General features: G+C 46.3%; 3 protein-coding genes and 2 long non-coding RNA genes across 8 annotated transcripts; 1 reads left to right on the forward strand and 4 right to left on the reverse strand.

Annotated features, from left to right (window-relative positions):
• Positions 1–28,437: 28,437 nt before the first annotated feature.
• LOC118698840 (syntaxin-1B-like) lies at positions 28,438–29,319 on the reverse strand. Its single transcript, XM_036402384.1, has one exon. The coding sequence runs from the start codon at positions 29,317–29,319 to the stop codon at positions 28,438–28,440; it is 882 nt and encodes a 293-aa protein (XP_036258277.1).
• Positions 29,320–31,595: 2,276 nt separating this feature from the next.
• On the reverse strand, positions 31,596–81,745 carry BRWD3 (bromodomain and WD repeat domain containing 3). The gene is made up of 40 exons (XM_036402460.2): positions 81,574–81,745; positions 81,430–81,488; positions 81,250–81,279; positions 80,940–80,999; positions 73,188–73,338; positions 71,035–71,133; positions 64,914–65,074; positions 63,728–63,949; positions 62,245–62,345; positions 61,535–61,605; positions 60,586–60,686; positions 59,391–59,431; positions 57,876–57,980; positions 56,763–56,916; positions 56,200–56,334; positions 55,680–55,808; positions 55,055–55,280; positions 54,250–54,420; positions 52,535–52,718; positions 52,002–52,095; positions 51,251–51,400; positions 49,705–49,781; positions 49,067–49,244; positions 48,197–48,313; positions 46,903–47,010; positions 45,735–45,859; positions 45,444–45,526; positions 44,892–45,003; positions 44,443–44,504; positions 44,202–44,357; positions 43,399–43,519; positions 42,765–42,890; positions 42,600–42,681; positions 41,992–42,048; positions 41,514–41,654; positions 41,145–41,297; positions 40,224–40,387; positions 39,639–39,736; positions 39,037–39,195; positions 31,596–37,805 (listed from the first exon to the last, which is right to left on the reverse strand). Exons 1-40 carry the CDS (start codon positions 81,608–81,610, stop codon positions 37,018–37,020), a joined length of 5,388 nt encoding a protein of 1,795 aa, XP_036258353.1. The 5' UTR covers positions 81,611–81,745; the 3' UTR covers positions 31,596–37,017.
• A 4,049-nt stretch (positions 81,746–85,794) lies between these two features.
• LOC118698905 (uncharacterized) lies at positions 85,795–105,272 on the forward strand. 3 transcript variants are annotated; one of them, XR_004981978.2, is made up of 5 exons: positions 85,795–86,364; positions 86,645–86,772; positions 90,614–90,786; positions 92,064–92,165; positions 101,579–105,272. It is a non-coding gene; the product is annotated as an uncharacterized LOC118698905 (long non-coding RNA). The 3 variants fall into 3 exon arrangements; XR_004981979.2 differs by having other exon boundaries at positions 90,681–90,786; XR_008508608.1 differs by lacking the exon at positions 101,579–105,272 and adding an exon at positions 92,246–92,791.
• LOC118698906 (uncharacterized) lies at positions 86,898–92,610 on the reverse strand. The gene is made up of 2 exons (XR_004981980.2): positions 92,500–92,610; positions 86,898–88,531 (listed from the first exon to the last, which is right to left on the reverse strand). It is a non-coding gene; the product is annotated as an uncharacterized LOC118698906 (long non-coding RNA).
• Positions 100,417–108,208, reverse strand: HMGN5 (high mobility group nucleosome binding domain 5). Of its 2 annotated transcripts, XM_036402462.2 has the most exons (7): positions 108,180–108,208; positions 107,916–107,959; positions 106,755–106,784; positions 106,083–106,112; positions 105,580–105,630; positions 102,295–102,438; positions 100,417–101,124 (listed from the first exon to the last, which is right to left on the reverse strand). In XM_036402462.2, exons 2-7 carry the CDS (start codon positions 107,928–107,930, stop codon positions 101,077–101,079), a joined length of 318 nt encoding a protein of 105 aa, XP_036258355.1. In that variant the 5' UTR covers positions 107,931–107,959; positions 108,180–108,208; the 3' UTR covers positions 100,417–101,076. The 2 variants fall into 2 exon arrangements, with proteins under 2 accessions (XP_036258355.1, XP_036258354.1); XM_036402461.2 differs by lacking the exon at positions 108,180–108,208 and having other exon boundaries at positions 107,916–108,018.
• Between the last annotated feature and the right edge of the window lie 7,283 nt (positions 108,209–115,491).

Here is a 115,491-nt window from a genome sequence, read left to right on the forward strand (position 1 = left end):
GAAAACAGGTTCTAGGACAAAAACTAAGGAAGATCTCTGGGAGAGAATGGTCCAGGTAAAACCAATCTGTGCTTCTGTGAATGTACACAACAAGGGGTGCTCAACACCTGTGGGCAGCCAAGGAAGAAGGATCCCAGCCTGGAACTCTTATATTATTTTTTTTTTGGTTGGTTTTGAAGCACAAACCAAAGGGTTTTTTTTCTTTTTAAATAAAACCAACTGCTCCCTTGGTCTGGGTGAGGCTGGGTGATCCCAGCTTGGGGGTCAGAATGGACCCTCTGGCCATGTCCATGTCCTGCCTGGTGGCCACAAAGGACCCTCTGTCCCACCCTGCCAGGACTGCAGCTCTATGGAAACACCGCTGGACATCGTCATTTGTGGCACTTCAGTCACCCTGGAAACAAAGTAGCTGCTCCCAGCCGTGACTTTTAGCACAGCTAATTATGTCATTAGTGTCAGAGCCGCTGAACCACGGCCGTGTCCCCTCCCTGCTGCTGCCGATGTTTCCATGGGAATGGCCAAGCTCCACACCTCGAGGTGTCACAGCTTCTGCCACTCCTCCCAGGGCAGGTTTGGTGGCTAATCCCAGTCCTGCAAATAGTCTTTTGCAGGACTGTTTGGAGAGCAAGAAACTGCTGATGAATTCAGTCTGATTTATTGAGAGCTCTGGCCTGAAACGTTTCTGGTGCCATCCCCGTGTGTGGGACTCAGCAGCTCTCCCACCTCAGAATCCACTCAAGCAAAAGAATTCATTCAATAAAAGGTAATTATTAAAAAAAAAAAAAAAAAAAGAGCGAAGTGAAAGCTTTCCTCCCTCTTTCCCAGGGCTTCCTGTCATCCCCAGCAATGCTGATCAGCACTTTAAGGTTTCAGAATGACTCAGAGGAGATTTTGGTGCGTGTCCAAACCATTCATTGTCTGGCACAAGCCACTGGTTCCACGGGGAGTGTGACCATGTCCAAGAGCCAGATCTGCTGCAACAAGAGCCTGCCAGACTCCTGAGATCCACAGGCCAGCAGGAAAACGCTGCTGTTTACTCCTCAGTTGCTCATACCTGGGGCCAAATCACTGCTGATGAGGTTTTGTGAAGTTTAACAGCATTAGAGCCACACACTCACACAGAATATTGGCTTTAGTTTCTGACTGAGCAGCAAACAGCTCTGTAAAGAGCTAATAAATGATGCTCGGAAGAAAAAAAACCCACTGAATTATTAAATCCCTGTCCTGAAGGATGCACAGGTTGGCTCTGCAGCCTTACAGAGCTGCTTCCCCCCAGGAACAGCCCTGATGGATGGGCTGGGGGCTCTGGGGCTGATCATCAGCATCCAGCTGCTCCACAGAGGTGCTGCCACCACGACTGGCTGGGGCTGGCAGCATTTTGGGGGTGATCAGTGCGTTCTGAGAGGCTGATCTCTCCCCAGAGCTGCAGGTGGTGGTTGCTGAATAAGGGGAAATAAGAGGAGGGATGGATGGGCACGTTGAAGATGAAAACTGAAACAGCACTTGTGGGTTTAGAGAAATCAGTTAAAAAATAATGAAAATCGCTAAAGAGCCACCGAGAACCACATGAGCCTGGTTCCCCTGGCCTGGGAGAGATGGATGGCCTCGTTAGCAGGTGATGCCCAACAGATCCAGCACTGCTGGAGGCCCAGCTTTAACCAGGGAATATGGAAACCACGGGGAGATGGATGTGGTGGAGCTGTGCCCAAAGCCCTGAGAATAAGCCCAAGTGCCTGCTGGATATTTCTCAGCACAGACAAGAAGTGCAGCTGGGACTGTTCTGCTGGGGTTCAGCTCCGTGGTTTAAATGCAATGGGAATTTTCCCCCTTTTGGGGATGCTTTTATTTATCCCTTACTCCCATCACTCTACGTGGAAAATCCCTGGACCCAGACATGCAGGCACCTCTGACATTCCTTTACTTCTTGAGGACCCTCTGCCTGCTCTGTGCTGCAGCTGGTTTTTGCTCTAAAGCAGAAAAAACCTGGCAAAATGTCTTTGCAGAGACAATGTCAACATGAAATGACTCCAGACTGGAAATAAAAGGAAGCAGGTGGCTCTTGACTGGAAATCCTTGATTGCAAGGTTTGGAGGGCCCAAATTCCTGCAGCCACCCCATCCCCTTCCACCCCAGCTCTGGGAAAGGCAGTGGGACCAGAGGCTGGGCACTGCCACCTCAGTCAGGAGGGTGGGTTTGGGCTCCTGTCCCAGATTCCTGTTGGGAAAACCTCATGGAAGGTGGGGGTGAAGGGCTGCAACACAGCAGCAGAGCCTGTGCACTGCCACTGTTCCCCTTGGACAGAGGGGAATGGGGCAGGAATGGCTTCCACTGCCAGGGGACAGGGCTGGGTGGGACAGAATTGGGAAGAAATCCCTCCCTGTGAGGGTGGGGAGGCCCTGGAATGGATTTCCCAGAGCGGCTGTGGCTGCCCTTGGATCCCTGGCAGTGCCCAAGGCCAGGCTGGACAGGGCTTGGAGCACCCTGGGACAGTGGAAGTGTCCCTGCCATGGCAGGGGATGGGATAGGGGGGAACTGGATGAACTTTAAGGTCTTTTCCAACCCAAACCATGCTGGGATTCCCTGTGCTGCTCAGGGCTGTGCTTGCGGCGACAGATCCTGCTGCAGATCCAAGGACACTTGGATCACTTGCAGAGAATTCCTGCTCCCACCGAAATCCCCTGGCAGCCTCTGCCTCAGGTGCCAATTGCTTCAAACCTGACTCCAGCTGAAGAGCACCTGCTCATAAATATCCACAAATCCTCCCACATCCTGTTTGCATCATCCTCCCTGTGCTTTGGTGGGAGAGAACATGAGTAAATGACTGACTCACAAGGTCTCATTTCCCAAATTTCATGCAGTTTTCAAGTTTTCCTTGTACTTTGCATTAAGATGCTTTTATAACCTTCATTACAGAGAGCACAGACACAAATAGCTCTTGAATTCATAAATATGGAGCAATCAATGTATTTTTTTTTGCAATTATTGGGACAAACAAATAGAATATTTTGGGGCTGCTCAGATGTGCTCTGTAAGTGATGCCTCCCGTTGTCCATTAATTGTAAGGATTTGGTAAATGAGCTTTAAAGGGTCTATTAGTATTCATTAGGCAGAAGCTCCCATGTATTTTCTGCAAAATTAATGAAATGGAACTGTTTCCTCTGCTGATGACATGGCTGAGCTGCAGCCCAGCTCAGTGCAGGCTCATTACAGGTATCTTTTTTTTTTGGTTCTGCCCAAATCCCCTCATGGGAAGGTTACAAAGTGGCTTTTTCCAGCTCCTGGCTCTAATCATGAACACAGGGGTGGGGACTCAGCAATTTTCTGAGGATTTTCAGGGTCGAGTCCATTGCCCAGCTGGGAAATGATCCTGAAATCCAACTGGACCTTGGAATGCTAAACCAGCATTGCCAGGGCAGCAGCTTTGGGATGTCCCAGTGCTCCCCATGGTCAACCCCAAAAGTGCAGAAGGTGCTGCCAGTGCTGGGGTGAGGGAAGAGGAGGTGACCCCTGCCCAGGGGGGTGTGGGGGCATGTGGAAGGCAGCTCTGCTCTCTTCTCTTTTTTTTTTTTTTTAATATTATTTTACATCAAATGCATTTAAACCAGTTTGCAACTGTTATATTTTTGGTTGGGTTTTGAAACATAAACAAAACTTTATTTTTCTTTTTAAATAAAACCAACTGCAACCAAAAGCCCAAAGGACAGCTACACAAATCCAGAAGGGTTTATAAAACTCCAGGTGAAGAGCTGAGGACTTTTTTCCCTCTCAAATTAAGGAAAACTTGACCTAAGGAGGATTTCAAGCATCTCCACATGGTGGAAAATTCTTGAGGAGGTGATGAAGATGAGCTGAGGCTGCAACAGGCTGTGCCAAGGGGTGAAAATTCCACCAGCACAGCCCTCATGGATTCATGGATTGGATTCATGGATTAAGAGGAGGTTCTGTGGGAACACCCCCAGCAGTGGCTTCGTCAGGAGCAGGAGGCAGCAATGGGAACAAACCCTCCTGCGTCATCCCTGGAAATCGACACCCACTGCCTGTCAGGGCGTGAGGATAGAACACAATAAATTAATTTATAACGGAGCACATGAAAGAAAAATAACCCCAAGCATGAATGGCGAGCTCTGCTGACAGGAGGTTTGTTCTGGGTTTGTTGTGGAGGTGCCAGCTCGGGTCCTGGCAGGTGATTGATGACCCAGGATTGGAGAGATCCTGCAGCCATGCCAGGAGCTGGGTGAAAAATGAGCCAGGGCAGAGGCTGCAGGACGTGACAGGTTCCCACAGACGGAGGTAAAAAATGACTGAGGGGAAGGGTGGCTGAAAAACCAGCTCAAAACCAATCAGGAAAGCTATAAAAGAAATCAATTACAATATAATGAAGGCTAAGACATTCTGAATTTTCCTCTTCCCAAAAGTCTGATTAAATCAGCAGAGGGAGTGGAGGAGTGTGGGCTCTCATCCTGAAGGGAAACACTTGCTGGAACAGTGATCCATCAGACTGGGAGAAAAGTTCATCATCAGGGGATTACTTATGGCAAAAGAGAATGCCAGCCCCAAGTCACAGCAAACTGTGGGATTTGGCTCTAAACCCCAATGGAAGTGGCAGAAGCAGATTCATTTATCCAGAGGATCTGTTTAATAAAGAAGGGAGCAGGTCAAGCAGCTGATGGCTCTATATAAATATTTAAATGGCACCAGGGCAGCCCAGCATTTGTGTTGCCCAGGGGTTTAGGCTAAATAAATGAAATTGGCCTTTCCCACCTTGTCTTCTGTAGCTTGGTAAATATTTGGGATGCTCAGCACCAAGAACAGAGTTTGGGAGCAAACCCACACCAGGCACTGAATTTAAGAGCAAATATCTCCACGCTCCCACTCTGAGAGAAGAAATGATTGCTGCTTTCTGGTTAAGTCAGAATAATAAAGGATTTAGTAAATTTGCTGCTTAAAGGCATCTGAAATTACAGATAAATGATGCAAACTGAAATCTTATTGATCTTTTGATCCATCTCAGGGTCAGGCGAGGACGCTCAGCTCCACGTTTCTGCCATGTGATGTTAATGCATGGAAAGACAAACTGCAGCCTGCTTTCCCTGAGCAGGAGGAGCTCTGCTGGCTTTAATGGACTTTGAGGCATCCTGAGAATTCCATTTAGGACCTGGGCTGTGGTGTGTAGGTGAGGCATGAATGAGTCAGGGGTTTCTCTGGGTTGGAAGAGGCACAAGAACCTCCTCAAGGGCAGAGCAAGGCATTGATCCCATCCCTACCCAAATCGGGGATTTTGCACGTCTCCATTCAAGGCAAAATCTCCCCAATCACCGTGTGAGTGTTTTTCTGTCCCCTCCAGCCCACGCAGAGCAGGGCAGAGGCTCAGCAGCCAGAAATAGAAACACTCCTCAGCAGAGCTCGAGCTCCCTGCACTTCCCCACCTTGGCCTCACGCAGGGGAGGGACAGGGAATCATTGCATAACTGGGCTGCTGCAGGAGCTGCTGGGCTGGAGCAGCCCTGGAGGGCTGGGAAGGGACAAATCCCAGCTGGAAATTTCTGACTGAGCTGTCTGGGGTTCAGGTGTGAGCAGAGCCAGGGGGCAAGTGCCATGAGCTGGAAGTGCTGAGTGGCTGCCACAGACATCTTTTATGAAAATCCTTTCCTTAGGATTTTTTCCTCCTGAGAAGCTGAGAGGCCTCAGGAACAAAATGTAAACAATGATTATCTGCTGTGGAATGCAACAGGTGCATCTGGGATTGGTCTCACAGAGTTGTTTCTAATTAATGCCAGTCACAGTCAGCTGGCTCAGACTCTGTCCGAGACAGAAGCCTTTGTTATCATTCTTTCTTTTTCTATTCTTAGCCAGCCTTCTGATGAAATCCTTTATTCTATTCTTTTAGTATAGTTTTAATATAATATATATCATAAAATAATAACTCAGCCTTCTGAAACATGGAGTCAGTCAATCCTTATCTCTTCCCTCATCCTAAGACCCCTGTGAACACCATCACAGAGTGGCTTCCCTACCAAGCCAATTTAAATTTTGTTATTTTATGCACAATGCAAAATAAAAGGTATTTTGTGGAATCACAGGATGGTTTGGGTGGGAAGGGATGTTCAAGATCATCCCACCCCTGCCATGGGCAGGGGCACCTTCCCCATCCCAGTTGCTCCAAGCCCTGTCCAGCCTGGCCTGGGACACTGGGCAGCCACAGCTTCCCTGGGAAATCCATTCCAGGGCCTCCCCACAGGGAACAATTCCTTCCTTCATAAATCCTCCATTCCCCAAAACAGAGCCCAATACAACCTCCTGTAACAGCACAGGGACAGGAGAAATGCCTGGAAATGGAATTCCAGTGATCAATGCAAAACTCTTCATCCTACCCCTGGCTAGAGCAGGGCAGCACAAACATACATTGAGGGAGTTAAAACTGTCTGATCAAAGAAATCAATATTCCCCCAGCAGCTTCATTGGATCAGAATTTACCCACTGGGTAAGGCAGGAAGGTTTGGCAAGGAAACACCATTTCTATCCCCTCCCCTCTCCTTGGGGCTCACCTTGTTGAGATAAAAATGGGGAATTGCGTTATATTGATTTAAATCCTGCAGCTGGCTTTGCATCAGAGGAGCTTTGCAGGCTGCAGTCAATCATCCATTTGAAGGCTCAATAAGAATTACTTTTAGGGGTGGGAAGGAGGGGCCTGTATCACATTAATGATTAAACCTGGTCCTGGCTGCTGTGGGATCTCACCATGGCCCTTCCAACAGGGACAGAAATTGGTGCCAAACCTGGAAGAGAATCCTGAGAGTGTCCTGGTTCCTCCCTGCCCAGGCTGCCACAGTCAGAGGGAGATTTGAGACTGAAGAAAAGTATGAATCTACACTGGGTGATAGAAAAGATGAGATTTCTTCTAAAATGAGCCTTCCCAGCTCTATGAGGTGTGGAAAAATTCACTCTGAAGAGGAAAAAACTAAACTGTCATCATTGTGAGCACTGCTCAGAGACATCTGCAAGAGCTCTGCTGAAATGTCACAGATAAATGAACACAATAATGTAATATTGACAAATGAACACAATAATGGGATATTGCTGTGCACATCGTGGGAGCAGAGACAAAACACTGGAATGAGCAATCCCTGCTGGATGTCAAACACTGCACCAGGTGAGTGTGCAGTGCCTGGGGACCCTGTGTCATCCCAGGTCACGTTTCCAGGTGGGCTGGGACAGATCAATGCGTCCTCCTCGACTTGGCACGTGGCTCTGGAGACTCTGCTTTGGCATTTAATGGGATGGGGGCAGCAAAATACACAGGGAGGGATCCTGGATGGCACCCAGGAGCCTCTCCCACCCCTCGTCCTCCTCCTCTGGCCCCTCTGAGTTCATCCAAGGTTTCCCTCCCAGCTGAACCCAACTCTGCCACCTGAGCTGTGAACATTGGGGATTTTTTCCCCAGTCCCCCCATTCCCACTGCTGTGTGTTTTCAGGAACATCAAATCCTACAAACTTTATACAGTTGGGTTAACACACACCTTTTATAAAGAGAAAATCCTGCCCTCACCATATTATTTGTGATGAGGGGGAAATTAAAATAATGCAGTGGACTTTTATTTCAGGGGAGTAAAGGAGAGCACAGGAATTGTGTGTGTTGAGGGAATTTCCATCCTTTCACCCCAGAGTAGCTCAGACCTGTCCCATTCCCTCAGTGTCCAAACAGGAGAATGAAGACACAACCCCACATGCACAACTGAAGGTCTGCAACAGCCAAATTCTGGCTGTTTGGCCAGAAATAGGGAATTTTCCAGAGATCGGAGCTGCAGGTGGCATCTGGATGTGGCACTGGAACAGGAGCTGCCAGGGGCACGTGATGGCCCCAGATCAGCTCTGCCAGACAGGAATAACCTGGGGTCCGTTTCATCACTTGGGGGGTATTTGCTGTGTCTTCCATCCTTCAATTCCCCCTAAAAACAGTTTCCCTGCCCAGGTTTTGGGGGCTGTGACTGCTTAGAAGATTTAGAGGTTCGCATCCTATGGAGAAGGAGAATTTCTGCTCATTTGGAGCTGGAATTGGAATTTTGACCCACCTGGAACACAGAGGTGTTTTCATCACTCCCAGGGCCTTTCCTTCCCCAGCCTCATCCCCTGGCAGGTAACCAGGGACAAGCATTAAGCATCCCCAAGAGCTTTTTGCAGATTTCTTGGTTTGTTTTTCAGGGAGACAGAAACATCCCCAGTTAGACTTACTCAAATAAAAGAATGGTAGAGCAGAGCAGAAAAGGACATTTGCCTGCAGAGCCAGCCAGGAGACAACACTGCACCTGAGGCACAAACAACAAAACTTAAATGAAATAACTACAATTTGCATAAAATTGAAGGTAAAGAACTTCCAGAGACCCTTAGAAGAGCTCTCTTTCCCAGGGCTGGGAGAAAGGACAGCACTAGCCCAGCCTCTCCTGTTATTTACTCAGAACACCTGGGTAGCAATTTCTTGCAGGACATAATTAGCTTTTAATTAGCAGGCAGGTCATTTGCTACCTGAACCTATTGAGCAACACCTTGAGTGCTCCTTGGTGAGGGACCTTTGCTCACAGGAGCTGAGGTTGTGTCTGAGGTAGTGCCTACTATTAAAAAAGAGTTTATTTCTGGTGTTACTGGCTGTGGCATTGATAAGGCTGTGGTGGTTTTTATGTGCTGTAATGAGCTGGAGCCCGGGGGCTGCTGGTGCTGGGAATTCTCTGTGGGGATAAGGAGCAGAGAAAGGGGCAGGGCTGCTCCAGGGGGTGCTCTGGAGCACGGAGAGGGAATTTTTAGAGAAAGCAGTGGTGCTGCCTGCTTGGATGTTTTTTGTCACCTGATTCCAGCTGGTTTGGGCTGTGCTTTGGGGCTTGGACCAGCCTTTGAAGGAATTTATGCCCTGGATTGGTGTCAGCAGAGTGGAGGATGCTCAGGTTGGGGTTTGTCAGAGCTCCTGAGGGTGTCACAGGTGCGCAAGAGGCTCCTGCCCTGCCCCTGCCCTGCTGCTCTGGGGGATTGGGTGGAGAAGCAGAGCATGGAGAGGAGCTCTGGGGAAGGATGGGGCCATCTGAAGGAAAACCATTTGTCAATCAGGGTGGAAATCTACTGAGGAGAGGGGACCTGGGCACCGATGGCTTTCCTGGGTGACTGCTCAGAAAACATCCTCATAATGTGGGTTAAAAATCCTGATTTTTATATACCTGCTCATCCATCTGATTCACTCAAACACTTGGAAGCTTTTCTGCTGACTTTCTGTGGGGCAAAAAAAAGCTGAGTGAATATTTTGTAGGATGGTTAGGAAGGGTAAATTTGGTTAGGGTCAATCATATTAGGGGATTATTGCCTTCCTCTGAGGTGTCTCTGTAACAAACTGCTCCTTCCTTGCTCTCCCTGTCCCAGGCTCTGCTCCTTCACAGGTGCAGAGTGTGCAGGAGAAAAGAAAGCACTGAACTGAGGGGAATGCCATGGAGAACTTTCTTTGCTGATAGCTGGGGGCAGCAGAATTCTTCCTGACATGTATTGATTCAGCAGAAAGTCTATGATATATAATAATGCCACTTTGTCATTTTATATCCAATTATTTCTGCTCCACATCCTTGGGATTTCACAGCTGAGCATTATGAAGTGGGAAGAGAGCAGCCTGCACTTTTTAGCTTGCTCAAAAGACACAGATGCTGCTGATCCTGGAGGAGCAGCTGAAATTCTTCAGCCTAGGCTGGGCAAGAAGTTCCCCCTCATGGCCAAAATGCCCTTTGCTCATCTTTGGGATTCCCCTAAACCTGGCTGCTGCCCTGATTTTCCTGGTCTTTGCAGCTTCCTCCCTGCAGGAAGCCAAGCTGTGATGTTCCCTGGAATCCTCTGTGCAGTGCTGACACAGCAGCCCCTGGCTGAGGGCAGGAGGAATCTGATTTTCTGCACAGATCATCCCTCACCTGAAATTCAGCTGCTCTCACCTGGAGCAGCTGCAGTGACTCCAAACACTGCCTGAGCTCATTACACAAATAACCCACATAATGAGCCTTGGAAATTAATTGTTATTGGTGCTCAAAACCACTGCAGAAAGACCCTGTGCTTGTGACCATTGTTCCAATTAAAGTTTTCTGCTCTGAAAACCTGAGACTCAAATTAAATTTTACAAAGAAATAGCAGGGGAGAAGATTCCTATGTACCACTCACGGTGAGCGAGTTGCTCCTCATGCAGCTGGGCAGATGTGATCTGAAAATAATTTGGGGCTGAAAGAGAGCAGGTTTAGATCAGATATTAGGAGAAAATGCCTCCCTGTGAAGGTGGGGATGAAACAGAATAGAAATTTTCCAGGAATGGATTTCCCAGAGCAGCTGTGGCTGCCCCTGGATCCCTGGCAGTGTCCAAGGCCAGGCTGGACAGGGCTTGGAGCAGCCTGGGATAGTGGAAGTGTCCCTGCCCATGGCAGGGGTGGAATTGGTGATCTCTAAGGTCCCTTCCCACCCAAACCACCCTGGGATTCTGTGGAATGACTGGAGAAGGTGTCAGGTTGAACACCTGGAGCCACCAGGGGAAATAGCACGGCTTTGCTCCATCTCCCAAGGAAAAACCATCTCAAATGCCAACAGAATACCCAGGACTGATCCTTTCAATGACAGATCACCTCCACGTGTCCCTCTCGTCCCACCTTGGGCCATTTCCCATGCACAGGTGAAGCCCTGCCATGCAGATGAGCTGCATTTCCCGCAGCTGATCCCTTTCTTTTCCCTCTGCTATCACAATTGTTCCTTTCGGTGTCACCCTCGCTGCCTCGGGCCGTCATTACCGTACCGAGCACGGGCTCTTTCGGCGCTGTTAACATTCATTAGCGCTCCGGGTCCTCCCGCAGAGCCAGCCCTGCCCGCTCATTGTCATTCCCTCGGTGACACCGGGGCCACCGCGAGCCGCCGGATTCCGACGGTGGCATCGCCGGGTGACATCAGAGCCTGCGTCACCCCGGTCCTTCACAGCCGTCCCTGGAGACACCCGGAGTCTGGGGCAGCGATTATTGAGATTCCTCTTGAGCTCCAGAGGGTTCCGAAGGGTTTCTGCTCCTCGCTGTCCTGTGCATCCCGTCGCCATGGTGACCGGGGCGGGATGCTGGCACCAGCCCGGCTCCCCCTCCTCCGAGGATGGGCTGGCTCGGAATGGAGCTGGTGGTTGCCACTGGAATTGTGCCGCACCTGAGGAGAAATGGTAAAAAAAAAAAAAAAAAAAAAGCAGGTAAATCTGCTCTAAAAAAGACTTGGGATTTTTTGCCTGATGATCAGGGATTTGGGGTTTTTGTTATTTTCGTAGAACCACAGAACGGTTTGGGGTGGGAGGGACCTCAAAATCATCCTGTTCCAAACCACGGCTGGGGACATCTTTCACTCTGTAGCTTAAATACAAAGATGAGAAGCCTAATCCTGGGGCTGGACTAAACTTCCCATGGATGGAGTAAACCTGAGTGGAGCAAACCTGAGCTGGGGCTCCTCAGTGTTGTGCCCTCACACAAATTTACCTCCCTCCACAGGTGACCATCACTCCTGTGACCACACACGGTCCCAGCAGGACTGAGGCTCCACAACTCTGTGCTCTGCCATACTGAGCCCTCTCCATTTCAGCAGGAAAGCACAATTCACTTTCCAAGCAACTGCAGAACTTTCTGCTGCAATGTCAGGTCTCTCACAGGACCATGTGTCCTGGTGGTGCACGGGGAAGTGTCTTTGCAGTTTGGAGTGGGTCACCCTTCGTGACCTGGCTTTTGTCAGAGCAGCTCAGCTGACATGTTCTGCTGGACACCGTGTCTCACACAACCTGTTTGTGGAGTCACTGCATTCATTAAATACAAAGAAACCCAAGGAACATAAATTTTGCATTATCTATTTACTCACATCTCCCAGACCAATTGTTTATTTTGGTGGACTTTCAATGCCCAGGGCAGACAGGTCGTTGGAGCCACTAATAAAATTTTTCTCCTCTGCTCAGCCTGTAATTATTATCTTTCCCTTTTATCTCTTCTTCTCTGTAGTAATAAAGTTCTGGTTCTTCGGTGGTACCTCAGGATGTCTGACCTACAAGAGAGATGCCCAAAGGGATGCACTGCCACCAAAGCAGGAGACACCTCCAGCTGAATTTTAATGGGATGTTGTCAATTCAACAAGAAATCTGCTTTTTCTTGCTGGTCAGATGAAAACTTCCAGGCATGGGGAGGTTGGTGACAGAGGAAAGCAGGAGTGCTGCTGCCCAGGGAAGCCCTTGTGGGCTGGATGAAGTGAGAGGAGATGGATCTTGCTCACAGAATTTCCCTGGATCACTCTTGCTGCAGGGTCCAGGTGGCCAAGGGTAGAGTGTGGTGATTATGGAAAATATTTTTATATTGTCACATTTCACTTCATGGACTGTGGAGTGTGGGACACCTGGAGAACACTCCCCTCTTGGCAGGTTTTATCTCACTTTGCCTGGGTCACCCTGGCACCAGCTCCCCTCATCTCCAAGCCCTTTTCCTCTCCTCCCAGAACTCTTGGATCTCTGTGTCAGGCCAGGAGCACCACTCCAGCTCCACTCCTAGTTTGCTCCTGGTTGGTTCTGCACTCTTTGGGAACTCTCCTCATTTCTGGGCTGCTTTTGCTTACCCTGAGCTTTCTGGGGAATGGTGAAAGCTCCTGCTGAGGTGGTTTCAGCCCAGAAATACCCTAGGAAGAGGTCACCTTCCTTTTCTGGATCCTGGTCTACCTCAGGCTGCCAATTTTAGCAGTGCCAGAGCTGAGGGTTTGTTCTTTATCACCTTTCAACCCCTGATATTCCATAAACACCCAGGGCTTGACCTTAGAGCATCCCAATCAATATCTCCTTGGATCTGTATTGCACAGAAAATAGATAAAACATTCCCAAACCCTAAAGGATGTTGATCTTAGGGAAATTAGTGAAGGCCAAGCAGCTCCTTTATGTTTTTCTATTACCAGACAGATGTTAATCCTTAATGAATTATGTTTGCCTGAATCCAGGAGCACCATTTATCCCTTGTGACCTTTGCTGAGTTGAGTTATTAAGTGTTATAAATAACTACTCTTAATATGCAGGCAGTGTCCAAGTGCTTTTTATACTGATTCAGGAACAAAAACTAATTCCCCACAAATAATTCCTCAGATATTTGAATAAAAAGAAGGCTGCATTTGCATATCTGCCCAGAAGGAACTCATCTCCCTGAGAAATATTCTGGTTTGCAAACTGCTTTAGTCAATGGCTTTAGCACAGTCACTCTCACAAGAAATTATGCTAATCCATGTGGGAGATTTCATTTTCTTTCAAAAAGAATGGAAGCACAGTAAGACACAGAACAGCCCAAATGACTGCAGGGAGAGGTGCTGCCCTGAGAAATGGATTGCAGGATCTACTCAAATAAATCATGGTTTGTTAGGGAAAAACAGTTGGCAGGTTTAAATCAGATACAGCCATGGACAAGTATTCAAGACAAATGGAATTCAGCATTTAATTAGGATATGCAGGTGTTGTGTTACATGTGCAGGACTCGCTGGGATTGGCACCTGGAAAACTGGAAAATAACCACTTGGGAATATCCAAGAGAGAATCACAGGGTCCCAGAATGGTTTGGGTTGGGAGGAACCTTGAAGCTCATCTCTTTCCATTCCCTGCCATGGGCAGGGACACCTTCCACTGTCCCAGGTTGCTCCAAGCCCTGTCCAACCAAAATAGCTGGAATACAACTTAAAATCTCATGGATTATTTGGCTGATTCACCCCACATATCCCTGCAACCAACAGGGTGGAAAATAATGCAAAAATCCTATGATTCTGTGATTTCTGGGCTATTTAATTTTGGATTCAATGAGGAGGACGTGGAGAAGCTCAGCATGGCCGTGTCACGAGGCACCTGAGGTGACCTGCAGAGCTCAAATCCAGAGTTTGCTCCTCACCAAGTGAGACAAACCCAGTGCCAGCACTGAGCACTGAATATTTCAGCAGTGGGGATGTGATGCCTTGGCCAAAACCCTGAGTCCTTAATTGCCAGCTTTGAATGTTGTCTCTGTTTGAATAAGACCATCAAGCTATGCTTTAAAGCAGCTTTTTAGTCAAAGGAAGATACAAATATTCTCATGTCTGTGAAGGATCCCATCAACTGAAAAAATCATGAGAAAGCCTCCCCTGAATGAAGCCTGGGCTGGATTGTGAATCTTTAATGTGCATTTCTGCAGCTCCTTTCAACACTCAGCAAATTCACATTCTCTTTGACAGAGTAGACATTTTCATGAAGTATTTATAGCAGCCAAGCAAAATACCCCTACTTCCTTTTTAACAGAGGTTTTTGGGAGGCAGCTCCCAAATCCCAGTCTTCCTTATTTACACTATAAACAACAGAGAGATCAAATAATAAAATGGAACTGCAATTACACTGGTTTTTCCAGTGGAGAATACCTCCTTTTGTAAGAAGATCTGGGTAGATTCTGGCTGTTCTGTACAGCTCCATTATTTATGAGTCAGGAGGAGAAGGGAGAACTGGGAAGAGCTGAGGGAGGAGGAAAGAGCAAACCCAAACATGCTCCTGTGCCATCAAACCCAGCCCATCTCCTGGGCCTGTCCCCAGCGTGGGGAGAAGGGTTTGCTCTCCAGGGAAATCAATTCATCAACTGATAAAATTCACTGCCTGGCACAACTGACAGACTTCTCTCAGGAAAAACAGGGCAGACAAAGATTCTCCATCCTACAGGGGAGTTCCTTTCGCTTGATGGACAAAGTCCTGCAGGCTGGAGACCCTTGGAGGGTCCTCAACCTTCCTTCTCCAGTGGCACCACGGTGGCTGAATCCTGCTGCTGTCCCTCCTACCACCACAAATATTCCAGACTTTGGATGGATTTTCTGTTTCCTACAGGCTTGTGACTCATGATTTGCTGCCATTGAAGTGGCTGGGTTAACCAGTGGCAGAAAGAGGAGATTCTACAAATGTGAATCCTCTGCTCCAGCTTCTGCATTTTATAAGTCACTTGATATTTCCCAGTTTAAATGACTCCAATAAATGTGGCTTGCTGGTCAATTTTGCAAGATGAGTGTTTCTAGTGAGGTCAGTGCAAGACAAATAAGCAGGTTTCAGTAGAATGACTCGTAACATTTCATAGAAATTATTAAAAAATCATAAATGAGTGTTGCTTCCCACTAATTGCCCATTTACAGCCATATTCCTATTCCTTCCTTCAGGAGTTGCACCAGTCAGACCTTTAAAAAATATACAAGGAGCTTAGAGAAGACATTTGTTACGATTGATTGGATGCAGAATGTCTATAAAAAATGGAAAATGGTGAAAGGAGAGCAATATCTCTGAGTTTTTCTGGCTTTTATGGGCAGCAGAAGACCCGGCTGCCATCGTTCCTCTGCCTGAAGGCAAAGATTTCCATTACCAGTGAATCAGTCACATGGGCAGGGAAAGAGATAAAAATTGGTCCTTTGTACAATGTTCAGCTGAGGTAATTAATTGGGGATTGATTCAGGAGAAATCCAACTCATTTGAAGTCTATGGTGATAAAATCAGCACAGATGGGCTGGAGCAGGAGGAGCTCCAGCCTGGCAGGACACAGAGAGAGCTCTGGGTGTGGGAGCAGCCAGCCTGCCCCAAGGCTTTCCCAAGGCTTTCCAAAGCTGGGAATTTTCTGTTTAACTCTCAGGAGTGGCACTTCTGTCCCCATTTCAGCTCCATGGGGCAGCTCCCACCTTGGAGAGCTGAGGCTGCAGCCTCATGCCTGGTTCTGCTGGGATGGGACTTTTTAAAGCATGTAAATGTAATTATTCACAAACCACCTCCATAAGCCATGTCTTACTTTCCATCTGCAGAGTTTTCCCTGCTCTGAAATGTGATCCAGTCAGGGCTGTGCTGTCACTGGGCAGTCCTGTCCCTATCCCTATGGAAAAACTGGTGCCACCTACTCCTGGTTTTCCAGGCCAGCATCCCTGATTGCTGGATTACTCAGAGCATTACTGCTCTGTAATCTCTGCCTCCTCCCTCTCCTTCCTCTTTTCCGTCAATCTCTGCTGACCCTCTGTTTGGGAATTCCTCTATTAACACTGTCCTTTTTTCCTCTTCCAAGCCACCCGGGGCCGTGGCTTCACCAGCCTGAAATATTCCCTTTAATACCCATTTTTGATGCAATTATGGATCCAAAAATCTGCCAGGCAGAGCAGCATCCCTGCTGATGGTGATGAATGGAGCAGAACCAGCAGGATGTCAGCTCCTGGATCCACCCCCCTCGTCTCCAGGACCAGGATGATGCTGGGATCCGCACACTCATTTGGAACCTGGAGCTGGAAAAGAGATAAAACCCAGGCAGTAAAGTCCTGCTGCAGAATTTAATGTTTCCCCTGCCAGTTTTTAAGGTTTTGGTACAGAACAAGGCTTCTTAAAACTGTTATTCCATAATGATGGGGGGGTTTTAAGCCTGTTATTCCATATTCCACTATTTTACTGGGCACACAGAGAACTGGACCAGAGCAGGAATTTTTTGTCTTTAATGTACAGCAGAGCTTGCTTGTTGTATTTTAGGTACATTAACTTCTCAAAGCAATTTTCAGTATTTCTAGTGAGTTAAATTAAAAAAAATAATGAAGTTTTGTGTCTGCTCCTGGGGGAAGCAGAGGTGGAAATAATGAATCCAGGAATATTCCGTGTGCTCCATAAAATGGTGACACAGCTCTGGAGCAGAGGAGGCAGCCAGGGCAAAATCTGGCACCAAAGTTCCTGTGGAATTTCCTCCTGAATTCCCTGAGCCCTCTGGATACCCAGGAGAACACAGCCAGAGTAATCCTGACCCTTTATTTGGTCTGCCTGATATTCTTCACACTCAGGTGTTTGGAGTCCAGTGGCTCTGAGCAGGTTTTACCAGGATGCAGGAATGTCCTGTGTGGATAAAGGAAAACCTTTTAGAAATCTGGTTTTTTGTCAAATCTTGGGAAAAACACATTAAGAGAAGAGCTCCTGTATGTGGGTGGTTCAGGCTGTTTCTGTGTAAGCAAAAAGAGCCTTTTTCAGGTTTAAATTTAATTTGGATATCATTTGAATTTGAAATTGTACAGAAAATGTAGAAAATCGACCTCTCGATTAATCACAGTCCTCCCCCAAATGCTACCAAACTAAAATGTAGCTGGTTTTGTGAGCAAAGGAGTGGTTTTGCAGCTCTCAGTAATAAAATAGCTCAGACAGAGCTAATGGCCTCTCTCCAGAGGCAGTGGAGTCATTCCTGCCCTCCAACTTTATAGATCCTTATTTTCATTAGGTTTTTATTTAATGAAAGAATAAAACCCACACACTCACACAGAGACAAAACCCCAGGAAAGTCTATTTTAAATAAGAAATCAATGTAATTTTGCACCACAACCCTTCTTCCTAGTCTTCCCAAAAATCTGCTCAGAAGGATAAATTTCAGGTGGGACATAGTGGCTGTGAGCAATGCTGGGTAGAAGATATTTTTATTTATGAAATATTGTATTTTATTGTAGATTCATGGGTGCCATGCCACTGATTCCTACAAATCTCCTGTCCCATCTGAGCTCTTACAGTTGTGAATCCCTGGATGTGCTACAGCCCTGCATCCCTTATCAGGTTTATTTAACATCTTATCTCCTTCCCTGCCAGCAATAACACCCATTTTAATTTTATAAGTTTAATTTTAATTTTAATTTTTGTTTTCCTGCTGAGGTCCCAGGAGATGGGATTTTCCTGGGCATCCTGGCATTGTCCATATATTAATGTGGATGAATATTTCCTGAATATTTGCCTGACACAGATCACCCCAGGACCTGGAATTGCTTGGTAAGGGAGGAATAAAATTCTTTTCCCTTATTTCCCTGGCTCTCAGTAGCCAGAGGAATGATCTGTGCACTTTGAGTTGGCCTCTGATCTCTTTTAATGGGCTCCCCTAATGGGAAATAAATAGATCAGGGTCAAACCCCTTGTCTGATGCTCACATGGAGATAACACGGATATCACTCCAACAGGAAAGAATTTCCAACCCAACAGGTCCCAGGGAGCTCCTCCCTCTCGGATACCACAGGACAAAGGTGGTTTGGAGCTAAAAATAACCTTTATTTGATCCAGTGGTACAAAGTGATGAGGGAGCTTTAACCTATTGATCCAGGGCACGGCATCATGTGTGGAACGATCCCTGAGGGAGCTCCGGGGCTGGATGTGGAGTTAAAGTAGCATTTACCACACTCACACGGAGCTCTGGAGCTCTCTCTGCCTTCAAACGTGTTCTCCTTGCTGCCTGCATGAATTGTGCCCATTGTTTCCCCGCTAAGAAAAAGCAAAATGCTTTCCAGCATGGAAATGATTTGCCATTTTATGAATAAAATTATCCCATTGTATCCAGCAAAAGGGCATTTGCTCCAGTTCTCATCGCTCCCAGTTTTCCCTCTCTCAGTGCAGTTTCACAGCACTATATCCCAGCTTTTTTCCCATTGTTAATGGAGAGGAGAAAACATCACAGCCAGGGTAAATCCTGACTCTGCCCTTCTGCAGAGCACAAGCACAAACCCCATCCCAGAAACAAACCTACCACCAAAAAAAAAATCCCATTTTTGCCCTGTTTTGCTCCTGATACAAAGCTATTTTCCAAGGAAGCAAGCAAATAGGAAGGAGCAGTATCCATTGCAACCAGACTTCTGTGGTATGAAGGCTGGAAAAAATATCTACCATGAGGAAAATTAACCTTTTTATTTTCCTTTTGCCTTCCTTAATGGTTCCGAAGTCACTCAAAGTTTTGAAGGTAAAAATTTCTTCCTCAGCAAAGCCTTGGACCATCCCACTTCTGAGGGATGTTTATGGCCAAGCTATAAAGTGATGGTAATGGAAATGTTGGTAATCTTTAGCCACAATGATCCCAGCTGGCCTCTCTGATAATAAAATTATATAAAATGAGGATTTAAAAGGACTCTCTGATTCACCAGGGTTATCTGCAACTGAGTAGTGAAAACAAGTTGGATTTTCAGCCCTGCTGTGTGTTTTGGGTTTTTTTCCCAGTTTTTATTTTTACCCAATGGCTGGAATGTTTTAAGTTAGTGTTGTGGATGTGTTAAGATTTTATATCGTGAATATTTCAGTGGATATGAGTCTTTAATACTCTGCTTTTTCATATTCTGCTTAGTTCAGGAAATTTGAGAATTATGGTGCAGAAATGACACAAAAAACATTGTTCTGTGGTGCACCAGGAAAACAACCAGCTGAAATTTCTCACAGTGCTAGCTGCACTCTTGCAATCAATTCAGCTTTGTACACATGCAAAAATGTTCCCTTTGGGAACGTGCTCGATATCCGATTTTCCCCGAGCCTCTGGAACACTGGAGGGATCAATAGTGACCCAAACCAGCAAGCAGATGGATGTTTCCCTCCACAGCCCGTTCAAATGTTCCCGATTTAAAATTCTTTGGGCTAAACAAGTCAAAATGCTTTAAGATGCTGGGAAAAAACCTTGGATCATCCCGTTCTGGAGCAGGGAACTCCCGGGTTTCCTGGGCAGAGCCACGAGCGCCTCGCTGCACAGCCTATGCTAATGAGCCTCATTATTTAATGATAAGCAGCAACATTTAATTAGTGCAGCCATTAGCACACATCAAGCCCTTTAATTAGGCTGGGGGGTTGTGGGGAGGAGCCGGGCCGGGCCGGGCTGGGCCGGGCTGGGCTGGGCTGGGCTCCGCTCTCGACCGCGGGCAGGGGCAGAGCCGGGATGCGCCCGCGGGTTAATTACCCACGGCCAAGGTGTTAATTGGCACAGGAGGTGTTAATTGGCACAGGGATGGCTGCAGGTCCCTGGACACTGCCCGGGCTGGCGGTGACACCGCTGGGTGGGACAGGGATGGAGCAGCCGAGTTCCAGAGCGGGATCTCAGCCCCTCATTCCCTGCTGGCAGAGCCCGCAGCCTCCCGGCAAACCACCCACAGGCCTCGCTTCCTTCCCTTCCCTGCCGCTTTTCCTCCTCTAAAACGCATCCTCAGCCCTGCCCAGGTCTTTCCCTCTGGCAGGAGCGCCCACGGACACGGGGCCGGGAGAGGCCTGGCCGCAGCATCGCCCTCCTGCAGCATCCACAGGACGGATCTGATGAGGGATTCGGAGCTTTCCGCAGGGATCCATCTGCCGGGGCTGCTCCCCTGTGAGCCCACACATAAATAATTCCTTGTGTCCTCCCCGCTGGAGGCACAAATCCCTGGGACCCGTGTGGCAGATGGGCTGGAGGAGCCTGAGCAGCGTCCCCAGAGCTGCCAAGGGGCTGCTTGTGCCGACCCTGGGACACGGCTGTCGCTGGCTGGGAAAACCATGAAACGGTGGGAAAACGATGAAAAATTATGAAACTGCCAAACTGGGGTGGAATTACAGCTCAGAGTTTGTCCCTGGAAGGATAAATGGATGCAGGATGTGGACCCTGGGGTGGATGGAGCTCCGCTGAAATCACCACTCGGGTTTTCTCACACTCCAAAGCCTGTGCTTGTACATCAGCCTGCCCCAAAACTGGCTGCCCTCAAAGCCAGGAGGGTTCACTGTCTGACAGTGAAAAGGACTGGCAGTAGCTTTTCCAGTGTCTAAAACCCAAATTTAATCAGTTAATCAAGTATTTCATAGTTAATTTTATTGATTACATCACTTTTCTCAAGAGAGAGCTTTGAATCGCTGAAGACTTTTATTGTAGCCTTTTCTAACTGAGAAATGACCATTTAAATAATAAAACAATAGGCCCAAATTACCCAAAACCACTTTTAGGAATGATATAAGTGCAAAAAACAGATTGCAATGAATTGGTGAGAAATTCTGTGGTGGCCGGGTCCAAGGTCAGGCTCTGAGGTCTGTACCTATTGTAACCCCTCCCACCTACCTGGGACCAGAATGTGCTGGGCTGGGTGACTTCACCCACCTTCTGCTCCTCCAGCTGGGTTATTTTCAACCTAAATGATTCCATGAGATGTTTCAAAGCCACTAAAACAAATTAGAAATATCTGGCTTTACAACAAATTAGTATTTTGCAAGTTTGGAAACTTCAGTTTTCTTGTGGATCACATTTTCTTCTGAAACTTTGTGCTTCTGCCTTTATTCATCAGAAATGCTTTAGTCTTAATTTACCATTATTCTGTGGCTGCTTTATGGAGGAGAACCATGTTGCTCTCCCCCCTCCTTGCATCTGCCAGGAGAACAAAAAGCTGATCCTCTGCACCTGTCCCCAATTCACCACCAGCTGAAATGAAATTCACTCGCTCGACAAAGTGCCAGCAATGACTCAGTATGGAAATAAGAATGATTTCTTTTAAACTCTATTCTGAGGCAGCACAAGAGAGAGGGCCCATGTTCCACGGCAGAGCAGATCTGCTGGGTCACGTCCACAATCCTCTCCCAGAACTTCCTCAACAGCTCAGAGACAAAAGGACAAAATACTGATTTTCTATCCTAGACTGAGGCACATCTGCTCCAGTCCCTATTTACATTTCTGAACGTTGACAAGGCATGGTTAAAATGCAAGAATATGGAGCAAAATTAGAGGAAGTGCTTCAGGTCCCAAGTTACAGCCAACCTACACTTCAGCTTTCTCAATAGCCACCAAATTGAATAGAAATTTCTTTAACAGACTCCCCCAAGGGATGATTTCCCAGAGATTTAGGTCTCCATCCCTGGAGGTTGTTCAGACTTGGCTGAGCAGAGCCCCAGCTGACCTGGGCTCGTGGGATGCTGGACTGGATGAGCCCCACAGCCCCTCCAGTCACCCTGGCTGGGATTTCCTGCAGCTGTTGTGGATAGAGCTGAATCCAAACCCAATCTGGGTCAGGAATTTCATGGTCTTCCTGTGCTGCTGATGGTTTTCAGCCACCAGATTTTCCCTGTGAGCGTGGGGATGGCCTGGCACAGGGTGCCCAGAGCAGCTGTGGCTGCCCCTGGATCCCTGGAAGTCTCCAAGGCCAGGCTGGACAGGGTTTGGAGCACCCTGGGATTGTGGAAGGTGTCCCTGACATAGCAGGGGGTGGGATGGGATGGGATTTAAGGTCCCTTCCAACCCAAACCATCCTGACATTCTATATTGAAATAGTAAACCAGGAAACACTTCAGCTCTGAGGATGCTGGGGCAGGAACCATGAAAACTTCAAAAAATTCCTGTAGGAAACCCATGGATATCTGCTGCCCACCTTAACCAACCCAGCTCCCTGCTCCACTCGGATTATACAGCCACTAACTTCCAACAAAAGTTTGGGTTTCAGGTCTCCTATCTGCTCCCTGTTTTCAATAAAATCCTTTTTGTTGTGGTGAATAAGCCTCATCCATTCCTCATGGCAGTGAACACAAGGAGTTTTTGCAGCTATTTAAAAAGTGCTAATTGCTTCTTTTGGAAAAAGTGCCTGAATGTTCCCGTTCCAGCACTGAACGAGCTGCATTTGTACGCTGCTCTCAAGATTGTTTATCTTCCCTGCTCCTCTCTTCCTAATATTCTCCACTTCAGTTATTCTGAAGCCTGTCAGGCTCCATATAAAAAGAAAATGAGTAAATGATTTAAACAGGAGCTGGTTTAGAGTTGAGCTGAGTGTAAAGCAGTGAGTAAAACAGAGTTTTATTGCAGTTATGCCATCCTAGTGTGGAAAAGCATGGAAAGCCTTTGTACCCTCACCTCAGAGAGGCACTGACACGATTATTTCTCTTCCCATTTGCATAACATCAGAATTAAATGTAGAAATATCCACCCTCTGAAGGATATGACGTGGGGACAAAAAGGAGCAAAGGTTTTCACCGTGTCACCCAGAGAGCAGGGAGAGGATTGCTCTTGAAAACCACTCTGGAAAACCACGCTTGGAAACAACTCTTCCAGTTTTCCCACTTCATGTTTGATTCACATCTCTGTTAAAAATAAAGATAAGTAAAAACTGATCTTTGTGGCCCAAATAATGATGCCAGTTAATAATTGTGATTTATGACATGGGCTGCTCCTGTTTGGTGCTTTCTGCCCACGATTCCATCTGGAAGTCACCACCAGTCTGCTCGTTGTTGGCTGATGGCTCCAAAGCTTTCTACAGGTCTCAGGTTTATTGCTGTGCTAATATTTGGGAAATAGGATTCACTGTTGAGGAACATACGGGAAATTATGTCACTCAGCCACCGTAATTTCGTGAAGAATAAAAAATACTGGGCCTTTCCTGGAGGACAGAGAGGCCACCTCCTTCTCCCATAAAACCAAGTGCCACAGGATCTGTCTTGGAGACAGACTCCTGCAAGCCAGACAGAACATCTGAGCTGTAAAACAGCTCCTCATCACAAATGGCTCTGTGCCACTACAAACAGGAGGGAAAACTCTCGTTAAGGTGTATTTGATACAGCAAAGTTCAGCCTGACCCATTTGCTGGGCTTGAACAGTCAATTCTGTTGTTTCTCAGTGTTAATCCAGCCTGAAAAACTCTATATTCTGAGTGAAAGGTTATCAAAGACTCTGTGGAGAGGTTGTAGTGCACATAGATTGACAAAATCATTAAAACAAAGCCCTTTTTTAGAGAAGCAGAAGTTGATCCAGGTCATGAAGCCAAATTAAAAACATCCTGTGAAGAGAGGATTGCACCAGAACTCGAATTTAGGGCTGTTAAAAGCCTTGCTGATCACCGTGGGTGCAAAGGTGGCTCTGACCCGGTTTCCAGGCAAAGCCAGGACAGTCATCCCTGGACTGTCACCGCTGTCCCATCCCTGGGCATGACTCATCTCCGAGGCTCCCAGAGTCCCAGCAATGCAGATTGCCAGGGACAGCATCCAGCTGTCCCCTGGATCTCACCTGGAGCCTTGCAAACAGCACTTAGGCACCAAATCATCCCTGAGAAGCTCTCCTTGATCCATCCTGCAGTGCCACTGTGGGATCCTGGCAAACTGTGATGTATCCATCATTCCCGGTGTGATGGGAACATGGTGAGGATAAAAAATTGCCACAAATCCCTCTCCTTTCTCTCCCATCATGAAAGTTCTGCCCTCCCATCCAGGAACAGCCCCTGAGTCTCAGCTTGGAAAACACAAAGATTTGTGCAAACAGGGCTTCAGGCTCTGGGGAAACTGGAATTTCCAGTCTGAGCTGCCCAGGAGTGACAGGACAAGGGGGAATGGCTTCCCTCTGCCAGAGGGCAAGGTCAGTTGGGATAATGGGAAGGAATTCTGGCTGTGAGGGTGGGGAGGTCCTGGAATGGGTTTTCCAGAGAAGCTGTGGTTGCCCCATCCCTGGGAAGTGTGTAATGCTGGGTTGGATGGGAATTGGAACAGCCTGGGATGGTGGAAGGTGTCCCTGCCCATGGCAGGGGCTGGGGCTGGATTATCTTTAAGGCCTTTTCCAAACCAAACAATTCTGGGATTGTGTGATCCTAAATTATTGCTGGTAGATTTTTGTATGAGTTGTCTGCAGGAAGAGACATGGAGATAAAATTTCATCCCTGACAGGAAAATCCAACAGCAGTATTTTAAACCTGAAAAATGCAATGTAGTTCATGCCTGTAGTGAAACCCCCTTAAAAACTGAGATGTGACCTGCTCCAGGCTGCCCACACAGATCAGGGACAACCAAGACATCCAGCTGAAGCAAACACCAAAAATGAGCTCAATTTGTTGCTAAAGCCCAAGGATGGGGTTTCCAAGACAAGCAGTGTCTCCCCTGAATTTCTTGGCAGAGATCCCCACTCCTGCAGAAAGGCTTGTGAGCCAGATCTCCATATTTTTTGGAGAGGCAGCAGCAGATATTTGATGAGCTCTATGAATACAGTTGTTGATTCACTGCAAAATACATGAAAAACTGGGGAGAAAACAAATCAAGTCAATTTAAACTGCTGACACATTCCTGGGTTGGGGAGGGAAATGTAAAAAAGTGTTTTGAAGCAAGGCAATCACTTGGTAGCCCCCACAGCAGAATGAATTTCTGATTTGACCTTAAGTATATTCAGAATAAAATTACCAAGTGTGATTTGAGAACTAAAAAATCCCCTTTTGAAAAATTTCTAGAAATATTGAGCAATGGTTTTCAATGAAAAAAAAATGCAAATATAATCCATTCAATATCTCCTATTGAATTAAAATCTTTAGATATTTTGAATGAAGAATTTATCCTTCCTCTTGTGCTGGGGAACTGGAGAACAACAAAATGAAATCATGGTTCAACTTCCTGCCCCCATTTTGCTGATGAATGTGGATGCCCAGATGTTTGGCCAAAGAGATGGTTCAAATGCAAGAGAATTCAGGGAACTGAGTTCCTTTTCAGTGTTCAGGAGGCTTTTAAAAACCTGCATTTACAAGAAATTATTCTGTTTGTGGGGCTTTGTTGTGACATCAAAAATCAACAACATTGAAAGGACCAAAGCTCAGTGTTTGAGCTAGAATTCACAACCTCCCCAGGGTCCCTGAGCAGGAACTCTCGAGCTGTGATAACCCACCTCACCTTAAAAACAAGTTCTGCAGGGTGATTAATTTGCTCTGGAATTATTTACTTGTCTAAATGTCAGCAAAAGCTTTTGTGTTCTTAAAAAAAAAATTCTTTTCAGTGACACTTCTTCAACAGAAAGACTTTGCAGGTGCTACCAGCACAGTTACAAAGGCTTTGGGCTTTTCATAAGCTCCTTTTAACACATTTTACCAAAAATTCCTCTTTCAGTGCCTTCCATGAGTGTGAGTGCAGAGCAGAGCTGAGGGGCTTCAATTTTTAACTTTGGCTTTCTCTTATTTTTCCCTTTAAATGTGAACTTCTTACATTTCTGATGCTCATTTGTGACAAAACAGCTCTCTCGTGTATATTCTTGGAATTGTTCCAGCAGGTTCTGCACCTTGGTGTCACCATCTCCAGGAATATTCCTAAATGTGTTCCAGAGGCAGAAGAGAAAGGAATCTTCCCTTCATGCCCACATTACAATATCATTAATTATTTTGCTCTGCAATAATTAGATCCTGTCTGAGGCCAGTATTTAAAGAAAAGCCACCAGGCAGATTCAAAAATACATGAAGGCTCATTAACCACTGAATCCACTGGTGGGAAGATCCACTCCAAGGTATGAAGTTTCTCCTGTTTTCCTCCTCCTCCTTTAACTCCTCATGGATCCCTGAACACAATCAGGGTTATTTTCCAGCTGATCCCACACTCAGGAGATCTCTGGCTGCTGAAGCCCCATGAGCACAGGACCATCCCCTCTGTGCTGGGCTCCAGGGGAGCTGTGCTCCATGAAATCCTCAGGGAACACGTCCTGGCTGAAGGCACTGCTGCTGACCCAGCCTTCCCCTGAGTTTGATAATGATAAATGATAATGATCTCCAGCAGCAAAACCAGTCGGGCCAGACGCTGCCCAGCCACCTGAGAGGGCTCCAGGGAGGTTGTTTGCACGGAGCTGTGACAGTGGGGCATGAAAGGAGGTTAAATATGTTTTATTGAGCTTAGATTTGCCACCTCCCAACCTCAGCAGGTTTATTTCCCTTCTCTTTGTATCCTGGGAGGCTGTAAATAACTTCAGCGCTTCCCAGGAGGTGGCTCTTGCAGCCACACAGTAAATGTGGGGTTGCATGTGGGATGCAAGGGCTGTTTCCAATGGTCTGGAAGTTGTGGGATTGTTGTTTTTTTTAAAATGAAAATTAAATAAAGGTGAACTTCCGTTCATCAAAATTTGAATGAAAAAAGGAATATTCATTCAGACCTCACAAATGGAAAATAAAAAAGGAGGAAGAGGGCAGGAGCAGAGACCACTCAACTTGGCTCCCAGAGTTCTCATAGGGATGGACATTCCTGGTGTGGGGGTCTTCCAGGTCAACAGAAAATATGAATTTATCAGCCTGAAAATTAAGTTTTATACATTCCTAAGAATTTAACTCAATCAACACACTGAGAAGTGATTCAATTTCTGCTCTTCCTTAGCTTTGGGCTCCCTGCTGCAAAGAAATAACTCTCCACACTCAAGAGGTTATTGAGAAATTGTTTTATTAAAGCTCAGCTAGAAGATGAAAATAAATGTAAGGGTGGCTGAGAGCACTGGGATGAGCTGTCAGGACACAGAGGGACCTACCACAAAGGCTCCCAAAAAAACTTAATCAGGCCCAAGGCTTTAATTTGAAAGGTTTTGGGAAACTTAGGTGGTGATAGAGGGACCAGAAAAAAAGGGCCACTTGAAGTTTCCAGCTTTCCAGCATGCGTGGGATGTTGGCTGATTTGGAAAGGTGCAGGTTGAAGTAAAAGCCTGCAGATTCCCAGAACAATTGTGCAAACCCTCTCCTGGTGTCAGAGCATGGGATGAGCCACGAGGAACACCCAGCCCAAAGCTGACCCACTGCCTGACAAAGCAGCAACGACCAAAATGCAACATGAATGCAAAAAATAACCCCCAGGGAGTGAAAATGGAGGAAGTGGGGAGAATCAGGATTGGGATGTGGTGGAGGAGCCTTCATGCTGCTCCTTGGTGGCACCAAGCCACTGGGTCCCCTCACATGTAACCACAGACCTGCCAAAAACTTCAACAGGGTTTTTGCCCTCTCTCCTTGAAACAGTAACAAAATCAAGAAATGTGACAGTTCTGAAGTCAGGTTTTGGAGTGTTAAAAGTGCTTTTCTTGGCTGGGTGCTGCAATGGAGGTGCATGGTCCCCATGATGCCATCAAGGTCTGCAAGGCCCCTGTGCCATCAGGAAAGGTGTTGACAGTCCTTGTGACACTGTGCAAGAGGTTCCTGGTTCTCATGCTTCCAGGTGAGGTGTGAATGGTTATTCTATCTCTGTGCAAGGTGCAACTGGTCTCTGTGCTGCCATCCAAGGTGTGCATGGTCCCTGTGCCATTGGGAATGGTGTGCGTGGTCCCTGTGCCATCAGGATGGTGTGCATGGTCCCTGTGCCATCAGGAACGGTGTGCATGGTCCCTGTGCCATCGGGAATGGTGTGCACGGTCCCTGTGCCATCAGGAACGGTGTGCACGGTCCCTGTGCCATCAGGATGGTGTGCATGGTCCCTGTGCCATCAGGATGGTGTGCATGGTCCCTGTGCCATCAGGATGGTGTGCATGGTCCCTGTGCCATCAGGATGGTGTGCACGGTCCCTGTGCCATCAGGATGGTGTGCATGGTCCCTGTGCCATGAGGATGGTGTGCATGGTCCCTGTGCCATCAGGATGGTGTGCGTGGACCCTGTGCCATCAGGGAAGGTGTGTGTGGTCCCTGTGCCATCGGGAATGGTGTGTGTGATCCCCATGCTGCCATGTGAGGTGTGCATGGGTCCTGCATCCCCAAGCAAGTCGTGCATGGTCTCTGTGCCATCAAGGAAGGCGTGCATGGTCCTTACACCATTCTACAAGATACACATGGTCCTCGCACCATCATACAAGGTGTCCACGTCTCCTGCCCTGCTGTTCCAGGAGCGCAGGACATTCTCCCTCCCACCAGACACCGTTTCTCGCCCGGCACGGGTGAATCCCGGAGCGCTGCTGCAATGCCCCAGCAGCCCCGGCTCAGCGCAGGCCCCGGCCGGGGCAGGGCAGGCAGGGGCAGCAGGAGCAGAGCCCGAGAGCCGCCCTCAGCAGGGCCGAGCGCCGCGACGGCCGCTGGTATTTGGCGGCTCTCTTCACCCCGCCGCCCGTCTGGGCCGCGTAGTCCAGGGTGCGCAGGACGTGCTGCTCCACGCTGTCGGCAGCGCCGTGCTGCTGGGCCAGCAGCCCCTCCAGCTGCACGAACAGCCCGCGCAGCTCCAGCAGCTGCGCCTCCAGCTCCAGCAGCTGCCGCTGCCGCGCCTGGGCCAGGCCCAGGTGATGCTTGGCCTTGAGCTCCTCCAGGTCGCGGCCGACGATGCGAGGCCCCTGGGGGCTCTCGGCCAGCAGATCCACGTCCTGGGCGCCCAGGTTGATGCCCGCCAGCTCCGCCTGCCTCTGGATCTGCTCCTTCAGCCGGTGCCGGTAGCGGCTCTCCCGGGCGTAGTGGCGGGCGAGGACGGCGCCGTAGCGGCGCAGCAGCAGCCACAGCTGGGTCTGGCGGACGCGGGGCCCCGCTCGCCCCGAGCCCCCCACCGGGGCCGCCGGCGGCGCTCCCAGCCGGGGCTGCAGGGCCGCGGCCTGGCGGGCGAAGGCGGCGCGGGCCGCTCCGAGGCCGCTCTTCTCGCGGGCGATGCTCTCCTCCGAGGTGCAGCACAGCACCGACTGCTGCGTCCTGTCGATGCTTTCCGAGAGCTGCTCCAGCCGCTCCAGCGCCCGCCACAGCTCGGCCGCCTCCCGCAGCGCCCGGCCCACGGGGCTGGCGTCGTCCCCGACGAACGCGGGGTTGTCGAAGCTCAGGGAGTCGTCGTGCGGGTCCCCCTCGGCCGCCACTCGCTGCTGCAGCTCCGCCAGCCGGTCCCTCATGCTGCACGGGGCTCCGGCACCGTCTGCGGGGACGTGTGAGGCTGGAGCTCCTGCGGGAGCGCTGCTGGCACCAGAGCAAATATTGATGGAGAAGGGCAGGTCCTGCGTCAGCCCCGGGCCGGGCACCGCCGGCGGAGGGAAGGGCTCGTCCCGGGCAGAGCGGGGGAAAGGCCCGGGCCGGGAGCGCTGCCAGCACCGCCCGCACCTGCGTCACGGGCCGGGCTCCGGCTCCTCACCTGATCCGCCGAGGCTCGGCACAAAGACGCTTTTATTCACCCAGGAACAAGGACACCCAGAAATCCCGACAGACGGGGCTCGGAGGGGGTGGCCCACCCGGCACCCCCGGCCTTCCAAACGGCTCCAGGGGGCTCCAAACTCCCGCGGCCTCACAATGTACCAAACTCAGCTCCTGGATGTACCAAATGAAGGGCAAATGACACAGAGTCACTGACTCTGCCAGGCTGGCAGGGACCCGCAGGGACCACGGAGTCCAGCGCCTGGCCCTGCACAGCAGCATCCCCCAAATCCCACCCAGCTCCTGGCCCTGCACAGCAGCATCCCCCAAATCCCACCCTGGCCCGAGGCGCTGTCCAAACACTCCTGGAGCTCGGGTCACGCCGTTCCTGTTGGGAACTGGACAAGGATGGAGGCAGAGCTTGGCCTCTCCCTGCTCCGCGGCTCGGGAAGGCTCCGGTGGTGACCGCACGGTGCCCGCGGTGTCACCGGCAGCGCCCTGCACGCCTGAGCATCGTGAGGGTCAATTCAAAAAGATGCTCCTGGGGCTTTCCAGGCTGTCTCGCACATCACTGCAAGGCAGTGTTGAGTCCACTCGCTGCTGAAATGAATAAAAATCACAGCTGAATTCTATGACATCTATAAAAAATACCTTTTAAAAGGTGCTTCTACAAAACGCATTTCCAAGTGCATGGGGAAAAACAGTTGTCCTCTACCACTCTGGTATTTTATATAATGAATTTTATAACGTGCATTATTCCATATGACCTTAACATGATGATATAAAGTATACAACAGCTATGATATAATATCAATATAATATCAAATCAATAATATCGACAGAGGGACAGCCAAGGGAGGTTTAGCAAAGGTCAAACAGCTCTGAAGGGACTAGAATTCCTTCCCTCCAATGCCATCTGATGCTTGTACATAAAGGGGGGCTCCAGCATCTCTGCAAAACAAGTTTAATTTTGTTCTCTATAACCATCAATAAAAAAATAAAAAAGAAAAAAAGCCCTTTTGTCCCTGGGGTTTGGAGGATGAGTGTTGTGTTAAAATGGAGATATTCATTCCCATCAGAGAGGAAATGCCACTGGAATCAACACAATAAAGTGAAATGTCAAATAAGTCAGCAGATTAATGAGGGGAAAAGTCAAATTAGAATGACAGAATCCCAGAATCATTAATGCTGGAAAAGGCCTCCCAGACCACCGAGTCCAACCTGTGCCTGATGCCCATCTTGTCCCCAGCCCAGAGCACTGAGTGCCACCTCCAGTCCTTCCTTGGACACCCCTCCAGGGGTGAGGACTCCAGCACCTCCCTGGGCAGCTCCTTCCAATGCCTGGCCACCCTTTCCAGGAAGAAATTCCTGCTGAGACTATTTATTCCATGTATTTATTGTCAGCACCTGCCCCTGGCCAAGCGCAGATCCCCCCCCCAGCAGCTCTACACAAACCCAGCCCCATCCACCCCCAAAATCCCTGTTTAAACAATCTTATCACTGCTGTTTATCAAGGGCAAGAGCAGAGGAGCAATTCCTTGTTTCCCATGAAATAAGCCTTAGGTAGCAGGTACAACCTTCCTCTGGAGCTGTCACCACCTGAACCCACCCGGGTCCCACAGTGGCTGAGGGACCTCGCCCAGAGCCTCCTCCTCCTCCTCTGCTCCTTTCATGGCATTTTTAGCCATTTCACAGCACTTTCAGGCATATTCCCCTTCTTTTTCCAAGAAACTATTAGCTACTTCTACCCTTTTTTCCCAGAAAAATGGGATTTTAGAGCCAGATTGGATGGTGATTGGAGTGAGGGTCTCCATCCCATCCTGCTCAAGACCATCACAGTGTATAAAAGCTTCTCTATCCATTTATAAATAAAATTTCTAAATCCAGTTTATAAAACTTCAAATTAAAACTATAAAATTAGCCAGTTGCATCAAGAAGCAATTTTTTTTTACATTAAAACCTCCATTTAACCTACATTTTAAAAAAAATTTTTTAAACCTTTTAATGTGTCAGCTACTCAGGAAGCAATGCAAAACCAAAGTAAGAGTTTCTCTTTTTATTTTTTTTATTAAGACAATCCCACAGCTGGAAAATGAAACATCCTAGATTACATCAGTGACTTCAAAAAAACTCTAGAAAAAAATCTTTACAAATTTACATTTGTACAATACAAAAAACTAACAGCTCATTGCATATAAATATTACATTTGGTCTGCCAACATGTGGCATCAAAATCCCTGAAGTATTCATTAAAGGGACCTGAGATAGCGGATGTGAAGATATGGGCATAAATATCACCTGAAAAAAAATAATATAGAAAGTAGACATAATTCTAATAGTTTTGTGCATTTTTGGAGTATTTTAAATCCAGAACACGACCTGGAGAGCCTAAATCATGTGAATTTTGCTCTGACATCAAGTGGTATTTCTACATGAAATCTGCTCTAATGACTCATGGAGGAATGAAGAGCCTGAATTAATATTTCTACAGAAAAATAATCCTCAGACATTGAGTTCTGAGCACACCCGAGCAGCCACCACTCTCTGAGGAAGAATTTTAGGAAGAGAAACTGCAGATTTGGATTTTACCTGCAAATATCCCGGCAGGATTTCACCCCCCTCCCCCAAAACAGCTCCTCACAGACCCAAACCCAGGAAGATCCGCAGTGCTTGCCAGTGAAAACCCCCAAACCCAGGAACTGCTCCTGATTTCCCACTGGTGGAATTATTTCCCAACTATTTACACATTTGCCAGCTCCCCAGCGTGGCTGAAGTTACTACCAGGAGTAGTAACTCCAAGTGCTTGGTTTGCCTTGGAAGTCTCACAGACTCGCATCAGGTACCCACATCCACACACAAAAATGTATTTCAGCACCATTTTTAGAACACTAGAGTTAAGGCTGTGACAGCAATTCCCACTGGAAATCTAAATTTTTCAGGGATTCATAGCACAGTTGTGTGAGTTTGCTGTGGGCCGAACACAACGTAGTAGAAATATACAAGCTTCCAACAGGTTTTTGCATTTCTAAGACTAAAAAAAGACGAGTTTTTAGACTAAATTTTGCAGGCTGTTACTTACTGTACATAAAGGAGTTTTTTTTTACCATGTGTAAACCTCGGATATATTGAAGAGTTGAAAAGTCTCTGTCACTCATGCGCAGGGATTTGCTATAATACACATTGTAAGAACACAACAACAGCTCCCTACCTATTAAATATAGAGTTAGCCTTGGAGGGTTAACTGCTCCTTCAGGAAATCATCAGTATTTTATAAAACTCTGCAGGATGTTTTTTAAATAAAAAGATAAAATTAAGACATGTAAACACACAAAGACGTTTTTAACCCATGGAATTCATGACAGGACGCTCCAGATATCAGGACACAACATCCTCAAACCTACAGCTGTTCACTTTTCCCTGGTGTTCACCACTCAAAGATGGAATGAATCAAGTTTTTATCAAAAATCAGTGATTTAAAATGATTTTTTTACATTAATATTCTGTTATTTGAAGCACAGAGAAATTCCTGATAGATCCAAATGCTTTGCAAGGGTCATCTTGCTTTTGGGAGTCAAGAGAGCCTCCAAATATTTTAATTTTTAACATTAATTAAAAACTCTCCGCTACACCCCTGGTGCCAGTTCCTTTCCATGCTCTCTGAACTATTCAGCCCTTCTGCTTCCCCACAGGAGGAGCAGCTGAGATGGACATTGAGGAAAACATTCCAGGAAAATGAAACTATGCAAACAGGATGCAGAATTTGAAGCAGCCAAAAATACTCCAAGAATTATTTCTCCCCAATTTTTTTTAGTTTTTGTGTCTGCAGGGTGGGGGTGATTGGGATTAGGGGATGGCCTCTTCTTGGCTGATGGAGAAAGGAGTGATGGAAAGAGGGACGAGGGATAAAACTGCCCAAATTCATCCGAGTTCAAGCACCGACAGAAAGGTTTGGATTAAACCTAACAGCCTGGCAGCTGAAATAAAATTCATCATGATACCCGAAGTTTCCAAGAGAATAAATAAATAGTCTATAAAGGGAAACTACAGGACAGAGGTGGGGCATGGCAAAGAGGAAAATAAATGGTGATGGAGAAAATAAAAACCAGGTGAAGTCTGGGCTGAACAATGGAATTATTAAGGTTGGAAAAGGCTCCAAGATCATCAAGTCCAACCTACAACCACATCCCATCATGGCCACTGGACCACCAAGGGCCACATGTGCTCAGTTCGTGGATGGTGACTCTGTCACCTCCCTGGGCAGCCTCTTCCACTGCCTGACCACTCTTTCCATGAAAAAAAACTCCCTAATATCCAAGACAACAGCACCTCACTACTGCCAAACAAGCTCTGCCATCCATGCCGTGGTCTGGAGAGAAAGGGGAGCTGCAGGGACACTGGATTGGAGCTGGGAGATGCTGAGAGCAAACACACCCAGGATTTCAGCCCTGTCTCTGCAGGATGGAGTGTGGGGGCCTGGAGCCTTTCCCAGGGTGTCCCCAAGGGCCCTGAGGTGTCCCAGCAGCTCAGCATTGGATCTGCCAGTGGGACATCTCAAGGGAACAGAGGCACCAATGCCCAAACATCTGCAGAACCGAGGAGCTCCTGGCCTGCCTGCTCACCCTCAGGAACCCCATTCACAATCAGACCTTAAATCCCATTCCCTAGGCAGAGTCTGGAGGTTTTTGTTGGGAGTGCAAGGAAAGACAGCACATTCCTGACTCTGCAGCCTGCCCACAGCTCAGCTTTTGGTTGGTTTAAATCACTTTAAATCCTGCTTCTGATGCACCTGGATAACCTGGTGGGCTTATCCTAAGTTTACCACACCTGTAAGTGGCTCCTGATAGGATTTGGGATATGAGAGCATCCAAGTGCCTACGGAAGTGTAATTATTTCCACAGAACTATGAAAAATCAACTGCCCAACTCAGAGAAAGAATCCAGACACAAATCCAAGCAAAAATAACAGCTCTAAACCCAAGTTATTTGTCATGCTTATAAAAGGTTTTCATGCACAAAGAAAAAGAAGCTTTTTTTTTTCAATTTTTACACTAAATTCTGCTGTCCCAGCACCCCCTGCTCTAGCTCAGTCATGGGACACAGTAATACTTACGCCACAGCAAAGTGATGCTTCACTGGTATCTTCACAGTACAGAGAAAAGATACAGTTAAGAACATATTTAATCTTACTCTAACTGCTGCTAAAATACACCAACTTATAAAATGATTTCTCTGGAATCCCTGTGGTTTCTCTCTCCCCGACCACTACACAAAATAAATAAGGAATAAGTGGATTTTCGGCCAGTCAGAAATAGAGGAAAAAAGCATTTCTTTTGCATTTCAAGCTTTTCAGGCTTTAGGATAGAACCCATAGTGTTTACATTAGCTCACAGGACTGATCTAAGGGATATGATTCCAACTATGGACTGATGCATACATGCTATTCCTGGTTACCATATGTAAAAAGACCAATCAGTCAAACAAATAATACATTTCTTATCAATATAAATGTGTGTATATATACAGATATATGAGAGAGATGATAGGACAGGTGTTTATACTTTAAAGCCCAATACAGAACTAGGAGAGCCTCTCCACTTGTTTTTTTCCCCACCCCCCATCAAAAACCAAATCAAGTCTAGCAATGGATTACAGCTGATTCCAAACATTCCTTACAAAATTAAAAGTGTGGGTTTTGTACTGTACCATAAACTCATATTAATGAGCAATTTAGGATATACTCTCCTCCATCACAAAACTAAACCTCTGCTTTTTTTATTTTCAAGTCATTTTTGCATCTAACTAGGATTTTTTTTTTTTTTTTGGAAAGCGAGATAAAATAGCTAGTGCTTAATATAGAAAGTCAAAAATTAAATTCCTTCTGCATCTGAGAATATACATGGGTCACTCTTTGCTGCCTGAGGTTTTCCAGAATTATTGACCAAGCTGTGCACAGAAGAACTTCAGGATATTGGATGAAAGCTTAAAAAAAACCTAAAAACCTTGAAAAACTCCACTGGAACTTTGTAGTCTGTTCTGACTTGTTCTCTCTGTAACCTGGCTCTGAACTGTCAGACAAGGGGAGGAAATTGGAATCCCACATCTATTCCAGGAGAGCCCAGGAAGGAAGGAAGAGGCCGCTCACCTCCAGCTCAGCCCATGCCACCGCCGAGGTCGCCGAGGAGCCAGAGCAGGGATCTCCTCACCAACTGCACTACCACTGCCAGAGGGTTTCAAGTCAGCATTTCCCAGGACAACAAGAGCACAGTGCAACAGGAATTCTCTTCTGGAAGCTTGAGACACAAGAGTCAGTCTGGGGGGACGACAGCTCCCTCAGCACCTCCAAGGGGCCAGCGGGCCCAAACCACATTTCCGTGGAGCATGAGGCAGTGGGGCCAAGCAGCCTCTTGGCACAAGCAAATCCCCACCTGCCCCAAACATCTCTGAGAACCACTGCAGTTGTTTTTATGGTGGTAACACAAGGAAGATACAGCTACTCACAACTTCCACCCCTCTACGCTCCTTCTCGCCTCTTCTTCACCATGCTCTGAATAACAGCATCTATTTTCTTTTCAGTTTCCAGTAGTTGTAAATAAGAGGTAGCTGAGCTACTATTAAAAATCATGCTTTGAAGAGGAGGAACCTTTCAAATGTTGAAGTCACCCCTTTAGCTGCACGATCTCGATTAATACTATAAAAATATGAGAGGACAAAAAGAAAATAGATGCAAGTAACTTTTGCATTTGGCACCTTTTGTCTAGATATTCATACTTCTCAAGTATTCTCTTTTTAATAAAGTTAATGCACACATAGGACACACCACATCAAAGGTTTGCTACATATTTACAAGGCACCAACCCTTTGTCACTGTTTTTACACGGATAAAGAACCGATAGAAAGCACATCAGGACCCCCAAAACTGTAGTATGAACATACTTCAGTTCAGCACAATTCCATCAACGTTTGGCCTGGGAAGATTAAAATAATCCAGATCCTTCTTACAATATAGAAACTGTAAACATTTTATAGCTGCCTTTAGGATTGGTGTATTGTGCAAAAGTTATAATTATTACTGTGTCTAAGGATTTATGGCAGAAACCACATAAAAACTCTGTAAGAAGGTGCTATTTCTATAATACAAAAACAAAACGAGGGAGAGAAGTCATAAGCGTGACTCGAAAATGTCATGTTCTTACTGAGAAGCTGGAAGCCTCTGTAATGTGATGAACTTGTAGTGTGTGGGGAAGAATTTCTGTAATTTAAGGCCTAATGACTAAGGCTTGTTTTGACCAATGACGTGTGGAGATCTGAAGCTTTAAAACAAACACAAACTGACAGGATGGAAAAGCACCACTGTGAAACGTGAGTGGAGTCCCCGCACAACTTGCTTGGTAGAATTTCTGGTAAAATCCCTGCAGTAGAAGGCCATTGAAGTTCTTTTAAAATTGTTCCAAAGTTTTCCATCTGTCAATAATTCCATCCCATGAGATGGCTGACCCTGGCTTTTTCTGTCATTTTCCGCACCCTGCCTGACCTGGAAGTACCAAGGTTCAAAGGATCCTCGGTGTGCACAAAATTGTCATTGTCGGAGTCGTCGTTGTACAGGACAGTCCTCCTGCCCTCGTTCCTGGTTTTGATCCGAGGGGGTCGGCTGAACCTCCCTCCAAACACGTTCTCCCCAAACTGTCCCCCAAAGAGGTTTTCAAACTCATCGTCGGCGAGCCGGGCGCGTTTCGCTCTGGTGGCTCCTCGTGAGGCCCCTCGGCCTCCTCGGCCTCTCCTTCCTCCCCGGCCGCCGCCTCTTCCTCTGCCGCAGCCTCTTCCACCTCTGCCCCCTCGTCCCCCTCTGCTCCACCTGCCCCACCTGCCCCATCTGCCCCTCCTCCCTGTGCCTCGGCCCTGCCAATTCCGTTTGCCCCCGGTGAGTTTCCGTTTGATTTTGCGTTTGGGTTTTTTGGATTGCACAACTTTGCTGTAGTCGTGGTCGCCGTCGATGTAATCCTGGTCTGTCCTGGAGGTTGATTCCGAGTCGGAATCAGAGCCACTTCTGCTGTCAGAGCTGGAGCTGGATCCCGATTCCCCACTTTCTGATGAAGACAAACCAGACTTTTCCTTTAATTCTCTCTTCTTTTCCTCCTCCTCCTCCGCCTCCTCCAGGTGCTCATCCTCTTCTGAGGCGCTCAGCAGCTTCCTCTTGACTCCTGCCCGGGGTTCTCTGCCATCCCCATTGGTGAGGGGCCCATCAGGAGAGTGATCTAAGCAAAGTAACAAAATAACCCATCAACATCACACCACAGCCAAACAGGACACAAAAAGTGGGATTTGCCTCAGTTGCCTTTGGGATTCTCTTCAGCTGTCTCTGAGGTGTGCTCAGGGATGATCCACTGGGAATTACTCACCCTTCAAGTGCTGTGGACACAAGCAGGTGCTCTAAGAGGAAAATCTACCAAAGTAAACACAGTTTTTACCTGGAAGCAATGACTGCAAACTCTCCTGAGCAAGAGTTCAGTGAAGATCCAGGCAAAAATAGGAGCCTGGAGTGACCAGGTTGGACACAAACATCTAAAACTCAGCCAGGTGAATCCTACCTGGGGTGCCAAGGCTCTAAACTCCATTTCAAAAATGGAAAACTCTAAAATCCATTTCAAAACTATACATACACAAAAATAACATTGTGCAAGCAGCATTTATTCCCTATCAAATGCATGTTCTCAAAAGACTTAGTCCAGAGAATATTAATGGAAAGAATAATTCAAGAAAGTCAATGACACAAGAAAGCTCACAGGGATTGCTGAACACCTTAAATGAAAATTCAGTCAAGTATCTTGCTGGCTTGGGACCCAAAATCCTCCATGTTTTCAGGGTTATGAATGTGACAATGAGGATTAAATATCTTCTTTAGGACAGGAAAAGCTCACCTGCAGCATCCAGCACTGCTACAGCACAGGAGTGTGGACTTGGGAAAGGCTCCAGGGTTCAGGAAATGCCCATGTAGTGCCCACCTTGGTGGGAACTCTGAGTAACTCATCCCCCAGATTACCACACCTGAACTGTTTCCCTTCTAATCACAACTACTTTGTTCTGCATGTGAGAAAAATACTTAAATATTTTTGTAATTTTTTTTCATCTTTGGTTTCAGCTTGATTAATAAAGGCGAAGGTTTTGGGATGGGGATTCTCTTGGTTTGTTTGCTGTCTGTAACTCCTGAAGGAACTGTAGGAGTTTAAGTGCAATCAAGTTTTCCAACTGGAAGGATTTTAAAGGACTTTAAAGTTTTAAAGGACTTTTTAAGGTGTACATGGAATCGTCTGCATTCCATACCTCAGACAAGACACCACAGAGTAAAGGAGCAAAGTAAATTCAATTTTTTGCTATGGTTTAGGAATATAAACAATGCTACACTGAGGCAATAAACATCAGACAGAAGCAAGATCTTTCATCCCTAGTGAAACCAGTTTGTCACAGCACAGAATTATTATTTCTCACCTTGTTTCACTGGTGTAGATTTGCTCCTGACTGGTCTGCTTTTCCCTGGGTCTATGGCATTTCCACTCCGGCTCTGTGCATTTGAACCTGATGAAGATGGTTGACCCTCCAGCTCTTCACCAGTGGCTGAACCCAGAGGTTCTTCTGCTGTATCTGAAACTTAAGACAGGACACCACAAGGGGACAAGGGTGATTTTTATGCTCTGTTTACAGGGCTTTATCTGGGGAGGTTCTGTCAACAGCCCAAGTCAGGGTAATCTCACCAAGCTGCTCTGCAGCCATGGAAAGACAGATTCCTCCTGAGTGTAACCCCAAGTAGGATTAATTTAATTAATTATCCTTCGCTGCTGTAGAGAGAGGCCCATACACAAGAAGTCTGGGCTTTTGTCACTGGAATAATTCTTATCACAGCCAGACCCAGGCTCCCAATTCCCTGATCCTTCCCCAGGACTGCCCAACAGCCAAACTCAGCTAAAACAACCTACAGACAACACATTTCAGGACTTTGTTCCTTCAGCAGGCAGGTTTTGCATGTGCCTCATGAGGACATGACTGAACCTGCACAGACAAGCTGCTCTAAGAGAAAGGCTGGATTTCCTCACCATGAGATGAGACTGAAGAGTTAGTCCTGGTCAGGGGCAGTGAGGTATTTTGGTTGGGTTTAGGTTGAATCTTCACCTGCTTCTGTTTCCCTTTTGGGCTGCAAAATATAGAATACCCCAAAGAGAAAAATCTGTTATCACCACAGACTCAAATACAAAACTGATTTCTCCTGCAAAGTGATCCCTTCTTCCAGGTGTGATAACACTAAAAATAGTTACACCATGGTGCTGTTTGCTAAAGGTATAGGAGTTTGCAGGGACAAGGTTTTATCCCCCCTTTTAAAACCAACAGTCAGTTTACTTAGATAATGTATCAGATGAAGGCAGTGAAGTGTTACACAACATTTTTTCAACAGCCAAAAGGTAAAGAGACAGCTGATCTTTCATTTCCTCCAGAGGGAACACTTGTAACCACATCATCTTTCACTTACCAGAATTAGAAACTACAAATTGAGCATGATTTTATCTCCCAAAAGAGCAAGTTCATCAGGAAATGAGCAACACTGCTGCTGGTTATTCCCAGTAGCACATCTACCCGTTCCTCTGGAATGGCAGTGCCAGCCAGGCTCCCCATGCCTGCTTTACCTGGATGCTCTGCTGGTTGAGGGGGAGCTGCTGCTGCTCCTCAGCCGTTTTCGGTACCGAGGTCTTCTCCTCTTCTGGCATTGCATTGCTGACTTGTACTCAGAGATGATGTTTTTCATGTGATTCTCAAATAAGGCAGAGAGTCGAAGGGTCATGCTGTAAATCTGCAGTGAGGGAAAATGGTCAGGCTTATTAGAGTCGAATAATTTGAAGATCAACCAAAAAAAACATCCCAGAGATGTCCAGACTTTGTAGCACAAATAAAAAATTTACACTGATGTTCCACTATGAGGCTCTTTACAGAATATTTCCTTCCATGGGCCATGTGTATTCTTGCAACAGAAAGTGTTTTCTTAAAAGGATTTAGTAACAGTACAAAGTATTTCCAGAGTTGAAGGAAAATGGATTTCTGGATTACTGTCCCCTTTGTCAATCCCCATGAAACATGGAAACAGGCCTTAAGATAACTTGAATACCAAGGGAAAAACAACTGGATTTCACATTTCCTCATCTTTGTTTTTGCACAGTTCACATCCCTGGTGAACTAGATGTCAAAATCTTTAAACCACTTTCCTGTCCTCTTTCTAGGCCTTGCCTTTGTGTAGCCTCATCCACAATATGTGCAGTTATCAAGCTGATAGCCTTGTTTACAGGGATAAATTATTGAAAAAATAAAAGCAACTGGTGACCAGTTACAAATATTGCAAGGAACACCTGCAACCATCGTCCCAGATGAAAATGGATGTTAGAAGTCATCTGGAAGAGCAGAACAAAGCAAGTTTATAACCACAGAATTGGTGTATCCTGGTTATTTTTATTACACCAAGCAGTGCTTTGCTCTTCAGACCTTATTTCATGTGTTTTATTCATGTAGGGCCAAGGTCTTTGTTAAAAAAACAGGCATTAAAATTTATTACTTACACGAGACTTCTTATTAGGAGTGTAAGCTTTAGAGTTGCAGAATATTAAACGAATATCTTTGTAGAATTCCAAGGGACTGGTGTAGTTTCCTGCTTCCAAGGTTTCTTTCACAGTGCTGAAGTCCATGGGAGTGTCTACAATATCTCGATAATCCTGTGAGAACACACAAGAGGACATCAAAGCTCTCAAATCCTACAGCAGTGACATCACCTCAGCGTTCATCCAGTGGCCCAAGTCATTAGTTTACTTTCAGAGATGTTGCAGGTAATTCCCAGAAAACATCAGCTCATAAAGGGAGAGGACAGAGCCATGCCCAGCATGGAAGTTCTGCCAAAGGAGGAGCAATTCTGGAGTGGAAGCTGCACTTACAGGGTAAGAGAAGAGATCAACAGGCTGCCTGAAAGGCTCTGAGTCCTCTCGTTCATAAATCAGGTTTAAGAGCTGCTGGCACTGCTCCTTCCAAGCATCAGCACTGGCTTTCATGGGCTGCCTCTTCACCCTTCGTCTCACCTGCAGGGAAACAGGCATTACAGATGGTATCACAATATTCACACTGTTCCCTTGAAGTTCCCACTAATCTCCCAGCATTCTGCAATTAAAGCATTACCCAATTAAAAACAGAAATCCAGGAAGATTAAAGCACAGCTGATGGCACAGCAATATGCAAATTAGACAAATCAAACAAATTTGCCTTTTCTGGACATATAGAATTCTCAAACCCATGAGAAGCTGCAATATTTCAGCTCCAGCCTTGCTATATTTATCAGTTGCATCGAAATTTGACTGCTGGAGATATTTTCTTTAAAATCAAATTTAAAAAAATGACCACAGCAGAAATTTTACTCACTCGTCTCTTCCCAGAGGAAGTGCCTGGAGCATCTGAATCCACATCCACTTCTGCCACCTAAAGGCAAAGGGAATGATCACACACAGGCAGGTCTGGAAAACCCTCAGCCATGGAAAAAGGGTTAAAAACCAGCCAACAACAACCATAGGGCAATTGGCAACAGGAACTACAGCACATTTCAAACTGCACTGAAGGGGAGGGAGAAGGTGTCAGGAGAGGGAAGCAGCTCAAGGCAGTGATATCCACCCTGGATTCTACCTGACATTTCACTCCAGGGATCAACTGATGGGAAATGACACAGAATTACATAAGAAAATCAGCTCTGCTGCCTCGTTGACAATGGAGAGCTGTTGTCCTTCTGACTGAGTAACAGCTCCACTTCCCAGCTCCCCTCATTACTCATCCTTCCCACAAAACATCATGTACTGAGAGAAGATTAAAGACAGGCAGTTCCAAGAAGCATTTTTACTTCAGGGAGCTTATTGTCTCAGGTGAGCCTGAACAGCCTCATCTCCAAATCTCAGTGCAATTACCCACAAAATAAAGACTCAACAAAAATAAATTTTCTTTCATGTGCTGAATTTTAAAAAGGAAGGAAATTATCTTACCTCCTCTTCCTCATCAGTACTGCTCAGGTCTTCTGCTTTCACCTTGTTGTAGATTTCTAATATATCAGTACAGCTCTGATCTCTGCAGGACAATGACAAAAACCAAGGAACACAATGAAGGATCCCAGGGATTGGAGCTGTGGGGTCTGTGAGGTCCAAACTCACCCAATGAAGCGGAGCAGGACATCTGTCACAATTTTGGCTGCCTTGACTATGGGGCTGTCTGGCTCATTGAAAGTCCTGGCATTGTGTTCAATGTATCTCACCTCCCACATCAGGGCAGAGATTCTCCTGAAAAATACACAACATTTAAGGAATGGGATGGAGAGGAAGGTGTTATTTTTCTTCCATGCTCAGTAGGATTCTTTGGTAAAAAATGGAATTAGGAATTCAGATCAAGCAGAAACAGGTTGTCGTCAAACGGGGAAAATAAGAACAGGACATTATTTATTCCCAAATTAACTGGGAAAACCAAGATTTCCAGTTTCCAGCATCATTCAATCCCCTTCTGGCAAGTGTAACACAAGCAAAGCCCCTGCTCAAAGGCAGTAGGGATGGAAACAAAGCAAACATGTTCTGCCTCCAACACAGAGCCAGGCTCAGGGTGTTCAACCAACACTCCAGATCCAGCTACAGCAGCTTTTGCCTTAACAACATGGCCAGGAGAATTTGTTATTCAGGAAGACTCACTTTGCCCAAAGCCAATCTGATCTTCTGCAGTTGCTGAAGGGACTTAAAACAGCATTCAGCTCCACATAATAATAAAAGCAATAAATGTCAGCTACAAACCCAAACTCACCTATAAAACCTGTTTTCAAGCCTCCTCCTGATGGTGGTGAGGTCAGTTGGATAAGCAACAACAGTGCAATACATGGGATAGGCACTAAGGTCCACTGGAACAGCAAAGGGATTAGAAATGTCTGCAAGACAAAAGACCACAATGATTTAGATGCCTCCAAGGGATGTTCCACCAAGATTCCTTTTAATGGTTTCTGGGGTTTCTTTCGAAGAATTCAGCAAAAGCAACGCAGATCTACAGCTGAGAATGTCACTACCCACAGGGCAGGGTTCCTCCTCTTGTACCATCTATTCCTGCTCTTGAAAAAGCACTTTTTGTTTAAGTAGCACATCTGAGATTTGTGTGCCAACAGCCAATCTGACTGAAAGGAACGAGGCATTTGCACTTACAACAGGAATACTACAGCGTGCAACACTGAGTAAGAACACACACATGCCCTGGGTGTAAACAGAGGCAGAATTTAAAGCACAGTGTGCTATTAAATGGTTACAAACCAGTTACAAGGAATTTGGGGGTGAGGGTATTTAGTGATGATTTGTTGGTTGGTTTTGAGGGGTTTAATTATTGTTTTGCTCTTTCACCTTTAGATATGACCCACTGGGAAGCTCCACTGAAGGAAATCAGGTGAAGCCCCAGAAAAAAAGGGAATTTAGCTTGGAAACTGAAATATGAAATTTAAAAGGCTCTTTTCAGTAATTTAGTTGAGTACATTTCAAGTCCCAGCACTCCATCCCATCTACTCCCCAGTCCTGTGCCACCTCCCTGCTATTGTTAATCCTTCCCCCTTTTCTCTCCAAACATACCAAGGGAAAGAAGCTGCTCAATCCCCCGGATTACTCGTTCACATTCTTCATCTCTGGAATGGGCCCCCCACTCTCCCTCCTGGGGCTTGTAGAGAAGAGCTGTCAGCTCCTCTGGGGTAACAGGAACCCCAGCACCGACCTCCTCCGGATAAGCAGCTGCAGAGGAACAATTCCAGAGGGTAAATGCAGGGCCCCAGAGCTGTTTGCTTTGTGCAGGGACAGGAATCCAACACACACTTACTTCCTTCTGGGATTGGTTCCATGTCCCATGGACTCATCCTCTCTCTTTCATTGTTGTCCCAGCTATTAAAAAATTCATTCAAATGCACAAGTTAGAGCTGAATATAAAGACACACCTTTTCTTTACCAGACTTGACCCAAAAGGTCACTCCAGTTAGGAATCAGATATTCCAACTCCTTATTTTCCTCTTGTATCTCCTACACAGTCATTGCACTGCTATTTATACCAGAATTGTCGCTTTAGGAATAAATTAAAAAATTAAGTAAATACTCAAAATACTATAAAATGAATATATAGTAAGTAACAAATAAGAAGTACAATATGTGAAATTAAATAAATAAATAAGGTGTCTGGGTATGTATTTAAATGGAAAAAGGGATTCTAATTCTTGATCCTATTTCTGAAGTGCTCTGAGTTGTGTAGGAGCCCCAGGACATGGCGATACTCACTGGACACTGTAGCACTGGAAGGAACTATCAGGATATTCTGCCTGGAAAGGCTGCTGACTCTCCACAGTCCCAAACCACCAGGCATCATCAATGATACTGCGAAATCGATCCCCTGCAAGGGCAAACATTGCACTCAGAGAAAGAACAACAGCAAGAACTGCTAAATATTTCCTTTTAGAGAATCAACTCCCTCTTTTGTCAATGCCCTCCTTCCATCCTTGCATTTTGCACCACAGGAGTTGAGCCCTTGCCCTCAGGGCAGGACTTGCCCATCTCTGGGAATTACCCATGGCTGCCTCACACTTCAGATCCCAACAAATCAGGGGATTTTCCTGCTGTCACTGCCCTTAGAACAGTTTCTCTCATTTCTCTTTTTTTTTTTTTTTTTTTTTTGCTACAGGAATTGCAGCAAACATCAAACAAAAGTTTCCAATAATCTTTACAATATCACGTGTTCATAGCCCTTTACATCAAGTAATAAAGACACCGTGTCCTATTAAACAGCTGCAGAAATGGTGCAAAACACATGGAATTGGGGAAAAAAATCCTCACCTATTTGCCAGTTCCTTTCTTTGGCTTCATTATAAAACTGATGCAGCACAAGGAAATCAATAACATCTGGCATATCATGGTACCTTCAGGAAATAAGACCAAAAAAAGTTATTATTTCAGTTCTAGATGAACTGCACAGTCCTCAAATTCCATGCCTTTGGGATAACCATTACTGCCATCATCATGCCTTGCACAGGAAATAAGAAAGGAGGAGGGGGAAATAAGAAAGGGGGGAGCTTCTACACTGCAAGGAAAGCTCTTGAGCAGTGCCATCAGCATTCAGTGACTTACTTTATGGAAAAGGATTCTCCTGTCATCTTGCCTGTGATTGGATCCAGGAATGCAAGCTTCAAGCAGCAGAGTGTGGGAGGCCCAACTTCATATTTAATTCCTACAGTCTTCACAAATTCTTGTTCCTAGTTAGCAAGAAGCATGGAACAGCATTATTTTACCTTGCCAACAACAGAAATATCCATTTTAAAGTGAAACATATTAATAAAACCCAAGTATGTTTCCACTCTACAGCACAGGTAATTTCACCCATTAATTTTTCTTTCCCAAATACTAAAATCAATCACTGTCACCTCAAAAAGAAAAATGAAGAAGCTCATTCCCTTGGCAGGTTTGTGAACAGGATTCCTACAAATTATTTAAGAAGGTTCTAAGGAACAAACCCAGTTTTAAGGACACCAAAGGTTCTCCCTGACCTACCCCAGTGCCCCTCACTCTTGCACAGTGGGAAAAAAGGAAATTCTTCCTCTGAAAATGGAAATTCCACAATAGCCTTTATGTTCATGTCCTGTCAAGCCCATCCTAAGTGAACAGCTATTTCCTTTTCCTCACAAATTGAGGATGCCTTGGAAAATTACAGCTGGAAATACACTGAATATCTGGGACTGGTAACTGGGTATTTCCCCAGTAAAGCAATTACTTTCATTAATAGAACCACTGGCATGGTTAAATGACTATGAGCACGTATATGGGCTCTTGATATGAAATCTGAGGAAAGCAGGAAAAAATAAGGCAACACTGTGGATTAAGGCTTGGGAGCTCATCCAAAGCAAGATCCAGTGTTTCAGAGAACTCCTGCACACATTTAGGTGTTTACCCATGATTTCTTACCACAGCATTAAAAACAAGAAACAGAACCCCAATGCTCAGGTCACTGTAGAGTGGTGAGAGAACCACAAACAGCTCTGCAGTGCTGGGTTCTGAATGAATTCAGTGTTCAGGAAAAAATAATTTGTGTGGAAAGAGACCCCTGAGAATCAAATCCAAAACCAGGAAGTGAACAGATGTAAAGACTTTGTGTTAATAAAAACTAACTTTAATATTTACAATTAAAACTTTGATATTAGCATTTTAAAGCAATCCTTTCTTTACATTTTTCATGCTGGTTTTTCATGTCAGTTTAACATTACAGAGACATCCAGCTCTTTGAAGTATTTCTTGAACTTACCCTGAGTTCCATTTTGTTCCATGGTTGTTTTTGCATGTTAATACTGTAAATTTTGGCTTTCCTCACTGCCCTCACATAAGCTTCATGGCCTTGCCTAAAGTAGATGATCTTAAAAGAGAAAAAAAAAAAAAAGAGAAAAAAAAGAGAGAAAATTAAAAGAGAAAAAAAAGAGCAAATGAGAAAAGTAGAGCAAATTATTTTAATGATTGTGCTCTTCCTGTTCATAATACCAGGTCTTGTTCCTTTGAGAACACATTGCACACTTATTTATTTCATCATAAAACACTCTTCTAATTAAAAATATTTCTATCAGCCAAATTGGCACCTGCTCTGTGCTTTAAAACTGAGATCATTAAGAAATGTGCAGGTGAAGATGCACAACTGATTATTCATGTTAATCCCAATTTACCTGTGCAGAAAAAGGGACACAAGACATCAATCTGTAAGCAACAAACTGCCTGGGAATTAACAAAGTTATCAAAACTCAGCCTGTCCTGAGCACAATTCCCTGCAAATATTGCTGGGTAGAAGAGTCCAAAACAAGCAGAGCTGCTGACTGGAATGTGGGAACTGCTGAGGATGTCTTAGGTTGGAAATGGGAGTGTGTATTCTATTCCATCTGTCAGAGGTGGAGCAGTCATCTTCTGTAATTGGGCAGTTTTCTTTATCTCTCCCACAGCCAATCCTCCCTGCAGGAGATCTCTTCTGTTCATGGGCCATTAATTATTAATTATCTTCTGTCCATGGCCAGTGAGTGTTCCTGCATGGCTGATAAAATTCCATCATCCCATGGGGAGATGCTCCGCCCAGGGGAGGAGCCAAGCATTCCTACCTGGATCCAGTCTGAGGTTTGGAACAGCACAGCAGCCTTTGCCCAGTGCATTGCCAGAGGAGCAGCTTCTGCTGCCCTGCATTGCCAGAGGGAGCCCAGGCCCATCTCCAGCAGCCCTGGAGCTGCAGAGGAAAACTCCCGCCTTGTGCAGGATCCCACAGCTGGCACTGCAGGAGGGCTGAGCCACCATCGAATGGGGCTGTGCCACCACCCTGACACACAGGAGGGCAGGGCCTGTTCTGGCTCTGACAGTGTTGTTTTGTATTACTGCATTGTTTATTTTATTTTTTTTTTCTTCCCTAGTAAAGAACTGTTATCCCTGCTCCCATATCTTTGCCTGAGAGCCCCTAAATTTAAAAATTATGACAACTCGGAGGCAGGGGGTTTGCATTGTCCATTTCAGGGCAGGCTCCTGCCTCCCTCAGCAGACACCTGTCTTTCCAAAGCCAGACAGGGCAGTACCTCATCCCCCATCTGGGGCACGAAGGGCGAGCGGCGGGGAATGGTGTCCAGGATCCACTGCGGGGCCAGCCACTCCTCACTGGGCTCCCCTTCCAGGGACAACAGCCCACTGGCTTTCTAAACACACACATCAGGACATTACACAGTAAGTCACATAGAGAAGTTAAATTTCTGCATTAGTTTAGAATGCAATCAACACAATATTCAGAGTGCAGTTAACTACTATGGAAAACTCATCATGCAGCAGTTACTGCAGGTAAGATACAAGGAAGAGCAAATTGTGGAGTGTTGTCCTTCCCAAAATCTCCACTAAACAGCAGAGAATAAGACAGGTTTGTTGTAAATATTACTGGAAATTAAAACTTTCATAAATCATTAAAATGCCTTAAAACATTCATAAATCATTAAAATGTCCATGCCTGGGGGGAGGGATAAGATGATCTTTATGACCTCTACAACTCAAGCCAGTCTGTGGTTCTATAATAAGGAAATAAATTGTATTTTTATAAATATTCTAAATGTCTTTAAAAAATACCAGGAAAAAGACATCTGACCATACCAATACAATACAGATCCATTATAATTTTACAACAAAACCACCCTGTTGTAAACCTGACTGTGGTGAAGAGCATAAATCTGAGAGGAAAAATTGGCATTTGAAATGAGGAACCACCTGTGGGAAACATGGAAGCTCAATAAAACAAACAGTAAAATTTCTTTGTACCACTGGTAGCACAATTAATGTGATCTCTATAAATATTTTTTTTTACTCTATGCCCATTTATACAATATTTTACTTGGAAAACAACCACTAAAACCTAAATTTATATTCATAAAGTACAAAAGACACCAAGAATTACACGTGCTGACCTTCTTCCTTGGCTGTTTCAGTTTCCTTCGCTTTGGCTCCAGTCCTTTTGTTCCCTTCATATTTTCATCTTCAGAACTACTACAGATTTTCCGAGCTGCCTGCCTGGTCTGTCTCTTTGGAGGCTGCAGATTAATCCCAGCATCTGCTGTCCAGTCGGAATATTCACTTGATGAATCACTGTAGAAAATAAAAAAGTTGTAAGAAAGAGAACAGAAGACTCCATTTTTACCACAGGGGATTGAACCACATTCAACCTGCTCTCCTGGTTCTGCTCAGGATTAGCACAGAATTTTGTGAATCATGTGAATTTAGAGAAAAACAAGTGCTCTCTCATTTGTAATTTCAGTAAATTCTTTTATCAATTTGAAATTCACAGTAAAACTACATCTATGGTTGATATCAATTCTCATTATCTCACTGACTCACAGACTGACTTCATAAGAACTGGCAGCAAAAAATGCATGGAACATTTAAAGAACTAGAGCACTTCCCTAAAAATCCAGCTCTGACTTCTTCAATACCAAATAATACAAGTACAGGACTTCTTCAAAATGAAGTCTGAGTATCTCAGTATCAACTGTCCTACTTAAATCCCGTAATAAACCAGGATTCCCAGTTCAGAGCCCAGTGGAGGTACCTGGAACTGCTTTCACTCTGCCAGGCTGCCACAGGATCATCCATGGATGCATCACTTGTGCCAACAGTCTCATCTTCCTGTAGTGAAAACAAGAGGATTCACTCTGGGGCCAAGGGTAAAATGTATCATTTTTGTTTGCAAGCAAGTTGTGTCACATGAGGAAAGCTTTGCATTCAAGGGCTGGTTTAGCTTCAAAGAAATAAATCCACAATTTCTCCCTATACCTTAATTAATATTATAATATATCCTTATATAGCTCCTTTAGAACAAAAGTGAATTTTAATTATATCAGAACCACAGAATGAGTTGTTCTTTAAGTGTTTGATTTTAGTGCCCAGGGCCCAGCTTTTTGAGCTCTTCTCTATTTTCAATGCTTTTACAAAGCAGCAATGTTCACTCTCTTCCTTAAGGAGAACAAGTTATATTTATCTGGTATATTTTAAGTCCTTCCCTTGCCAAAATCAATGATAAATACCAATACTCAATCTCTTTCAAAAGCAGTCTACAGTTGTAGATGAAATCAAAGCACTGCAAAATGAAATCAAAGTCCTGACCCAGACCATGTGCTGCATGAAATCCCAAAATAGCAAGTGGTTTAACACAACCCAGTTAAATTTACTTGAAAATGTTTCAGGTTTCCAAAAATACAGGAGCTGTTTTAAGCTACTTTTGAACCCTGTCCTGGCATTTAGGTAAATGATCCTTCACTCTCCAAGACTAACATGCCACAGGAACACCACAAATCCCAGGGACTCAATGACCCGAGTGTTTCTTCCCATGCGGAGAATCTCAGAATATCCTGAGCTGGAAGGGACCCACAAGGATGAGAGCTCAGCTCCTTGCCCTGCCCAACAATCCCACCCTGTGCATCCCTGGCAGGGCTGTCCTAACCCTCCTGGAGCTCTGGCAGCCTTGGGGCTGTGTCCTGGGAGCCTGGGCAGTGCCCAGCACCCTCTGGGGGAAGAACCTTTTCCTGATCTCCAGCCTGAGCCTGCCCTGGCACAGCTCCAGCCATTCCCTGGGTCCTGTCCCTGCCACAACCTCTCTGGATTCCCAAGACTGCTCAAAAAATCATCAAGAGAGGCTCTGTGATAGCATCAGCAGCAATTTGAGGATTCTTGGATGCATTCTCTCAGACCCCATTGATTTGTAGCAATCCAGCTGGAGCAGCAGACCCCACACAAGCTCAGGGCTGACTGGGAGTTGATCACTCTCACTCATGGTCCACCAGCTTAGAGCACTGGGACCCCCTTGCTCCACCATCCATGTTGAAGATGGACACAAAGAATGTGTCAAATCCCTCTGCCCTGTCCCTGTTCATGAGGTGACCATCCCCATCCTGGAACAGGCCAATATTATTTTTACACTGCCTTTTGCCACGAATACATTTGAAAAACCTCTTTTTACTGCCCCCCACCCCAGTCCTGGCAGCTCCAGCTCAAACTGAGCTTCGGCTGCACAAACTTCCTCCCTCCAGCAGACACGCGGAACCTTAGCGTGGATTTGGGAAGGGGGAAGCTGCTGGGGGCTGCAGGGAGGCTCAGACCTCAGAGGAGCTGTCAGACTCGTGGCGGGCACAGGGGTTGTGGCTGGCTCCCTGCTGGCTGTGCTCGATGGTGGAGCGCGTCTGGTACGCGTGCTGCCGCTTCCGCTGGTTCCTGCGCAGCGAGCGCCCGCCGCCCGCCTGCAGCTCGCTCTGCCAGGGCACAAACAGGGACACATCAGGGAGCCACTCATCAGTCACACACTGAAAAGGTGCCTGGTGACAGTGGCTGAGTGTTACACCCCAGTTACAACTGAGCAGTAAGAAATCCTTGTAGAATTAGACAGTATCTCCAACACATTGCGGATGTTTTTAGGTGCTGATTCTTGGTCCAAGAGAAATTCTACTTTATAAAGTAGCAGTCTTTGGAAAGGAAATGATTGAAAATACCATTCTTTTCTAAAAAATTCCTGCAGTCTCTGCATAAGATAAATCTAGCCCTTGTAAAAGTTTGGCACCTCTGTTTTCCACAAGTCAAACTGAAAACCCACTGTGGCTCTGCGATTTTCCTTTCCCAGCATCTTCCCACCACTGAAACCCCAAGGATAGAGATTTACCACTATTTGGATATTAGAGACAGCCAAATCACAGTTACAGAAGGAAGAAGACAGTGAGCCAGAGAAACAATTAAGACTATTGATCTTCTAAATAATTCAATAAAATTGGTTTGGGTTTTTTTGTTGGTCTTATTTTTGTTGCTCAGTGCTCAGAACTGCTTCCCAACCAGGTTGTCTCTTTCAGGGCACTAACTCACCCGTTGTAATGTGTGGGATGGCTTTCTCTTCTTGTCAGCAGTGTATAAACTGATTTCTATTTCACCTTTGGCAGCTCGACATTCTTCCTGGACCCTAATTAAATAAGAAACACACATTAAACTCATTAAATCATCATGGAACTCAACAGCCTCCTTAATATACACATTAAAATACTTGTGCTGTTCTAAGAAATCTGTGCATAAAAACCCCTAGCAGCATCCACCCATTTGCTCCTGGAATCACAAGTTAAAGAAGCAAATTCGTTAGCTGAGCAGCCATAATTATTTTCAAATGTATTAAAATTATTTTCAAGTCTTTTTTAAATAAAGCTTGAGGGAAATGTAGTACTTGGAGTAGTGAATAAAGACTGAATTGTGAAAAGAAGGAATTACCATTCTCAACTCCATTCTGATCCCAATATTCCAAACAACCCAACCAACCAAGCGCCAAAGCCGAAAACTCATCCCAGGAGTATGGAAGGATCATTCCACATTACAGCACTGAATGTCTCATCCCACTCTGAGCCTCTTACTTGCTGATGCCTGGAGGGAGCTCGTTGACCACCACCCTCCTGCTCCAGGCCATGAGGTCCCTCTCGGTGGCCATCTGGCTGCGGGGCGCGTTGAGGTGCATCTGCCGCACGCCCTCGATCTGCCCGCTGCGCCGCAGCCCCACGTTGGGAGGAGAGGCCACCTCCAAGCCTGGGCTGCGAAGAGCTGGGAGAGAGAAAGAAAGGGCTTCTTCACTTCCATGGAGCACCAATAAAATCATGGAGTCACAGGGTGGTTGAATGAGGAGGGATCTTAGAGATCAGTGCCAGCCTCCGCCATGGGACACCTTCCACTAGCCCAGGTGCTCCAAGCCCTGTCCAACCTTGCCTTGGGCACTTCCAGGGATCCTGGGGCAGCCACAGCTTCTCTGGCCAGCCTGTGCCAGGGTCTCACCACCCTCATAGGCAACAATTCCTTCCCTGTATCCCATCCACAATTTAAAGGCACAAAGATCGATAAACAAAGGCTGATAATAACAGAATCACTGCCATCACTGTCCTTACTTTTCCCTCACAATTCCCACAGGCTTAAACACTGTATATCAAATGATAATATTGCATTTATGGTTGTGCAAAGCTATATAAAAATATCTGGCTGTTTAAATACGCTAAACATACTCCAATTAAATTACTCAAATGGGCAGTTCATGTGGGCAAAGTCACTGATCAATGCAAGCTCTAGAAGGGAACTGCTTTGATTTCCACACTACCCATATCTGGAAACTCCTTTGCACAACTATAGGGACACACAAGTAACTGGGAACTGGGACTGTACCACACATCAACATATCCTAAGCAGCAGAAAAGACTTCGTGTGAGCTGAAGCTGCCTTTTAGGCAACCTTTTTGAAATATCAACTTAGATCAAAGCAAAAATGCATTTTCATATTTTTCCCTGATATTTTTTTACTCCTTCTTGGATTGAAACACAAACAATTCCACATCCAAATCCTAATGAGCTTTGCCAGGAAATCTACTTCAAACACATGTAATCAGTCACTTAACCTAAAAATGATTTATTAGCAGCTGTGAATTCTCCCAAGGCTCAGGCTGACTTGCAGCACAGTGCTGGGCATCTGCTCCCTCCCATCAGCTGCACTCACTCAGCTGCTCACATCTCATTGAGTGTGGTTTCAATTTTTAATCACTCTGTGTATTAAAAATAAAATCACAGTAGCAGAACACTTACCAGGAGAATAATCTCAAGCTTTCTAAGGAAACACTAAGACAGAGCAGCATGTTTATTTTATTAGCACTGATGCTCAGCCTTGTGCTGCAGCAGGAAACCATTAGTCTGTCACAACACTGTATTCCACTGACAGCCCCTAATTATATGCTTTCATTTTGGCATTTTGCAGTTATGAAGCTTCATCTCTGCACTGATATCAACACAACACAGTGAACTTCATGCTTATTTTTCAGGAAACTGGTTTATAACAGGAATAATTCCAGTCTAATAACTCCAAACAATCAGATACAGCCCAGTTAGACCATTGGGTGCCCTCAGCTGCCCCTTAAATTTATAATTCCCCTGTTGGAATCCACAGAACATCCCAGTGCTCCACAGGGGTTAACAGGGTGTACAAGAAGAGGAGAGAAAAGAACTTCAAAGACAATGTGTCAGAACAAACATTAACATTTTGATCAGTCCTTCCTGTGATAAGGAAGGAACTGATGAAGATAAGGCTGGACACTGACCTCCATTAACAGAGTGGGATCTGTTGAGGGGAGGGTTTGGAAGAGTTTCTCCTTCATTAATTAGTCTCAAATCTTGTTCCCTCTGGAGCTCTCTGATCATTCCATCAAGGATACTCTCATCCTGGTCATTGGTTTGCTGCCCGATGACTTGTTCAACCACTTCACCATCACCTTGACAAGAACAAAACCACAAATGCTGTTGAAATGATGGATTTCTGTATTAGCCAAGAGCACAGAAATAATCCCATTTAAAACTCTGCACCACAATTTGCCTGCTCTGCAAAACATCTGATCACCAGCTGGCTTTCTGCTCTCATGTAATAAATGGAGGCAAAGTTTAGAAGAGAAGTTACAATAAAATCCTAAAACTCCAGACCACATGTAGAACATAAATACAAGCCATTAGAAACAGCAGAAAGAAATAATACTTCAGTAGGTAAGAATGGAAGGTCTTTTTGGAGATCAGCATTTTGCTAAAGTTTGTGTCTACAAGAAAAAAGAACTCTTTTAAAAAACAAAAGCTGGCTTTCCATGTCCTCCTCACTTTCCTGCTGCTTTCTCATATCCACAGTTACAGAGGTTAATAGACAATGCTTTAAACATCTGCCATATACCTGGGAAAAATCCACAGATTATGGAATACTCTTCCCTCCAGTCAATTTGATTCCACACATAACCCCACCCCCTCTTCTACCTGTATATTGAATTTAAACCATAAATTTATACATCCTCACAACACCATCCCAGGAGCTGGTGCTCAGTACTGTGCCACACTTGTATTATTCATGAGCTTCAGACAGAATACCATTAGCCACATATCCCAGCTGAGGAATAAGTTGTTCATCCTTGCAATTTTCCCTCCCTGGCACCAGCCTCTGGAATCTCGTGGGATGAGGATTTCCATCAACATCCACCAGGAATGGAGGAGGCATAAGGTGTGGAGCCTGTTGAGTCTGCTCATCCAGCACATAATTATTGGCATCCCGGATGAGGGGCCGGTAATCCGTGTGGAAGAACATCTGATCAGGAATCTGAAAGAAAAGCAATTCAGGAAATAAACCAATGGCCATTTGCAGCTGTCTTGCTGCTCTGGAATGGCTCCCATAAAGCACAACTCCTACACTTGGGATCAGCACAAGGAATGTTATGACAGAGAACAGATTCCTACCACAAATGTGGTTTATTACCAAGGCCTGATGCAGAAATTCAACAGTAAAATAGGCAAGAAAGGTGGACAGAGAAGTTAACGCTTTTCTCCTCTATCTATAGAGTCTCTTGTCTAAATCTTTTTGATTTAGATGAACAGCAACTGCTCCATGACCCAATTATTATTTTGTCTGGGGCAGGTTGAGGGAATAAATTGTAACACAAATACTCCTAAGACAAAATCAGGTCAAGACAGGGAAGAGTTTAAAATTCATTCAACCCACCTTTTCATAATATTTATTGCATCCAAAACCAAATAGTAGCAGATGTCCATGAGAGTCTGTGCAGGCAAAATGCTGCCCATCTGGTGAGAACTTGCAATCAAAAACAGCTCCGTGGCCTTGGCCCTCAATCTGTACCAAGCACAGAGAATTCCTTTCACAACCAGACACTCTCTATAAGAGCATTTTCACAAACATTTCCCTTGCGCTCCAACACGTACTGATTCTGTGATTTCTCATCTTGCTCAAGACTGATTTACACTTTTATTTATTAGAGTTAAACTGAATAACAAAGTAAAACTTCACATTTTCTCTCTGTCCTGAAATTTCAGCCCAACTTTTAATGTATGTTGTGGAACAACCACCCGGAAGTCTACATTTCATGTTAATGGCAGTCATAGGGCAAGACCACCAAAGATCTCAGAGCTGTACTGGCTCTGGAGGTATTTAATGAAATCTGCTTTTGTCTCAAGACCAGTTTTGTGAAAAAAGAAAAAACCAAACCTTCTGTGATCCTTCTTACCATGTTAAAGTAATTGCGAATTTTTGTTCCTTTGTCTATATCCCAAACAAAAATATTCCCATCGTGTCCCGCCGAAAGCACAATCCTTTGGTCAAAGGGATGAGCCTCCAGAACAAAAACTTCATCATCATGACCCTGCAACGACAGCAGGGGAAAAAAAAAAGTTTTATTTCTCCATATTTCTCCCAGCACTCCAGATGTGCTGGGAGTCACTGAGAGGACATCCCAGATCAGGGAGTCACCCAGGACACCTCATGTCCTGTGCTTGGTCACCATTCCTGCCACAGGCTTGGCAGTGTCACTGCTCAGCACTGCTGAGATGGGGAGGGACAGGGAGGAAGGAGACACCAGGGCACAAATGAAGCCTCCAAAGGGTTCCCAGCAATCACCAGGATCCTGCACATCAGCTCCTGTCCCCATGGTGCACCCTCCTCCCAGCAGGCAGGGACAGCTGGATACTTCAACACCAAACCCTTGTCATGGGAATGGTGATGAGTTCAGCCTCAAATCAATCTTAGAGTGATCTACATCCACTTGGGATTGCCCCCTGGAATTGTACTCACAGATAAGCTATGGAGAAGCTGCCCTGTGGACGAGTTCCACACTTTGAGGAGGAAATTGTTGACTGCAGTGATGACGGTGGCATCGTATCGATCCCAAGCCACCATGGTAACCTTCAGCTTGGTGACCTTGTCCTCTCCAGATGCCACATTGTTTCTAAGAAATCAGCAATTTAAAAAGGAATAAATCAGTAACTACATTTGGAAACACTTAGGAGGGCTAATTCAGTAGGAAATTTGGGGCAGGATGGATCACAGGCACCTCTGTGACTCTGGGTAAGGCAGGAGAATGAAGGACGGTTTTGCAGTGGTAAAACCCAAATACAGGAAACATTCAGTGCCACTGAGATTTATAGAGCTCTATTTCCTTAAAAAGGACATTTTCTCCTCTGTTCCTAAGCCATCGTCCTTCCCTACCCTCATTTTTCCTTTCAGCTCTATTAGGCTTTTTCCTACAAGGCATTTTTCTTATCAGTCATCAATATCAGTAAACTCCACAATGAGCAGGAACCTGCTAAATAAATCCAACTCACACTTCCGACTGCAAACACTGCAAATGCAACCACTGAAATATGGAGAATTCTGCAAAGCAAGTGCCTAATGGATTTCTCCATTTCTGCTCTTTGTTGTTGTGAATATTCAATTACAATTCAATTACAGGGCACTTAAAAGAAGTCACTTGAGGATCTCAAAAAGAAAAACTCAAAACCCTAATGGAACCTGAGAACCAAACACTAATTTCACCTCTTATTTGGAAACCTAAGGTAGAAATACAATGTTAAGAACCATGTTGGATATATATATATATATATATATGTATTAGCAAATGTTCACTGGGGCTGTACCAAAACCTCCTTCTGTAAGACAAATCATTTGACATTCTTATTTCATGTGTAAAATACTAAATATCCCTCAACCATTAGGATAGGGAAGTACCAACACATTTTTATTTATCTGGGGGTGAATTAACTGTGTCAGTCGACAAAACCATGACATTTTCAATAAATGCATGGAAATCAATTAGAAATGGAAGCAAATAACCAGTTTTCAATATAATGGAGGATTCAGCTTGCATGTAAATGTGCCCATGAGGTGTGTTCTGCTTGCTCTGTTTACCCTGTCATTTTTGTAGCCATATCCAGGACCAGACTCTTCCAGTCATGCTGATGGTAGTGCCAGATTCTTGCTGTTCCATCCCTGCTTCCACTGACAAACCTTAAGCTGTGGGGCAAAGGGGAAAAAAAAGCCATGAAATTCTGAATAAAGATGGTTTCATCCCCACATGGACACCAATAAATTTACATATATACACTTAGAAGTGTGTACTTGTGCATCTCTACTTCTCTCACTCATGAGGTTACAATTTTCCTCTCAGATACTGGAGGGTACAAGAGAGTTTCTAGCCCACAATATTAATTACATTTGGCTCCAGCAGCAGATGGCCTTGGAATGACTTCAATGTCGTAATTCATACGAGCTGCACATTCCCTTTTTAATGACATCAGCAAATCCCTGGAGCAGCTCAGAGTGGCAGCAAAGAAAGGGAAACTGAGTGCCAGGAGTCTGGCATAAATTATAATGCATTAACTTAGGGACAGGGTGAAGACAGGCAAGGGAAAGAGCCAAATGGAGCACAAGGAGGCTGTCCTGCCTGCAGAACTAACAGGAATATTTTCATTTTTAAAACTCTCCTTATTAAAAAATTTCAAGCATGCAGCAAATGTATTTAACCACATTGTAATGCTTTGGCCATTGATGTTACTGAAATAATTTTTCTTGAGAAACTGGGGGAAAAAGCTCCTCAAGTAATACATTTTAGAAGTATATTCCATTTATATACAAAATTATACTTAAAAGGCAAATTTATTCAATTTTATGAAGTAATTGTTTCACCTTTTCAGTTTCCCTGATCTGATTTTTTTCACTGGGATGAAAAAGAGTTTGAAAATGCTTGTGACAAATTAATTTTCTTCTTTATTTTACTTCATTATATTGAAATAAAAAGGAAGGTACCCCTTTTCCATTCACAGCATTGTTAGATCATTTAATTTTCAGTGAGTATGTGACCTCCTTCCCTCACACAGGGCTTGGAAGGAACTGGTGGTACAATTATCCCAGCACATTCCCACATAATTCCACATGTCAAAGCTCTCCAAGTACAGGTGCACAGCTACAGTTGGGCTTGGAAGGCTCATCCCTTAAAGGCACATCCCTTAAACCTCCTGCCCACCAAAATAAGGAACAGGAGCAAAAGCTGAGATAAAAACATCCATATTTACTTAACTTTTGCTTTAGACTACATTGATTACAATGCTCTCCCTCCTCCGGCAACCCCTCTGGGGGCTATCTGGGAAGGTTCTTACACAGAAAGGTTATAAAATTTGGGTTCCAATTTGCTGTTTGAAAGAAAAACCAAATTAAAAGCAGAGTTACAGAACATTTTTGTTGTTACAGCAGAGGACAACGAGTTCGAGCTTGTGGACATGACACACATCTTGCAACACTCTGCAATAATTTGTCCAAGATTAAGCCAAGCCCATGGGCAAATCTTCCTGTTGTGCCAAATTTTCCATGAAATGTTGTTTGGAAAATTAAATATCATCATTGTCAGGTCCAAAATCCAGCACTCACCTGTCACCGTTGTTACAGAACTGCACTGCAACCACTTTGTCCTAAACAGGAGGGAAGAGAACAACAGATGTGAAAAACTCAGCCTAAAAGATCTCCTAAAATCAGATCAGCCTAAAATCTCTATGAGATTTTTACTTAGCAAATAAAAAAAAAAAAGTAAAAAAATTCAAGTGCAGAGAAGTTGTATTTGAAGTTAAAACTTCACCAGACAAATTACGTTAAACACTGAAATAGAAAACTTCAGAGAGGTGATGGTTTCCTGCAATTTTTACACCTAACATGAAAGTGCATCAAAAAACTTAAACCTTGGCTTTATTAACACTCACAAATCATTGAGAAACAAATGTTATGTTTTAGACATAGTTTTGCCCTTTTTAAAATTTGCTCAATACTTGTGCTGGCTCCATGATTTGCTTTCCTTACTCCCACTGATGTCTCTATCTCCTGGTAACTGGGATTTGTTTTAGGGGGGGCTGACAGCTGTCTGCAGGATTAAGAGTGGATTTAAAGAAATTAAAGGAATTACATCTTCTTCCAAACCTGTTCAATACAGAAAACATCCTTTTCTTTTGTGAGCAAAATAGTTGTTAGATGAGTTGGCTTGGAGACTTCAATGTGAGAGCCACGACTCCCACTGAAGTTCATGGAATCAATTCAGACCTTGGGCTTAATCCCTAAAATGTTCCCGAGGTGGTAAATTTGTAGTTTGAATTTTTATGGGAACCCTTCTGCATTATCTGAAAAAAATATGCTTTTAAGCTTTATTTTCTAAATGAAGTTACCATCGTGATCCAAATTTTGACAGCACAGTCCAAATTCTGAATTACTTTGTCTTATGTGGATTTAACTAAACATTCAACAGCAAGTTTAATAGGAAAAAAATGACATTGTGCATTAAAACTGTTTTAATTCCTCATTCCAACACAGAATTCTTTCAACAATAAGAGAAAATCACCTGGTCCCTCAGTTCTCTGGGGAATGAAATACATGAAGCCTACTTGCACAAACCTCTTGCCTCAAAGGGATTTAAAAATAAACATCCCACAAATTTCCAAGCATATAAATACCACAACGCTGAAAGCCAAACAAATTCTAGACAGTAAATAAAAAGAAATAGGATGTACAGAAATCAAGTTCCTGAAATGAAGAAAAGGGAGGAGGGAAAAAGAGATTTTCTTTTGGATTTGCCTCTTACCGTGTGAGATTCCAGCTCAGCCATTTTCTCTGGAGATTCTGAGCCCAAATAATAAATTCTTATCACGTGGTCAGTACTCCCTGTTGCAATGAACATGCCACCTAAAACAGAGAATTCTCTGTGAGAAGAAAAGTCATCCAAGGAACAACTTATTTTAACTTCATTTATTTTAATTTGCTGCTTTCTTGTCAAAGCGGCAAACTAGTTTTAACCAGAAAATTTCAATGTAAACAGGCAAATGTTGAATAAAATATTTAAATGCAGTTTCAATATCTGCTTCACACGTATCAGAGAAATTATTGCTGAGTTGGGATGCAGTGATTAAGGTATTTTATTGTAATTTCTTTACAGTATTGCTCAAAAAGGGCACTATTGTGTGGTTCACTGTAATGAAATGGGTTTAGTTAATTCAGGATTTCTGGCTTTAAAAAAGGAGTGTAGCTCTACAAAAGTTCTCGATTTCAAAAAGCAAATTTAATGAGTAATTACATCATTTTCTTTGTAAAAATCAGTATTTTTGCTCATTCAAAGCTGTAAAGAAGGTTTGTTAAGCTGAGATTTTCCAATACATTGAATTGATCCTCTTAGAATTCAGCCAAATTTGGAAGATTGGCAAAAGTGTAATCTTTGACAGAGGATTTCCACTACTTTTCACTCAAAACCTTTACAAGATGAAGCCTTAAAAGGATGTTACAGAGAAATATTTCTGATGTGCAAAACAAGAGACTGAAAGCCTTGGAACTGGTCAAGATATTTTAGCTTAAATTACAGGAAAAAAGAGAAAGAGCAGCTTGAGGCAGACACTTTGCAGGGAATATTTCCAATAATCACAATTTGACAGGACTAAAATTAACAGGAAAAGTGTATAACACTATTTGTATTTAAAGAGAAGTAACAGAACTGTCACCAAAGCCCCAGATTCATGCAACAGCTGATGCTGGACACGTACCAGAACTGAATGATGAACAGGAGATCTGAACACCAGGCCTGGACCTCTCTGCAAACTTCACAGGACGATCCCTACATGCAAAACACAATACTTTTATTTTTCCTTCTTTATTCAACACAAACAGTACCCTGCAGCTCCGCAGGTTGAGGTCAAGCTCATCTTAAATCTCTTAATTTTATAATTCTCACCTAAGTTTGCTGGAATTTGTTTTTCATTTTAGGAATTTCCTTCCTTAGTTTAATAAGAAAACAGTCATTCCCTAAACTGAGAAGATTATTGAACCGATTTATCATTATCCTCACCAATTCAAATCTATTTGAAACAGACCCTGTCAAACCATTATTCCAATAGCATTTCCCCCTGATTAAATATGGATCTGATGACATCTACATATGTACATTCTTCTGATTAAAAGCAAATTAATTCTTCTGCCTGTACATTTTGGACAGGAATTTAATCCTGAATGTAAAAGCTGGAATTTCTTCCACAACTTTGGCTTGCAAAGCACAAACCTCAGAAATAACAACCCCAGTCTCTGGAACCCTTTGGGTTCCAACAACACAGAACCCCAAAGTGCTCCTGCCCCACACACCAGTTTATTGAGCAAGAAAACACCCTTATTTCATTATCTCAGCATTCTTCTCCATGCCAAAATGAAAAATAAATTCCTCCTTGAGTTCAAACAATTGCAATTATCTCAAGAGTCTCACTTGAATTTCATGGTGTTTGCATGCCACTGCCAGAAGCAGATTGTTCCGTCGGCACCAGTGGAAGTGAGGTATCGAGTTGTTCCTTTCCTTGCTGGAGAGAACTAAAAGTAAAAGTTGTAACAATTAAACCAGCTCCTATTTTCTCTTCTTTCAAGCTGGAAACTTGTTGACAAGAATGTTTTTCATTAACACATTAGTTTCTCCCCAGGAGTATAGAGATCAGGGGTAAGCACAGAACCTGAACTTCCATAAAAATAAAGCCGAGGAAATGGAAAACACCTACATTTTGGTTAGGAATTCTTTGTTTTTACCACACAAAGGAAGTTGGAGAAATGAAACAAGCCCAACCCTGTAAATGGGGCAAAACCAGTTCTTTCTAGGATAGAACTGGATCAAACATGGCAAATACAACTATTCCTGCATCCAAGCCCAATGAAGAACAGCTGCACAGCAGGATCCCCTCTCCTCTCTCTTCCTAATTCCTAAACCACTCTAAGGAGTGGGAAAGCTTTTTATTCTTGATTTCATAACTGCAGCAACACCTTTAATCCTCAGGCTACCTGGTAATTTGATAAAGGAATCCAGCACTGCTTCCTCAAAAAGCAGTGACTGATCATATTTTAAATTACATTATTAAACACTCAGTTTTACAAAGAGCTTGAGAAAAACTCACACACAAACACACACACACTTATATATGTACACATACATAAACATGTAAATAAGTAATATACCAGTTATAAAGCCATTTCTAACACAATCACCTTTACATGGTTGAAATCAGACAAAACTGGAAGTGTAGGGAAAATGGGAAGAAATGAGACTCCTGGGGAATGCTGGCACGATGGAGAAGCCTGTGCTGAATCCAAGGCAGCACCACTCCAGGAGAGAGGGATTCTGAGCCAAACAGCCCCACTCACTCTCCTCTCTATGTGCATCACCTGCCAAATTGCAGGGATTGTCTTTTTCATCCTGGAATTTTGTTTTTTTGGAGGCTTCTGCCTGGCAGTTGTGAAGTTGTTTTAAAGAAAATCTGCATTTGCTACAACATCCAGAGCAGCTTTTTAAAACTAAGATAACAAGGAAACGAGAAATGGGGAGTAAGGAATTTTAACTGATCCTTCTGCAGAACAAATATTCTCAGTGAAGACAAGAGTGTTGGGTCAGGTGCTGTGCCAGGAGCACCACCAAAGATGCCAAACACGAGCTGAGCCAAGGAGATGCTGCTGCTCTCTGAGTTGTTCTAAAAGAGCATGAGATCTCCCATTTTCTAAACCTAAGGAAGCAGCAGTGGGATCACACAGCTATAAGCATGTGGAAGCAGGAGGATTATCCCCTGCACCATAGAATTGAGTTAACCAGGAAAAACACCCTTGAGCTGGGACAAATCACAGCCAAAACCACCGATTTTATCCTTGACTGCCACAGCTCTTTACTCCCATTCTAATTCAAGGTTTTAGGGGAAGAGCCCATCAGTCCTTACCTGTATGGAAGTGATGGAAGCTGAGTGGCCCTGCAGGACTGCCAGGGGGGCACAGGTCCTGAGGCACCACACCCTGACCACCTTGTCACAGCTGCCCGCGGCCAGCAGCGTGTTCTCGTAGTTGACGGCCATGTCCGAGATCTCGGCCGAGTGGCCGCGCAGGGTGGACAGCAGGCGCCCGTCATCCGTGGCCCAGATCTTCACCAAACAGTCATCTGACCCCTGGAATGGCACAGAATTCCCAAAGGTTACAGAAAATACGGGACAGGTTCCATTTATGTCACACACTGATCACTGCGGATGGACAGGGATCACAACCCCTGTGAACCGACAGGACAACTCTGTGGGATCCCACCGAGGTCCAATTTTAGGAAGAAATTCTTCCCTGTGAGGGTGGTGAGGCCCTGGCACAGGTTGTCCAAAGAAGCTGTGGCTGCCCCTGGAACCCTGGAGGGGATCAGAGCACCCTGGGCTAGTGGAAGGTGTCCCTGCCCATGGCATGGGTGGCACCGGATGGCTTTGAAATATTCCATCCCATCCAAACCATTCTGGGATTCTATGATTGTATGGACTGTGGAGCCTGGGGATCATCTTATGGAGTCAAGGATTTCAATTTGATAAAAGAGAATCATGGAATCACAGGATGGTTTATGCTGGAAATGGATCTATTTGGAAGACAGGGACACCTTCCACTGTCCCAGGTTGCTCCAAGCTCCATCTGACCTGGCTCCGGGATGGGGCAGCCACAGCTCTTTGGGCACCTTGTGCCAGGCCCTCAGCACCCTCACAGAGAAGGATTTCTTCCCAATATCCCACCTAACCCTGTCCTCTGGCAGTGGGAATTCCTCCTCGTCCTGTCACTCCATGCACAGGGATTAACATCAACAGCTAAAAATGCAACGCTCATTTGAAAAATCTCTTGATTTTTAAGTGTGCCCAACAAAAAGCAAAGGCATCACCACAGAAATGGATGTCAATGCATGCTGAAGAAAAACTTAAAATAATTGTCACTGACACACTACAAATCCAGGAAGGTAAATTAAGAAGAAAAGCAACTTGCAGCTGAACAAAGTCACATCTCCATCTCAATCAGTGACTTAGAGGCTGTTGAGGAACTCAAGAAAGAAAGAAATCAAACCAAACAAAGCAATCTTCACGAAGAAAAAGGCCCAAATTTTAAACTTACTGTAAAAATTCTCCTCCCACTGCGATCAAAGGCTATGCAATAAACAGAGGAGAGGTGCCCCAAAATCCTCTTGTGCATCTTCATGTGTTGGTAGGTGGATGTTGGGAACAAGTGGCTGAAACGGCCACATCCAGTTAATTGCCTGGCAGAAAGGATATGAACTGGGAGAGAAAAGAAAGCAAAAAAGAAGCAAAAAAGAAGCAAAAAGAAGAGTGAGACACGAATTTTTTCCAGAACTCAGAGTAAATAAATATTAAATCAAATATAGTATTTATTAATGACTTTATTATTAGACTTGGTAATAAATCTGAACCTCTTCCACTTTATCAGAACATTCTGTCCAGTGTTATAAAAAGAAATCCCACTCCTGATGGAGCTTTTCAGTACCCACCACAGGCTGCACCTGCTTCCTTACCAAAAATATAAGCAGAATAAAAAGTTCCCACCACAACTGGGAGTTATTCCAATGTTCAATTCATGAACAGGTAACAGATACATTTATCCTACATGGATGTGGAAAATCTTTAAGGAAAATCTTTGAAGGAAGAAAGGAAATTCAGGAAATTTAGGAAATTACATGTTACTAGTATCAATTACAAGAAGAGTACAATAATAGTTTAAGTGTCTTTTTGTGATAAAAAGTGATAAAAATCTTTCCTTGGAAAGGCTTTCAGATCACATGTGAGGGCCAAAGGACTTCCACATCCACAGCCTTGCATTCCCATGGCAGTGGAATTGAAGAACAAGACACAGGTGGCACTGATGGGAAACTCCCGGTGGAGGAATGGCAGGTAGGAGAAAGAACTGCAACACAACAAACTCCTTCCCGTTTCCATAGCCAGCTGCCCTTCCAAGAACAGCCTAAAACCTGAATGCACCAACCCACCCTGAAAAAAAAAGCCTTTGACTGGATGCACAATTTGAGACCATTTTCGGGTATTTAATTCCACCAATATTCTCCTATTTCCATTTTCCCTAACCTATCCTCACTCACAGCACTTGAACTTTGGATTTGAAAGTTTTGAGAGGGTTTTTCAGTGGCACTTGAGGATCTAACAGAGCTGTGCTGGTGGGTTTGTGGAGTGCCTGTGATAGCAGATCCCCTGGAGCAAAATTCCTTATCTTCCCCTGCACCTTGATGTGGGCTGGGCTTCACAGGAGCCCCACAAAGCTCTTTAGTGCCTTTCACTCCTTCAGCTTAAAAATCCAGTGAAAAACTCGAGCCATGTCCTAATTGTCTCGTGATATCGCCGCCAATCTACCCAAAAAAAGATCATGGAATATGTTAAAAAATTAATCTACAAAGTCAAGAAGTGCCATTTCAAAGAGTTCCTAACCTGCAACTCCTGCTGTAAATTGATACCATTGAAGTATTTACACACAAGCAAGGAAAAGAAATTGTTTCCAGCTTTAAAGAAAGCATTTTTGTGTCTCAGTTTTAGGCTCTGAAATGTGGATTATTTTTAATCACTCAAAGCAATTGAAACATGACACAAGGGAAAAAAAGCTGCATAAAAGATGCTTGCAAAAGCCATCAGGCTCCAGCATAACCTCACCTTCAGTCAATATTTGCTTTGCATGTAAAAACACACATTCAGCAACACTAAAAAGCAAAACACACTAAAGCAAATTAATTTACTACCTACCTACTATTCAATTGATACCTAATATTATACAGGGCTGTTAAACCAAACTGTCACCCTGAGCAAAATAAAACTGAAATTTTATGCTCTTTTTCCTACCTCTAACACAGAGATCACATAGTGATAAATGCTCAAGGTACCTCAGCTTTGCCTACACATTATTTTATTTACTCTTTGAGTATGACAGCTTAAAAGCTGAATTCTTAAAAAGATTACACCTCCCTTTCCCTACCCTGTGTGCCAACAGAGATGTAGAGTCATTCAGCAACATGGTGATTCTGCTGTGCCTTTCAAGGTTTCAACCATTTCAATATATATATATATTTATATATTTAAATACATAATAATAGTGTGTCTGCCTGTAAGCAATTTCAAATGGCTTTCAATATTTTTTAACCACACAAAGAACTGTGTGAATCAAAAAGATACACTCTTATGTCAAAATATTCCTTATAATCACAATGTTTTCTGTGTCCCCCTGCAATCCTTCTGAACATTTACCACTGCTGTTTGCTGTAAATCCCATGAAGGAAGCACCAAAAGGCACCAAAATCCCACAATTTTGGCACCTCACTGTTCCGGTCGATTCCCAGCCTTGCAATCAGTTCAGCTTCAGCGGATATGAAAGTAATTTCTTTTTTTTTTTTTTTTTTTTTCTGTGTTTATTTCCCTATTTGCACAATGGGGATAAAACTTCTCCATCTCCCATGGATAATTACCAAATAAAAAGCCCTGTTTATGAAATGCTTCAATCAGAGACATCCAGAACTATTGTTGAGCCATGAGGAGCAACAACTTTATCAAGGCAACACCATCTTTGGACAAAAAAAACCTATCACTGCTTCAAAGGAACAAAGCAAACATTCTCCATTCCTGTATTTTTAGGAAGATTAATACACAATATCTAAATAGGGAATTACCCCCACATGACAAAAATCCCTGTCAAGTTTCCTTTCTACAGCACAATGAAGTTATTGTCCTCCTAAGGCCCCAAAGCACTAAAACCCAACAATTCCCACATGGAGAAATAGCAACTTAGTAACCCAAAAAAATTTTACTAACCTATCTCATTAACTGATGTATTTCATGCCACACTGGATGTAAGAGCTGCCAAGTCCACCCCCTCACTATTCCCTGCCAGGAAAAACTTTCAAGACAGTTATTTCCCATAAAAAGGGAGGAGATTCAGCCTTCTTGATAAGAAAAGTTAATTTTGTCCCAACACTGAAGGGCCACCTCAGCTCCTCCAACTACCAACTTGTAAAATACAGGCATTTTTCTCTTTTTTTTCCCCAGTCCTTGGTCCTGGACGGCCACACCTTGAGGAAAACTGCAGTGCTAAAAAGCTGACAAGAGCAATTCCCAAATCACAATTTAGCTCACATTCTACTACAGATAACAGCACAATGTAAGAACCCTTCCAAGAAAACTCACCTAGGAAGGATAAACCCCAAACCCAGCAACAACAACCCACCAGTGAAAGCTGGATTTAAAAAACAATCATCAGACAAAGCCCAGACTTCAAAGATAAATCACAACCTCAGAAGGAATTCAAGCATTTCAGTGAGGCAAAGTCACTGAGCAGCACCAGCTGGAATTCCTGCTCTCCCTAAAACCCTTGTCTGGATCCACTTTTTGCAAGGAAAATTAGAAAATGGGAAAACTGGTGCAAATGTCTGTTTTAAAATCAGGTTCTCAGGGGTGATGAGCTCCCATCAGACTGTTTCACCTTTGCCAGAAGCTGTGTGACTTTGTAATGAGGATCTGGATTTTGCCTTCATCACAAAGCCCAAGCAGGGATCGGGTACCACTCCCGGGAGAGATCCAAGCTTCCACAGGAATGCCAGCAAACAAACAGAGCTGGCTCCCACATGGAAAACACCTTCTCAGAGAGTGGCTGCGTGGCCACAAAGAGCCTGGACCCAGGAAAAGCAGCAAAAGCACAGCTTGTTCCAGCTCTGGGCGCTGCTGACCTCATGGAACTCATTTCCAGCACAACCATCATCGATTCCTGACCTCATCCCTGCGCTGCTCCTTGGCAGGACCAAGGTACCTGCAGCACCTTGGCTGTGAATTTCCACCCAGCTGAAATGCTTATTCACTGAGACTGTGCTGAAAACCTTCTGCTTCCAAATTTTGTGTTGTTTTCACTAACAACAGCTGCTCACAGAAAGATTTCCATCCTCAGGTTAGAGCAGCTCTTAAAGAGTGATAATAACCTTCTTTCTAATCTGCTCTGAGCTGCTTGCACAAAAAAAAAAAAAGCCCTGACAAAATCGAAGTAGCATCAAAAGCAGGTTTATCAAAGGGGAATCACTCCCAGTCCTGAGGTACTGCATGACCAGTCTTTCCACTTTCTGTCTGGGAGAGCACAAAGGGAGCCCTGAAAGTTCCACTACAGCAAAAAAATCTGCCCAGAAAGGCTCGAGCAGACTCTCCTCCTCCGTGGCATCCTGTTGGCAGCAGGAAGCCCTGCCAGTGTTTTCCCTCCCTGTCCCCCTCCAGCAGATGACCACAGCCCTGGGAATGACTTCCACAGCTCAGCACTTTCCCAGAGACTCCCCCAGCCAGAAGATGCTCAGCTCTGCATAAACACGCTGGGAAAAGGCAACAAGGATTTCCTGCTCCAGTTCCACTGTGCAGGACCTTTTATTTTGGATTATGGAGCACAAGGTCCCATCCCAACCACATGGAAAGGAAACCATTGCAACTCCCAACTTTTGCAGCTGGGCCCTCCCAGTTAATCCCATCAGTGACCACACTATCTTAGAATTGATGGTGAAAAGCTTAAATCCTTATCACTGGAAGGGAAACGATGTGAGAATACTCCTGGCTGCTCATTCTATACCTTATTTATCTCTTTGCACAGGTACTTAAACAATCACCTCACTCCAGAATACACATTAATGGGAGTCTTTTAATTCAGCCCAACTCCTTCAGCAAGTAATTCCAGAAAAGTTCATCTGCCTGAGCCAGCACAGTGTGGGAATTCACAGTTATGCCAAAATACCAAAGAGGTCGGGCACACTTCATCTTGTACTCAAGAAACACACACTGCAGCATCTCTGGCTGGCACCACTCACCAGGAAAAAAACACCCATTTTGCACAAATAGACAAAGAATGTTCTGATTTCCTCTTCAGGATGAACAAGGAATCCCAAAATTAAACTCCTGCCTGAAGTCAATTCCTTATTTTAGTATTTATGTACATTTTCCCCTCCTAGTAGTAGTTTAGGTAGCTACACCAAGGACTGTACTCTTCCAGGAATCAAGTAAATTATTTCCTGGCTATGAAAGACCCTTTTCCATATAATACCTTTGCATTTCTTAAAAAAAAAAAAAAAAAGAAACAATTAGGAAAACATCCAAACAAAGCAATTGTTCTGTTCTTTAATTCACTAGTTACCAAGCAAGCAGCACAGTCTTTTGCCATGAAAGCATGACAAATGCTGAAGTCCAATCTGCCAGGATGCCTCATTAATAATACCACATATTCCAAAAACACCCAGTCTGATGAAAGAATTGATCCAAGAATCCATGCAGAAATACAACCAGAGGAGTTGTGTTCAATAAATCTGCAATTCAGACTATTAGTAATCCATCAGCACAACTGTTCACAGTAAAGTAACTGCAGAACCAGCCTAAAATAATAAATACACAGACAGAAAACTGCCAGCACCATCCCTGCTTCTCCAGAGGGAGGGAGGACCCATAAGTGAAAGGAGTTCCTGACAAACCAAGAAAATGTATCCATTTGCACAGAGATAAAATGCCCTAAAAAGAAACAAACCAGGATTTACTTTTATGCCTGCAAGAATCAATTTTTTTTTTGCTATAAAAGCAGTTAATGAAAGTTCAAACCATACAAGGCAAACACTTGAGTTTATATAAAACAGAGCAGCTCTGTGATGAGATGCAAGCTGAGAGCCCGCATATATCTGAGTTTTATACAAGTTCTTTATCTAATTGTGTGGACAACTGAGGCTGAAGGAACACAAATGTTGCTTTGGTGATTATTTCCTTTTTGGAGAGGGATGTTGCAAGCAGCCTGTTTTCTGTCATAATCCAACTGAAAGGAATTCTTGAGTCAAAGAAGTTCCCTGGGAGCCAGACTCTTTGTTCTGGCTAGGATTCCATGATGATTCCAGGATTCCATGCTCCTGTGACCATGCCCATCCAATCTTACAACCACATGTACATATTATGGAGGCATATCATAACAAAATACTCCAGCCCACTTGCCCTCCAAACAACCATGCAAAACATGGCTACACACACTGTGGAAAATCCAAGCCAGAATAACACAAAAATGATCCTATTGTCATGGAGAGATCTATTTTAGATTAATTCATTATGAAATGTCAGAGAAAACGTTAATGCAAACCCAGAGCAGTGTTTTAGTCAGTGAGAGGAGCTTTCAGTGGGACAGGAATAAATAGAGAGAGGAGAAAAGGGCCTTTGTGGACCTCCAGACTCACCCACGTTCGGTGGTTTCCCGTAGTTCACCGGGAGTTCGGGGGGTCGGCCCCTGTGCAGAGCTGCAAATGCAGATCCTTTCCATAATGTGTGTCTGAAGTCTGCACCAGCAAGAGTGACAAGGGACAAGAAATAATCAATACATTAAATAATCAAGAGATTAAGCACCACTCCCACCAGCCCAGAATAAGATCTGTCTGACTGAACACTTTGTCAGATTCCTCATTAAAAGACTGTGACTCTGACTTCCAGTTCCCCAGCAGTGTCACTGTAAATGGTTTCAACTTATTTTTTGCTTAATTTGGGTGATTATTGACTCTAAATCCATGGAGGGAAAAAGTGAATTTAAAAAGTGGGTGCACTTTATATTGAGGCCCAGCTGAACTCTGACATGTTTTCCTTCTGCAATGCCAACACTCAAAGCACCTCTGCTTAGGAACTGCACATTTGAGATTTCACATTTTGCTGCCTAAAAGTGAAAGAAGTGAGGGTTTTTTTCCAATAAATCTGTTTTCCTGCAATATGTGGCAATGTTCCCTCCTTTCAGATTTTCATCTGCACCCCACCCCCCCCACCAAAAAAAATCATTGTTTTAAAGTGAAGACTGTTCTCTTTAAAGACTCTCCAGCCCGCTGCTGCCAACTGGCCTCAGAGAGGCTCCTCTCTAGAACAATAGTGATTTTTCTGAGACTGTTCAAAGTGCCTCAGAAATTAGACCTGGATTTCTTCCATTTCTGGCCATCTGGAGGGAGAGAAATGAGCTTCCACGGTGAGTAAGTGCTGAAGCAGAAGGACAGTGCCGCAGGTTGGTGGATTTGTGTAGCACCATGTAGGTCTCTGAACATAAAGTGCACAAGCTGAGGTGACTCAGAGACTCCTGAGAGCACCTTCTGATTAAACCCCAAACTGCTGCACAGAGTATTAAATAATATTCATTAAAAACAGCACTCAGACTTCCTAAAATAGATCCATCCACCTAAACCCTTCTGTTCCCCTGCAGAAAAATGTTTATTTCCTCTTTACATTTTGCTGCTGTTTGCTTCTAAGCTGCAAACTGAGTGTGAAGGAATGTTTCTCTTCAAACCTGAATTTCTGCACCTAATTACAGCAAAGCGCAGGCAAAACAAGACTCAGTCCCAAAACTCTGTAGGGCAATGTGTTTGGGAACAGCTCATCCCTCCAGGAGATATCCAATGGATCAGCAGATGCTCGTCAGCATCATCACGGTGTGACTTCACAGGATGCAGGGAATTAAGTGCTCAATTGTCACCAAAACAGGAAGGTCCTGCTCTCCCATCCCTCCTCCTCTCCCAGGATGATGCTCCTCCTCCTGTGTCACCTCCAGCCCTGTGATCCTTTTCCACCAGCTCATTTAATTCACTACAAAAAATTTTGCAACATTCTGGCTCTCTGAATCAGCACATCAGAGGATCAAGGAAGTTCTGGCTCCTGCAGGGAGGAAGTGGCAAGGGCATGGAGTGAGGAGGGAAAGGAGGAATCACTTCAATGGCAGATGGCTCTCAGATCTCTTTAGTTCTAACACAAAACTGCTCTCAGGATCATTCTCTCAAGCAGAGAGAGTTTTTCAAAGGGAAAAGGACTGGTGCTCTCTTCATGAAAGGAATGGGGGCTTTTAAATTAACTTGAAGCAAGGACAAGCAGGAATTGTCACTGAAGAATCAGCCTGGCCTTCTGCTACTCCCTAAACGCTGCCCCAAATGCCACCACCCTGTCCTGTGTCTGCACGGGCAGGGAATCAAAGAATGGAAAAAGCCAGGCTGAAAAATAGCCCAGCTCTGTGATTTTAGACACAGATGTGTGTAAATGTATATGGAAAAAATGGCATTCTTCAGACACGTCAAACCCCTAATCCCATTCACATCATTTACACAAACACCAACACACTGGGGAAGGAGGCAGAGGAAGTAATAATATCAGGCAACTGTAGGCAAGAATTGCTTAAAATGGCATTTTCAACCCAAGAAAATATATCCAACAGGGCCAGCAACAACTGCATTTCAGGAAGAAAAAAGCTGGCAAGCACAGGAGACAAAGCAGGGCTAATGCAAACACACAGATACCCCAACAGGAATGGCAACAAAAGAGGGTTAATCATTAAAACAGAATTCAAGCCCAGATAAATTGAGAATCTCACCTTTTGCTGCCCTCAGGAGAGACTGGCGCCCGACACCCAGCAAAGTCTGCACCCCCAGCACACTCTGGGGGATTTCCTTGTCCAAGAGGGGTCCAAGTCTCTCACAGATCCTAAGAAGATAATCTGGGGGGATGTGTGCATTGACAGCCACCTAAACACACAAACAACACAGACATTTGAAAATTGCTTTATTTTTTCCTTCTACTGGTAGTAGTTTGCTTCATATTTAAGTGTAAAGTTACTGCAACCAAGCCTAAACCCCCTGAAAATCCCCTCAACATTAATTATACTGCATTTTAAAGTGATGTGGAGTGTTGCAAAAGCCACATCAGAAATTTCAGCTTGTAACAGCTTAATTTAGGATAAATTTAGGATATCCCTTATAAAGAAACAAAAATCCCCAGTGCAGTGCTCTGCTCAAACAACTTTTTTTAAGCTTATTTTGCCTTTCAGTTCATTCTCTTCCCATTTTTGCTTAACTGAAACACCCTTGCATTGACATCACTGTATGAAGCACATGTCCAAAAGAATAAAAACCTTAAAAATTACCTAAAATCCCCAAAATCAATACTCAGTCTCCACTTCCCAGCTCCTGGGAGTATCTTTAAGACCCACATGTGTAGGCTCCAATTTTGTCATGTTGGGAGAACATCCTGTATTTTTCCCTTTGGACAGAGACTGAGTGGCAACAGTTTTTCTGACAGTCTGTTCAAACCACAAATAAATTGTGCCTCATTATCCAGAATGCCCTGCACTGCCTGACTCCCATATTTACAAACTGGCAGGAAAAGCTGCCCATCAGAGCTCCTCTGACACAGGACACACAGCTCCATCCACCTCTGTCCATGGATCAACTCCTGCCTACCCAGGTCCCAGGGATGTGCCCAGCTCCTGCCCCAGCACACCAGAGGGAGGGAGTGCCAGGCATCAGGAAGGAGGAAAAGGTCTGCAATTCCCTCAGCCCTGCTGCCAAAACATTGTTCACTCAACTGTGTCATCAAACAGATTATTAGCACACGTTGTTGGGAATTTTTTTATTCTAATTGGGCAACAGCAGTGGAGCTACAGGACCCAGCAAAGCCAGGCAGGGCTGGATAATGTCACCACCTGCACCATGAGATGGATCAAGACTGTCCCATAATTCAGATTTTAACCAAAAAGGAAAATATATCTAATTAAATATACAAATTACCAGTTAATTAAATATGACTAAAAACTCTTTTCCAGTGTGAATGGAACTCTTGGAGAAGAGACAGGCTCCTCCCTCTTACTCAGCTCTCAGTCACTGCTGGTTAAAGAATCATCTCATCAATCATGATGATTCTAAAGATTCAGAATCATCATTTTTTCAGTGCAGGAATGAGAAGCCTGATGAGTGCATTACCATGTTCTCATTCCAAGACTTTCCATCCCCTGAGTGAGCATCAAGGAATGACCCTGTGAATGTTCTCCTGCACTGACAGCATTCTCCAGTCATTTCAGCTTTTTTCCCTAAAATCAGAGTTCTGAAACTACATCAGCACCTTCCCAGTAGTACAACCAGTGAAGTTCAGTGTATGAGCATGAACTGTCTCTCACTGTAAATGATGGGATATAACAGAAGTTGAAATGAGAGAAAAGGATTATCCAAACTTTGGTATTTGCCTCTTATTTTAACTCATTCCTGAAACACTGTAAACGTGTTTAGGCTAAAAAATATTTTATGATGCTGCAGCAGCCTCCCTTCAGTGTGTAAGACTTCTGAAAGGGAAGTTCTGGAGATAGAATCTGCAGTTAAGTAAAATCTGAATATGAAACTCTTACTTCCATCTCTAATAACTAGCAACAAGCCCCCCAGTCACCAATTGCCAACACACAGCGATGTATCAACCTTAAGATTAAAAGATCAAAAAGACCAACCTAGAACCTCTGAAGTTTTACTTCCAGAGCAACCCAAACCATACCATTCTCACTGAAAGTGTAAAAAATCCAAACTATTTTCCCAGTGTAGCACAGCAAACACTCCCTTGTTCACCCTATTCCATGCCTAGGAAGGTGCTGAATTAAGCCTGGCAGCAAATATCCCACTGCAGAGACAGAGCCCAAGGTGCTCCACAAGCATTCCTGACTACCTCCAAAATGGAAAAGGACTTGGTGGCTTAAAGATGAAGGCACAGTTTTATAGGAACAGCAAAGAGCAAACACTGACACACATGGGGCCCAACAGCATTCCCTGATCTCACTTCTTTTCCTGCACAGTTCCTTGTTTCTACAACCCACAACAGCCCCAGATAAGCAGCCCTTAATCTGAATATTAGCACTGACGTTACTAACAAACAGCTCCATAGGCAGGCAGCAAGAGCAGCAAATTCTCCTGGTGACTTTTTTCCATAATAACTTCCAGAAAAAAAATGCTTAAATCACAGCCCAGAGCTAAACAAGCAATTCTATTTTCAGGTTCCCAGAAGAACTTGAATCAAAAATCCTTCTTTTCACCTCTGAGAGAGTTGTAAATGGATTTTAAGTATTTTTCTAGAACATGAAGCTCCAAACATCCAGCTGAAAAAACCAACATTTCCCAGATCAGATTTTCCTTAAAGGATGGAAAAAGGCAAAAGGTGTGTGCTTGTCCAATTCCCACGTGGCAAAATGAAACAGGAGCAAGGATATTATCAGCTCCTCAAGTATATTAGAAAATATTTTGAAATATGATTAGAAAATATTTTAGAAAATAATCAGAAAACCAGAAAACTGGAAAAAATTAGAGATTAATAATACAGGCCAAAACCATGCATGTTCAAATAATGCAGAGCTGAAAACGTGCTAAGTGAGAACAAATGCTGCATCTTGGGATAAATCATAAAGAAAATATGTTTTGTTGCCTTAGGATGTGAAAAATCCTATAAAAGTTAAAATATGAGAGCACAAGAATGCAACAGAACCAGATGAGTTCTCTGACACAGTAACCACACAGGTACAATAGTTCTAGAAAGTGAAAGATTAAGTGAAGCCAATCTATTATTTTTAAAAAACTCTCCCAGTCCTGACTGCTTGAGCCAGGCTGAGATAAGCTGCTCCAGTGATAAGCACAAGGAAAGAACTATTAGTGAAGTCACGTCAGGGCTGGGAGAAATTCAACGCCTAAACCTGTTCATGGTCCTGTGGTTGGAAGCATCACCTCAGAGACCACGAGCAGAGAGTCCTCCCTGGAGCTGGGACAAGCAGCTTCTGGATCCCTGAAACCAAATCCCCTGGTGTGACTCTGATCCCTGTTTGGACAATGCCCACAGGCACAAGGGGGGATTCTTGGGGTGTCTGTGCAGGGACTGGAGATGGATTTGATGATCCTTGTGGGTCGCTTCCAAATCAGGAGTCGGTGATTCTACAGCTGCTGACAACTCCTTCTCCAAGGAAGGGAACAAACAACCCAAAAAAGTCTCTTTGTGATTGCTACTTAAACTAAGATGTCTGTTTTGACAGAGATGGGAACCAGGGAGCTCTGGGAACCATCTCTTTTGGGAAGCCCAGTGGAACATCTCTTCAGAGCACAGACTGGAGGCAGGAGCTGCAGACTGGAACGCGGCAGCGACGTGGCCCTTGGGAGGCTGCTCTGCTCCCATTCCTGCTGGGCAGGTCCAGCTGGGCCTCAGCACTGGCTTTCTCTCCTCCAGGTAGTCATCCAACACTTCCCTCATTTGCCAAAATAACCATCAATTAAGAATCCATTGACAACTGTATCAAAAAGCAGTGGAGGAGGCCAAGAGGCCAAGACAGCTGAGCAAGCAGGAAATTACTGATGACCTCAAATAGAGAATCTCAGCAGAAGGAAGCTCAGACACTGGACCGGCACAAGATGCCATTAATATGCATCTGGACTGGAATTAAAAAAGCCTTTACCCACGGGGGTCTCTGGAGAGAACAGGTTGGAACGACCATGCTACAGATGATATTTTCCTGAGGTGACAAAACCGTAACATCTCTGCTCTGCTAATGCTGGGATTGGCAGGATCTATAAATACCAGCACCTCGGACTCAGGGCTAGTTTTAAATCAATGCAGATGGGCAAGGCAGGAACTCAGAGCCAAATCCCATAAGCTGTTCCATACCAGCACAGCCGCTCATGGATACAAATTCCCCACTCTCCAAAAACAGCTGATTTTCTGTTTTGCCTGGAATTATGTGTTTTTCAGCACAAAGACCAAACCAGGCTGAGCCAGAAGACTCAGTCCATCAGAAAGTTCTTAAAACCAGAGCAGAGCCAGTCACCTTTATCAGGAATAAACAAAGATAATGTGGAACAGCAGGTCACTGGAGACTGTGCTGATAATCGGAGTCGTTCAGCTCGACTCATCTGTAGAGCAGCTGACTCCACACCAAGCTGCTGTGGCTCATTTAAAACCAGAGCACTAATTGCCTGCAAGTTGGACACACTTCAGACCTTCAAAAGGCCGGGCTGGACGGGGCTTGGAGCAACCTGGTCTAGTGGAAAGTGTCCCTGCCCATGGCAGGGGGAACAGGATGGGCTTGAAGGTCCCTCCCAACCCAAACCAGTCTGGGATTCTGATTCACAGACCCTTCCGTTTACCAACACATCTCATGTCTCAAGACCACCTGCAGTCAGTGAGAAAGTAAAAACCACTGTGCAGTACACCTGGAGAATTCAGCCTGGAGAAGAGGGAACTGAGGGGAGTCATTGGGGGCTGCAGCTCCAGTCTCTCTCCCCGAGAGAGGGAACAGGACCCAGGGAATGGCTGGAAGTGTGTCAGGGGCATTTAGGTGAAGATCAGGGAAAGGTTCTTAGAGGGTGTCAATCACTGCCCAGGCTCCCCAGGGAATGGACACAGGCCCAAAGCTCCCAGAGCTCCAGGAGGGTTTGGACAACGCTCCCAGGGTGGGATTGTTGGGGTGTCCATGCAGGGCCAGGAGCTGGACTGATGGTCCTGTGTGTCCCTTCCAGCTCAGGATCCTCTGTGACTCTGTGATTACCTAGACAGGCAGCCACATGCTGCAGGCAAAAAAATGCTCCAACGTGACAATAAACAGGAAAAACAAAGGGAGCACAAATGCACATAAACTTGCATTCTGTGTGGTTTTGCTCCATGGGTACAATTCTTATTAGCGTGTCTTAAATTACTCGTCTGCCCTGTGATACCTGATATTTAAAGTAAAAGATTAGGTTTATTTAAAAAGAAAAAAAAAAAGGAACAAAGGAATCTCAGTGAGCTTTCAGATCTTGCCTAAAAACTCGAGTGAAGTGGGAGTAAACATTCTCTAGATAAAAACCATCCAGTGGCCATTGGGCTGCTCCATCTTCATCACTCCCAAAAGCCCAGGAGCAGTAACAGCGTACTCAGTGGTCACAGTATTGGCATATTTTCTGAAAAACACCACTCAGAACCTGAACAGCCACACTGAGGATGGAAAACAAAGCTGAAACAACAGAACAAGAAATACTCTGTCTGAATATTGGGCACACAAACAAATCAGACTTCTCTGGGTTGTAAACCCTCACAAATTCAATTACCTGCCTGACCAGAGTAGCTGTACCACCCAGCTGAGATTGCAAACGATTTTGGGTTTCTGACTGTAAAAAGCAGAAATGGGTTGAAAAAAGCCCTTTACTTCCAACTGCTGGCATCTCAAATTTAATTTTGGTTCATTATGTGCCTGAGATAATTATAAAGAAGGTTGGAGTGCTTTGTGTCCTTCATAACCCTGGCTCTGTTCTGAACATTACATTCAGACATCCAGCCAGCCCTGAAGTCGAGGAGCTTAGGTTAATAAACAATCATATGCAGCCAAAAGTCCAAATTCCAAACACAGCAAACCCTAAGCAATGAGGGAGAAAAGGCCTTTCTTCAATATCCTTAACACTCTGAGGATTCACAGACAGAAACTCAGGTCATCCCACCTGGCATCAACCTGTCTCACTGTAATGATTCATTTATAATCCTGTTCCTTACTGTAAACCATGAGAAACAGTCAAATAACACTAGATAAATGGCCAAACTAAAAGTATGGGTTAGTGCTGATTAGTTTAAGACACAGGAAAAAAAATCTTAAATTTAATTATTATATGAGTTTATACAGAAATAAGAAATTTCCCATTAACTCCAAAACTCACTTCAAAATGTTTTTTTTTCTCTTGTTTCTGAAATGTTAAAGAAAAGTACATGTTCACACACATATTTAAAGAAAGATTTTAAGGTTTTACGGCTTTTATATCTGTGCCACAGAGAATGAAAGGAAAAAATATAGTATGTTAATCAAAGTGATAGGCAAAACCACTCTGTCTGACACAAGACTGCACAGTGGCATTGCTAACACTCCTCCTGGATATTGGGTGCAGTACCACGCTAAACCTGAGACAGCCCACAGTTAGATTTCAGATTCTCTAGGAATACCATAGAGTACCAAAGTCTATTGAATGCAGAACTTACTCTATGTCTGCTCACTCAATTTACAGTCCCAGAATTATCCACAAGATGTGTGAGGAAGCCCAGCTTTCACCTGAAATTCTGCAGAGGCTTTAGAAAGGGAAAGGCAGCTGGTCCAAAGGTCTGCTCTGGGCAGAGAACAAGGAGTTCTGTCCACACCTGAGCTCCTACAACGTTGCTAAAGTGGGAAACCAGCTCCCGAGCCAGATGCAAAGGAGTTTGAGCAACAGTAATGGCAAAATCCCACGTCACTATTGCTCCATGGGAGCCGGGAGAGGCCAGGACGTGCTTTCCATTCCTTGCAGGTGAGTGCCAGCGCTGGGCACAGGTACCAGAGCTATAAACGCTATGGGGAAGTTTACAGTCGTCCAACTGCAAAGTGCTACATCAGCGCCACACGTCATTGCCCAGAGCTCCCAGAAATGAAAACAAGGCCGCCTGGACCCTTTGGAAAAGGACTGGAACAGCTTCAGTTTTGTCACTTTCACACAGACACATCTCGGGGGGTGCGGGGCCAGGGGCCACCCCCCACCCCCGGCCTTGCGGAGGGACTGACCTTCCTCAATGACACACATTGATAGGGTTCAGCACTCAGCAAAAGCAGCCACTCCGTGTATTTCACCGGCATTTAACAGCCACAACACCACACTTCCTAACCCCTCCTTTCCTGCCTGACAGCAGGCCCAGACGCCGCGGAGAGGGGCGGGTTTCGCGCAGGCCGCCGCAGGCCGGGAATCCCTGACCCAGCCCGGCAGCGCCGGGCCCGGCGGCACGTTCGGCACGTCCCCCCCGCCGGGCCGCGGCAGCGCGGCCGAGCCCGGCCCAGAGCGGGGCAGCCCCGGGGGCGCGGGCGAGGCGGCGGCGATGGCGCCGGGGGACCGGGGGGGATCCGCGCCCCGCGCCCCCCGCCCCGCCGGCTTCGCCGCGGCGCCGCCGCAGCCAATCAGGGGCCGCCTCACATCGCCGTGCACCGCTCCCCGCGTTGTAAGGCGCAGCGCCATTGGCCACGCCGGGCCCCGGTGCGTGCCCTCGGATAACCCCCGGCCCCACAATAGCGCGGCGCGGCCGCTCCGCCGGTGCCACCGGGCGGCCCACGGGGGTTTCACCGGCAGCCCCCGGCCCCGCCGCGCCTCCGCTCCCTGCCCGCCCCTCCGCTCCGCACCCCGCGGCCCGCCGCGGCCTCGGCGGGGAGCAGCCCGCAGCCTTAGTGGGGGGGACACACACACACACGGGGCGGGGGGGGGGGGGGGGGAGCGCGGCGCCCGGTGCGGCGGCGGCGGCGGCGCGGGGGGCGGAGGGAAGTTGTCGGAAAAGTCAAGAGTGAAACTTGTCTCACCAGGTCCTCGAAGCTCCGGCGGTGCTCCTTGCCCTGCCAGTCCAGGCGCCGCGGAATGAGCTGCGGGAGGGACACGGGGACGGGGGCGGCCGTCAGAGCCCGAGCGACCCCTCCCCGGGGAGCCCCCCCCAGTGCCCGCCTGCGCCCCCCGGGATGGAGCCCCCCGGCCGCTGCCCCCGGCCCCGCCGCGGGGCAGCCGCGCTCCCGCCGGGTGTCCCGGGCGGAGATGGGCTGGGTTAGACGGGGCAGGGCAAACGCCGACCCCGCCGTCCCGAGGGCTTCCCCCGTCCCGCCGGGACAGGCGCCTCACCTGGTGCTCCTCCAGCTCCTCCACCAGTACCTGGGGACAGAGGGACACACAGACACACACACACAAAGGACGTGAGTCCGGCGACCGCAGCGCAGCTGCTCCGCCGCCCCGTCCCGTCCAGTCCCGTCCCGTCCCGTCGCCGCCCGCCCGGCCCGGCCGGAGCGCCGGCTCCGCGCTCACCTGGGCAGATTTCTTGCAGGGTCCGGACTGCAGGAACCGTGCGATCAGGTAGTAGAGCTCTGCGGAGGGGCGGGGGAGAGCGGGTTAGACACGGTTAGAACGGAGGGGGTGCGGAGCGCAGCCCCCGCCGCCAGCGATACCCACCGGCTTCCAGCTGGGTCGGGGCGGCCGCCGCCGCCATCCTCCTCGGGAGGGGGAGGGGAGGTGGCGGATGGCGCCCCGGGGGGACTCGGCTCCTAGTGCGGGCGCAGCCCCATGCCGGAGCGGCGGTGCCGGTGCGGGGCGCGGGTCCCGGTGCGGGTGCGGGCGCGGGTCCCGCCCGGGCTCATCGCGGCTCCGCGGACCGAGCGCCGCCGGCACCGCCCGCACCGCCGCCGCCCGCCGCCGGGGGGCGCGCGCGGCAGCGCCGGGCGGGCGGGGGGGCAGGAAGGGCGGGGCGGTGACGCGCCGCGGGGGGGCGCCCGCCACTTCCGGGCGGCGGCTGAGGGAGGAGGAGGAAGAGGAAGGGCCGGGCCGGGCCGGGAGAGCCGGGATGTGCCTGAGGCGTTTGGCCGCCGTTACGGGGCTGCGCTGAGCCGGGCCGTGCTTTAGAAACCCCAGGAGCCGTCACGGGGGAGCCCTAACGGCTTCTGTCCTCGCGGGTTCCGCCCTCAGCGCTCCCGGTTGTCCCTGCCCCGGCCCTCATGAGTCCAGCTCTTCCCGGCCCTCAGGGCCGCAGTGTTCTCGTCCTCTGGTCGTGGCCTCCTCCCTGGCAGCGCCTGGGAAATGGACCCCATGTGTGCCTCAAACGAAGCAGTTTTTAAGAGAATGAAGGGATTCAGGAATCTTAGGGGTCCTCTCAAGGGTAGGGGGACGGAGCCGGCCACGGAGGGGACACAGGATTGCTCAGTGGGGAGGTGACAGTTTTCCGGGCTCCCGGTAAACAAGGCCTGGCTGCAGGGAAGTGTCTCAGGTTGGGGTGGCTTTAAGAGTTAAAGTGTTTGCTCCCAGTGACCAGGAAATTCCAATATGATGGATACAGCACCTTTGTTCTCAAGGAACAAAGGGGTCAGGGTCAGAGTAGATAGTTTTAATGGAAGTAAATATTTTTCCATGGGATGCATCCTGTCAGAGCTCCTGAAACTGGTGTCACTTCAGCAATGAGTTGCTAAAACACATCAAGTGAATTGTATTTTATCTCAAGTACCTTATATTTGGTGTTAGAAATCCAGTGTAAAAACCACTGTCATCATGGCATAACAAAGGACAGCCTCTCTTCATGCCTAGAATACTGAGAGCTGAATCACTGTGAGTCGATGCTCTGGTAATATTACGAATAAATTCAGATTGAGCACATATTTATAGCAGCTGCTCGGGACTGGGTTTGCTGTGGAGTGCTGGCTCAGGGTTTTGTTGCTGTGCAGTCAGGAGGGACTGCATCCTGACTCACAGCTCCACAGGATGCCTCCAGGCACCCAGGGAGAAGGATCTGGGGATTTGGCATTAAGCTGCTCCACATAATTCACCTGTACTCACCTGCCCCTTCATCCACCTGTGGAAGTTGTTTTGTGCCAGGATCTTGGATTAACTGAGCGATTTGTGGACCCTGTTTCCTCTTCATCGTCCTCTAAAGTTCTTGAGTTCTCAGTGACTGTTGAGATGATCACAGAATGGTTTGGTGGAAGGGACCTTAAAGTTCATCCCATCCCACCCCTGCTGTGGGCAGGGACACTCCAAGCCCTGTCCAGCCTGGCCTTGGACACTTCCAGGGATGGGGCAGCCACAGCTTCTCTGGGCACCCTCTGCCAGGGCCTCAGCCCCTTCACAATAAAAATTTCTTCCCAATACCCCACCTAACCTTGCCCTCTGGCAGTGGGAAGCCATTCCCCCTTGTCCCAAGTCCCTTTCCATTTTTCTTGTAGGCTCCAAACAATTACTCTTGAAATGTCTTCAGGGCAGGTTCATTGCTCAGCTCCTCAGTGGACAGACACGAGGTGCCACCTCACCAAGCTGCGAATTCCATTGGCTTCCCAATAGTAACAGCTCTCCCAGCAGGAGCCCAGAGGCTCCAGAGCTACAGAGCTTCCTGGGAGATACAGGATGAAACTGCTGTTCTCAGAATGAATTCCCAGCCATGAGAAGCACACACACTGATCCCACTCTCCAGAGAGGTAATGTTTCTCCCACCTGTCTTCAGAGCCCAGAACTGCAAGCTCATCTTTTCATGCATGATGGGAAGGCAAAGGAGAAAACACAGATGATGTTTTATAATATATCCTGAAAGTACAAATGCATCTTCCTGAGCTGAACAGAATTCCATGTCAGGGGAAAAACAGCTCCATAAATACTGGCCAGCACCATGTCCTGGTGGGTGCTGGTGTTGGTGCCAACAGCTCCACATCCATGCTTAGGTGAGACCCCACCTGCAGCCCTGGGATCCCCAGCACTGGAAGGACATGGAGTTGTTGGAGCAAATCCATTGGAGGCACCAAGATGGTCAGAGGGAGAGTGCAGCTCTGCTGTGAGGAAAGGCTGGGACAATTTGGGTGATTCAGCCTGGAGAAGAGAAGCTCCAGGATGACCTAACTGTGGCCTTCCACTGCCTGGAAGGGAAGGTGGAGAGAGAGTACATCAGCCTGGAGTGCCAGGAAAGAGGGAATGGCTTCCCACTACCAGAGGGCAGGGTTAGGTGCGATACTGGGAGGGAATTCTGCCCTGTGAGGGTGGAGAGGCCCTGGCACAGGGTGCCCAGAGAAGCTGTGACTGCCCCAGGGTCTCTGGCAGTGTCCAAGGCTGGGTTGTATGGGACTTGGAGCAGCCTGGGATAGTGGAAACTGTCCCTGCTGACATTCCTGACTCCCTGGCACGTCAGTTTCCTTTCCTTAACGCTCTCCCAGTTGCTTCATCTCTCCCCAAGCCTGCTACAAGGGCTGTTCTCGATACCTCTTCCCACCTCTCCCGGGTTTTCCCCTCCAGGAGTCATGTGTGGTGAGTAACGCCCATCCTCTCTTTCCCCAGGAGCTCCATTTCCACACCACACGTGGATTCTGCAGCTCCATGACTCATCTTTTTCCAGATCCTCTGCATCCAAGCAGCAGCATGCTGGGGGTGATAGTAAATCTCGGAGTGAAAGCAGGATTTTATGGATGTGCTGATTCATCTTTCCTCAGAGCAGAGCTCTGTTATGTAAATGCCAGCAGCAGCTGGTGGCAGGAGGAGGGAGAACAGACTAATGAGCCACGGAAGGATTCACGAGCAGAGATGCTTTAAGGAAGAAGCTGGATTGTAGCTGTTTCTTTCCAAACTGCTCTTTAAAGAAAAAAAAAAAACGAAATTTTTTGAGGGATTTTAGGACTAGGAACTGATGACATTCAAATACTCATTGCTTCTCCCTGTTTGGTGTTGTAGGGAGTTTTACTCTCAGCTGTAGTCAAAAGTAAAACTCAATCCCCTGTTTAATTTGACTACAAAATTAAATGAACTTTCCCACAATTAGCTTGTAAAGCCAGGTAAAGGTGTCTCTGTCATTTTTTATTTATGATTATTCTGCCCTCATGAGTCAAATCCTGCTTTAGCCATGTGTGAAAACAGACTTGTTTAGTATAACCAGAAATGTACAGTTAAAATCAAAAAAAGAAAGTTTAGAGTGGAATTGGGCGGGTGTGGTGGGTTCACCTGCAGTTGTACCTTTTCAGTAAATGTAGGTAAGGATTCACATGCCTGAATTCAGCTGGATTTAAACACTGGAACAAATTATGCATTTTTGGCTTTTTTAAAGAATATTTTCTGTGTACATTTCATAAAATACCCCCGAGCTGGAAGCAACCCACAAGGATTTCTATGAACATTCTGCTCATCTTAGGTCTTTCATATGGAGCTAAATGACAAATAAGGATGGTAGTTAAATTAAATCCAAGTTTTTGTTTAGCTGATTCAAAAATAAGAGTTGTTCAGAAGGAATTCAGGAGTTGATGCCTTGTGCTACACAGCTGTAGCTGAATAAAGGAATATTGAAAAGTCCAAGCTTATTTTAAGATCTTTACATAGAAAAATCTCAAATTTTGATATCATAGTTTATTTTAAAAAATAAATGAGATGCAAAATACTTAGCACTAATTACAGTTGCTGGAGTGCAGGGCTTGTGTGTGCAAACCAACATCCTGTTTTTGCAGGAAAAATCTCCAAGTTCCCACTCCTTCCTGTGGTTCTCTTCCTCGACAAGAGCTGTTAAATAATATCTAAATAGCTGTTGGATATTACACAAGATCTGCTCTAGGATTTTTGCTATTTTTAATAATTTATTATTTAATTTCTCTGCTGCATCATTCCAATCATTCCTCTAGATGGTGCCAGACACCCAAGAGTTGGGAGCGACATTATCCCATAGGAAGGCGATGGAGGACGAGCCAGGACGCCGCTCGCCTTTGTTTCTAAATTCTATCTTGCAGCAGTTCATCTTGTTGATAAATTACTTGTTCTGGTGATGTAAATATGATGGTTTTTTCCTTTTCAGAATCCTAAATTCCATTCCGCTAAATTCCAGCTGCCTGGAGCAGTGTCATCCCTTGCTCCGCGGACTGATCCATATCTCACATTCCTTATGGCAGCCATTAGCTGCTGTGAGCTGTGATCAGTGTGTGCAGCCCTGCTGCGACTGGGGGAACTGAATCTGCCTGCTTTGCAAAGCAGTGAAATTTCTGACTATTATCTAAACGTTTCTCCTTATCTCTGTTTCACACAGAAATGCCAAATCCAGCTGTGGATGGAACACCCCGGAAAAGGGGTGGCTCTGTGTCCCTGTGTGCTCTGAGCTCTGCCGGCAGAAGCACTGGGGGAATGATATCAGTGTCAGGTCCATCCTCAGCTTCTCTGAATTCCAACTTTGTACCTCAGAGTGCCTGAAACCCCCAAGTTTTATAGCAGCAAATTTACTACTGGGTGTAAGTGACCAAGCAGGTAGGTTTTGTTATTGCTGGTGTCACTACTACACCCTGCACAATCCCTGTCTAAGGGCCTGATTCTGACATGTGTCCCCTGGTTGGGATCAAGCCCCCTGTTCCCAACCTTTTCCAGCTTCTCCTGCTGTACCCTGACTGCTACCAGTCCAGGGGTCCCCTGCAGAAGGATCTCGCCCCAAAGACACCACTGATATCACTGCTGGGCTAATTCAGCAACTTTAAGTCATGCTAAATATTTGTAAATAATCCTTTGATGGTTTGTTTGTGATTTTTTTTAGGTTTTTAGGGCCAAATCCTGCATTTTTGGCTTCTCCCAGAAGCCTGGGCACAAAGCATCTGACTGCAGCTGGGAATTCATCACCTCTCTCCCTGGACATGCAAATTTTGCTGGACCTCCCTCAGCTAAGTAAACAATTTTATTAAAATTACATCTCTCTGTATCCCATTCCCTTTTCCATAAAGTTTTGAGGATTTTTATATTTTAATTATATTTTTCATTCTACAAAAAATATTAGAAATTTTGGGAAGGAGTGCAATAGGTTTTTTTACAGCACTGCCTTTATTGAAATAAAAGGTTATTAAATTAGGTTAATTTTGAAAAAATAAAAAATATTAAAAAGGTTAATTTTGATTAATTTTTTAAATTTATTGATATCCCTAACAAGCTGACATTGTAAATAAGCTCATTAATACCCTTTGAATACAGTCTTATAAAATTAATTCTCAATTACTGGATGAGGTGATGGATTAGAAAACTGTCCTGTGTAAGTTTGCTCACAGGAGTGTGAGTTGAGAATGAACTTTCTAAGTCACTAATCATGGAATCCAAGGATGGGATTTTGGAGCATTTCTCAAAGTGCTGTCCCATACAGGAATTCTCTTCCCATTACCTTTATTTATTGATTATAAAGCCTCTTCCTCTAAAGATCTTAAATTTGGGATGATGTCTCCCTCTTATCCCTCATAAGGAAAAGCTTTAACATGGAAGCTTCCATAAATTCCTCTGCAGTAAAGTGACCCCATTTCATTTCATTCTTGCACTTCCATCATTTAATGGACATTCACATTCTCCTGTAGCTGTCCAGCTTTGTATCTCTGGGAAAAGTCTTTCCCCTGATGTCCTCAGGAGTTCAGATCTCAGAATCCCTTTTTATTTTGGGCCTTAAATTATTAGGGCTTGAGACATAACCTGCTACAATATGTTTTGTGTGTCATCTTGATTTGGAGAGGCCTCATGTTCTTGGAAGGTCTTTTATAGTGGTTTTTTTTAATCAAAGGACTAATTTAATTTAATTTAATTTCCAGTGAGTTGGTTTTCAACACCTGCAAGTTCTTGCCCTGTTGACTGTTCCCTTTCATTTCTCTTACACCAATAAAAGTCTGTTAAGAGTTTATGAAGTCCCCAAGTTCTGTGTGGTTGAGTTTCTGCTGGAAAACCACCATAGGTGGAAGGTGTAGCTATGAAGGCACATGGACAGAACTGTGCCATCATCCTTATTTCCCTGAGGTTTTCTTTGTTATCCCTGGATTATAATGGCATAAGTGTGGAATATGCTGTAGAGGTGGAAAAAAGCTTCTCCTGTTTGTTCTCCACTTTGTCCTTGAAGCCTAAAGGATCTGCCATTTCCTGTTGAGGATCCTCCTCTCTCCATGTGTTTCCTGATGTCTCTGGACACCATTCTCCCTCCTCCTGTGCAGCCAGCACATCTCAGTCTCTTCATTTTTTCCTCTCTTTGCTCCTTCCTCCTGCTTGGTGCCTGCTGCTGTTACCTTGTTACAGGTAACACCTTTCAGACCTTGACTTTCTTCCAAACCCATCTTCCCATCTTGACTTTGCTGCTGCCTGTGGACTCTGCCAGCCCCCTGTGCCCTTGTATTTGGGGGTTTTGTCCTTGCTGACTCCAGGATGCCTCTGGAATGGCTGAGGACACATTCCCATGGGAGACACAGTGCATCCTGAAATGAGACATGGAAAAATCCCATTGAGAGTGATGCTGTCCTCTTGGTGCAGGTTTCAAGCAGATATTGGAGAAATGCTGGGAGCTGAGACCCGAGGGAGGGATTTAGGGAGACCAGGGGCTCATGAGATGCATCAAGACTCTTGAAAACGTTGTTTTGTCTTTCTTGAACATGTGGAAAACAAACCAGGCTGCAGCACTCCCTCCCTGTCAGAAGAAAGCAGCAGGACAAAATCTGTTGTTGGAATTTCCCTCCAGCAGCACTTCCATCCCTCCCAGCCAAGGGCAGTTGGGGTGAGCCATGGCCATGCTTGGGGGGACTCATCCCAGGGGATGTGGGTGTCCCAGAGCTGCTTTGTTCCCTGCAGCCCCACCCACCCCCTCAGCTAAAAATGACATTTTTCACCAACTGCTAAAGTCTCCTGCTCCTGCTTTAATGTTAATTTTGGGAGTTTTCAACTGGACTCTGAGCTACCTCATTCAGGAATCCACGTGGCAGCCCCGAGGTCCAGCCCCATCTGGGTGACAGAGTTTGTTTCCTTTGGCAATACGGATTTAACAACCAGGCTTCCAGCCCTGGGAATCATTTCCCTCAAATAGCTGCAAAATAAATGATGGGACATTTTCCAGTGCAGTGCTGCAACCACCCAAAACACCACTGTAGAATTCAGAGAGGCCAGGCAAGAGTGAGTGCATTAAGCAAGGCTTAGGGGGATTATGGAATTAAATTGGGAGCCCCTTCCACCCTTCCCGCAGTCAAAGACATTCGGAAATAAATATTAGAAAAGGGTGTTAAAACAATGGCTTTGGCTAAAACCTCTGCAAGCAAGAGCCTTGTTGTGGAGGCTGTTGCTGAGCTGTGGACTCGGTGTCCAGGCTGTGTTCCAGAGGGTTTCCATCAGGGAGCCGGGGTGATCTCAGGAACACCCAACGGTCGTGGCTGGAGTGGCTCTGCTGCCCGAATTCCCTCTGCAGAGGAGAAGTGCCCCAGCCCCTCGCACAGCACAGGACTTTGCCTCCTCTCCTCTGGACCCTGCTGCTGCCTTTGGCATTCCTTATCCTCTGCCTGCAATTCCCAGCTCTGTCCTTTCCCAGCATCAGGAGCATCCTGCTCCTTTCAGGCAGAGTTTGTGCAATGACAGCTTTGCTTTAATCTGGGCTGGATTTAGCCAGATGCTGCAATCCTGGGAAGGCTTACACAGGGCTCAGGTCTGCCATGGGAATGTAGCCTTGATTTGATAATCTGGGAATGGTTTATTTAAAATTAAAAACCTAGAAAACCTTTGAAACAGCTTTTTTTTTTTGAGCTCCTTTTGGCCGTGCAGTAGAACAGGCACCCTAGCTCTCGGTCACATACAGGGCCTGGCACCCATGAAATAGGTTTTAGGCTAATGATGCACACTCTGCCTGCTTTAATTAAATTAATTAGAGCCCAAAAAAGGCACTTTCCATTAAAAGTCTTTAGCATCATAATAACACAATGAATTTAAATATTTAATATAGAAATACATAAAATTAAATATTAATTTCCAATACACTTACAGAGTCCATTTGACCAAATAACCCCACAAATATTCCCTTACCAGAGAATCCCATTTCTTTACATCTCTATTAACATAATTACAGACCTTTGCATTTAAAATCTTTATTTTAGTGCTGTTCTCTTTGTAATAAAATTAATCCATGAGACACCTGTGCAGCAAGAAATAGGATTTACAGAGATTTTAAGCTTTTGGGGGCAAACACGGTTTATTCTTGTCCATGTCAAGGCTAGGGTAGATGAGCACAGTGACACCAGAGGTAGCTGAGTGTATTAATTAGTGCTAATTAATAAAGCTACCGGGTTCTTTGACCTTCTCACAGCTCACTGCACGGGAGGGAGGAGGAAGGATAAGGAACGGGCAGAGGAAAATCCTTTTGGTCGGAGTTTTTCCGTGCCTGCCTCTCCTCTCTGACTCCCCCAGGTCCTTGTCCCCCTGTGCCTTAACAGGGAGTGGTGACAGCTCATCCTGCAGGCTGGAATTCCAGGGAATCCTGCAGCCCCCTGGGAAGCTGCTGCCCGGGAAGGGGCTGGGGATGCTGACTGCTTGTGACAAGTCTTGCCTGGGAGAAAACCAACACGGCAGCGGTTGGAAACCTGAATGATGTCACTATGGCAACAAAATAACTCACCTTAAAATAAAATGTGCATTGGAAGCAACCTCATGTGCTCAGGGAATACAGGGAGGAAGGTCCTATTTTTTATATGTATATATTTTTATGTTTATGTATTTTTTAATATTTTTTCAGCTTCCTGAATTCTTGCTCTGTTACCAGATGCTGATGCAGATGTAAGAAATATTTTAATTTCTCTCAGCAATGAAATGAAACAGAACATGACCAGACCTCCAGAACAAGGAAAAATGTGTTTGCTGGAGGGCAGAAAAACCCTGGAGCTGCTGATAACTACAAGTCATTCTGATGTATGTGAGATCCAGACTATCAATATCTGCAGCTCACAGCAGGGATTTGGGACTAATTATTGCTAATATTTTTCATGGACATAGTCCATCCCTTTCCAACAATCCCAAATTCCATTTCCATATGTCTGTTCCATATTCCTGTTCTTTTCAGACAGGTTTGTTTTCCCCTTGTTTCTGCATTAAATAACAGCAACAGGTGGAAATTCAGAGATTTCTCTGGAAATTCCAAACTCTCCCTGGCTCTTTTTATCCGATGAGCATCCCAGCCAGGTTGGAGCTGTGCTGATTCAGCCACAGTGCTGCTGGCAAGGTGTTCCCAAGTTTTTTCATAATCCTGGATGCTTTTTAGACTGGAGTGGGTGACTTTGACCACCTCTGTGTGAGGGAGGCTGGGATGGGCAGTGCAGAGGTGGAGTGAGGCCATGAGCTGTGCCGAGCTGCAGCAGCCCTGGCAGCTCCTCAGGGATCCAGCCCTGGCAGCAAAGAGGAGTTGTCCTGTCAGGCTTTTCTCCTGCTTGCTAAAGGCCAAGAGCATTTATGGGATGAAGCATAAGGCCATGGAAAGCCCAGCACCCCTGATCTGGTCCTGCAGCGACCCTTGACTAATCCAGGGTAAAAATAGAAACACAAATTGTCTGGTGTTTCACTGGGCAGCAGAAATCCGGCAACGCTTGAGTTTGAATCATCCAGATGATGCTATGCAAGAGGGGGCTGTTGCTCTGGAAATCCCACTGATCCCCAGAGACTGATCCCCAGGGAAATCCCACTGATCCCCAGGGGCTGGGCTCATGGTCCAGGTGGAGAGATGCTCCCAGTGCTCCAGCAGGAAGGGCAGGGCTGGAGCTGGAGCTGCTTTAAGCCGAGCAGAGGCAGCTTGCATTGGCACTGTGCTTGCCCAGCGTGTGTGTGCTGGGGACAGAGCATCTGCCTGGGAATGGGCAGAGAAGTGCCAAAGGCTCCACAGCCACAGGCTTTCCCATGGTTTTTGCAAAGTTCAGCCCATTTGTAAAAACTGTGGAAAGCCCAGCACATCGCAGAAGGAATCGTCAGCAACCACAGCTGCATGAGCAGCTCTGGACTTCCAGTTCTTGCAGTGCAAAAATAAATACATTTATAGAATAACTGTATTTTATATAATATAATACTTATATAATGTATAATTCTCTATTATAATTATATAATATCATAATTTTCCTCTCTATATCCCATTTTTTGAGAGCTTTGCACCCACTTTAATGACAGTGAAAATAATTTACTTCCAACTGCTTGTTTTATAGGAAACCAGGAAAAGTGGATTAAAAGGAATGAGCTTATGGAGCATGAAATAATACTCCTAAACAACTGTGAGGAGGGAAGAGGAGTTTCTGCTCTGACCCTAGGTGAGTTCAAGGGGGTACTTTGGATACTTGGGTGCCAAATAATGCTAACAATCGAGACTGTCACATTTTGACGTCATCAGCACAGCATCCAGACACTGCCTCTCTCCTTCCCATCGGTATTTCCTTGCAATCCCACATTCTCTGCAGCCTCTGCTCATTGGGAGAGCAGGGAATAGCTGCTGCGGCTCCCTGCTCCCGGCAGCGCGGGAGGGATGAGCCGAGATTGAAATCGTTTCCTACCACTGATGTCAGGACGACTCCAACACCGGCTCCGGCTCCATCCACATCACTCCTGCACCCCATCTCTGCAAGGAAAAGTAATCACTTGTCTTACCTCCGGGTTTAATTAGTCCCTGCTCCAGGGCTAATTAGGAGCGCGGTCCGCGCGGAGGTCGGGGCCGGAGCCCTCTCTCCCTCTGCCGCTCCCGTTCCCGCTCCTGCCGCCACTCCCGCTCCCATTCCCGCTCCTGCTCCCGCTCTGTGCCATCTGCCATTGCCATGACACTGGCTTTGCTTTTCACGGCTGGCTGGGCGCGCTGGATGCGCGGGGTAATGGGGCTATTTTTCCCCCCTTGGTCTTTGGAAAGGAAATAATAATAAACCCAGGAATGGCTGGAACTGCTGCACACTGCCCTTTTCCTTCCCACTTTTGAAGCTTTTTAGCATTCCAGTTTTCCAGCAATTGGGAGGAAAATTGCCCTGAAAGAAAGAAGAAAGAAACAAAAATCTTTGTTATTTTTTAAACACCCCCCCCCCCCACCCCCCGCGCCACACAGGCAGCTGCAGAGAATTTCTCTTCCAAAGGGATGATGTAATGGGCTTTGTCAGCCAATGCTGGAATGAATAAAACCCGAGACCCGAAATCCATCCAGGCTTTTGATGAAACTCCTGAGGTTCCTGGAGCAAGTGGTCGCCAAAATAGGCTGGAACTGCTGGTTTTGTCATGCAGCTCTTGAGAGAAGCGAGATGGAGAGTCAAGGGCTCCAACCAGGGAATAACCAAAACCACCAGGTTTTGTCCCTGCTGAGAAAAAGGGGACCTTGTGGGGCATCTGGGGACACTCAGTGAAGGGGTGATGTCCTGGTGCCAGGACATCAATTCAAGCTTCAACACAGAATCACTTCTGATCTGAACATGGCACCTACAACCACATTTTATAGAGAGATATATATGTGTATTTAATATTATGTATATTATATATAATTCAATAGTATTGCCCAGAGCAGCTGTGGATGCCCCTTCCCTGGAAGTGCCCAAGGCCAGGTTGGATGGGGCTTGGAGCAACCTGGCATAGTGGAAGGTGTCCCTGTCCATGGCAGGGGGTGGGACTTGATGGGTTTATGGTCCCTTCCTACCCAAAGCAGTTGGGGATTCTGTGATATGTATAAAACATAAATATATAAACTATACACAAGTATCACCAATTCCTGCTGGATCAATGGGCACATTGTTGCTCTCCCAGGGATGTCCTGGGCTGCTGAGGCCAGGAGACCTCTCCTCTCTCTCTGTGACTGATCCCAAGTCTCTGTCTGGCTTTCTTTGGGGCCCTTTTAGGCACTGAAAGAGGCTCTGGGGTCTCCCAGAGCTTTTTCCAGCGCACCCCCAGCTCTCCAGCCTGTCCTCATAGGACACAGTGCACTGTTCCTGTCACCCCAAATTCCTGCAGTGAAGAGGCTGCAGGGCAGGCAGGGAGAGCTCCCAGCATTCCAGAAGGTTCCAGCTCTTGCAGAAACATCACACTTCCAGGTGATGGAGGAGAATCATGGATACATTTTGCCTTGGCTGCTCTCTGGTCCCTGCTTGGGCATCCTTGCTGGGCATCCCTGCAGCAGGAGCTGGGACAGAGCTGCTGCCACCATCCCCAGCCCTGTGGAGCCACCGGCATGATGCCACATCCTCTGACACCCTGAGAGCTGTGGTACCTGCTCCTGGTCCCTGTGCCATCACCCCAGCAGCTGGATAACCCGAAATTCCCAGGGGTGACCTCTCTGTGTGTGCAGAGCAGCCGTGCAGGAACCCCCAGCCAGGACCACCACCTAGAGGCTACAGCACCAAGTGAAGCCAAGAAGATTTATAGCCAAGATGGGCCACAAAGGGGGTTGGAAATAATTCCCAAGCCCAAATGGAGCAGCACTGGAAGCTGGGAATCTGCACCCCTTCTCCATCCCAGTGGTGGCCATCACCCCACCTTCAGCACCAGCAGCACCCAACAAACCTGGGCCCTAGGGTGGCATTTGGGGAGGGAGTTTTGCCAAGAACAGGAGGATGTGGTGCCCTTTTCCTCCTGGGAAAAATCCAGCTCCAATGGAGAATATTTCCAGGAGCACAGGGGGATGTACACAACCCAGGTCAGTGGCACAGGGCTTGGCAGGGACACAGGTGGTACCTTGGGTACATCCACGCCGTGTGTCTGTCCCACCAACAGCCACACACAGTGAACAGCAGGGAAGGTTTCCTCCTTTCGAAGTGCCCAGAATGTGGCTGGAGGGGCTCAGACCACAGGGGAAGTACAAACCTGTGTCCCCTCACCCCCAGCTCCCTCCAGAGGTCCAGGGCTGGGGACAACTCCAGGTCCTCTCCCACACCCACGGGTTGCTGGTCCTGCACTGGTGACATGTCTTTGTGTCCCACAGCCCTGCTGGATCGTCTTCCAAGAATTTGTGTAATCACTTCCTAAGCCATTATGATTCCTGGGCTCCATTTGGGCAATGAGTTACATGGTTTAATTAGTCATTGTGTGAAATATGCTCGTTTTGCATCTGCCACTCTGTAATTTCATTTGGGGCCTCTTTGTTTGCTTTGTGTCCCCACACAAGAGCCACCGACCCCTATTCACTGTCCCTGTGCCGCTGCACCAGGGAATACAAATCCCGCATCCTTTTCCCCCCTGTCTGTCAATTCTTTGCAAGACAAAAAGGGTAATTTATTTAATTGTTGCTGATATAATGTCCTAAAAGTCTCCTTTCCCCTCCAACAGTTAATTACACTTGTTAATTATTTTAATTATTCCCAGGGTAATGCTGTAGGTATAGAATAGCATAGGAGTAAACACGGAGTGGGGAAGTCAGAGTTTACTTCAAGATCTCTGTTGATAACCAGGCTGTAACCACATGGGTGGTGAAACCACAGCAGGGAATGTTTGGCCTGGATTTGGAACTTTCTGTTGGAAGGATTTATAGGAAGAGAAGGCAGATCCTGCAGGATTGCCCTCAGATGAGGCCCAGAGAGGCAACTCCAGCCTTTCTCTCCTGGCAGAGCCAGCACAAAATGGAACCGTGACTTGGGGAAGTACTTCTGGTCAGCACCTCCCTGATGGTGGATTTATATGAATGAAGAAACCAAACCAAGCAAAATTCCAGCCTGCTGGAAAGCTGAGTCTCAGCCTGAGGCTTAGGAGCAGCCCACCTCCAACTCCAGCCCTGTTCCGAGGGGAGCGGCGGCCCCGGATCCATGAAACAGCAAAACTCGTTTGTGGTCCCACAGAGCAGCCTCTGCCAGCGCCCCTGGAGCCAGGGTGAAACCCGAGAGCTGCCGCAATCCAAACCTTCTCCATGGCTCCTTTTATCTTCCTGGGGGGAAAACAAACAGCGCAGAAGCTGGAGCTTTGTGACTGGGTTTTGCACATCTGGTTTGAGCTCCAAGAAATGCACTTCCACCCCCTCCCCGAATTGTTCATGTTAAACAAACAAAACCCCAGCGATTTTGTGAGATTTTGGCTCTGGGATAACTTTGGAGCAGCTTTTACTGAGAATCCCAGGCTTGTGCTGCACTTCATCCCCAGTGGAAGCAGCACACCTCACTCACTGGGAGGGAGGCACTTCCAAAGGGGAACAGCCGTGCCCTGGAACCCCCTTACTGGGAATGCTGCTGGGAGTGGGAGGGGAGAGTGGTCTTGACCACTCTGTTTAGGTTTCAATCCAGCATTTTTCCCTGTGTAATTTATGCTTCCTCTCCCCCTTTTAAGAACGTCTGGAATTGTTTAAGATGTGTCCAATTGTATTAAGTTGCCTTTGAGAGTTTTATGGTGTCAATTGGATTCCTGCTCTTAGGAACAGAGCTTTCCAATTTGCTGGTTTTCCCTTTTCTATCACATCAGCACCAACTTCCTTTCAGTGCTTTCAGGTGTTACCTCAGCCTGAAGTTCACACTAACCCCTGGACATCACTTCCATTTGACACTGTTCCAGTGATTCCCTGGTTGGTGCTGCAGGAGAAAGGGAGTGCCATTCCTCTGGGGTCCTGTCCCACCAGCCCCTCTTCCAGCAGAGGTGGATAAATCAGGGCAGATCATGGAATCATGGAATCACAGAGTGGTTTGGGTGGGAAGGGACCTTAGAGCCCATCTTATTCCCTGCCATGGGCAGGGACACCTTGCACGAGACCAGAGTGCTCCAAGCCGGTCCAGCCTGGCCTTGGACACTTCCAGGGACGGGGCAGCCACAGCTTCTCTGAAAACAGATGAAAGGTGTGGGTGAAGGGGTTAGGAGCAGTTCTGATCCTCTCCCCATCCCCTCCTTGACTCACCCTAGCCCAATCCCAATCACACCCCTTCCAAAGCAGGGGACAATGGCCACACGAGTCACCAGTGACATCTGTTCCCTCGTCCATGCTCACTTGTGACCACCTCCAGCTCCTCTGGGCACTGGGACAGTCTGGAAGCCACGTTGACATTGTTCTCTCAAAGGACAGAGCTCCTCGAAAGACGCCCAGCGCCAGCCCGGGGTGTTCCCAGCTCCTGGAGCCCATCCAGGGCATCAAGTTTCAGAGCGGGGGCTCCCGGCAGCTGCACGGGAAAGGAGCAGCAGCACTGAGACAGTCAGAGGGAGGAGCCATCGTTGCCATTGCTGAGATTCAATTTTCTTCCTCCTTCATCAGATTAACACCAGTGTTACTCCATTAACTGCCAGGGAGCTGCTCTTGATCTGAAAATCAGACCTAAATGTCACAGAATCCCAGACTGGTTTGGGTTGGAAGAGACCTCAAATATCCTCTGGTTCTGTCCCCTGCCATGGGCAGGGACACCTCCCACTCTCCCAGATTGATCCTAGCCCCATTCAGCCTGGCCTTGGACACTTCCAGGGATCCAGGAGCAGCCACAGCTTCTCTGGGCCCCCTGTGCCAGGGCCTCCCCACCCTCATGGGGAAGCATTTCTTCCCAATATCCAAACTAAATCTATCCTCCTTCATCTTAAAGCCCTTTACCTTTGTCCTGTCCCTCCATCCCTTGTTCAAAGGCCCTTTCCAGCTCTCCTAGAGCCTCTTCAGGCACTGGAAGGGGACTCTAAGCTCTCCCCAGAGTTTTTGTTCCCCAGGTGAACACCCTCAGCTCTCCCAGCCTGGCTCCAGAGCAGAGGGGTTTTCTTTTTTTTTTTTTTTTTTTGTGTGTACAGTCCCTTCACTCAAAGGAGCACAGGTAAATGTGGGATGAACCTGGAAAACCCTTCCTTTTATGTGCTTGGAGGGGTTGTTTTATTTTATTTTCCCTATTTCCCCCTTTTTTTTTACATCCCAAGGACCTCACTGTGTTTGCCATTCTCTTGCTTGCTGAGGCAGCAGTGCCTTTTCCCTCTGTGCTGCTCCAGCACGTTGCTGATGGTGGAGACCAGGATGAAGTCTGGAGGTGCCTCCTGTGATTTCCTGTCCCTCCCAGGACAGTGACCAGTGTTTTCAAAGTGGTTTTCAGTGGGTTTATTGTTCTGAGCAAACAAAAGCAAATGCTTGCCCAGTTCTGTTGAAGATCCCGTGAGGACACTGTGTGAGGACACTCTGCTGCTCTGGGAGCCTGCACCAAAAGCTGGATCATGGAATTACAGGAACATTTAGGTTGGAAAAGCCCTCCAAGCCCATTGAGTCCAACTGTTCCCCCAGCACTGACAAGGCCACCACTGGCCAAGTCCCCAAGTGCCACATCCACAGTTAAATCCCCCCAGGGAGGTGACTCCAGCCTGTGCTGGGTTGGAAAACCCTTTTTTCCCTAATATCCAACCTAAACCTTGTCTGGTGCACCCTGAGGCTGCCTCCTCTCACCCTGACCAGCTGCCTGCACACCTCGCCATGGCAGGGTGTTGCCAACACTGCTCAAATCTCTTCCCATGACATCACCTCAGAACCATCACTACCTTCACACTCATGAATCTCTTCACCTTTGCATCTTCAGGATCCCCAGTTGTTTTGATGAATAATGATAACCAGATCCACACCAGATCCAGATCTGTGGATCTTTCCTAACCAGCATCAGACCCAGTAACACCTGGAACACAGGGAACAGCCAAGAACCCTGGGGAAGGCACTTTCTCCACAAATTCCAAATAAACCTGAAAGTTTGAAACCTCTCCTTTTCAGACAAAATAAGCCAAGCTTGCGAGCTGCCATGGAGCTGGCTTTGGATTCAGTGTCTAGACACCAGGAGAGCCGTGGAGGAGGGTTTGGCATAAACCAGACAATCCATTCAGTTGTGCAACTCTCTCAATACCCCGTGGCTCCGAAAAGTTATGAATTTGAGCAAAATGTTCTTGGGCAATTTTCTGTACTTATTTGAAAGAGGAATTTGATTAGAACAATAGTTATAGAATTAAGAACAACTCCCACCCTGGCACTCAAAAAAGAAATAACCAAAACCAAACACTCAGTTGTATGCTCTGTGTAACAACCTCTGGACTCAGATGGAGAGACACGACTTGGGATCAGAGTGACCTCATTCCAAAGGGTGTTTGTACCTTGGCAGATGGATGGATCCTGTGCTAAGAAGTATCAACTGTACTCAGTGCCTGCTGCTTAAATCACAATGCTTGAGACACTCAGTGACTGGAGGCTGGAGCCAAAGGGAGATGGTCCCACGGCACCAGGGCTGGGAAGGGGCTCCACCTTCCTGCAGGACTGGATTCCTGTTCAAAGCCCTTTAGAGAAACCACTGGGGTAGGAAATCACACAAATCTAAAATATTTCCAATATGCATTCTCTCCCTTGACCAGGCCCATTGGGATTTCTCACTGACTGCTGGCTAAACTCATGGAATCATGGAATCCTGGAATGATTTGGGTGGGAAGGGAACTTAGAGATCATCAAATCCAACCCCTGCTATGGGCAGGGACACCTTCCCCTATCCCAGGTTGCTCCAAGCCCTGTCCAGCCTGGCCTTGGACACTGCAGGGATCCAGGGGCAGCCACAGCTTCTCTGGGCGCCCTGTGCCAGGGCCTCACCAGCCCACAGGGAAGAATTCCTTCCCAATATCCCATCTAACCCTGACTTCTGTTTGAAATCATTTCCCCTTGTCCTGTCACTATGTGCCTCTATAAAATGTCCCTCTCCCTCCTTCTTACAGGCTCCCTTAGGCACTGGAAGGGGCTCCAAGGTCTCCAGAGCCTACTCATTTCCAGGCTGAACATCCCAGCTCTCCCAGCCTGTCTTTGTGGAATGGAAATTTGGTGAATCATTTTTAGATGTCAGTCAGGATGACATTTGAACTATTGCTGGACCATGTTCCAGCTGGGATGTTCAGTCTCCCTGGTTTTACCCACATCCCAGCACACTTCCACCAGGCACAGGGAATCCAGTTACTGCTCCATCAGTTCTCACTGGAGGAGAGACCAGAGCATGGCCCAAACTCTCTGCTGGATTAAGGGAGTACAGTGCCAAGGAAAAGGCCCCTCAGAACTCCCTCAGCTTCACTGCTCAGGAAGCGGGAGCCCAGTTAACCCCAGGTGTTTGTACAGAACAGGGGGAGCAGCAGGATAACAATCCCCAGTGCCTCAGGCTTGGAACATGAAATCCACATTTAGACATCCTCTAGTGGCCCTGGGGGACTCATCCTGAACCCCACTGCATCCAAGACACTCCCACTGAGGTGCTCTTTGGGGTTTGGACACAAAATACTCGAGCTCTTGGAATTTCCCATTGCTGGGCGAGAGAAGGTTTCTGCATTGCAGACATTTTTCTTCTTATTAAATATATCCTGTAGATATATCCTGGATGTGAAGAGACTTTCTATAAAAGCAGGTTTTAGCAGGAGTTGATAAAGTTGCAGAAAAAAGCTGTAACAACAGAACTGGGACTTAACCCCAGGTCACTGCTCTGTCCAGTTCTGCCCCAGAATGAGGAGGCCTGGATTAATGGGAAGTCACAGAACTGAGGCAGAGGGGGCTTCACCCCCAGCCAAAAGCCCAAAGCTCTCCAGTTCCATGGGCTCTCCCTCTCCCACTGCAGCTCTCCTGGAATTCGGGACCTTGCCAGCAGCACAAGCAACAAACCACAATCAGCTTTTGAGGAGTCTTTTTTATTAAGATAAATCCAGCAAAATTCCTAACAGTGGGTACATACAACCAACCTGCCCTTTTTGAAAAGAAATGTTTGTATTTCATTTAAAAACAGGATTACACTTTTATTTATTTATTTTTCTTTTTTTTTTTTTCAAAACTGACAAAATAAAATTACATTTGGGAAACAACAGATTTCCAGCTCTTAGGTTTTTTCATGAAAATAGCTCACCTTCTTTATAAAAGCAACCCACAGAACCACTGGAATGTTTCACACGGTTATTTGTTTTGAGACCTCCCCACTTTAAGAAACCATACAACACATACAAGGGAAAAATTAAAATCTGAAGTCTGTAAGCATGACTTACACAAAAAGGGACACACTGACAGAAGTCAAAAGCTACCACCACTTATTCTTTCCATGTACCATACAAACTATTACAATCACAAAATTTAAAAACAATGACTTTTTTTTTGTTGTTTTGTTTTGTTTGTTAGGGATTTAATTCCCAAGTAACCGAGATGAAGATGTTCCATAATTAAATTCATGCTAAAAAAACCTGCATTTATAAAATAGTTGATAAAAATATTCCTCTCTGTTAACAATACAGCATGGAGGTACGGATACCAAATGATGGAGATATAGGGCAGGGTTAACATTACTCGGACTTGGCTTCCTTATCATCAGATGCTTCAGCAGCTGGTGCCTAGAAAAGGGGTTGGGAAGAATAGAAATATTATTGGTAATGTTAATTGGACAAAAAGAGACCAGTTTGTTAACACAGGCATGGACAAGGCTTGGTGTGCACAGAAAATATCAATATTAACAATGGGCTGGTAATTCTTAAAATAAAAACACAGGATTATTAATTAGTGAGATAATTTTGGAGTAAGTGCCTGCAGAGAGGCAGAGGTTTGGAATGTATTTTAATTAGGATCAATGATATATTAGAAGTTCAAGCCCCCATCATGGGGCAGTGGAAGAATTACACATCAACCACAATCCTGCTCTGTTTTGAACTTTGAGGAATCATTTCTCACCTTTCTCTATCAAAATGTGCTTTTACTTTCCAAGTCAAACCTGCAAAGCCCTCTCAAAGCCCCTCTGAAGCTCATCAGCCATGTAGTGCACTAACCAAGCAGCTCCTGATCTTGTTTTAGAGATGAAAGAATAAAGGACCCTTGGCTGGATGGTGACACTCAACCCATGAAGAGACACCACTGTCAGTGACAGAACACAAGGGCAAAGAGAGCCCTGAGCAAACACTGCTTCACTACCAGCAAGGACCCTGCTGGGACAATCCCTCAGCAGCTGATGGAGCCTGCAGCTGGACCCAGCAAAAGGCAGCTGAGGTAAGGAGCTGCCACAGCCAGGACCTGTGAGAAGAGGCTGCAGATAAGAGGCAAGAGCAAGTCTACTTTGCAAATCTCTTGTTGAATTGTTCTGAGCCAAATAATTGTTTTAAAGAATTGTGTAGAACTCAAAACCAGATTTCTGGCCCAGCACCAACCCGTGCTGAGCAGCAGAGGAGCCCAGCAGTGCAGAGGGGATGTGCAGAGTCAGCTCAGGGCTGGAGGGTGGTGATGTCCCTGGGCTCCACTGTTCCCCAAATCCTGGGCACTGCTGAGCCAGCCCTGAGAGGGAGCAGGGCCAGCAGACAGCAGCTGTGGAAGGGCTCCAGCACAGGGCAGCAAGGAGCTGGAAGGAGCAGTCCATTCCTGCAGGCTCTCCCTGGCAGCTGCCCTGGGCAGGTACCACAGCTGCTCTGTGCTCACAGTGTGGCAGTGACCCCCCACCCTCTGGAGCCCAGCAGAGCTCCTGCAGCTGTGCTTCCAGCACATCTGGCTCTGTTCCCAGCTTTAGTGGAGCTAAGTACCTCATTAGTTTTGGTATCTCCATTTTCAGAGTGGTTTTCTTCTTTAGCATCCTCTTGTTTAGTTTCCTCTTTGCCTTTGGCTCCTTTCTTCCCTTTTGTTGCTGCCTTTTTCTCCTCCTTTTTATCATTTGCTGCTTTTTCTTTCTGTTAGGAAAGCAGACAGTAATATATTAAATTCTGATTTCCACCTTGTACATCAGCATGTTCTCAACTCTCTGCAGAACCTCCTTCCACCCCCAAACTTCCTATTGACCAAGGTGAGATTGAAGTTTCACAGGAGAAATGTTTTCCTTCTGTCTGTCCTGAATGTGCTACAGGGAAGTGCAGAATATAAAAGCAGCCATGGCTGGGGTTAAATGAATTCTCATTTTAAACAGGCATTCAATTAAATTAGCTAAAAAATGTTGGACTGGCCTGTACTTCTGCCCTGCTGCCGAAATGCAGCCTCAGAAGAAAACCAACATGTGCAAACACCAGAATACTTCAGATGTGCTGTTAATGCCTATTTAGAAAACTGTAACAAAGCTGTAGGCAAAGGACTTTCCCCCTTCCCTGCCAGAAATATTCCTTGTGATAATAAACTATTTCCATGCCAGAAAAACTGGGGACTCAGCAGCATCACTTTGCTAACCACAAGAGAGTTGCATTTATTATTTAAGTGCAGTTTCTTATATGTGGATCAGGCTAAATCAAAACAAAACCCAAAACCTGATGCTTCTGTAGTAATAACTTTCCATAGGCAAGGTCAGATCCTGACCCAAATACCTGACCCTCATTAGTTTCACTTCCAAAGATGTGCCTCTTGCTGCCAATAAGTAACAGCACTGGCTCAGCCCCTTGCTTGATTAACCTACTTCCCACAGAGGAACAGAAACCTGCAAGATCTGCTCACAGCTGAATGAGGATAAATGGAAATTACTGCATACACATTTATCTACTCAGGAGATTTGTCTCAGTGACTACAAGTTACTAAAAGGTTACAAAAAGTTTATTTTCTTATTTCAATCCCTCTGTTATTAATGCACACAGTTAATTCACTTTAAAAATGAGCCAATAAGGGCAAACTCAAGAGTGTTAAGGGGTAAAGTCAGATTCTTCAATTAAAAATTCACCAAATTAACAGCAAATCCTCCAATAATGCAGAAAATTTAAGGTGGAGTCAGTACATTCAGTGAGTGAGGGTCTCTTTCTTCTCTAACCTTTCACTCCCCAGTCTGAGGGATTTCTGAAAACTCTCCTACAGTGTGATGTCAGGAGTCCCTGTCTTGGGAATACCCAATATCCTGGTGCTGTTTGGCAGTGAGAATCACAATTGTACTATGGCACTGCTTATCTGTTCCCTTATCCCACCAAAAAAACCCACAACAAAATATTAACAGAGCTAAAACCAATTCTCTGTGCTGGAAAAGTGGAGGAGAACCCAGGGAAATGGACTTCCATAGCTGAAGTGACTGGAGAGGAAGGGTCCCACAGGACACAACAGGTCCTCAGCTACAGCATTGTGTTCATTTTCCTCAATAATTTTGCTCTAGAGGTGGCAACAACAGCTCAAAATTCACGTCCTGCATTTTAGAAGTGACAAAACTCCTTTGCCAGCTCCATGTTTTTCAAAATGGCAAAGTTTACTGGGTGAAATCTATTGTGACACATGGAAACCATTCCAAGATCCTGCAGGCTGACAAGGAAAGCTCTTGGAGCAGACACAAATTAAAAATGCCTCCACAATTCTTACTCCATCACCCTTTGCACAGGTGTTGATGCAGTCTGGGGAGCTCTGGAGAGCCAAAACCACAGCTCAGGTGTCCTGGCTTCAAACAGCACCTCAGGAGCAGGAGGACCAACACTTCAAAAGTCTGTCTGGGGGCAATTCCCAAGGCACAGCTCCCAGGGGATCCCTGCATGATCCCAAAGGGAGACCACAGCACCCAGCTGTGCACTGGGGGCCCAAAGAAAGCTTTTTCAGTCCCCAAGAGACCTTAACTCCTGCACCCCATTCCTCCAACTTTTCACATTCTGTTAAGGCAGCTTTAGTGTTTAAACCCTGCAATGTTTCCATGAAAATAAATAAGGAAACTTGGGAAAAACCCCAAATACAACATCGTGGATCATCCAGTGCTGCCCTGTGTGCCACCAGCAGCTGGCTGTGCTCTGCCTGGGGCACCAGCCACTAGAGGGAAGTGCAACCCAGAGTGTCCAGTGCTGCACCCAGCCAGGAACGTGGTCTAGGATGCAGCTGCAGCCAAGATGGAACGGGAAAAGCTCACTCTGCACAGCACTGAGATTACAGAGCTGAGCCCACAATGACATGTGGGGCTCTCTCTCTTTCCCACAGAATCTCTGCTGCTCCATACAGAGGATGTGGAAGAAAGCAGTTCCCTCAGCTGGAGGTCTGCTGGGCCATAGGCAATTGCAAATTCCTTTTCAAAGCAAAAGGAAAAAGCTCCTGGTTCCCAGCTCATCATCTCCCTCTGTAACCAAAGTGTCTCTTCCCCCTGTGCTTTGCCCCTCTCATTATCCCAAACCACAAGGAAAATGTGGTTTTAACCTGATGGATCAGGTTAAAAACAGTCACTGAAGTTTTGTTGCTGGAGTGTTCATGTTGATTGTTTTTTGATTTTTTTTTTTATTTTTAGCTGCAAAATCCTAAATGTTTACAGAAAAATCTAACAAAAAGGCACTGCAAACTGATGGCTGGGAAGGCTGGTAAGAAGGGGATGGAAAGAGATCCCTCATGGATTGCAGAAGTGCCCCCTGTGAAATTTCAAACTGTTGCTCCAAACTAAAAAAGAGCTTTAAATAGTTTATTTTTAAATTATACTGTCAGACATACCAATGTTTTTGACATTTCCCAAAATATCCAGCTGAAGGGGTCTCTAGAACCCTGAGTGCTTAAAATGTGATAAACTGATAACTGCAGAGAGGGCCTCAGAATGGAAATGTAGTAAGAAACTGTAATTAAAAGCACAATTTTCAATGCCTCCTCTAATTGAGTCTCTGATCTCTACTCCAGGCATCATTTTCCCTACAATGCATTATATGAAACTTCAGAATGGCCTTGTAAAGCAGCAGCAAAGCCTCACCACAAGGGATTTAAAATCTGCTCAGTTTACCACATTCCTTCAGTAGAAATTGGATAAAATTATGTCTTTCTCATTCTTTTAGCTCACATAATTCCATCTTAAAACTTTCAAGATAATTATGAATAAGCAAAGTGGTTAATTGTGGGGGGTTTATCCCTGTAAATACCTCAAGAAGGAAAATATCACTTCAGTTCGGGACCCTTACCTTAGGTGCTGCCTTTTTGGGCTTTGGCTCCGGTTTGGGTGGAGCAGGTTTCTGCAAAAAACACAAGAAACAAGTCAGGTGAATACCAGAAATAAATACTTATTTTTATGAGCATTATCTTGGTAGCTTTTGAAAATTATTTGTTAGCCCTGCAAAAAATCAATGGGCAAATTACCAGGCTAAGGAGAGAGCAGGTGATTTACAGAGCCATGAGCATTTGTATGGAGAAGTCCTACAGGGAACAAATCCATCCTGAAATCAATATTCCTTAACTCTGGATACTTGTGTCCAGATGGAATGTGCACTAACATAGACCTTGTATCTCATGTGAGAAGCCTGGGATGTGGAGATGTTCAGGGAACAGAAACATGGAATGGGAATTTTAAATATTGCAATACTCTAAGTGTGCCTTTTCCAATTCTGGGGGAAAAACCCCAATTGTTTATTTTAAACTGTCCCCATCCCAAGTGATAAAATATTAAAAGATAACTACAGATACTCACAGCAGATAGTCTGGCTGACCTTCTCTTTGGCTGCATAAGGAAAGATATGTCAGTAAAATTCAGAGAGCACATAAAGCACAGCTTTCTCCTAACTGCCACCCAAAATAACATGGCATCATGAAGCCCCACAGAAATCCTAGGATTTATGAAATTATGGGCATTATGATGACTCCCCATCTCTGGGAGTGTCCAAGGCCAGGCTGGATGGGGCTTGGAGCACCCTGGGATGGTGGAAGGTGTCCCTGCCCGTGGCAGGGGGCAGAACCAGAGGATATTTGAGGTCTCTTCCAACCCAAACTATGCTGTGATTCCATGATCCCTGTACACACAGCTCAGGGTATTCTATGATTTCCCAGAAGTGCACCTTTGCCACCACTTTACTCTGCTGACGTGGTAAGGGATGAACGTTCTGTACTTGCAGGAGTTGTGACGCTAAAAGGGACATGTCCCCATTGGAACCTGTCCCTGACCTCAGCCCAGGGGAGCTGCTGGACCCCCCGCACCACCTCGGGGGGTCACCTGCCACCTCAGAGGACAGTGATGGCCCCGAGCACCCCAAAACCAAGCACAGGCCACCCCCAGGGGCTGAACCCCTCATGAGCTGCGTGGGCTTCCTCATTTCTGCAGAACCCCACGGGAATTCGTGGAGTGGGGACCACACACAACTCCTACCTCCTCCTTTGCCTCGCCTTCAGCTGGAGCCTGTAAAGAAAGCGAGACACTGAGATGAGAAGGCAGCACTGTCCCCTGTGACTCCACCTGAGCCTGGAGGGGAGCCGGGGGGGCTCACAGGGCCCCCCAACACCACCCGCAGCAATGGCGGCCTCCCCCCATCCCCGCCGCCTCACGGACTACAACTCCCACAATGCCCCGCGGCCGCCGCTGCTACGTCATCACATCGAGTTCGAAAAGTTCCCGCCAATTTCCCCTCGCACAACAAGGTCGCCGCGGGCCCCGCAAGGACAATGAGGGACAACCGGGAACGTGGCGATCGCGCCCGCTCGAAGCGTTTCCACTGGATCCGGGCCCCCGCCGGCCCCGTCCGGGGCCGTGAGGCGCCTGGACCGGGTCGAAACCCCTCGGGCGAGCTCCTCGGTGATTGAGGGGCGACCGCATCTCCGCCCCGCCCCCCCAGCCCGCGCTGTGAGGGGAGAGGGGGGCGCCCCATATTCCCGCTGCCCCAAAGTTCCCGACTACGGCGATAAATCCCTTTTCCCCGCTTTCCTTGAAGGCCAGTTTCAAATTCTGCGCCGCCTAATGGCCCCAAATTACCATTGCACAACCATCTGGTATGACAAGAAGTGGGAGGCAAAAAAAAAAAAAGGAGAACAAAGGCAAACGCAGGAGAAAGAGGCGACGTTTAAAGGCGAATCCAGCCGGGAATGGCGCGATGGGGATTAAAACGCTGGCGGAGGTGGGTGGGGGGGCCTGGGGGGGTCGTGGCGCAGGTTTTGGGGGGGTTTTGCTGCCCCGCGTTCTCCACAGGGGCAGCACAGCACTATGGCTGTTTGTAATCCAGCATGGAGACACTGCTGCTCCAGCCTTCTCCTCCTTCCCAAACAAAACAGCCCGAAAGTGAACTCGCCGCGCTGCCCTGCCCGCCCCGAGCCCTCTCCCTCCGCTCCCCGCTCCGCTCTAGGACATACACCAAAAATTAAAAATGCAAAAAAAGAGAAACCAACCAAAAAACCCAAAAAACTCCACACACACACGCGCGCGCGCGCTAAATTTTTTTTTTTACAGCTAAATTTCCGCGATTGCCGCTTTAATCTCTCCCCCTTCGCTCCCCATCTGCCTTCCCTCGTTTTTGAATTATTTTTTTTTCGTACTTACCTTTCTTTTGGGCATAGTTGCACCTTAATAGTTGATTGCAAAACCTAATAGAGATAAGATATCGAAAAATAAATGGAAGCGGCGAAAAACTGTTCCGACCGTCCTGCAAAAAAAAAAAAAAAAAAAAAAGAAAAAAATAGATAGGAAAAAAACCCCAAAAATAAAAAGGAAGATGTTTAAGGGACCAAGAGTTAATTGCGGCAGAAACTGAACAAAAAAAAAAAAATCCCCCCCTCTTTATTGCAAACAGTAAAATACACCAACACGCAACCAAACTGCATGAATGGGGAGCGCGAGATGGGCCCGGCCGCTGACTGACGGCCGCAACGACCAATGGGAGCGCGGGGAGCGGCGCGGGGGCGGGGCGTGGGTGGGGCCGTCGTAGCGCGAGCGCCGCGCGCTTTCCGCGTGTGCGCGGCCCGGAGCGCGGCCCCGGCGCCGCCGCCTCCGCCCGCCCGCCGCGGGGCCCCGCGCCGCCCGCCGCCCCCGGGGCCCTGCCGGCCGCCCCACAAACTTCCCCCAAAGTTCCCGCAGACCGCAGGACCACAACATGGCCGCCTCGGCCCCGCGGCCTGCGAGAGCCGCCTCCCGGCCCTGCGGTACCTGTTGGAAAGGGCCGTGGCCCGCCCGTGGCCTCGGCCCGCGGAGGGAGGGGGCTGCGGCCTTTGTCCGGCCCGGCCCCGAGCGGGGTGAGCGGGCGGTTTAAGCCCCCCGGGATTGTCCGAGCACTTCGGGCTCTGGCCGGCCTCTTGGGGTCTTGCACCTCGGCTGACGCTTGGTGAGGTTGGCCCCGGAGCGGGGCCTGCGAGCCTGAGGTTGTTCACAAGGTGAAGTCTCAGATTTCGGCGTGGATTAAGGAAAATCAGCTCTCGTGTCCATCATAGCTGCAATGTCTGGCAGTGCCTCCACCACCTATTTTGTGTATTTCCAAAGGGAAAGCACAAGGTGTATTAATACCACCTTCAGGACTTAGCACTTTGCACTAAGACTTGAAGCAGTAGCTGCTGCTCTGATGTGTCACAATTCCTGCCCAAAGCCAGGATAACCCTTTCTAAAACCTACATTAAACTCGATTCTGCCATCTTCCTAGAAAGCCACTTCCAGCACCCAACTGCCTTTAATCCCCCAAAGTTTTCCCCAGCATCTAACCTGTACTTTGGTTGTAAATTTCAGCTTCTTTGTGCCATGCCCAGCAGATCCAAAGAACGATTACTGAGCATCAAATTCCAATAACATTTTACAGACTGTGCCATTTCACATAATATTATCATTTTCTCCCTAAAACTTTATTTTTATAGACTAAACAAATTCTTGTAGGCCCCATGATCTCATAGGCCATATTTTCTAAACCTTTTGTCATTCTTAGGCTCCTCTGGACTCCACATTCCTGCCCAGGTCTGCATCCAGTAATCAGGTTAATTAGGTAACAGATCTGAGCGTGGCATTTGCAGAGTCAGCAGCAGCATCACCATGTTGGTTCAGACTCCTCCTGATCCCCTGTAATCCCCGGATCCCTTTCAGAGCTGCTCCCTGAACAGCTGTTCCCCCGTTCTTGACAAATTCATGGTGACTTTTTGATTTGTCACTTTTTACGTCACCTCCCTCTCCAAGGGCCGGGATGTCAATAGTTTATTATCTTCCTGCACTTTGCAGTTAAGCTGAGCAATTTTCCGTCCATGGAGCCACCCCTCTCCCCCTTCTTCTAGTCAATGTTGATCCATCAATGCCATGATTATTTTGTTAAAACACACCAATTATTTAAGGATGGCTCTGTCTGGCCTCCTGAATCATGGGAAATGCATTTTCCAGCCTCAGTGTAAACATGTAACCACATGCAATCACACCTCCTCCGAGTTCTCCTGCGTTAATCAAGATTTTAAATAGTGTTCCAGTAGTTTTGTCCATTTTCTGAATTAAACAGGCCTGAAACACATTTCAAGAGCTCTTGGTCTCTGAGCTCTCCATTACCAGCAAGGTTTGTGCTTGACTTCCCTCAGGAGGTTTCTCCTGTCTCCCTGCAGTTACTCTTTCATCCTTTCTATATTATGGGAGAAGTTTTTGTGAAAGAGAAACAGGAATTTATTGAAGGGTCTGTGAACATCTTCTGAACAACTTGCACTACCAACAGTTTCGATCAAAATGTGCAAGCACAGATTTAAATCCACAACTGAGTTTTGCATTATATTTGCTCTGCCTTCTTTTTCACCTTTACATTTTCTCAAACACTTTTATTTAAAAAAAGAAAATTCATTAAATGACAAACTGACCTAAATAATGACCAGTGAGAAGATTGTTTCCTTGTAAAGAGACAAGCTGCTGTGAGATGCTGCTGTGCTGCAAGTATAAATGGCTTTAACTATGCAGGAAATTACAGACCTGGTTGCAGCCAAGAGAATAACTTTATTCTGTAGCAACAGTTTGTAACATCTGATTTTTTTTTTAATGTTTTTGCCCAAACTGGCATTTTTATTCGGTACAAAATCCCCTAAAACTGAATTTATGAACCATCTCGAATCAAAGCAACTAATCAGAAATTAATCTCCTTTTTGTGTGCCACTGTTTCAATTAGCAAAATTCTATGCTAAAATGTGAATTCTCCTTCTATAAGGAGTCACTGACTCCAGAGGTAAAACCATCCAGTCTGCAGACAGAAACATGGGCCTACATCAAACCAGAAGTGACCAGCACAGGACGGTCAGTCTGAACAGCTCATACTGAACTTGGAGAGTGATGCTCAAATGCTGAGGAATGGTCTGAAAATTGGGAATGTCCTGCAGAGGAAGAGGGCCTGCTCCTGTTAGCAGAGATCTGCAGTACTTCAGGAATGTTTTCCTGGACCACCTTCTTGAGCTGAAGTAGATCAGGAATTCCTGAATAAAGGCAGAACAGACCCGAGTCACTCTTGTTGATTGACTTCTCACCTGCCTGGAAGAGGCAATCAGATACATGTTCCTTCCTTATTCCTTTGTGCTAAAATTCGTAGGAGTTGGAATGTTGGAGATTCCTTTCCACACATTTTGCTCTGAGCCTGGTTCATTTAACTGTGCAACAGCCCCACAGTCACAAATTCAGAGGAAGGGAAATTAGGATTCTGTGCGTGTCATAGTTATGGCACATATGATCAGTAATATTAATACATATTTTTGTGGCAAAATAGCACAAAACACATTTTTGTGTTCTGTACCTGGTGTTTGAACTGTCCTTCTGCCTTATTTTATATAACTTTTGGGATGAGTGGATTATTGATCTACAGAAGAGGTTTGTGCTTGGCTAATTTTATAGTTTGTCCTGGGTGATTCTGTGGTTTGTCCTGGGTAAAAATTGATTTATGTGTCAAATTCAGTATTGATTGCAATAAAACATTTAGAGCTTATTAATTTGGGAAGATGAGGATGAGGAATTTAGGATTCTCATTGAGTCTGTTCATCTGTGCTTCAGTAAAACCTTTGGCTTAGCTACAGTTTCTTACCTGGTCCCTGAGGGTGAAGGGGGTGACTGCAGAATTGTATTAAACACAAAACACTGGTGTACAAGAATGACTTCCAGGAAGCTTCAGGCATCTATCCCAAAGCAGGAGCTCACACTGGAGTTGTCTGGACTCCCTTGATAGCCAACAGAAAAATGCTGGCACCTCTGGGAGCTGGTGCACTCCATTCTAGGACAGATGTTCAGTCAGGTGTTCTAAACCAGAAAATGTATTTCTTCATCTAATACAAAGGAGATTATTCAGAGATTTGGTGCATAAAAATAAATGGAAAAGTCTATTTCCACTTGCAACACACTGGCACAGGTTGCCCAGAGAGGTTGTGGACTCCCCATCCCTGGGAGTGTCCAAGGCCAGGCTGGATGGAGTTTGGGGCACCCTGGGACAGTGGAAGGTGTCCCTGCCCATGGCAGGGGGTGGCACTGGATGAGCTTGAAGGTCTCTTTCAACCCAAACCATCCTGAGATTCTGTGAGATTCCAGGTTTTCAGCCCAAATAACAGGAACAGTGGTTCTGTTAATGCTGTTTTAGGACACTTTGCTCAACTGGGCCTTCAAGGGTGGCTGCCCTGAAAGGCAGAACACACAACCCCAAAATCTGCCTGTGACCCAGGACTGGGCTGGACAGAACACATTTTGTGCTCTGAACAATAAATCCTGCCTTTCTCAAGCCCATCCTGTGAGAAACCTGCAGTTCCCACTGGCTGTGAGCTTGGAGCCAGCTGGAAGGAAGGAAATGGGGCTGCAAATCAGTGTCTGCTGCCTGCCATAAGGTGTTGGGGGTTTTTACATGCTTGGAGATGGCCCCTTGCATTCACAGACTTGGACTTTGCAGAGGCCTTGGGGTCTCCTAGGATTGAGTCAGCTCTGGTCAAAGGATCTGCTCACAGACTTGCTCGCCCCCAAATTCCCTGGGAATCTTCAAATGGCTTCTGGGAAGACTTCTAGTAAAATAAGTTCAAAATCAGTGCTAAGAGTAGGATGGTTTGTGAAACTTTGCTGAGCTTTCTTGGTCACAACCCTGTCAGTTCTGAGTCTCCCTGGGAATGGATTGTAAAAGCTGGGAGCACCAGCCATGTCCTGAGGCTGCGTGTGGAAGCAGTTTTACCCACTCCAGGGCTGCAGGGAGGACCATCTGGCAATGGTTAGGTTGTTGTTATTCGCTGTGTCCATTGATTCTACCCCAGCCCGAGACAGATCCTCAGGCGAGCTCGTGAGTTCCTGTCTGGGAACTCCGCACCCTCCTCCTCCTCCACAAACACAGGCAAAAAATTCACTGGGGTTTTCTGCCCCAATTTTGTCTTTACTGCAGGTTCCTGTTAGCCCTCCATGGCAGACTGGTATTAGAAATCATCTTTCAGGCCTCCCACTCCTGCCAAGAGTGAAAAATGACTTATTGTGGGTTACAAGTTTTTGTAAGTTGTCTGTTTTTTACACAATTATCTTCAACTTCAGAGAATCACAGAATCCCAGGAAGGGACCTTAAAGCTCATCTCATTCCACCCCCTGCCACAGCAGGGACACCTTCCACTATCCCAGGTTGCTCCAAGCCCTTTCCAGCCTGGCCTTGGACACTTTCAGGAATGGGGCAGCCACAGCTTCTCTGGGAACCTATGCCAGGGCCTCACACCCCTTACAGGGCACAATTTCTCCCTAGTACCAATCTAGACGACTCTCTGTCAGTGGGAAGCTGTTACTCCCTGGATGTTTCTGTAGTCTTGCAGCTGTAGTATTCCCTTCCATGTACATCCTTGGGTACTCCAGGGTAACTCAGTGCCCTTCAGGAGCAGGCACAGCTCTTTCCAGAGCCCAGGCTGGCTGCTGGCTCAGGGCTGGGAGGGTGGATGGCCAGTCTGGAGCACATGGGATTAAACGCTAAGGAAGGAGTTGTGTGTGGCCAGCCCCACTCTGCATGGGAGATTGTCTTCAAAACAGGGAAATGGTGGAGTCACCATCCCTGAAAGGGTTTAAAATTGTGTATATGTGACGCTCGGGGAAATGGCTTCGTGGTGGCCTTGGCAGTGCTGGACTGTAGGGTACACGGTCTCAGAGGGCTTTTTCGACCTAAAAGGCTCTTGGAAAGCACTGCTGCCCCACCCGCCAAGGCACCAATGCGGACGTCTCCGGGCCTCCAGCGTGTCACAGAGCCCCAGGCAACTCCCTCCTCCTCTTCTTCCTCCTCCTCCTTTTCTTCCTCCTCCTCCTTTCCTTCCTCCACCTCCTCCTCCTCCTCTCGGGCCGAGCGGAGCGGGCCGAGCCCTGGCCGCGGTCCCGCTGAGCGCCAGCAGGGGGCGCGCCCCGGCAGCCAGCGCGGGGCTGGGCCTGGGGGGCTGAGCCGGGCCTGGGGGGCTGAGCCGGGCCTGGGGGGCTGAGCCGAGCCGGGGGGGCCGAGCCTGGCCTGGGGGGCCTGAGCCGGGCCTGGGGGGGCTGAGCCTGGCCCGGGGTGCCTGAGCCGGGCCGTGGGGTGCTGAGCCGGGCCGGGGGGGCTGAGCCTGGCCTGGGGGGCCTGAGCCGGGCCCTGGGGGGGCTGAGCCTAGCCTGGGGTGCTGAGCCGGGCCGGGGGGGCTGAGCCTGGCCTGGGGGGCCTGAGCCGGGCCCTGGGGTGCTGAGCCGAGCCGGGGGGGCTGAGCCTGGCCTGGGGGGGGCTGAGCCGGGACTGGGATGCTGAGCCTGGCCTGGGGGGCCTGAGCCGGGCCCTGGGGTGCTGAGCCGGGCCGGGGGGGCTGAGCCTGGCCTGGGGGGCCTGAGCCGGGCCCTGGGGTGCTGAGCTGGGCCGGGGGGGCTGAGCCTGGCCTGGGGTGCCTGAGCCAGGCCCTGGGGATGCTAAGCCGAGCGTGGGGGGGCTGAGCCGGGCCCTGGGGGGGGCTGAGCCTGGCCTGGGGGGGGCTGAGCCTGGCCTGGGGGGGCTGAGCCGGGCCCTGGAGGGGCTGAGCCTGGCCTGGGGTGCTGAGCCGGGACTGGGAGGCTGAGCCGGGCCTGGGGGGGCTGAGCCGGGCCTGGCAGGTCTGGGGATGCTGAGCCGGGTCTGCGAGTGCTGAGCGGGACAGGCGGTTTTAAGGCAGCTGCACTGTAATGTCACTCACTGCTGCCACTGCTCAGGTGAGACCAGCACTCAGAGTCCCCGCTCTGTGCCTCCTCCGCCGTGTGCCTGGCACAATAGCACGTAAATCAAGGAAACCTGGCCTTGCTGAGTTTCCAGATGAGGAAGATCTCTTGGACTTCCCCACCTGCTCTCACGAAGTCCTTGGAGCAGGGAGCAGTTTCCACCTCCTGTGGCATGGGATGCAGCAGGGCACAGGGCTCTGAGTCAGGTTTGCCCTTTGGCTCCAGTCACTGCCAGGTTGGGACTGGGAATAAAGCACAGATTTCTGATTTCCTGTTCAGAGCACTGAGCTGATGTCCCTGGCCCATCACACCTTCTCCATTTCACACGGATCCACATCATCTCCTCTGGCACAAGGTCCGACAGCGGACCCTGGCACAGCCTCACGTTACTCACAGGTGGATTTTGGATTCATTTCTCTCAGTGGTTACAAAGCAGCTCTGGAGCATGTGGAGTGTGTTCTTCCTGACCTTTTGGAGGAGAGGGAATTTGCAGATGATTACTGATGTATCTTTCATTGTGAGATTCTCCTACAGTTCTTTTTAAAAACAGCTTAATTTGCCAGCACTAGGAAGGCTCCATCCTTGCCTGTGCTGAAGGAAAAAGCCAGGGGATGCTTGCCATCGCTGGCAGCGTTTTACTGTGAAATCCCAGGATGACTCTGCCATGGCCAATCCCTTGGGCACCTAGAATTTGGTCATTTTGCTTTAGGTTTTGGTCTACATTGAGAAAGATATTTCATAACCTTCCAAGTGTTTAACAGTGAAAACAAAAACAACACCGTGAATTTTACAGGAGTAGCGTGGGAATAGAAAACATCACACTTTCCCATCAATAAAGTAGAAAATTTACTTTTATGAGTCAAGATAACCAGGTTGTGTCAACACTACCTGATTCGTGTATTGCTCTTAACTTAATAAATCTCATTTCATGAAGATAAAATGCCTCCTAGAGAGCACTTTTGAGAGTAATGATGATAGCAGCATTTTT

This window comes from Molothrus ater, chromosome 14 (assembly GCF_012460135.2).
Source record: "Molothrus ater isolate BHLD 08-10-18 breed brown headed cowbird chromosome 14, BPBGC_Mater_1.1, whole genome shotgun sequence".
NCBI classification, from domain to species: domain Eukaryota; kingdom Metazoa; phylum Chordata; class Aves; order Passeriformes; family Icteridae; genus Molothrus; species Molothrus ater.

Bases quoted from the DNA above. Each gene is read 5' to 3' on its own strand.
- LOC118698840 (XM_036402384.1), bottom strand. From the start codon at position 29,319: ATGAGGGACCGGCTGGCGGAGCTGCAGCAGCGAGTGGCGGCCGAGGGG.
- BRWD3 (XM_036402460.2), bottom strand. From the start codon at position 81,610: ATGGCGGCGGCGGCCGCCCCGACCCAGCTGGAAGCCG. The intron at 41,655-41,991 runs GTGAGTAAAATT...GTTTCCCTGCAG, and splicing joins CTTCCTCTGGGAAGAGACGA to GTGAGACGAAGGGTGAAGAG. The intron at 39,196-39,638 runs GTGAGGAAATCC...TCCTGTCTTAAG, and splicing joins CTCTTCAGTCTCATCTCATG to TTTCAGATACAGCAGAAGAA.
- HMGN5 (XM_036402462.2), bottom strand. The intron at 106,113-106,754 runs GTAGGAGTTGTG...TTCCTTATGCAG, and splicing joins AAGGCGAGGCAAAGGAGGAG to CCAAAGAGAAGGTCAGCCAG. The intron at 105,631-106,082 runs GTGAGTATCTGT...TGTTTTTTGCAG, and splicing joins GGTCAGCCAGACTATCTGCT to AAACCTGCTCCACCCAAACC.